Consider the following 128,892-nt stretch of genomic DNA (forward strand, 5'->3'; position numbering starts at 1 on the left):
CCAAACTGATTATCAGCAATACTTTTTTTTGTTACTTTTTTTTAAAAAAATATTTTGAGACCACATTTTTGATACACATATATATATTCCGTGGTCAAAACAGACAGACTTAACTTTAGCGATACTAAATAAAAGTGCAAAAACGTTCAAAAAATAAAACAAAATAAAAAAATATGGAAGCATAAGCTAAAAATTTTCTGCATAGCTGAAATCTATTTAAAGCGAGTCCTTGGTAGGGGTTGCTGACAGGAGGAGAAAGCAGTTTTTTTAAAATGTCTTCTGCATGTTTGTTTCAAATAACACAAAAAAAAGGTCATTTGTTGGCTTTTAAAGTGTTTCACAGGCAGTTCACTCCTGCGTCCTTAGATACCATTGTGGTGGCAGTGCCTCCTTCCGCAAGGTAAACGGCAGTGCTGGATTTGGAGTGGACTGCCCGGTCACTGCCATTATTGTTGACCTCGCAGTGCAGCGGCTCGGTGGAGATGACCCACGTTGAAGGACGCCACCGCTTAAGTGAGTACGGAGTTTTCACACGTTTCTTGATCTTTTCTCCTGAGCCCGATTTGCCATCCTGTGAGGAGTCACCTACTGAAGACAAAAAAAAAAAAAAAAAAAACCAAAACCCAAACAAAAAACAAAAACAGAGTAGAAAATAGTATTACAAGGAAGATAAGATTAGACTGGAAAGTCCAAGGTTGTTACTCATGCAAAACAGAACAAAAGAACAAAATCTAATCTTATCACACAAAAGCAACTGTGTGGCAGAGGCATGACTGATATATCAACTACAGCAGCTGCCACTAAAACAAAGGGTCAGATTCTGTTCTCTGTCAGAAATTACTTCAGTGAAGTAATACGTGTTACCTTGAATGCACATTGGCATCAAACAGCAGAATCAGCATTTGACCTTTGAGGGACTTTTGCAATCATAGTATCTTATATTACCTGTAATGGGAGGTACAAAAAACGTCGCTACTACAGGATGGCAAAGGCTAAACTTTCACTAGTGTAATTAAATCATAGGTCCCCTAATCCTACTTCACCTGGCAAACCGTTTCACCTGAAGACAAAATGGTCCATTCTCTGTTAAGATCCTAAATCAGGATTTGGGATGTTGGGTCGCACAACCAACTTCAATCACGATAAAATTTCAGCAGTAGAAATCGGATTGTTAAAAAAAAATAAAATATCACTTTATATAAACTTCAAACCCTTTAACTTAACCTTCAATTAAAGAAAGTTACTGCAATAATATTTCTTCTTTACCTCAATAAGTTTTCAACTCAAGTCAACATGTTAAGACAAAAATTAAGGTTTCCAACTTAAAAGGAATGCTTAAACATTCCACTGCTGAATATTCATCTACGTTTCTTGAAAGATCTGTTCTGGTTTGTTTCTAAACCTTTTCTTTCCCAACATGTCTGGCACCCTAGATTATGTCACTAGTATCACAGCACCTGTCTAAACATAGTCAGAGGTTTGTAAGCACTTTTCAAAGGCTACAGTGCATTCTGGAAATACATTGTCTTAAAAATGCACACTAGGAGGCTTTTCCAACAGCTCCAACAGGCTCAAAGTCAAACTCCGAGGATGTACCTAATTTAACTATCTATTTAACTATCTACATGATTACATTCATATTGTAAAAAGGAGACCCTCATTGTAACCTCTTAGATCTTTGGCCATAAAACTCTTAAGGCAGTTATTCTGAAGGAGTCTATTAAAATAGATTAATTCTCTAACTACTTCGACTAATTTTTAATATATGCATGGTAAATTGACAAAGGATTGCTATAAATACGGGAGTTCAGATAGCAAAGTACAGAATGCCTTACCCTCCATCTAGGCTGGACTAATACAGTAAAATCAGTTGCTTTAAAAGCAATGAAGCCTATAAGTAGTTATTATAATAAATTATTTTAATCAATGCATCTTAGAGCCAGCTACTCTTAAAAGAATGAGGAAAAGTAAAGAAAAGAAGGTATAAAGTGTCCCTGAAGGAAGAAATAGGAAGCTTTTTCAACATGCTGTGCAGCTGCCAAGGTAGGTGACTCGCAAGGAATAACTAAAGTTAGAAATTACTCCCTTCCTAGAGTCAGAGTAGACAGGTTAGAAATGGACAGATTTATTCCATGTATGTTGAAGGAAGATAGTGACCTAACATGTGCTGGAGTTGATGGACATAGGACTTTATTGAGAAGACTGAAATTGTGATGATAGAAATTAAATTTATATGGGATTTAGTAAGTATGCTTTGCGGAAGGACAGGAGAGACAGAAATATTTTCTATTCAAGCAGATACATATAGTTAAGTAAAAAAGCATCAGGGAAACTGTTCAAGTCCTGCAGGCACTTACACTGCATACTACTGCTATCCAAACTATTTGTGGCTGATAGATCCAGCGAATTAGGCCTCTGTGCTCTTCTAGTCTGGGTCTGCCCAGGATTTCTCACTACATTCTGGATACTGACTGTAGCTGTGTCTTGCACTGGACATGGATTACTGTTGTTGTTATTGGCATTTGTTCGGCCATTATCCAGTGGTCGCTCTCTCCTGTCTACTAGGCGGTCCAGAACACCTTCATCATGGCCAACCTGCTGCTCCCGCCTCAACAAGGGTTCATGCTCATCAGGGCTTGAATTAATATTCAGCCGACTATCCTCTCCACTGAACTGGTTCTGAAGCATTTCCTGGGCCCTCTGTGCTACCGAACTGGTTGTCTGGCCAGATGGCACTGTGCCATTGGCATATTGGGTTGTGCCAGCATGAGAGTTTATGCTGTGGCTTCTCCCAGCCACTCCGTTCATGGTAACTGTCACGACATGAGGTTCTGCAGCATTGATAGTGTTCATCTTGGCAACACCTGTTTCCACTTGCTTCAAGTTTGATTTGTGCTTGCCACCAAATTTTAAACGTGGCTCCTTTGTTGAATTTTTGGTGTTTAGGGGGAGGCTAGTAGGCCTCTTCGGAAGGTTCTGTTGCTTGGGTAGAGGATAGACCTGAGTAGATGGGACATCTGGAATCAAACATGCTTGACCATTGCCAGCTTGTGTGAAGTCCTGTTGTCCTGTCACCTCTACCGCAAGTTTTATCAGCGGATAAAGCAAGCTGGAACTAGTGCTGCTGAGTGGATCTGGCCCACTAAACTGCTTAAGTGAATGTTCCATCAGATTCTCATCAGAGCTTTCTTTCAGGTTCTTATCCACTTCTTTTGGATCCAATTTATTTGTCTCCAAGTCCTCTTCTGTTAGCTGCAGACAAACAGGGGTAGGCCCACCTGGCTGCATGACATTTGTAGTATGCAAGTTTGTTTCATCCGAATAAGGCATTTCGGATATGGTAGTCATGCCAGTGCTAGGAGTGAGGCCAGTTGTGTTGGTGGTGGTAGTATTGGTGGACAAACTGGTGACACTTGTCTCAGGACTAGGGATGCGAGCTTGCGCTTGTTGTCGCTCATAGTTAATGGAGTTTCTATTCTTTTCCCCTGAAGTCAGTGGTGTAGTGGACATTGAATGTTCAGAAGAAATGTTCTTCACTATGCTGTCAGTGTGGTGGATTGAATCTTCAATGTAGGAAGAGGAAGAGTAATCTGGGTATGGCCTTATCTTTGATACACGCCTATGATGTGACAGATTCCTTCAAGAAAAAATAAGTGATATTAAGATTACATATGTAATAATCACCTCACATTATAAAGCCTCTCATTTAAGAGAGCTGAATGTCTTTCTGTTTCTTTTCATGCATAAACTATGGACAGATACAGTACAAACTCAGATTTTTCAGTGACTTCCTTTAAAAATCCTGGGTAGCAGAAAACAGGTTTTACTAGGACAGCTATTTTGTTGTGGATGTTATTTATACAACTAAGTCTGACAACAGCAATTTTGTTCTATTTGTCCAATATGCTGTTTGTCCAGTTCACTGCTAAGGTACTGCTCTAATTGCAGAGAGGTGATGCTGAAGAACTCAGCACTCAAGATGGAGAAAGCAATGCTGGGAAAAAGTCACAAAGTGCTAAACCATGAAAAATCTATTATTTTAACAATTTTCTACGATTTGAACATGACTTTTTTCATGACAATAAAATCTGCCATATACAGCAACATTACTCTTCTCTCAAATCCAGATCTCTAGTGTATACTATTAAGCACTAATGTCAGTTCTGCAAATTCTCACTCCCTCTGGATCGTATATAAGCAGAGAACGTGCAGCACTTCTCTCCCTGGGGTCAGAATAATAATGACTTCAACGATGGCCCTGTGGTTCTTCAACAAAAAAGATATAGGTTTGAGACTCGGTAATTTCCTGAACTCATATAGCCTGCAAATTCACAGTTTTTAGCAGAAGACTTTAAACAGAAGTTTCATGAATCATTTAGTAAGAGTCCTTAAAGACAATTCATAATCACTTCCTATCTTTGCAAGCCTGTTTGGACAGTTTGCCTACACTCAGTTTAAAAGGCCCCTCTGTGAGAAGTACAGTTGTTCTCATAAATGGTGCCTGAATTCTGGGGACACACAGGAGATCTTAAGAACACAAGCAATCGGGATCATGTCATATAATACCCATATGCAGACTACTTCACATAACACAGTCCCACTTCACGGGTGTAGAAATGTTAAGCTAGTGGTGTGCTCTAGCTTCCTTCTTGGAGTCAGCTTAGCATTACATTGGGCATTTGCTGCTTACTAAACCCAAATGTTTTTAATTCTTACCGCTCATTTTGCATGGCAGTTGACATAGGGTTGACTGTTGGACTAACTGATTTATTTCTCTCCCAAATCATCATGAGTTCTGCCATCCTCTCCTCAGCACACTGCGCCGTTAGTCGAGCTTCAGCATCTTGATCCCAACAGTCTTCAATTGTTTCTTTAAGTGACCTCACAGCCTGCCAGGAGACAAACAAAACCCCTTAATCTTAAATTATTTTCCCTTTATATTGTGCTTCTAATTTACAGTTTTATGACAGCATTCTGTATGCATGAAAATAGTCACAAGCTGGTGAGAAAGAGAAATGGAGATACACAATTTCATTCAAAGCTGGTTTTGCCCTAATAACAGCAATATGCAAAACTATTATCATACCTCACAGGCGTACCAACTGGGAAGACAATTACTTAGGAAAAGCTACATTCACCAATGTCCATACAAACTTCAGCCAGCCCTCTGTGATGTATGAATGCTCAGCTCACTCTCCCTGCCTTATGAAAGCTGTGTACTAAGGATTGATGATAGCCTGGGAATGCTGTCACTGTTAGCCTCACAATTCAGCTAATGGTCCCTGCCTTGCTTCCCTGCACTGTATGCAAGTAACGTAGCCTTGCTCATTTCATCGTGCTTTTCTTCCTCTCTTCACTATTGTAACTTTCAAATGTCTCATAAATATCAGTGAATTTGTCTACGCTATGGGAGGAGATTATTGCTGCCCTTGTTTTACAGGTGGAGAAACAGAAACAGACACACTTTCCTGGGATCACACTGTGAGGCGAATGATGCAGCCAGGATTAGAGCTCAAGACCTCCAAAACATGCTGCCGTATGGTCAGAGAGACCTGGAGAGGAGACAACTGAAATTATGAGCACTGAACACTTCTGCTTCCGCTGCATCTGGAGTACAAAAAGCCAGCAGACTTTTACTGGCCGCTGCTGCCAATCTATGGCTCATGGACAGGAGATGGTTTGCCAGAACATCTCACACCTACAGCCCAGCTTTAACCTCTCCAGCACCAATGACTGTGCATAGTCTCAGCCGGGCACTAAGCCCTGCACTGGGTTCTGCTGACTGCCTCTGTGCCAGAACTGCCTTGTTCACTTCTGGCAGTGAAAGCCAGGACTAGCTTTGCATGCTAGCCAAGAGCTCCTCACCCACAGAGTGGGCTCCTGGCATCGCTTGCATCTGGCAAGTCACTGCTGCTTAGTGATGCAGCTACGGCTGCATGGGTGGGGATGAGCTCCCACACAAGCAAACCTTTTATCTCCCTTCCTGCAGTAGATTCAAGAGGGCCTAAGCAATTACGTCCCTCTTAGCTGAGGGACATGAGTCTAAGAGCACGCACAGGGACAATGACAGGATAGTGTACTGAATCCATTTTCTCTCCCCGAATAAAAAGCATTCATTCTGCTTTTAGGACTTGATTTTGTCACAATTTAGACGTATCTACGTCAGCAGACACCCTAATCTCCTGTCTTGCCCCTTTGTAAGACTCTTCTCTACAGGTTTCACCAGCAATAAATTTAACTAGTGTTTAATTTAATATTATCTCTCCTAGCAGATCCCTCCCTTTTGATGTTTTAAGGATCATGAAAGGAACACAGAAATGACTATCGATAGTTAACAAAATTGAAGTTCTAGAGCTTCACATTTACCACAGTAATATGTTTTCCATTAATTTCAGGTTCAAAGAGATCTATAAAAACCCACACAATTTAGAAGTTCTAGCACTCATAAAAAAAAACAGCAGGGGCAGGAAATCTGCATTATTCTATTATTCTATTAATATCCTTTAGTCCTGACCTTTGAAGTCAAGCTTAGGCCCTGCTTTGGCAAATGAGACACTAATGCTGCCAACATCTCATTTCAGTTTACAGCCCTTGAATAATTTTATGCACATCATCTGCTCAGATTGTTGATTTACACTGTGAAAAACAATACTGCTAATCAAGGTCTGTATCATAACGCACGTGTTCAAGAAGCAGACTGAGACTGCATAGGTAATCATAAATTCAGCATTCTACATCTTTTGAGTGCCTTAATTATCTGACCTAAAAAATAAAACATTGCTTTCTATTTGTGTTTCTCAAATGAAAAGGGCAAATACATTTCCCTAATAGATGAATTTGTATGAAAGTGTTGCAACCCAACATGTCAGCATAGCTATAAGTAACGGTCAAAAGTCTTTTATCCTGTGCATTAGATACAGGAGGTTAGGACCTGGATCCAGGGTGAGGTTATCTAGAGCTTAGGTCTCTCCCCTACAGCACTCATTCAGATGTTATCCTAGACTGGCATAGACTGGAGTAGGCTGTTTGACACCCATGGGAGAACTACAGATTGTTTATTCTTCTTTTCTCTTAAAGCAATGGTGTAGAACCATCCTCAGAGCTGGAAGACTTACCATCATTATTATTATTATTTTAAATTTTTGCTAAAAAAGTAGTTACAACACAAAAAACGTGTTAGGCAGTTTAAATATGGGGATCATCACTAGCTCAGTGTCTAATAATGTCTGCAAAACAAAACAAACGTTCTTGAACTGTTCTAGTTATAACTCTCTTCAAAAACAGCTGTCAAGCTTGGTTCTTTCAACACTGCATTTGCCAACATGGCTATAGTTAAAGCAGTTGCTGCTTGATTTCCTATATAGTTTGGGTATGGACTTTTTTTCCTTCCTTGCTGCCCCCGCCCCTAACAGGTTGGCCAAAACTGTGTAATAAAAGAACCTCCCTATGAAGCTCTCAACTCAGTTACAACACGTTTTACAACAGTGTTAATACTGGAGGCTATGCTCCTCTCTGAAAATGGTTTCATACATATTTACAAGTACCAGCATAGATGAGGCCTTAGGCTCCCCATTATCTGCACAGTAGCTACATACTTAGCAACTAGTAAAGTCTCTGAAGATTGAAGGGCATAATTTCAGCATGGGAATAACTAGAAGTATCTTTTTAAATAAGAGTCAAGCATGTCATTTTCATACTTGCAATCAAGCTATTTTAGCTTAAACAAGTTACCATGCATCACGTGGAACCCAGTAACTGTTTGCATTTCACTTTGCTTGTAATAAAAGACAAACAACCCCCCCTAAGCTAAGGGGATTTGCATTACCTCACCTTTGCTGCCGATGAAAGCAAGCACACAGACTCTTACCAGAGTTCAGCTGACTTGCCATAACTTGCTGGCCTGCAGCAGCAAGGCTCTAAGCCATAGCTATACTAATTCAAAACAACAACCAACATTATTATGTTTATGGTCTTGAAAATAAAAATTGCAGATCAAATGAAGCCATATAAAATTTCTAATGTAGTTATAATGAAATGATTGCTAGAAGCTGTAGCCTCTGCAAATTCTGAGGACCATACAATTTCAGAAAAAGTTTATTACAATGTTTATAGATTTTAGTTTTGGAAGAGTATGTTTACATTTTTGCCAACTATCTTAGGGCATTTTTAGTTTATAAGATTTCAAAAGGCAGAAAATGCTTTTATGTTTCTCATCTAGCATACAGAGAACATATGGGCACTTCATGGATAATACTAAAGAAACTGTCTAATAATTAATATAAAAAGTTATCTTCTGTGTATCACACTTCAGCATCTGATAATAATCATAGTATTTTTCCATAAAAGAACTCTAGCTTTCATGTCAATGGGTTTTTATAAACTGAATTCAATATTTAATAATTCCAGACAGAAGCAGCTCCCAATCCTTAAATACTAACAAAAATTATAAAAAAGGGACATACTCAAAAATTGCTTTTAAGAAACGAGTATACCCCTATAGCTGGTTAAATGACTGTTTCTTTGAAAATATTCTATCTCACCAGGCTGTTCTCCTTCCACGCTTCTGGGAATTTTGGTCGTTGCTTCTCTCTAGACACCAAAACTTGCATATCTTCAAAAGTGGGATGGTTTCCGACTTCTGTCTGGAAAGCCATCTGGTACTCTGGCACAGACTCCCCTGTTAGCAAAAGAAAGAGAAAAAAAAAAAAAAAATCACAGATTAAAAGGCAGAACAAGGGCTTTCAGGTGATGAAAGGTAGTTATCAAAGTTGCTGTCTATTGAGACGTTCTCCACTTTCCCCCAAAATCTAACTTCATAAAAAAAGCTGAATTAACTTCCTATGAGTTAAGTGTTGTTCAGCAACCTCTCAAAGAACGGCATCTTCAAACTTCACTGGTTGAGTGGCACATTCAGAATCTCTTAGAGCCTGAGGATGACATCTAATTTCTGTGAAATGTCACTAACTGAATATATTCAGGTACTTCATTTGGGAGGAAGTCCAGCAAGATTACAAGTCTCTGCACATAAAGTGCAGCTGTTTGACTACAGAGAGAATGCTGCACATCAGATTAACTCTACATGCTATATTTTGGGAAGAAGATGGTGGCTGTGATACCATCTCATCTGTTAAATTTTAAAAGTGTACTTCCTCTTCGTTTATGTTACAGGTATGGCAGTAGGGAGGATTACCTTGAATTTTCAATGGCACTAGCATAAATAAAAGTATGACTGATGAAAGGCTACGTTAAGTCACAGCACTTTCCCATCCATTCTTTCATGAGGAAAGTCTGAAAGACACTCCAGGCACTTTTATCAGTTCTGAGACCTGAAAGTACTGCCTTTGCCATCAGCCCAACTCTCAATGTTTGTAAACTTGGGACAATAATAATAATAACGCTCAAATTGCACTTACATGAGGACTGCAAACTGCTTAAACATGTAATTTAAAGTCTTTCAGCATGAACCAAGCTTCACACTCGAATACACTGTATTGACAACAATAATCTCGAACGCTAGATGGCACCGACTTAATGGCAAAAACAACTGAGAAAATTACTTCCCTTCTTCACTTTAAAAAGCTATTGCTACGGAGTAGCTTTGGTTGCTGGTACCACTTTCTACTATTATGTTCTTTCCAGTTCTTTTACTTACCTGGGAAGAGGTCTGTACATCTCATAAATATCTCCCAGTAGATAAGGCCTAGTGCATACATATCTACTTGTTTCAAAGCAGATTCACAGTCCCTCAAGTTCACTGCTCCTTCAAGCACTTCTGGGGCCATATAGCGGATCGTACCAACCTGGAAAAACAGAAAATCAAAACTTCAAATCAGGAAGCAATTTCCAAATTCAATTTATGATGGAGATTCATTTTTTAATACCCTACTTTGTTTGGTATTTTCTACAGTTAAGCAAAATGCAGTTCTCTTCTAATCAATGTCCTCAGCTTCTAGAGTCTTATCAGGAGCCTAGTCATAAGAGAACCTTTCCCCTTCATTGTCACTTTTTTGTATGTACCAAACCAAAATAACTTTATCCCTCACTCAATGTTCTCTTAGGCAATATATATAGCAGAAATGTTTCTTCTTCCTGAAATTACTGTTGGTATGTAACAGAATGGAAGAAGATGCTGCTGAACAAGGAACTTGTTCTCTTTATTCCTGGACTGTCAGCAAGGCTCTTCCCTACCTATTCCATGGTCAAAGGTTATTAACAGCCTTGGAAGATATCTATTCATTTCCACTAGGAAATAAGATTAGAGCAATCACTCATCAGTACTTGTAGGACAGTATTTTGTCACAGGACTATTCCATTTTAAACAGCAGTTTCCCTGTTTCTTTGTTCAGTAGGGGAGGATCTAAAAAGAGGACTCGTGCACTAGATATTATCAATGTAGCATTTCTTTTCCAAAAGAAGGTGATTAGCACTGCAAAACACATTCTTCGAATGAAATGTAAAGGTTTTCTTTTAAAATCACAAAGATGACAAGTATACCGCACCATTAGGGACTTTCATTCTTTGTTTAAAACAGTCGTACTGTATTTCAGTAGCCTATATTCAGGCGTCAGTGTATTCATGCTTATACAAAAACCACCACAAAAAAACTCAACCAAAAAACCAGTCTCTGAATCACAGCATTATAAAAAAGAAAGCTTAAGAAACCAGTTTTTTCTTTCTGCCCAGAATCCATTCTAACCCCCTCCTAGCAGATGCTTTGCCAATCTGTTCTTTAAATTCATAAAATGATGCAAATTCTATATAGCCTTCTTCAGCAGTCCATTCCAGACCTTGGCTGCCTCCTATAAATTAGAAAGTTTTCTTCATAACTAACCTAAATTTTCCCTCCTACAATGAAATCCTACTATCCCTTGTCCTATTCACACAAAATGCAGTTTATTCCTTTGCCTTTGTAGCAGTTGTTTGCATATTTGAAGAGCTGTCTCGGTCTTTACTTCCCTAAACAACCCTCATTCTTTCATCTTTTCCCACAAGGTACTCTTTCAAGCATTCGTTTTTATTTTGCCCCTGTTCTTTCTCAGTTGTCCATGTCTTTCTACATGCACTTACTTTCCCAGATGTATCCAATTAAAGACCAGAAAATTGCAGATGACACATACAGAAATGGTTGTAGGATGCAGAATGTGGTATGTCACCATTTCGGAAAAATTAACGCCAAAACTAAAGCATGTTTGGTATTCACTTAATATGTGCAGTACAGGACTGAAGGGACCTGTACCACATCATCGCAAACAACATGGCAATCAAACCTACCTTGCATCTTCTTGTATCTCACACAGAAACCTTCAGTCTTCAGGGCTGCCAACCTATCACCTTTCAAAACGCTCTGTTTGTTTTCAAGTGTTTTGAGAATAAAACCATTTTCTTCCTATCAAGGTTTCAGCCACTTCTCACTCATATCGCAGCAATTCCCCCTTACAGGAATTGTACCACTTTAACATTCACCTTGTAACAACAGAAACAACTATTTCTCAGTGTTACTTCCATACTAATTTGTCTTGCTTTATACACCAGTTTATCTTTGTTTGTACTTACCTCACTAATGGCTGCGTTATCTTCTTCACCTGGGCGTACCAGTCTGTTTCCAGTTAACTTCATGGAGAGTCCAAAATCACTAATTACACACGTTCCATCATTCTTTACCAGTACATTGCGGCTGTTCAAGTCACGATGGGATATTGCAGGTTTGTAATGGTCTATTTGGACATACGGAAGTGCTTGTTACTATTTGAGCAGTTCTACTGTTTGGCAAAATGAGAGAACCTCATTATGTCTGCTCAGCTATTATAAACAGAAAATCAACTTATCTTTTAGAAAGCTAACATTTTTGCTTCTTTATAATGAGCTCCATGGCACGCTATCTATAGAAAACTGCCTGGCATTCAGAGTTTCACTGTATCTATACAATATATTAGGCTACCGCTACATACAGTTTTAGTGTTTGCCAATAAGCTTCTTTTCCAAGGGATATTTCAGCCTGATTTTGGCAGGGGAGACCTGCTGCCACAGCCCTGACAGCCATTACAAATGTTCTCTCTCATATCCACACTCCTGTGTCAAATATGGCACCAACTATTTACGTTATGATTGGAATTGGCACCTATTCAGAAGATAAGTAGACAATGTTATTCGAGTCTGAATGTGTTCATCTTGCAAGGGATCTGATCTTTTCCAAAGAATAATCTCAGTTGTTCCTAGTTTACATGCAATTTATTTTGTTAGTAAAGCAGACAGCACTACAGAAACATCTTTTCTGCGGGATTTATTCTACTCCATGAGTTCCTTCCTAGCATTCATAGACCAGCCTATGGCTGCCTCTTCTTTATGATGGAAGGTTTACATATTTTCTGGCTGCTAATGGACACCCCTGTCTGCACATTCGGAAATGATGAAGTTAAGATGATTGCTGCAGTCTCAATGGCACATAGGAATACTGATTTCGGTATTTTCAGTCTTGCACTTTTAACAGCATCTTTATTTGTCATTCTTTGCTAGAGCTGATTCTTAACATTTGAGATACATAGTTGGAATTTTAATCCAAACAGTAGCACCTTAACATAGAATTAATGACACCATCCTTTTATTTACTGCTAGAAAGTCAACACTTCAGGGCCAGGCCATATTCTGCAGCCTGATATATCACAGACCTCAGAATATCTGCTTCTTAATCATGATACTTCAGCTGCTGAAATGCTGGCTGAAGCATCCAATCAGGGATCTAAAGATATAAATCAGTATCTTCTCACATCTGGTGCCCTAATAAAACCCTAAAAGTCCAGCAGTATCGTTTGTACATAGCGAAGACTAGGCCGATACCCTTAGACAAAAATCAAGAGATATGATAAATAAAACTACAGTGGAGTTATAAGGTTTAATTATTTCTCTTTCTGTGTACGGTTCACACACAAACTAAAAATTGCTTTGGTGATTTGCGTCTGAACTGCAAAAACAAACAGAACACCCCATCTGTTTGCTCTCTGCTAGACAGACGTCCAGTGCTTCAGGTCTTCAGTAATCTGTTGCCATGATACAGCAGCACTGCACAACTCTGCCTCCTCCTGCCTTATCTGAGGCTCTGCTGGCTCTTACTCCACGTTTTCATACAAGTATCACAGATGCAGCCCACAACATGGGATTGTTCAGAAGTTCTGAGTAATCTCTACTTGCATTCATCATTTCCTACTCACAGTACTGTCAGAGAGAAAAAGAAAGGCAGAAATCTACTACCTGATAGAAATAAGAGTATCTTGAAAATCTTGGGATCCCTTCCTGACCTTACCTCCTCGAGGTAGCTCCGTGTGCAGGTACGCCAAGCCCCTAGTTATAGAGTGTGCCAAACGACAAGAGCTCACCCAGTCACTCGTGTGGAGACTCAAATATTTGCACAAAGAACCCTAAAAATAAATAAAATACTGGATTAAAATAATTATACAGTTGAATAACTCAAAATTTTCAGGAGAGTCAGTTTGATGTGCAAGGTGTAATCCTGCAAATACTTCTGGTTTTGCCCAGATGTTCTAAAACACAAGATTGGACCAAAGTTTTGTTGATTCTAATGCTGCCATTTGGTTTATCTAAAGAAGTGGAATAGAAAATTTATCACAAAATAACAGGGATTGCCTTTAGGAATAATGATATTAATTCTAAAACAAAAGCAAAGCATGCATTTGATTTATTCTTCTGAAAAGGTTCTGTTGAATAACAGAAGAAAGGTAACTGCCTGGGTTACTAAACAGTGGTCTTTAAACCACCAGCACCTACAGAAGAATGCACAACATCTCTCACCGGCACCTCCCCTGCTGTAATCTATTTATGTATCAAAACAAAAAACCCCAAAGGCAATTCAGAATAGGAGCAAGTCCACACACACACTGAAGAAACAGGAAAAAAGAATGTCATGTTCCCCTTTTCTTGAAAGAGAAATTAAATGTGAAAAATGGTGGATATTTTAGTAATTTGTGGTGGAATCTCCAAGAAAACCAGAAGGAAGGTGTCAATTATGGTACTGAGAGGTTCTAGAAACCCAGACTGCTGTCTGAAACAAGAGCCAAATCCTGCAAACTGTGACACCTTTGAGCAGTTTTCATGCACGTAAGTCCCCAATGACAATGTACTCAGTTTAAATAAACAATCCCCATGCATGAAGAACAAGTCATCATGTTGTCTCTGCATGCACGTTACAACGTATTTATGACTACGAACTACCCTGGTTTTGCCTATTTAAATCTGTAATCTTAAAGATGCACCAATGTGTAACATCTTATTATAGTTGCAATCAAAACCCATTTGTTGCAAAATTAGTTATGTAACATTTGGTTCAAAAAAAATCTGGTATGTGCCATTTGAGTCCATTTGGAGTTGACATTCAGGTATGTTAACACACGCACAGTTCAGACAGAGGCACATAGATACCAGAATTTAAAGTGGCTGAAGTATAAGACTTTTTTTTAATCCAGTGCTAATACGAAAACCAAGTTCTTGTCACTTCTTAATAGAATAACAAAAGTCTTACAGCTTTTCAGACATAGCCTGTGTAGAACACTGAACCCATACACAGACAACTTCCTCGGTGAAAACACAGACCAATTGTCACTCACACAGGTTTCACAGGATCACAGAAGGGTAGGGGTTGGAAGGGACCTCTGGAGATCATCTAGTCCAACCCCCTGCTAAAGCAGGTTCACCTAAAGCATTTTTTTTTTCCACTGTTCAAAATACTGTTATTTGAACTTCAAATAGATTTTGGTAATTAAAAAAAAAAAAGCTGAGAATCCACCTAGAAATGAGTTAAAGAGTGTTTTGTTTTTTTTTTTTTCTTAGTGTTTAAAGCTTTTTAAGTAATGCAAACAGTCTTACTAGCCTCCAACTGCCAGCAACTTGGATGCAGTAATGAATTTTCTTGGCTTAGTGGACTGAATTTCCAGCCCATTCTAACGGAGGCCACAGGACTGTTGTCATGGTGTGACTGGGAAACAGTCCTGTATAAAGATCTCAAACCAACTTAAAGATCTTTCTGCTGCAGAGCTTGCTAGCCACGAGATATTTTTTAAGATAGTTGAGGGCTGTGGGGTTATGCTTTTAATGAAGTTCAATATAAATGACAACCAGGAAACGTTTTAGTCAAGATTTAGAGAAATAAATATTTGTAATTAAGATTTTTCTCATCAGAATCATGAGTTTCATGTTAAATTTGGGACATTTGATCTGATTATAACTTTTGATAAAATTAGTGGTTTTAACAATCATAAGATTCTCTACGTGTTTTACAATTTTTCTGTGTTCTAAAAAGACATTAATGTATGACTACTGGGAAACAATTCTGTGGCTATTACGTATTTCCTACTATGTCATCCCTTGCAACTTACTGCTTATTCACCTGCCACACCTCAGAGTACCATCAAAACAGCATGTTGATTGATAAATACACATCTTTCCTTTTATTACTTGCTCACCTACTTTCTTTGGTCTGAAGGCATGTTTGGATAATAATACAATTCGGGTCAAACCTATCTGTTGTTTTCACCGAGGCAACACCAGGAATAATCTTCTGTATGAAAGTGTTCTGGTTTGTGTGTTCCTGTTTCCAAGAGGGAAAGTATTTCGAAGGAGAATGATGTTTTGGATGGGGCGTATTTCACCCACACATCTTGTACGGGTTACTCCTTACTGAAATAAGATTTATGGCTCCAGTTTGAACAGTGCAATTCCCATCTAGTACGGCTGCCACAGCAGGCTTCCTTCTCTGCTGTTAGTTCCACATACAGCAGAACATCTGCTCACTGAATTAAGGATCACACTGTGCATTAATCACACCTGCTGTGCACTTTTTCCAATGACTTTCAAACTACAAGTAGATTGATTTTAGACTAATCTTGCTGTTCTTAATACCATATTGAGAATCTGATAATATGATGTCATATGCCTCATCCGTGCATTTAATCAGATCGTTAATGATCCTGTTTATATAAGCGACAAGACACAATTTTCAATCAAATTACATTTCAGCTGAAAATCCTTTCCTTCAAGAAAACAGCAAAACCAGATCACCTGTTAAGGCAGTCATGCTATGCCTTCCCAGGAGCAGAATACTCACTTGATTTCACTTAACTCAATTAGTTGAAAATAAGCCTACTCTGCCAGAGCAGGCCAGAGCTGAAGTACTTTACCACTGTCCATCTGGTATGGGCACAATTGAACTTTTTCTATGGTCATTTCTATTCTCTGACATCTCTTCTTAGATGCCCATCTCTTTCATGCTTACATGATCAAGCATGTTCTCACTTCAAAGTTTCAGTTAAGATACTCTATATATTTCTGCTGTGCTATGTTGCCTTAAATTTGCATATATATTTGGATACATATATGCATTTATCTTTCAACACAAGCATATATGTAGAGCCTAAAACAGGCTGTCATTACTTCTATTTATTACTCTTCTGTAATGTAAACATTCTTTTTGCTACTTGAACAAGCAGCTTTTGTCCTACTGTCCCCATAAAAAAATCAGGCTTCAGCCATCACCTTTACACATTGAAGGAAATACAGTATGAGTTCTCCTACTTGAGACCAAAAAAGCGCATTAAAAAAAAATTATTTAACTGAACAATTAAAGTTCTTTCCCCTATACAAGCAAAAAAATGCCAAGATAAAATGTGAAATGTAATTTTTTGCATTTTCATATACATAACCCCCATACATTTTATGATTTTTCATGAAAGCCATTCACATTTATGCTGTGTATTTTTAGAAAACTTTTGTTTCTCTGTGTGTGTACACAGTGTTAGGAACCCAAATCAATGAATCTGAGGGACGTAAGCATTCAGTTAGCTAAGGAGATTTGAAGATATGGTTCTGGAAAGTAAGGCTGCCTTCTCAAGACTTGTCCTACATTATCAATATGTGGTACAGCAAAATAAACATGCTATGCCACAGAAAGCTTTAAAGAAGAAAGCAGGATAAAAAATCAACATGATTTACAGTACCACAAACTAGTTTGACAACAATATTGGATCTATTAGGTTTCATTGTAAAAAAAAACCAAAAAAACAAAAAACAAATCCACCATTTACAGCTACTGAGGTCATAAGTACCATGTGAGAACATGCTTGATCATGTAAGCATGAAAGAGATGGGCATATAACAGAGATATAATGTCTTAATACTAAGAAGTTTTAAATTTATTACATTATTTTTAAGTCAAAAAAATAACCTTCACATTTTGTCCTTGACTACTGCACAGTTGACTAAAAAAAACCTGCTCCATAACCAGAAGCCAATACTACAGCTAAGACTTTAAGACTAGATTCGGTAGCACTAACTGGGAAATCTGAAATGGTATTACAGTAAACAACACTAAGGTTCATTAAAAGTGTAATTTATATAGATTATTTTTACAGTACCATGCAAGAAGCAGCAATAAACAACACTGGCAAGTACTAAAGTACATCCTTTTTATGTGGCTATTCTTAGGAATCTAAACCAATCTGATTGATTTCTTTGAAGCACTTACATTGGGATAATATTCCATCACCAATAAATACTCCATACGGCCGTCTGCAGTGAATCTCTCATCCCCCACAATGAAGCGGGCAATGTTGTCATGTTCCATCAGCGGAATTCTGTAAATATTCCTCTCATTGACAAAGTTCTGACGGTTAGCAAAAGAAAATACTTTCACAGCAACTGGACGTTCATCTAGAGAGCCTTTATACACCGCTCCATATCGTCCCCGGCCAATCAACTGCAAAAAAGTATGAATAATTAGTTCACTAAATAATAAAGACAAACAAAATCCAAGTTTTCACTCTACAAAGACTGTACACCAACTTTTATACTGACTTGCACTATAAAAATAGTGAATACTTTGTATTGAAAACTAGAATTAGAATGCTGTCATAAAAGCTATTTTGGAGCTGGAAACCTCAGCATAGGCCAATTTAGATCTTACTAAATTGATCTACAGTCTGAATATTCAGTAAATAAATCACAAATAAACTATTCAGCAGTTTTGTATACAGAATCAATAAAATCCAAGTGTTTTGTGCTGCTAATTCTATTAAACTTTTGCCTAGCAAACACTTATAGCTTTTATGTGATCAATTTTAATTAACTGCAGAGATCACAAACATTAAGCTAAACATTTAAGGTTTAGGATAGTTTTACAAGCTGTACTTTTTAGGTTAGTAATAACAATATATGCATTTGTAGCACAAAATAGATACCAAAAGAGGTATTTAAACAGGTTTTAATAGAAAGGAATAATTAATTCCTTACTACCTGTGAATTTTTATTCTAGCCCCCACTATGTTAAACAGTCTTCACAGAACGGCCTTTCCCACTGTCTACGTTTAGCACATACCAGGGGCTAAACTATAGCAGCGATTCTACCACCTGGTGACCCCTCCCCAGTTGAGAAGGGGAATCAGGAAAAGGAGAGGAGATCCCAAGGTTGAAGCAAGGACAGATTTAACAAAATAATTAAAGAGCAAAACAAATGAAGTATAGAAAGTTATACTCACCCTACTTATACAAAGTATACAAAGCTATACTCAGCCTAGAATGTCCTGGCCCTCACAGTCCTCTGGAGCAGTAGGAGAAGGAAAGACGGAGGAGCAGGAGGAAGCCCAGCAGGAATCCCACAGGAGCTCCCCTTCCTCAGCAAACCTTCCCCCTTTATAATGCCCATGACATTATGACCTGGGCTACCCCTATAGCTCACTCAGGTCAGCTGCCCTGGCTGACTCGAAACTGGTAATGGCCTGCCTAGCATGGCTGGGCTGTGATCTGCTCTAAACCGACACATAGGAGCACCTACAGGAAGAGTCCTGGTTTCTAAAACTCAAAAAATTCTAACTACATACGAACTTAAGCATCTATTTAATTCAAATAATTTTCAGGAAGACCTAGACATGAAACCGTAAGGATTTCACGGACCCCTACCTTTTTACTTTTTAAATGTTTCCAAATAATAGAGGAACAGAAAGCAGAAGGGATTACAAAAGTAATGTTTCTAAAGATGATAAAATTGTCTAACAGGAAAGTTTTCAACAACAAAGCATTGTTTAACTGACAAGACTTTTCGTTTCTCAGTCCTTCCATGTCAGCAGATTCCAAAGCAGCAGCGAGTCACTTCAAGGTACAAACCCAGAATGTACCCACAGGGATGTGAAAAGGCAAGCACAGGTTAAGACAATTTGCTCTGCAACACCCTATGACTGTGAGTGAGGAGTCAGCTACTTAGGATTTAAGAAAGAGGACAGAAGACCCCATAGCAGATCTCTCCACCAAAGTTGCTGCTTTTTCCAAGACTGCATATCAGTATGGGTAATTTCATCTGGGGCTTTGCACACTTCTTCAACACACATCCTTACACTCTTGTAAATTCTGCCTCAAGTACTTTTTTGTTGGCATAAGGCACCCAAGCTTCTTTGCTGATTAGTCTGCTGTCACCATTAGGCTAAGACCACACTGCATGTGATTTCAAAGGGGCAAAAAGAAGAATCTCTCTGTCATTCTACTTATTTATTTCTGGCTAAAAGCCTTTAAAAATTCTGTAAGTTCTATCAAGCATACCAATTGAAAGCATAACATTTTGCAGTTTTCTGATGAGACATCTAATACCAAGTTGAGTAGAAAGTTCTGGTTGGCCTCTAGTTGCCATGGAGATAGAGTATCCCACCGTGAAGAATGACTACACATAAATGCACCACTACTAAAATATACTGCCCTATCTGCAGTAAATTCTATATTCCAAAAGTGTTACTAAAGCATTTCAAATAACTATGGTAGGATACTGTACTTACAGCCAGTAGTGCCAAGCAAAAAGATGGATCTTTTGATGCAATGCTGAAATACAGCACATTCCAATTTCCCCCATTATCTCCCAGTGTTTAGTATTTTCTTCTCAAGGCAGAACATGTTCTAGATAATATCAACAGCATTACTAACAAAACCAGGCAAAATGTAAGTGATAACCATTTTCTTTCCTTTTTTTAAATTTTAATTTCTTCTTTAAACTGTGATTTAGAAGGAAACATTAAAAGAACACTGATACATTTATTTCTGTAACTATACCTGGAAGGTGACATGACCACAAGCGTTACACTGAATAAAAATGAAGATTAAGAAACAGAGTTGAACTTTTACCTCCAACAACTTTAGATTATCCAGATCCAATGAGGGCTCTGATGCTGCTGCTTCCATCATGTTCATACTGTGCAAACCTTGTTTACGGTCTCCTGTAGAAGGGGGTAGGGAGGGAATCAGACAGTTTCTTTTTTTTTTTTTTTTTTTGGCATGCTACAAGTGAAAAAAATACAACTTACCTGGGACTTGGCAGAAATACATATTGTAGGCAAGCACATAACAAGTAAAAAGGAATCCCTTAAAATCTTCTCAGAGTCAGTAAAATCAGCAGTGAAGGTGCTGACAGCTACAAACTTAAGGCTATGTCGGGGTTGCTACACAACTATTTTGATAATTGAATGTCACTGGCAATAACTATAAAGCATGTTCACAACCCCACTTAAGCTGTGTTAAGCAGAGTATTTGTTGAAGAAAAATGGGTCCCAAAATGCCAGCTTGGAGAAATCATAAATCTCTCTGGACTGCTATGAAAGGGCTATCACCATGAAGTGTCAGAGAGTAGAAAGGGGAATATTATGTACAAACATATAACAAGGACTGGGGAGAACAGAAAATATAAGTACAGCTTCAAGAAACAGTGAAAAGAACACAAAAAGAATTAAAAAAATAGGATCTTCAAATGCTACCTGCAAGCATCCTGTATCCAAAGAACAGGGCAGCAATCAAAACAGCCAGTACAGACACAGATGCAAGGGCAATAACTATGGTCTCATCTCGATGAAAAGAATGAGAAGAATCTGAAAGAAAACAAGATGAAGACTCTTTAATTGTAAATTTGAAAGAATCGGCATTATAAAACATGTAATTGTTATTACGACAATGAGGGGGAAAAAATTGTGCTCTGGACTGTAAGACACTGCACTAAACTCTTTTTCCTCTTAAAATCTAGGGATGGCAAAAGAGCTGATCAGCTCAAACACAGCTGAGTGCACATTCATTGGCAGCTTTTCCCAATTTTCCCTTGCCACTGAAGAGAGGCACCAACGGCAGAAAGTGAATCTTTCTAGCTGGTAACAATCAGCCCAGCCATACAAGGCCAAGTTGATGCAGTCCTGCTCTGCTATTTGTGTCTTAATCCAGTTTCCTAGTATGAATCACGTTCGTGATTTTTTTTTTTTAATTATTTTTCCTAGAATGAAAATCTAAAAAAAGTTTACTAATAATGCTCCAAATGTGATGAATACTGAATGTTTTGTATTCAAATATCTGCAACATACATTAGATACTGCTCCATTTGTGCAAATATTTAAAAATACTTTGTTTTGATTTGTTTCATGTCAGCACTCAGATAATTTTTAATGTAATTCTCACTTCTCAATTCACAAAAAGATTTCTCCACAGACTGCAGCAGAGTATCACAAAACCTGAAACAACAACAAAAAACTAAACAAAATTAAATAACTAGTTTTATTGAGCCTTTTATAAAATAACATTTGGTTTTTGTTAAAATGTATCTTGCTTTTTCTTTTTTTTTTTCCTAGAGGGGGAGAGTTTTCATGAAAACATTTGTTACTGTCTTGAATGATCAGCTTAATCCTTCTCCATGTTAGACCCCAGTCTTGCTTCTTGCAGGCATATAAAAATTCAGCCACTTTAATATAAAAATTTATTTCTGCAGATATTCCTCTGATGTCAGAATCACTGGAATGTGGCACTACAAGACCTCATTTACTTTGGCTTCAAAACCAAGCTTGGGAACTACGTTTAAACCTGTCTTATATATTGCTAAAAGCACTCCTTAAAAGACTGTAATGAGACCTAACTATGCTAAAACCACAAAATACGAAATGCACCCAAGACTTAAACACCGCATAAATTTTTAGGTGAGACTGAAATACAATTTATCCCAGTCTACACTAGCTGAATAAACTGACAAATTCACTTTGCTTGAACAGCATTTAAAAGAAATTAAATGTGATTCACTTTTTCCAATTCCCAGTGTGGACAGACACAAGAGAACCAGGTAAGAAGAGAAAGCAAATTTAAAAGACAACAGCTTCCATTTTTACATAACCATAATGGCAAGAGGAAATAATAAAAAGCTGGTAAAACAGAATACCAGAGAGAGTATCAGCTGTGATAGATGTGAAAAATCACCCACCAAAAATAACATGCAGCTCCTATCTGATAAAACTTTTAAATAAGAGGGAGCTTGTGATAATCACACCACCATCAATTTTATATTCATTCCGTCAAAAGAAATACCATCACTATTGGTTTTGGCGAAATAAGTTTCACTAAGAATGTAAGCTATTGCCACAGAGCACTGTACTGTGGAATAAGAACTGTGACTTCCATTGCAAGGAGATTAAAAAGATACATGTTACAATTCTCATCTAAATTACGAATTCAAAACATATACATACATACATATATATATATATATAAAAAACCACAACATCATAAAGGAAACTGTTACATCATACAGAGCTATATGAATATTACACAAGCATAAGAAGCTGAATAACTGCTGTCAGGGAGTTCGTAATTTTGACTTTCGTATTTTTGTGAATGGAATTTACATTTTATTAGCTTATCTTTTAAAATATATATTAAATGTGGTGGTGGTTGCATCAGCTCAAGATAGTGCCTAGCACGTACTAAGAAAATGCGGGTGTTGAGGGGCTGAGCTTTTTGCTGTAATCTCAGCTGTATTTTCATTGACCACACAACTAGGGTGCAACCATTCACAACCTTCCCATTCCTAAATACACAGTAACTGTGTCCACGGCTGTTTGCCAAATGCTATCTAATGCCCAAGTTTGATTGCTCTACTTTAGTTCTTCTTACAATTGAAGGGTTAACAACATGCCTCCACCATGAGGGCCCTCCTCTACCCTGGAACAGGATTTTGCTGTTCCTCCACTCCCAGCACAGCCCAGGGCAAGGGCATCCCAAAGCAACACGGGTTATTTAGCAGCTCTGCCTGCATTGGCACACTTGCTCTTTCTCCTGTTAGAAGCTTGTGAATGGTGGCATTATGCAGACTGGAGAGCTACTAGAAAATCTACAAATAACAACGTTTTGTGCAGATCAGCAGTAGAAAAACATGCAGAGAAAAAGGATCATTGCTTTCTTGTTCCTTGAAGAGCCATCCCCTCTGGGGGCTTCTTTTCTTTAGTGAGTAGCTGTGCAGCCGCAGGTAACCTCAGAGAACTTCCTTGGCCTTCAACAGGAAAGAATGTGTTTGTTTTTTTTTTTTTTTAAGCAGAGTTGTTTCATAACACATTTTAGATTGGCTTATCTTGAACCAAGTTTTAATTCTTATAAACATTTTAAAATAACATTAACATTCTAACAGCCAAGCCAGTCCTGCAGTGTGAGTTACTGTTGTCAGGTTGTTCAGCAACATTTATAAATTTAAGAGTAAATACAAATTTCTTAATAATGGTAACTGAACATCTCAATGGAGTGGTAATGTACAGGCCAAAACAGCATGAGTGGATAAAACAGTACATGTGACAATCAGTCATCTCCCAGCAAGGACGATTGTACTATCTTCTACTTGTAAATCTACATAAAAAGAAAAGCACGAAACAAACACAATGACAAAAAGCCCAGATAGCCTCAACCCCCCCCCACACCACCCAAAAAAGTGGTATTCCTATCTGGCTTTGTGTGACTAACAACTTCTGACATTGTCAGATTATGAATCTTTCTTAAATAGAACAAAAATGATATGTCACTTATCGACCCAGTTTTAAAACCTTCCAAAGCTTAACAGGACTCTTACTAAATAATTTGTTTTTTTCAATCCACCTCTTTCTTTGGATATATTTCATCTTTAGCCTTTTACACCAGCTGCTGACTTGCCTTTAAATGCCTAGATGAGAAGTGCTAGCAAAGCCAAAACCAGACAGGACATCTCAAGGCAGTTGCAGAGGTTCACATTTCCTTTTTTATCTACTTTTAAGAAAATAATGCATATTTTATGTATACATAGACATATACGCACAAGTCATATTTCTCTTGGTATTTGGAGATTCATTTTAACTAACTCACCAAAAGGCACATCAGTGTGGGTCAATAAAAATAATTACTGACCTTTAAAAGCAAGGCACTTCTAAAATAAGAATGTGAAACACGTACACAAATTTCTTTTAATGTTTTCTTCCATGAACTTATAGTCCTCTCTAAACAACCACAACTACTTAAGATTAGGAAATTCAATATGAAAGTTTATTTGGTATTACACTCTCTATCACTAGCTCCAGGTGCATCACAGAGCACAAACAAAATTTTCTGAAGTAAGATTTTGTTGGTCTGAAACTAATCCCCATCCCCAAATCGGTGGACTCTGCTTTTAAAGTTTATTTACCTTGTCAAGACACTTGCCCTACAGCTTCAGTATTTTTTTTTGTCATGTCATAGCACGAACTGACTTTAAACACGCATAACTACTCTTCAACAATCTCATCTTAGTTTTTGGGATCATTACTAATATTTGGGTATTTCTTTAGTGACAAATACAAACTGAAAGAAAAACAAGATGTCCAACACTGGCTTCAAATTCCAGACCAGGAACACTGGTATTCAGTATTATTCCCAAACCAACATATAATATAAAAAAAAGCAATAGCATATGCTAAGCAGAGTTAGCTGCAGACTCTGGCTGGGGAGCAGCTGGTAACCAACAAGCCACTGTTCCCAGAAGCATCCTGGCCTGTCAATAAAGAGCTTCTTTTCAGGTTCCAAAAACCCAAGTACAACAGCTTCTGTGTATGGAGAGAATTTTGTCAAAGGTAAGCACAAATAATTGAGAATGTATTTTGGAGCTAACTGTGAAGGGGAATGCTTCTAGTACTTGGTTAGAAGTGAGTCATCCGGCTGAACCCAGCCCTGCATTTTGGATACTCCCTGCAGGTACTTTTACTGCATTGGGGATTTCTTTCTTCTCTCAGGCATCACTGCCACGATAGTTTCCAAACACTTATACAATATCTTTGGCAAATTAGTTTTTTAAAAATTAAGCTTCTGTATTGCCAAACATGGAGGTTGTCTACTGCTGCCTTCCTAACCTTCACCAGGAATGACACAGAATGAAGAATGCTGACAGTGCTAATGGCATCAGGAGGGATAATAGTCTTCCTTCAAATTAATATTAAAAGGTTACATTTATAGTGGAAAAGTTAATTAATGCAAAAGTATTCCAATCTGTGCCTATGCTTGAATAAAGCTTCTTTTATTTCTCTGTAAGTTAACTTTCAAAAATGAAAGCCTCTCTCATATGCTTCCTGTTTCCCTACTTTAAAATTAGCATTTATCCTATTACCAAAGAAGATTTTGAGAAATCAGAGAAAACTGAGACAAAAGCAGGTAACAGCAGCCAATGGCAAAAGAGCCTGTAAACATACAGAACTCTTCCCTGGGAGCCAAAAAGAGGATGTGCGATTCCTGTATCTTCCTTTCCCATCAGCAAATACTGTGAAACCTGCAGACAGCTATCGCCTTAGTTCTCCCCGCCCCAATGTATCTTCCCTCTGTGGCCGCTCCAGGTAAAACATCAACTAACCCACCACTACCAACATTACTGCATCAGTTCAAGCACCAAAGTCTGTGCTATGAAGGTAAAATATTCCAACCTGGTTGACAAACTGCGAGGAGCCCATGCAGAGTTTTCCCATTTCCTACCTCACATTCTTCAACAGATTGTTGCCCCTGATACTGCTACTAAAATTACAAGGTATGAAGTGAACAGAATGCGAAATGAGAAGAAAGGATAGTTTCCTCCTTATAAGCAGCTGAAAACTGTCCTGAAAACTCCTCTCTACCACTATACCAGGGGTGCTACACCACAATGGGCAAAGAGCTCCCTGGGACGCCATAGAGATCACTGTTATGATAAGGCACCTTAAGACAGCCATGAGAAAAGGCAGTGAGTGTTAGCCACGTTGAAAAACTAGGAATCCCATGGGGAAAAAATTGATTGTATAATTAAAAGCTGTATCACAACACAAACACACACAACAAGATGGCCTTAAAACTGTGCAAGCAATGACATTGTTTCCTTCCCATCTTTAAATGTTTGAACATGAAGCCTCAGGCTTTGAAAGGTCTCAATGCTATATACTTATATGGGGGAAATCATACAATACAGGACATTTGCACATAAATTTCCACCAGATCTCTATATTGCTATTAAAGCTTTTCATTCCATTTTTAGAAATCTGCCTACTCTTCATGTAAATGACTCACAGCTGTGTATCTGTCACACAGTAGTAAATAATTCTAGAAAATATATCTGTGTGTTTAAGTTTAGATAAGCATTGTATAAAAACATTTTAGAGAAGCATACAATTATTCTATATAATGAAAATCAGTTTTAAAATTAATTACCTATGTTCCTACAGAACTTCTGGTATCAATATATAAACAGCCAAGTGGTCTTAGAGCTGATAGATATCAAAATATTGATATTTATTTAAATTTCCATATCATCCAGTAAGTAGCAATGTTAGTATCCAACAAGTAAGGAAAACACCATCCTTTAACCTTCACAGGACAGCAGTTAACATCTGATTCTTCAAAATAAGTACAGCTGTATGGACTCTGATCAAAGTCAGCAAAATGACACAGGGACTCAAAGATCTGCCCATACAGATCACTTTAAAAAGAAGCAGAGTCTTCACGCCATCCTACAACTATTTCTTTGATGTGATAGATTCAATATGTTCATTGCCAATCTGTTGCAGAAGTTGTTTTTCCATTAAGGAATCTTAATGATACTGAGGATGAGATCAGAAGCATGAGGGAAATCTTACGGTTCAGTCACCAACGCAGTACAAGATAGAAGGCTGAAGTGTGGGGGCAATATGGCCTTCAGCTGCAGATTGACTGCAAATATGCTCTGCAGATTGGAAAAAAGATTTTTCAAGTATAATTAATTCTACTCGCTTTTAAAGTCACATTGCTTTTCACAGTCGCCCTGTACAACTTTCATGACAGAAATAAGATCTCGGTCCTCTGAAAAAACATACAATTAGCTATCTTTTCCAAGGGCTCACAGATCTCAATCACAATCTGTTCTGTCTACACATTTTTAGTAAAATTGGAACTACAAGTTTGGAATACCTTAAAGTTATATTCTACAGACCTTTACAAGGAACTCCTGCAGGAGCAATTGCCAGTTTTCCATTAAACCCATGCACAGCTCAGAACAATGAAAGGAAAAAACCAGCATTTCCTAAACAACTTTTGCTGTTCACCTAAGCTTTTATAGGCACATGTTTTAAAACAACTGTTATCCTAATTCTAATTTATGAGCCCGTACATTTGAAGTGAGGCTGCATCCTTCTGCAAGCACTTGACAAATTATTAATAAAATTAAAATCCATGTCCAAATCCTGTAATAAGGTAGTATAAAATCTAAACATCTGATACCTATCAATGTCACCACCTTCAATACTTAAACCAAAGTTAAGTTAAGGAACACTATTTCACATACAATTTCTGGAGGCACTTGAATGCACAATGAAGTTCACAAGAAAACTTCTATGGAAGAGGACTGAGTGCTCAGTGCTCACGCAGACGGAAAGCACAATGGGAACTATATTTTTTGTGGGAGATGTACAACGTTCTTTAACAAAATGATCCTGCCAACCGGTAACTGTAAAGCAATTTTCTTTCATAACTGAAAATGGATGTTTTCCCTGGACTTAAGAGCAAATATCTGATTTCTAATCTATTGGCTTAGATGAAGTAAAAAAAATTGCACTTAGTTCCAATCATTCTATTATTTGAAGAAAAGACTTAAACAGTCATCAATATGATTCCACTTTGCACTTATCATATTTGACTGATTTTAACTTTTCATATAAAATCTTATATACTTACTGTTATGAAGTGTCCTTTACAACGCATCTTTTAATGTTTTTCACTACACCAGGAGAGCTAAAATTTGAATTCATTTTCCACATAATCTCATTGCTATATGGAACCTGGTCTGTAAGAAAGCAGACTCTCATGACACTTGCAGTAACATCACAACCCAGCAATGATGCATCACAGATCTGCCTCTTCAGAAAATGCCTCAAAACATCATACAGCTTGGGCTGTAAAATGTATTTTCTGTAACATGCTCCAAAGGAATCTTGCTACAGCTAAAAGTCAGTAATTTGTGATGGCAGAGCTTCAGTGGGCAAACCTCTCTTCAATAGTCTGCTGTCAGAAAAATCAGTTTGGATTTGAGCTGTCAGGGCTTTGTGTGGAAGAGAAGGGCTCCCTGCCTGCCCCTGCGGCCAGGCAGTCCCAGTGGTGGAATCTCTTTCAGCGCCTCCATCCTCCCCCGGGGTACTGGCTGCCACCAAGCACCTGATCTGGAGCCAGGCTGTGGGTATTAGATTTGCCCTTTTTTGTTTGTTTTGAAAACCGAAGGCTGCACTGATACATGAAACTTAAAAATTAAGCATGTGTGGTAATTTCTTTGGCAGAGAAGGGGGTTATGCCATCCCTAACGGCTTGATGACTAGATAACAGAGAGGCGAGTTAGCAACTTGTCACGTTTGCACAGAAGTAATTCCTGAGCTGATAAAAACCAAACACAACTTCTCCTTCTGCCTTTTCTTCTGTGAGTCTGGGCATCTTCAGTGTAATCTCTAACACTACTGAATAGAGCCTTATAATCATGATGTATGTGAAATGAACAGCAACTCGAAAACAAACCTGCATTTAGATTACCTTTCTGAAGTTCCCTATATAACATTAAATACTCAGTTACTACAGAAATAAAAGAAATACCTTGCTTCTAGAGGCAAACTACATTTGAGTACATCTCAACCTTGCCTTCAAGCTTAATGGAAAGCTAATTTGGGTGCTTAACACATACTGGGGATAACTTCTATACTGAAATAAAACAGTCAGAAAAATGTTTTTTAATAAAAAGGCTGAAAAAAACCATTTACATTATCCCCTTATATTGATCTTGGGTCAATAGGACTTCCTTCTTATCAAACTAAACTGCAACACTGGCTTTAACATAATGGCACTCTTCCAGCCTCTGTAAACTTTGGAGCAAAAAATGCATGTGCTGCCACGGAAAAAAAAAATCAGTACTTCAGAAAGCTTCTTTAAAGCTATTTTAAGTTATTTTAAATCCAACAGGCTCAAAGCTAAATATTTCATGTTTGTAATGTTCCCAGGCACTAAAAACACAGCCCAAAAAGATTACATCAAACACTCAACTGCCTATTTTTATGTGGGTGAGCAAACAAACAAAACCCTCCAAAGCCCCAAATCTATTACAAAACGCAGCTTTGATCCCACGTGCCTGTATTTTTCATGTCTTTGAGAGCCCCAATGCCCAGGAACGCTGTCTACCAATTGGTCGTGCTCCCCTCGCTCTGATCAACCCATGCCCCCCGCCCCTTGCCAGCCATTTTCTCAGTGGGAAAGCTGAGCCAAGCCCAAGCAGCGTGGGGCAGCTGGGCCTGCCCAAGCAGGCACTTGCTGGGTCCACCTGGAGGAGCTCCGCAGCAGAGAGTGTCTCTGTTTGGGGCCTGCAGAGCCAGACATGGCACAGAGGCACGATGCTGCTTCGCCCGCTGCCAGCTCAGCGCTGCCCGCTCCTGCATGGGCAGGTACACAGGCGACTAATGTCCTGTCAATAAAGCTGCACACCTCTGACTGAGGTTCAGGAATATTTTTTTCCTGTCAGCCTCAGCAACAGGTGATGAAAAACGAACTGATTTAATGAACATGATTGTATGGTGTGTTTATTCCAAAATAGTTTCCCTAAACATGCAACGAAATCTGAATTATAGCACAATTTTAGGCAACTAACCTGTTCAAGCAAAAACCCAAGATCAATTCAAGGTGAGAATGAGTTCTGACAAAACCTTTCATTACACTTCTGATTTATGTCCTAGTACTTCAGATCTAATGTCCTAAATCAGCTTAATACTGTCTTCCTCATCTGTAATCCTCAAATATAGCAAATATTTTAGTACTAAAAACTTATCTCTTGCTACTTTAACTCAAGAACATTTTTCTCTACTTTCAGTACAGTGTAAATTCGTATGTAAAAGGTTTTGTAATTCAAAATTTGAAGGTATGTGCTACAGAACTGTGAGTTAAACCTGTCTGACATTTCAGAAACATTCATGATTACTAAAGACTGTGTTTGCCCAACTAATGCCAATTCAAATAAGACCCGTGGTACTCCAAAAGGTATGCACCTGCTCCAGCTCTTCCTATCATGGTTTAGAAGTACAAAGTCTAACATGAAAGTACACGTCCCATTTTCCCATTAATCCTCCCTCATACTCTCCTGCTTTTCCCAGTCATCTTCTCTACATTGCTATATAATTTCTAACTTTGACCAGATTCTCTTTTTAGGACTTCAAAAATATTTTAAAAGTCTTTTGTAACTTTAAGATAACAATAATCGCTCCACTTCTCCACTCTCTAACATCATACTGGTTGATCTTACCAAGTATTTCTCAGATCGAAATATTGTTAGAAGGAATTGAGTGACGAAGCAGAAAGCAGAAAGGTGGGGACAGCCAAAAATCCCCCTCCTATTTCACTCCAGGGTCCCTGAGGAATGCAGTGAGCAGTATCTTCTCTTCTTTTCCTCGAGACCTTAGGCACTCTCATTCAGTCTGCACCAGCGCATCTCAGTCTCTCACTCTCATTTCTCGTTCAGCTCCCATCCAGCACAGCGCCATCACTGAAGACACTGCTCTTCCTCTGCTGCAATCCCCTGTGTCCATGCCAAAGAGGGGAGGAGGTCAGCGGAGCAGCTGAACCTCTCCTGGTTCCTGCTGAAAGCCATCTCCTCCCCAGCTGAGGGGCCTTAACAAGGGCTATTTCCCTCTCCCCCTACCCTTGCTTAAATGGAGATTCAGCTGGCTTCCAGGCAGGAGGAACCTCTTTCTCAAAGACGCTTCACAGATATGAGATGCAGCTATTTGGGAACATCCTTAAGCAGAAGGAAATTAAGGACACAAAAGTCTACGGAAACCTGACAAGCCCAACAGAGCAGTCAGGAGGAGACAGGCATGACCAGCACTCAGCAGGGTGGAAGCTGAAACGGTGAGAACAGCCTGGTGATGAGAAAGGCTTTAACCACAGAAGGACCCCAGCAAGATCAATAGTCTCCACTGACACACAGCTTCTGTTTCCAAGGCATCAACTGGAGTGACCTTCTTCAAACTGCATCTTGTATGAGGGCACACAAGTGCATACATTGGATAGGTGTACATGCTTTTTTTTTGCTAAAGGAAAGAAAAATTTTCCAGAACTTGAAATACAAATGAAAGAGAAACTCAGCTTCTGTTTGTGCCTCTGATACAGAACAGCCTGGTCTTAGGTAGGTTACTTTGTTTCCTTGTGCTTTGTGTTAGCTAGTTATGTAATGTGAAAAACAGTACCTTCCCTAACTTCAAAGGTTATTCTTATTATTTTAAAATAACATGAAGATGAAAAAGGCAATAATGATAAATAATAATTCTTAGTTTGCACTTATGCAAAATCCTTCTACAGATCTAAGTACTTGATTTCAGATGAAATACAGACATTGTTTGATGTTCATTTCTTGCAGCACAAGTGCCAGCTCAAGCATCCCTTGCCTCCTACTCCCAGGTGCCTGTTCCAGCCCAGCAGTGCCCTCACAGCTGTACAACTGCGGTTATGCTGAGCAGGGAACTGGCTACGAAAGCCAATGGGGGAGACCATGGGAGGGGAGGAAGGATGATATCTAAGGCAACACCCTGCCAAAACAAATATACATCAATCGAGCACGAAGGCTGGTATCAAAGCTATCAATTTGTGTTACACCGTGGGTATATGAAAAATACAGCTGACTTCACCTGTATAACACGTTCTGTCTGCCCTACAGTAACAAAACTTGTTTCAAACCAGGAATAAATATTTCAACACAAATCTGAATAGGTCACAGGGAGACATTTCATAATCCAATGGAACTGATTTACTAACAACGTTGGAATCTGCACGATTGTTAGGTTAATTTCATAGATTGAATAAAACTTTTACATATTGAATGACACAGCTTCTGCATCTGTTCTACTTCAAACATATTTTCAGTATAATTAAAAATTTTCTTAAATCAATCCCTGAAGTTGTCACAGCCCTGAGTATTGGTTTCAGCTGTTTTAATGACACTGTACAATTAAACTGTAAGACTAAGATGCTATCTTCAAAAGACACTTATTTACACAAATACTGTAGAAATCAGAATGGGAAAAGCAGCCTTTTAGAAAACGAATACAAAGAAGGCTTCTGTCAATCTGATTTACTCAAATCCCGAGTATACCATGAAATCCTGTTAAATGAATGGCAAAAACCTCAAGTCCCATTAAACAAATAGAAATCTTTTTTTGTGAAACAACAAAATTAAACTGAACTTGAGACTGACTCCTTCCTGACAGGTGTTCCTGCTTTAACACATCACAGAACAGAAGAAGTCACAGCCAGGGTTTTCAAATTACTCTTCTAGTTCCCAACTGGACACCATCAAAGCATTTCTAGATTTCAGTAAAGACACTGTGAAACTTGCCCACTTTTAATACATACTTGTTTGGTCACCCAAAACGTAAGACACTCCCAAAACAGTAGTCTTCTGAATTTTTTTGCCCATCTTTCTCATGCTTCTCTTAAGAGAAATCAGATTCAGGAATATGCAATTCTATAAACTCCATTAAAAGTGAAAATGCACGACCAGGACAAAAAGGAGGATTTATGACTGCTAATTGAAAGGGAAGACTTCAATTAACTTTACACTTTCAGCCTGCACTATGGTTTGATAGTTGGGTTTTTTTGTTTGTTTTCCTTGCTTATCCTTCTAACAATTCGCAGGTGATCACATCAGTTAGGCCTCTGAGCAAGTACCATCCTACTATTGTTTTAGACAAGAGTTCTGTTTCCCCATCTATCCTTTCAAAAACGAAATCCAAGTGTTCTATGATTTCTGCAAGGCTTACAAAATACACTTTCTATTTTTCTTCCTAAGCTGCCCTTTGCTGCACAATTTCAAATCCAGGAAAGGTCTGTCAGGAGACCAATTCACTGCAATAATGTCGCAAGTTGTCAAGTACTTGAACATGTTTCTACCAAACAATTAAAGTATAGCTACATTACAGCTGTAAACTGATACTCAAACTTTGAAAGGCATTTGCAAGTACACATTTGTTTCTCCAGAAGAAAAAAATTGCAGCTAACAGCACCTGCCTGGTAACTATTTAATCTTATAATAATCTAGAATGAATGGAAAAGCCTGCCTTCCAATCTTGTTTCACAGGATCAGTCATAACACAGGCCAGCATCACGCCAACAGCACTTCTGGGAATAAGACACTGCTACTGATAGTAGCATTACAATGATTACAAATACATTAATGCAGTGAAGAAATTCATGTCATGCTTCTGGCATCACTGTGGCACTGAACATGCTAGGCAATGCGTCAGGTCCTGCTTAAGCAGCAACTGTAAAGGACTAAAAGTGATTATTTCAATTCTCACACAGGCTGCTAGAGAAATCTCCAAATGTACCAGTTTATGCTCACCTATCAACTTCACTTATAAGTTAGTATGTACATGTCCAGGCATAAGATGAACGTGTCTGATGAACACTTAGGTGATGTATGATCTCAGCTAATTAAATATTCAGCACTGCACTACCCCATGCTATAGGAAACTTCTGTTCCACAGAAAACATAACATGGTGACCACACAGCCAGACTCTTACTAAATGCAGACTGTGCTCACCTCCACTCCCTGCTCTGTGTAGTCTACTATGGATTATAATACTACACACTAGCTCAGTATAGGATGAAGTTCAGCAGAGTTAGGAGAAGCTATTTAGACTGGTATCTTTGGTACCTTATTTCACTTGGTCTATTATGGAACATTCCGTGAAATCGTGGATTTACAATTTATTAGTTTTCTCCATTAGCAAAATTTAATTATTATTGCCTTTATAACAGATATCTAGCACTCCAAGATTATTATGAAAACTTTCACCCCATGGTAGACCATGACATTTTCTGATTTAATTAAATAATATTTTTAAAAACAGAAAAAAAAACCCTGATCTGTATAAAAACAGTAAAAATAATGTTAGCATACCTGAGCTATACTGTTGAAATCTCAAAATGGTTTAAAATCTTTCCCTTGATGCACTCTCTCCCACTGCTATTACACACTAACTATTCTCTTAGTGCTGGACAGAAGTCTCCTGTTTAACCCTCCAAAGCTGAGCAGGGTTAGCCCACATCTGCCTCAGCACTCCCTCACTGTGAGTGTGCCTGTACAAGCACTGTTTGCAAGAGCTGCAAGGCCTGTGGACAACATTCCTCCCAGAGCTCCTGGCACAGCACTCACGAGATGTGTAATGCTTTTGGTTTACAGTCTATATTTATTTCACCCACACACATTTTTAGTTTGCTCCAAAGATGCTATGAATGGCTACGCAGCTGGGAGTGTCTAATGTAGATGTGTACAGTGCTCTGCTCACCCAAACCTACATGTAGTGGTAGACACTTCCCAGCTTCATCTGCACAGCTAACAAGTGCACAACTGATCTGCTGACTATGCTGATGAAGACAGAGACGCTCAAGTTTCTCTTCTTGGTCATTAAAAAACTTTTTCAATAACCAGTTTAACTATTTTCTATATGTTCATCTATCACTGACTGCTGGTGGTTTTCTGTGCTTTATTTCACAGTAAGTTTTTGCAAAGTTTTCTCTGCTTTCCCATAGCACTGCAGAGCAGCAGTGTCTGGACCTGCAGTCAAAGGAAGAACATTGCTAAGTAATTCACTATGGCTCAGTTAGCATCATCCATTTTGCCTTACTCACTGCAATCATATGCCCAGAGAACAGAAATGGAGGAAAACAGAACAGCAGCTAGAATATAACCAATTTGTATTTGCTGCAGTTCAGATGTCTACCTTTCAGGAGTTCATGTTGGTGTGAGTGTGGGTATTTTCTCCACCCTTGGGGGTTATTTTGTCCGGGTTTTTTTGTTGAGAGGAGGCAGTTTTGGGTTTCATTTATTTTGGTTTTTTGTTTGTTTGGGTTTTGTGTGTTTGTTGTGTTGTTTTGGTTTTTTAAATAGTAAGACCTCCCGTGTCAAATGGACATATATCCATAAAAACTATACTAGCATTTTATAACACTTGTACTAATTCATTGGGGTTTAAAGTTCTATTTATGCATCCTACATTACTACTTTTAGAGCGAGTTACTGCTTTAATGGGAGAAACAGAATTACGACCAAGTAAGAGTGATCTTAGTGGCTCCATTCAGTTGGTCCAGCTGTCTAGAGCACATATCAGCCATGTATTCCTTCAGATACACACACTGACCAGTTTGCGAACAGATCAATAGACATGGCTCTGAACTATCACTCAAAGATACACTGAAATATTTTGCTTTGGCATAGGAACAAAATCACTTTCACCGCTACAGTTCCAGCACCCGTATTTCCTGTTGAAGTGCTACAGAAGTGAGAAGTGCTTTTATACAGGATGCAAGGATAACAGCTTTACTCAAAGTACATATAGTTTTGAAGTCAATATGAATGTCTGGAAAAAGGAGTTTTTTGCTAGTCTAAGAAAATACTCACAGGTCCACAAGCAGGTTCTATATGAGCCTCATGCTGCCAGGCCAAAGGAAGGCAAAAATCCAGGCCAAAGTTGAAAGCTATCTAATGTCATCTGCAGATACTCCAGAAGCTTTTAGGAAATAATTAGCCTAATGCCAAGAGACATAGATGCAATATTCTGTAGGCTCAAACTTTAAAATAAATGCATAAAACTAGTGCTGAAACACTGAATCCACCTCACTGGAACCTGAAAGAAATTTAAAGGAACTGGATCACAAACTCCTATTCAGCCTCAAATGCAACTTGGTATCAGATGTCTTTGAAAAAGAAGTCCTTCCTCAGAAAATGTCAAATCTCTCTACTCTAAAACAAGAAAAAAAAAAAGAAGCGAAGGCACAAGAAAAGAAGCTAAGGCAACAGAAAGTCTTCACACTTCCCTCTTACAACATCTTTCCTTGCCCTTACAGAATGAATTTCCAACTTCTCCCCTTTAGACATATCTGTATAGCAAATATTCTTCCATGAATCAATTTTGTATGGAATATACTATAAAAATTATCTGAAATAAGGTAACAGTTGTATAAGTTAGACTTTAATAGCAATGAATATATTGAGTTCTTTCAAATTATCAAATCTGTTACAGAATAAATATCTTAGTATCCCAAAATAAAACATTTATAATCAAAACAGACTTCTGAGAAATAAATGTATGGACTGTCTACATACACCTGATGACATTCAGGATTTAGATAGATCCATATTTATTCTGATACTGAAAGCATAGAAGCTAAAAAAAAAATAAAATTCTGCAGATTTCGAGCAGCTGGCATTAAGTCAGATTTCCTACCACAAAGTCAGTCTAATGAGAACTGCAACTCAGGAAAGTCTATGTCACACACAAAAATAGACACAACACTCAGTCTCCCAACTCCAATGCTTTAGTATTAGTGTCCAACACTCCAATGCAATGTATTAGTGTCCATAGCAACACAGTACTGTTCAATTTATTTATTAACTACAAAGCAGTGAAAATAATAATAATAATGAATGTTATACATCAACAACAGCTATTTCACTACATAAGGAAGTAACATTCCCAAACCTGTCCATGGAAAGATAACAAAACTGCTATGTGACTGTGAAAAGTAACACCACCAAAACTTCAACCTAAAATGAAAAGACACAGACTCAGTACTGGTATACCAATGTAGTTACAGATTGAGGAACTTTGAAAAAACCTGCAACTGGTGTTTATTAGGAGTAACATGACCAGGAGCACACTGACACAATGCATTGGTTCCCCTGGATGCTCTACAAACTCTTCATTTTCCAAGAGCATAGTTTCTGCTAGCCAGCAAGCCGAAAGATCACCTCAGATCTCTGTGGCTTCGAAACAGCCCCAATAGCTCAGTTCTTCAGAAATAGTGGAGACATCTATAGCCAGGATGATTCACATCAGGAGCTAGATGCTCAGTTATGAAACTTTACATTCAGAATTACGGTTAGTCACAGACTCACAATTCAAACACCTGAGGAACTTGCCTGAATTTGCCTTTCACTTTATTAATAAAAAGAACATAAGCCTTTCTTTGTAAGGAAAACAAATTTAAAACCCTGATCCCCAGTATCCATCCACAAGCAGAGATTTTGCTTGATACAGTGGAGGGAAAGAGACAAACTATAGCTTGTACCAAGTACAGCTCCTAACCATTTTTATACTCCCAATAGAAGATGCTCCAACAGAACAGTTTTGAAAGCAATAAAAAGAAATTAGATCACATAAAGAACAATCATTTAGTTCATATATACAGACGCACAGACAGTCCTGTTGAGGCTTTGACTGCAGCGCCTGCAAGCCAGACCTGACCCAGCAGCCAGGCCAGCATGGTGCTGCCCGGCAGCTTTTCCTCCCTGGCCTGGCGGGAATGGGGCTATCTCTGCCCGCAGCCTGCTCTGCACCTGGCCCTGCAAGAGCTGCCTGACATTTAACTGACATCATTCTACCCGTTTTAAATGCTTTGTTTGAAAGTAATTCAAGCGTTCTAAAAACAACTTATCACTTTATTAAAACCCAAATGCTTTATTTACTTACAGCTCCTAAGATCATGCCAGATTGAAACATCATCAGTGTTTCACCTCCAGACACTGGAGCGCCTCTGAGGAGGCGCTGTATGCTATACCATAAAGAAAGGAGCCAGAAATAAATGTTAAGTAATGTATTGGACTTTAAGGATCATAATATTTTCCAGATAGAGAAAACAATTTTACCCAAAAAAGGCTCAAAAAGGAACAGTGATTAATGACCAACTCTGAACAGCCAACAGCTTTTAATTGTCTGTCTGGACTTTCAGTCTCCTCTGAGGAGGCCCAGTTCCATCATGCTGAGCTATGGATGCAACTCAGGCAGGACTGCAAAGCAGCTGGGCTAACAGGGGGCTATCCTAAGTGTATGTCAAATGCCAAGAACTTAAACCTTTCTTTCTGAATTGGATCAGTTCCAAAATCAAGGGGGCAAAATGTATTGGACAAAATCATGATACAAGATCAGATTTTTGTCAGCAAGCTTAGCATATAGGACAGAAACAAGTTAGGCTTCTTGAAAATGTCTAACTAAGGAGCAAGAAAGAGACATGAAAGGTTTTCCATGATCTAAACACTTTTCTGCACAGATGAGCTTAATAGCACTGAACAGCAAATAACAGACCAAATATTTATAAGCGATCTTCTGTTTTGCACTTAAGAGTTCCAGTCCCAAGTCTGCCTTTTACGATGTCAGTAGTCTACAAACGAAGACCCTTCTCACCATTACTGTACTGGGGAGACACAAAACCGGTGACGGGATAGGGGTGGCAATTTATTAGTAGTAGCTAGCAGCACCTAGCAGTGCTTCATAACTGAACGTTGCAGAGTTCTTGCTCTTTTTAATCTTAACTCCATTCATTTCAACATTGTTATAGAAAACCAGAGTAGAGCCATGCCAAAAATCAAGTATGAGGAACGCTGTTATGAGAAGCGGCATTCTCAGCAAGCCTAGGAGATCCAGCCTGCCCAGGGAGATACAGCTAATTGAAGTTAATGCCCTCTGTCAGGAGCTGCAGCAGCAGAGAAGCCTGTGCACAGCCCTTTCTGCCACTCCTGCTCACTGCAAGAAGCCTTTAGCATGACAAGACAGGGAGAGGGGGCTATCAACAAAGCCAATGTGAAAATAAATGTTTGAAAAAGCACAGGGACATAGATAAGTAGAACGTTCACAAAACATAAGCAGCATTTTAATTTTGCTTGGTAATGACTACAATGTACAGCATCTTGGCTAATTCAGTCAGCATACTTTGTTGAGGAGAGTTACCTAACCACATTCACAAGTCTTCAAACAGATGTGCTTCCATACTGGTGTAGTCTTAACTCTCTCTGAAGCATTAAGATTTATAGCACCCAGTCTTAAAATTTTTGGGGTGGCTGGAACATACTACTACTCCATGAGAAAGCCTGTCATCTAGAATGTCCCCAAAAAGCATACTGATATGTCATCCTGCCTTCCAGATAGCTCCTGACTATTTCTCAAATGATGTGGGTTGTTAAATAGCAGTGTAGGATTTGTTTAGAATAATGTTGATACTGTATACATTGTATCCATGTATAACACTGCATATTGCCATATCTGAATAAAGACATAAAAAGTATAGCATCCTTGTCTGTTCTCCATCTTGCCTTGTGAGGAGGCAAAACAATTCATTATGTACTACCTTTCTTATTTACAGTCCAATTTTCCACCCATGCATTCTTGAAAGAGACCCACTCTTATGAGCCGTACCTACTTTTGCCTTGCATCTATATGGCATTCAGAATAAAGTCCCATGTGCTTTGTCACAACAGATATCTGTTTATCGTGACATTGAATCTATCATAGAACAATACGAAAGTGAGACAATACTCAGCATTCCCAGTAAACGGAAAAAATGTATTTACTATATTTGTATTACATAAAGAAATTTGCACTCTTTAAACTCGTAGAAGTGCATAAAACATACTAACTACAAGTAACTAATTTCCAGCAGAGATGAAAATTAGTGCCTCAAGAACTGCACGATACAAGAACTGTGAATCACCTATTTACACGTACTAGTTGGCTTAAAACATACGTTTACACTATTATTGAAGGTAGCAAGAATCACCAATTATATTTCAGAAAATGGATGTTTCCGTTCTTTATTCTAGATCTTAAACTCGAATTAAATATTTGCTGTCTAGTACTAGAAATACGCAGGACACTTCAAAGATGACAAAGATGCAGATCAGACAATTATATAAAATTAATAAGCTAAAAGTCATGTTCACATCTACTTGAAGAATTGCGATCTCTAAGGACTCTAAAGTAAAATATTTTTAGCTCTCTGAAACAAAGCACAGTTATAGCTCTATCACTTCACAAACACACTACTGCAATGTCAAGATAAAGATAAAATCCCCTTGCATCCAGAAAGCTCTTTTTTAGATACCAACAAATTTTTCAAGAACTTTGCAAAGGTTCTTGTTCTCAGACCTCCAAGTCATAACACAGTTGCAATTCCTGCTGGCACAGCTCTGCAGTTACCTTGTACAGCTCTCCTACCAAATGCGCTCCAAATAGGTGTTTCACAAAGCAACAGGGAATGTACTCATAAAAAAAACCCCAAGGTGCTTTTGGCAAAAATAACATTTGAAATGTACCTCCTTTTTCAAATAAACACGTTTGTTCTTATTTCATTTAACACAGTTTTTAGCATTTTGTTGGTTTGGTGCATAACAGAAATTTTAAAACATTTCAATCTCAGTGCAAGTAAAACACTCCAATTTCAACTTCCTGATTAAACATTTCTGTAAGAGAAAAAATTTACACGCACAGTTTTCTGTTTAAAATGTTTGCCTTCTCAGCTAACATTTCATATTCAGACTCCAACTGCACATCAAAGCTTCACTTTTAAATTCAGTAAAGATGCAAGCTTAATCTCAGGAGACTGGTGTCTTAGAAGTTAAAACATTAAGTGCTGCTACCAAGAAGCTATAAGAGATTCTGCTTTTGATATATCCATTTCCAATGAGAATCACTGAACTGAAGCTACTCAACAAGCATTACCAGTTACCTTGGGTGATCTGCAAAACCTTCCACTGATTCTACAGAAACTAAGGCTTTCACTTGAATTTCTATATAACCTCCTGTACTAATTGCTTTAATGCTTTGTTTGCTCCCTGCAACAACTTCCACTTCTACTTTTTCTCCCCTACATTCATCCACAATACTATCACCTTTCCTCAGTTGCAACAACACAAGAAATAGCCGTAATTAGCACACATCTCCAAAACTTTATCACTAAGTATTTGTGCACCCAGTCTCATGACCCCCACTGCAGTTAATTCATTTCCTGGAAGCAAATAAACAGCAAAAAATAAATAATACAAGAATTTCTTTTAAACATGCATTAAAGTTCAGACAGAAAGGCAACTGAAGGTTCAAGAAAACATGTATTGGTCAATAGCTGGCCAAAAATCCCAAATATTTCATCATTATGTCAGTATCTTAAAGAATTATTCCTAAGAAAAACCCACTTTTCATTTTTCCCCTCTATTAGCTGCTCTACATATAACCTCTTTTAACAGAGATACATGTTTAAAAATCCCCATGCACATTCATCTGTATCAGCTGGACTTCAGCAGTCCAGCATCCTTATTTTCTACAGTGCCCTAAAATAACTTCCTGGGAGGCACAGTATCATCCTCTTGCACCGAATACTTAGCTGTCTCAAAGTAAACTTTTTTTAAGTTATATTAAGGCCCTTAATTACTGTCTTAGTATTTCCTCCCTGCTTTATAATATACTGAAGGTACATGAATGACATATAATGCGTTATCTCTTCACTAAAGGGAAGATGCACCTGACTGACTCCCTATCATTTCAAGGGTACAAGCTTTAGTCCTCATGTGGATCAGTCCCACCTCCATCTTCCAAAGACAGATGATCTGCCACTTTGCAAATATTTGTCATTTCCCCTTTGCTATACATCCAAATCACCTGAAAAAAAACCCACAGTACAACTAAGGGAAAACGTTTATTTACAGAGCATTTTCTCAGATTAGGCATATCAGAAATGAAAGACCAGCTCAAACACTGGCTACAAACTTAGCTGATCAGGTACTTCAAGCAGAAGCCAGCTGAAGTAAGTGCATTTTATTTATAAATTAATATCGGATGCTGCTCTCCAAAAAAAAAAAAAGGCAGTTCAAGATAACAACTGAAAGTGAGCAGGGTTACAACTTTCCAGAATTAGCCTGATATGATCTAATTCAACTTCAGCGGGAGTTAGATTGGGCCACCTGCCCACAGCAATGTTAGTCTGACTGCTGCCTCTCAAAAGCAATGGTTAAATGAAAACTGTCTATTACTACCTGAATTAATCTGACCCAGCCACATACATTAATAAACAGTGTGTGTTTTTTTAATGGTAGTTTTCCTCAAGGTTTCCACAGAATTCTGTGAGCACTTAAAGAAAGACTTTATACACACATTTTATATACATAGCAGGAACACTGGCAAAGAAAGGCCAGGATGATACACTGGAAAGATAAACCCATCTATCAGTGTTTTAGAGTAAAGAAATACAAACTTCCTTTGTTGTGTGATGCAGTTTCTTTATATTCAAATCTCAGTGGTCTTATTTAATATAAGTTTCTAAATTCTCTAAAAATTGCAGCCACCATTTGTTGCTATGAGGAGAAAATCCTACATCATTTCAACAACAGTATGTACCAGTAATGCTCAACTGTTGCTGCCAGGGATTTTTTCCATGTATCATGCAAATACATCACCTGTCATACAAAAATATATTCTTAAAACTCAGTTGTTGTAAGATTAATTTATTTGCAGTGCCAGGAGTGCAGCCTTGAGAAAAAAAAAAATACTTAAAAATGGCTTTGTTGCTTTCATCTTGATGCTATTTTAATGTGAATGTTTCATTATAGCAATATGTCTATGACCAATGAGGGAGATAATTTACCTCTTTAGCTGCTTAAATTCTATTTAAATGGCCATTATCAACAATTGTAGAACTAATGAATTGGTCTTCAAAACAGTCTTAGAATTATAAGATTATTATATCACTCTTAGAGTGATAAAGAATTTTGTAGACGGTAAGAGGCAGGTATTTAACAACTCTCAAATATTTGACAAAGCCAATAGAGTAAACACACATCTCAAAACTTTTACCCAGGAAGCCATAGTTGGCCCTTTTTAGGTCAGGTTATGGGGTATATACACATACTCACTGAAGTTAAGATGGACCTTTTTGGGTTTTGGTCAATTTTTTGTGAAAATGGAAGACAGAAGACAATGAATTTATGAGTGATTTAGCAAAGCATAAGAAAGTGTATTTTTCCCCAGAAGTGCAACCTTGAGGATGAGAAGTTGTTTTTGAGCTTCTGTATTTCAGTAGTGCCAAACTCCACAGTCAAATCTTCAGATCTGAAATAAACACCGTTCTCCAACCTCTACTTCTCCTGCTATCAGGAAACAGCTATCTGAATCTCTGCATTTTTAATACCTCCGGACTGTAGGCTCTAGACTACACCCCATCCTACAGCATTTACAAAATTCTAGCTGGAGGGACTAGCAACCAACAACCACTCAAATCTGCCTGGATTATCTTTAAGATAGAAGAGAAGACTACTATGACTACTTAGATGCATGACTGGTTTAAATTACCAGCTGCACATTAAGAAGCAGTAAGGATTACATTTAAGGCTTCAAGAGCCTGTTTGTCCTTAATCTTATTTTTCATTTTCATAAAAAATTTTTTACAAGACAGGATGGATTTCTTATATTTATTCCCTGATCATAAATATTAGAACTTTAAGTATGAACAAAAAAAAACCCCACACCAAAACCAAAACAAACAAAAAACCAAACAAGGTATTCCATTCTACACAAAAATGCTTGAGAGAGAAACATGTTCGGACATCCTAAAAGACAACAATGACATAAAAGTTAAGTTCAATATTGAAGAGAAGAATTGCTATATTTTATGACAACAATAATCTGTTACATGTAACGTATTAAGATCTTAATTAACATACTTTTCGTCTTCTTGATTCTTTTATAGTCTAGCTATATCTTTCAATACAATGTTAATTGTCCTAAAAAAAATTGCAAACAAAAGATCATAAAGTAATTTTTTTTATTTTTTCATTTTTCTGGATGGATTTAGCTCAAGAGCCTAATAGTATTCCACCGTTTCAACATGTCCATCTTATAGCTGCAAGGAAACATTTACAATTTCTCTTAATAATGAAGTTTTAAATTGACTAGGTTCATCAGCAGTTTTTTCAGGTTGTTAGTTTTTAAACTATAGCTGAATTTCCACTTGTTATTCCAGGAACTTTTTATTCTTGGTGATTTTACTGGAAATCAGCAGAAAACCATTTACAAATAGTTAACTGTTGGCTGAATTTATCAGGCTTCTCATAATTACCCATACGCTAGTCACACCTGCTTTGTTTGACTTATGATTTACAGGTTCACAAACATAGTTCTAGCAGGCCACATACTTTCTGTAATTCAAGAACTATTCAATGTACAACATTTTTAATGCCTTATCAAAAATATAGATGCTCTTACAGTTCATGGGCTATACTGAAGCAACCTTCCGCAGAAGATTTCCCATATGACTGTGACCTGTTCAATTTAATAATCTAAAAGCTATGGTAATATAGATTGCCACAGCCTATGCAGCTAAGCTTACTGATGTCCTTAAGGCATCCCAACAACTTTAATAGAAAGTCTGGAAGAGTGCCTGAGCAAGGTATCTAGTAGGTATTTCAAAACTTCCCAACAATTCCATAAAAATTTAAATGTACCAAAGCAAGAGTGCTGTCCTCAATGTTTAGGTGGCAAAACTAAATCTTAGAGCACCAAAATGGGTTCTAGGAGTCAAGAGGGCTGGGAAAGGGACTGTGGAGACTCCAGTGCCTGGAACAAGGGTCAGTAATGTTTCAGGGGTCTGTGTGCCGCAGTCTCCTTTTTTCACCATTTCGGCTTCCTAGAACACCCTCTAGTCCCACAGTGCTGTGGGTGTACAGGATTTACACTGCCAGGAGCAGGATGTAGCAGTAGTAGAGCTTTACAAATAAAACATCAGAGTAGCAAATGAGGCCAGCCTTGTGGCTGGAAAGGCCAATCTCTATCTCTTCACCTAGTCAGAGCAGACAGACAACCGTGCTAGGCAGCAACCTACTTTGCTTATGCTTATGCCTAAAGCCAAATTTGCGTATTATGAAAATGGAAGGTGACCCAATAACACAAAACAGTTTGAGTCAGTAGAAATGTACGCTGCAGCACTCAGTTACAGCTGGGTGAATTAAGGACTGTGTCACAAATTTAAACACACACACGCGCCAGACTGATCAGTATTAAAAATTCCACTTAAAAAATATTTGAAGATCTTATCACCCAATAACTGAATTAATTCAGCTTGTAACTTCTACCCTTGGAGAAGCACAAGTCATTTTGTAGGAACCTTGTCTTCCTGTTTTGGGGGGATAAAAAGCGACACGGAATCATCTTTACACCTTTTTTCCCTCCTGTCTAAATCCCCTGCACATCACTAACTCCAGTCACATTTAAGAAGCCCAGCCAGATGACTGTTGCCAGAGTCAAGTCAAGTCGAGTCTGTTCTGCTTTGTAGTGTGCTGAGCTCAGACACTGATTCCAAATGGTGACTGTTTACTGGTTCTACAAACAGTATTATCAGCCAAAAGGCACCATGTCTTATCAACTCTCTTTACCCATTTATACCGTACACACTTTACCAGTAAAAGGCTGCTTTTTTTTTAGCACACCAAGCCCTCATTTTGACCAAAATTGCTTACAAAGACTCCATCCTACAGTTACTTTTGAAAGCATTGGTATCTCCACTATCTTAAGTTAATTCAAATAATATCATTCCTAAACACAAACTATTCTTTTTGCACTCTATAGCTGTAAATACTATCCAATTAAAGACCTCAATTTCACAAAACGCTTTTCATTGATAAAGAACTCTTGACATACAGAAACAGTTGTACCTCCATTTACATACCTGCCTCTATTCAATTTCTCTTTCACAATTCTTATTTAGAAAAGGCTATCCAAATGTTTAGATTGCGCCACTAACTCAGCTTCTTTACAGATTCTTAATTCTTGGAACACAGTATAACAGTGTGTCTGCTAGTCATGACCCTGCTTCTGTAATAGGAGGTTAAGGGGTCTTGATTCAGATCCATATGCTATGTTGATTTTATAATAAATAACTTTAACAGATAATGTAATCTGGAAGAAAACTGCATTGCTCAAAGTAGTAGTCTTTGAATATTACACCAAAGTTAATCTCTACCAGAGATATGCAAAAGAAAAAAAGTCATATTTCTTCATAAAAGTCAAAGCACTGCAAGACTGTTGGAGGAAATCTCAACAGTCTGATATGACTGGTTATACCACTCAAAGCTATCCATGAACCACGACTGCACAGACAGGCCAGACTTTTCAAAGGTACCAAAATGTTAATGAACTTACCAGCCTGTTTTCAACAGAGGTCTGAATCCTTCTGCATACATCCACAGGCTTTTGAAGTTGGGCATCCAAATACCAAAGCACCCAAGATTAGAGACCATTTGAAAAATGTAATCTGCATTCAGTAGTTGCCTATACAAACAATTCTCTCGTAAGCATTCAACTCATTCTTTGCAGAGCATTGTGGAACACACAGAAGTGATAAACTTCATATGGAAAAGCTCTGTTCTGTTTGCCATTTCTGTTGCATATAAATAATAGAAAGGTCACGGGTTTCACACTTTGCAGCACCATGAAAAAAGGATCTTTCTCTAAATTATTTAAACCATGAAATGACAGAGATGGAAATGTCTGACTTACTGTAAGGTGTTGTATCAGTAGGATCAGGAGGTGGAAAATTTTCTGTGAAGTTGACATTACACAAGTCCGTACTACAGCAGCAGAAGCGATATGTTCCATTCTGAATCAAAGAAGGGGTTGTTGTAACTATACACTCCTCAAAGTGACACTCTTGTGGGTCTCCTATATGAGACCAGCAACCTGTAAAAAGAGCCAAATTAAAGACTTCTTTTTAAAGAAGGCATAAAATTAATTCTATGGCATGGACAATTAAACATACCTATAGAAATCCACACATTACCTAATTAAATGTTACAGAGTGGGGTGAAAACAGTTGTTAAAATTTGCTCGTCTGACTTCACTACCACAGCCAAGGAGAAGAAATACGAGCCGCAGTGAAAAGCCAACATCAGAAGTGTCCGGCTATCAACCTCAATATGACAAAACCTCAACTCTTCAGCCTTCTAAGCAGAAGTATGCCATTCCCCATTTCTCTGATACCACAGACAGTATCACCACCCTCTGACCCAAAGTCTAGATGAAATTGTGACCTGGTACCCTCCTTATAGCTAGGCCACAAAACTGCATCTACAATTTGATGCTTCTTGCATAACTTCTACAAATTCTGTTCTTCCTCATTGTCAAGATCACTGGACTCTTCTATAGGATCACAACTTATTTCTTGATTAATGCAGGCTTTTTCTCCCTGCAACTGTTCCTTCCCCAAGTATGGTCAATGCCTGGAAGGGAAAGAGGCAGCGTGGAGGCAGAGGTGAGCAGTCAAACTGCTTCTTTCAGCAGATTACTAGATCAAACATGAAACAACACTGAGTACAACTGCACAGAATGTTTGTAAGTACCAGTTTTCATTCAGCCTTACACTACATTAACTTGCATCCCAGTAACAAAGGGCAGAGTCCCTGAGAATGGTAATCAAAACAGGTCTCCAACAGCTGGAAGACCCTTCACCCCTCCCTACCATCACACTTCCCACAGAATAGCAGCAAATTAATAGTTAGCAACAGGTGACATTTTTGTGCTATAGCTGCAATTTCCTTCGCAAACAAACATCCAATCGATATGAATATACGTTTTTACTTAATGAGACACTTATTTTTAAATTTATTATTCCATCAATACATATACTGAGATATATTTAAGAAAGCCATCTTCTTCTGCACATCCAGTAACAAACAATTTGAGTGGGTTTTCCTTCAACTGTGCATTGATCTCTTTGGTCTCTTTTGCAAGTCATTTATTTTAAACAAACTTTTGTTCATATTTAGAATTGCTAAACAGGAAGTTTAAAATTACACATTTGTACCATGCACAAACAAAATGTCTAGCTTTTCAGCTGTGCATCTTCATATCGGCTGGCTAGATCACAACAAAGTGAAAAGCGTAGCAAAACTACTGCACTTACACTGAAATGTGACATACCTTGTTTCACAAGATGTATGTCTCCTTCTCGTGTTTTTTCCCAAAGTCCATAGCAGGTACTACCTTTCATGCACAAAATTGTGCCATTCTCCTGGGAGATTCGGCTCTCACTGATTCCATGGTCCTGCTGATATGGGTCCTTAAATGCACACAGCCGCTCCTCACTCTGTGCAGCTTTAGACAAAGAAAGGAAAATATTTTTTGGTCAGTGATTTTATGCATAAAATATTAACTTTGATAAAAGGATGATTAAGGTCTTCTGGACACCTACATTCAAGACTATACTGAATTATACATATCTGTTCATTAAACTGTACTCCAACAGTCAGAAATAAAGATGAGGTCTATCCCAAAGTTACTTTCATAAAGAGGACAAAAAAACTTCAGCAGATGTTTCAAAATAAATGTGTAAATGTTTGAAGTTCACAGATGCAGAAAAAAAACCTTCGTTGCATAGTCTGCATCATTTGTCCTCAAGCCTAAGTTACACAACTGTTAGCTGGTTTCTTCAGCAACCGCCTGCATTACTTAATTGTCTCCAGATCCTAAACCTAGTTGATCTTTTCAGACTGCCATCCAACCCAGTCCCTGCTTAATTCAGCGGGGTTTTTCCACTCTCTTTCTATTGACCTATCTCTTCTTTCTACCTGTTATCCAGCCGTTGCACTGACATTTAATTCTTTCTGCTCAACAACCTATCAGTTTGGGCTCTTTCACACAACTTCATTAATGACCACCCACAGAAATACTAACGGCAAAGCAAAACCCATATGATTGACCCGCAGTTCTGAGAAACACTGCCTGTAAAGAGGAGCAACGCTGCGTTTCAAGTCTCCCTGTGGAATGTCCAGCAGGAACATTACAAAACATACAAGGAGAGAACAAAAAGAAATACCCATGAACACCTGAAAAATCTTTGGGGGCTTTATTAAAACAAAACCAAAACCACTCACAAAAAGCATACTGATTTTCACAAGAACATTTACGCGACAAACTTCAAAAATCTAATATCTTAAGAACTCATATATTTTACCCATATGATTACCACTTTTTTGTTTATATCACTTCAATGAAAGGACTCAACCATGCCAATATGCCTCTGTCATCTTTTCTTTAGGAAGAGATGAGTAAATACATTCAAACAATAAATTCTTCAGAAAGGCATCAAGTCCAAGAAAAATAAATCCTACATTTGTAATGAATATGATATTTAGAATATTTTCATTTTTCCCTTAAATGATTTTTATAAAATGCATGGAAAACTAGGTATGTAATTACAAGGCACTTAATACATATTATTGAGTAGAACAGCCCAGCAAGCATCCAATCACAGTAAGCACTTGTACTACAGATCTCAGCAACTAGATTTCATCCATTTCTTTAACGCCAATGAAAGCATTGCTAGCGAAAAGTTGCAAGGTGGAGTAGATTGGTCTTTTGGGAAAACAGATTTTGAACTAAAATTACAGCATACGTAACTGTAAATTATTAAAGATACTGTATATGTATAAAATATCTCCTCACTGAGGATTTATTTATTTGATCATTCTGCAGCACTGGTCCCAAAGAAGCCATGTTTCAGCAAGGCAGATCTACTGCAAAAATGCTATTTCATTGTGTCACCAGTGCAGATGACTGGGTAACAGAAAGATAAAGCAAGTGACTCAGATACATGTCTCACTTCTAAGGCCGTTACTATTCATTAAGCAGTCAAATTCATAATTCTCTTATGCTGAGACAACCATAAATAGCTGCACTATCCAAAAAAGCAGTCTGTCAGTGACTCCCAGTTTACTCTGTGGCAGCAGTAATTAAAATAGAACAACTTAGCTTATTTTTTAGTGTTCTGGTAGGGCAGTATGATCAGTTGAGCTGCATGTCAGCTCAGTGGTGGTAAAACTCTCAGCTGAGGAGACAGGAACTTCTTAAGCCACTGTAATCCAATCACTTGCAGCTCCATGTACTCCAATAACCTGGCCAGCAGTCCATGCTACTCGCCCACCTCTCTGTACGTGGGTCTGTGTACAATTAACACTTTACATCTGGAACTAGAATTTTGAAGGGATAAACACATTTATTATAAAGCAGTGGTTTGATACTCAGAAACTCAGCTGCCTAAAGTTCATATCTAATTTTTTTCTTTCTAAATGAGTAGTTAGTCAAGTTACTGAGGACAAAAAGGTCACACATTAACAGCTAGCATATGCTGCCTTAAGCAGTACTTGCCAGTCACACGTAGTAGTTTTATTCTCAGGAACAGCTGAGTATGCCAGGCGTGAAGCATCTGTCCTGCATTCTCTGCTCCATGACATGGGACTGGCCAAGAAACAATGTATGAAAGGACAGTACTCCACTGCCACAAGGGATCTAGAGCCGATTAACTTCTTGAAAATCAAAAGGAGAAAAAATTATCACAGAATCATAATTTTCATGAGAGAATGGGACAGAATTATACGGCCTTGTGAAATACGACGTATCTGCTCCTAGGGACACTATGAAGGTTTTAAAATCAGCTGCTGTGTGATAGCCGAGTGGGACTAAGGTCATCTGAGATGTCGGTTGTTTACAGAATGCTCAAATTGCTGCAAGATAAGCCCTTTCATAATTTGCCTTTATTGTGAAAAATAAACTTAAAAGACCATTATTTATAAAACAGCCCCACAGATTTGGTTTCCTTATCAAAAACCTGTGGCTAAAAAAAATATAAAAATATTAATTCCAGGAAAGTCCACTTTCATAATACCTCAATAGGTTAAAAAAAAAATAAAATTATCTTTTAACCTCTGAACTAATGGAAGAAAAAAAACCTTTCATTTTTGCTGTCTACTCAGAAATATAGTTACATGTATCACGTCTCCAGAGACACAGACAGCTTTAATTGTCTACTTTTCTCATTTCTTCACCTTTCTACAAATCTCTTAAGATCAAAGTTGAGAGGCATGAACACGCAGAACATACTTGAAAAAAGAAAAGCTGTTAACAGTCATGCTAGATGCTGTCCAACCATACGCTATAGAAAATAACAGTTGCTACCAAAGGCTTTTCTGATTTAAAAAAATGTATTGCCCTACAAAAATACCTGCAGGGGGGAGGAAGGGGCAAGCATGAGAAAGTACAATGCCCACTGCTAGCAACCTGAGTGCCTGTCTCTGGCAGTTTTGTAGCAAACTAATAAAAATGCAAGTTAATTTGCCACAATTTAATGTCAGATGACCTCAGTGGGAAACTTTTCTGACAAAAAATAAAGGTTACTCACCCAACAACTAGAGTTTTCATGCTGATCGCTGCACATTCCTGCTTCGATTATAACTTAGAGTAGTACAGCCCCTATGGGAGCAGTACCCACTGCAATACTCTGCTGACCCCTGCCCCTTCCCTGATGGCATGGAACATCTGGAGAACTGGGGACCCATAACAAAAGCTACTTTATTTTCCTCTATGGCCTCTGTAGGTTCATTGTTGAAGCTGTAATGCCGAAGAAAATTGGGTAGGGCATTCAGATGTCCAGAAATCATCTTGAAGAACAACAGAACAGACAAGCTGCTTCAATTTCTTTGCATGATTTCTGTACATTCCTGCTCTGGGAAACTGGCAGCAAGGTCTCCTTCTTCCAGGCAGTGGAAAACAGTCAGCTCTAAAAACTTTTAGTATAGGAATACTTCTAAGCCAGGCCTTGAATGCAACCTCCAGCCTAGATGCGTATGCCTTAAACCTTCCCCAGAAGATATGCAGACACTACTACAAAAACACATAGAAGCGCTGGGGTGCCTGTCCTAAACTTTACCTATTTCAACAGAAATCTTATCCTTCAAAGTAAGATACTGTTGCTCATTTAGATTTACATGTGTCCCTAATGGATGACCTTTTATGTCAGTTTTCAGTCATCATGGGAGCCAACAACTATGCATGTCATACACCACTGAAAAATTTGCTACTACAGACAATGTAGTAGCAACAGATAGGCTGACATTGAAAATTCAGGACAAAAAATAACACCTGAACAACAAATCACGAAGGATTTACAACTATATGCCTATTTTCCATTCATCTTGAAATTGTGTACTAGACAAACTACGTCAAACTAATCCAACAAAAATAACAAAATTAATTCAAACTTCAGTTCTCTCATCCAGCACAGATTCCCAACATAGACAACAAGGGAAGGTACCATTCCCAGAAGTTCTACCAAGGTAAAAACCAGTGAGAGCGGGGCTAGCTCTTCACTTCCCTATCATAAACCAGAAAAAAAAAAAAAAAAACAACAAAAAAAACCCACCAAAATTAGTTCAGTTGCTCTCCAACCCATTTTACCCCTGTATTTATATAAAAATACACGTTACTGTCCAGTTTCAAAAACATGCTTAAAACATGAGCGGCATTACAATTGAGTATGGGTGCTTCAAGAAGTAATCTAAGAAACATTCAATGTTCTTAGTTTTCCTGCTTGGCTGCCATTACTGGTGCATCTGATCACCACATGCACATTAACAGACTTAACTTGAAGCAGATTGTGGAACCTCATTGTCATATTACAAAAAAAGAAGGGGGACGGGGGGGGACGGGACACGGACCAGACTACATTAAATTACTTTCCTGAGTCCCTAAAGGAAGTGGGAATTGTCCATAGTTTCCCAAATCCATCCTTAATGCCACAGTGCTCTGGGGGGCACGGAGTTCATCCCCATGCCACTACACAGCCTCAGGAAAAACCACCAGAGCTTCAGGAATTTCCTTTCGGCGTACGGCTCAGGTTTTGATACTATTACAATATCAGTGTTTATCAGTTCTACCATCAACAAAAAAAAGTTGAAAAAACAAGTTGCTATAGGAAAAATACTATACTGATGTTTTCAATATTTTCTCCCTGTAACCATACTGTTATATTCAACTGCTCAGGAATAGAGAAGTGATTCACATAAATACATGAATTCTGGATGTTTGTAGTGGTTTGCTGCAAAAACACCCTGAGATGCATTTAGTATTTGAGTATTTGCCTTCATTCCCCACTAAAGATATTTCTGGACAGCAGAGATCAAAAGAAAATTACAAATTCATCTACTGTCTGTGTCAGAAATCTTGTGTGCTATGAATCTATGATTCATCTGTACTAGGACGATTTTAAACAAATGAATATACTGTTATCGCTTTTAATATACTAATTCTTTTGCAATCATTTTGTGTTCTAGGAAAACATAATTACCGAAAACAACTACAACAGAAATACCAAAAGTTACAGGAATCCAGCTGCAAATCCTTAGAACATGAGTCATGTTTTCATTAATAGCATAGGAAGTTGGTTCCATTAGTACTTAATCGACGCTTCCTGACCTTACATCTATCCAATGCAGTACATGGAATTTGCATCAAGTGCAAAGGGAGGGGGAAAGGAAGGAGAAAGGACTCAAATGCTACAAAGAATTATGCTACTCCATGTTCTAATTGTCAGGATTAAAAATAGGTAAATAAACATTTGCCACTTTATGATTAATGCCAAGCAATACATTTCATGACGCAACAGTCACGAAAAAGAATCTGAGATAACAGTCAGAAGACAAACTTGCATGTAACCTACAAGAATAGACTTGCTAGCATCACACACCACATACCATGTTGGTAATTATGTCCAACTGCCTTCATGACCACATAGGTGAAGACTTGAAAAGACAACAAAAAATTAAAAAGGTTTCTGAGCATTTGTTTGCCTATAATGGCATTTCTTTAAATACAGACCACCATACATTCAGCTGGGAACCTTATTAGGCTACAATAGATTTTTTTTTGAAAGATTAAGGGTTTTTTTCTGTAACTTGTCCTTTGAATTAGTAAGATTTTCATCAGAACAGCCATAGACACAAAACCTGTTTTCTTTTGGCCCTGTCAGGTCTCCATTATGGAGTTCTTTTATTTACACAATAGAGCGAAACATCATCGCCCTCAAGGCAGGGTTATGAGATAGCACGTGTCTTCATAATGCAAACTATTAAAAGGAAGCCAATTAAAGCAATGTACATCAGGAGGCTCCTTTGAGTATACCCTTTCAACTGCTGATAGCTGAATTCTGGCATGATGTACAGAGAAACAGGATCTTGAAGAAATAATCACTTAGCAAGCACTCTACTGCTACTGTTTTCATCTTTTTCTCCTCAGAATTTTTAATTACAAATATTTCTAAATGTGTATACACTTACATAAAAATATATCACAAGCAGATGTCTTTTGAAAGAAGTAATTCTTCTACAGACAGACCATCCTTAATACTAACTTACAGTGGGAGGAAAAACCCTAAACTGCTGGTAATCTTCCATGTATTTACACTTCCAGTACTCTGCTTTGTAGCATGTTTGACCAACTGCACAGCACAGATCTGCACTGACTGGTCAGGAAGAGAAATAAAATGTCTGCTTAAGGACTGGGCACGAGAGCATGAGGGTCTAAACCAACCAGAAATGACCTGGGGAGTTGTTGAGCAAGAGGTCAGGAGCATCACAGTGCAACACACAGCCGGGGAGCATTCGGACAGGCAGACAGTACAGTCTATGGCTTTACAGCAAACTTCTGCACTAGAAGTCCTCCAGGTGGGCTCCACAAATGCAACTACTACATTAATATTTTAGAGACATGAATAAGAAAGAATGGAAATTTGCACAAAAGAATACATTAAGACCTTCCAGTACAGAAGCAGGAAAGTAAAGAGAAATGCTTCAGAAATTTATGTCTGTGGTCATAAGCTTTCCTCTCCTTCTAACAAAGACAGATGAAATAAACATCACAATTATTAAAGCTCCTCCTGTATTTTAATCGACATATGTACCCCAAGGTATACTGCAAAATATATTTTGACAATAAACCCCTTGCAGTTCATACTCAACACTAAAATCTGGAATAGTTTGTTCATAACACTGCAAGTCCTTAGCCTTAGTCAATTAAAATTATTTTGGTTTTGTCTGCATTTGCTGTGTAACATTGCAGTTTCAAACACTGGCAATTACACAGATCCAGGTTTTGACTGAGAACTAGTGCCAAAACTAAAATGATTGCTAGTACTGACATCCTTTCCAAAGTGATTAAGTGACTGCACATGCAGATGACTAAATCATTTATGTTCATTACAAAACCCTTTTTCATCAAAATAGCATGAGACTAGAAAATTCAAGTGTCTCCTTTTCTGTACATGGATATACTTTAGTCTTTCCTTATCCTCAATCTAATTTTAAGGACAAAAGTAAATTTGAAATAGCTTTTTTTTTTTTCTCCTTACCCCCTTTCTAACACAGTGTTGTCTGCTGATAAACACTACCAGCAGTGACAGAGACACCAACCTTTTCCTGTTGTACATTTTTCAACAGTACCTGGGTATGCGGTGTTTCAGCTTCATTACGAAGTACCACTGGTTTGTTAGCATCAAACAAATAAAACTAGATCATGTGGCAGCTATGCTGTATCTTGCATGTTGCGCACAAGGTTCACACTTCACTTCCCACCCAGGCACTGCTGTCTTGCACCACTGCGGTACACAGTCCATGGCCTCCTCTCGGCCCTGCCTGAGATATGCTGCCCCTCTAACAGTCTTACTGCCAGAGAGCCACAAACACATCGCCCCCCTTGCAGCCCACCGGTGTTACACACCTTTGCCCAGATGCACCCACTGTACCAGGAATTTCATGAATTTGAATTAGTGTAAATAGAGAGGTATGGAGTGGCCAAAAAGTAAACAGTCAACTCAAACTCTTTAGGGAAGGTCTTGCTCTCCTTTCCCCAAAATTTACTCTCAAAGGAGGTGTTACCTTAGAAGAACCCTGCTTAAGTAAGAGGAGCCATGCAGGAGAGCAACAGGACGGCAGAGATTCATTGCTAGCAGCTGACAAATTATGTAGTCCCCAAACGCTGCCAGATTTTATGCAAAAATACATGAGCTTTAAACTGTGTCACTGCCTTATTTCCATAACCTTCTAAATGTTTCTGAAGACAACCAGACCACCTCGCTGCACAAACCTCATCCAAATCAGGCATTACCACAGAATCAAAATTTTATCCATCTAGTAAGAGCACAAGATAGAGCAGCAAGAAAGCCAGCAACACCTGTGTTCTGGCATAAAGTCTGCTGGGACAAAATTCAAGAATTTCAAGCAAATTTGAACCAATAGAGTTAATACTGTTTTTTTCACGGTTTACATCAAGAGGCTGAGGCATTTTTCAGCTAATATGGGAAGAGATTCAAGCTGAATCTGTAGTAAGGATATACCTCATTGACTCAGCCAGGGTCAGAGCAGGACAAACTACAGCATTAAAGCCAAGTGTCCTGAAGCCTCAACTAGAGCACTAACAAGTTGACCTTTGACTACCTCTCCTTTGGCCACTAATCTGAGCTTCCCCCACCTTACAAGATTTCTGCCAGAATATATGTATCTGAAGCAGAAAAAGAATCTACCTCCCTCAATGACTCAGCATTTTCCTTAGCATAGTTTTATAGCTGTGTTCAGCTCATACGCAGGTAGGACATTTGTTTTTTATGTATAGGTCTGTCTAGTTCAGCAGGTTTCTTCCTTCCATCTATGCTAAATTACCATTGATTTTTAACAATACAGAACTAAAATTAAATGTTTATAACAAACAGGTAGTGGAGGAAGGTTATCAATCTGTCCAACATGAAATTTCTAAATATAGCACCTGCTAGCAGTGAAAAACCCACTCTGATGAATTAGAAAATGATAGCACTATCTTAGTTCAACAATTACACAGGACTGATGACATTTTATCACATGACTTTTCACTTAAGGAACAATTAAGGGCTTTGCAGCAAGAGATTACAGCAGGTTTGGGTTTTTTTTTAACGTTGTAAAAATAGTAAATTGTCATGGCATTTTAGCATTCACTTCGTTAGCATTAAAACACTCATCTTTGCCATCAGCTTATAGCCAGCCTATAGCCATTTCCAAAAACTTCACGTTCCATATTAAAGCAAAATCCAGTCAGTGTGTCCTACGTCGAAATGCAACGGTCCAATCATACTCAAAAAGCTTTCTGAAAAAGCTGTCAAGCTCAAACACTGGAAAGCAGAAGTAAATTAGCAACAACAACAACAAAGATTAAACCATTAAATACCGTAAAAGTGTCAAATCATGGAGTATGTTTAACACTTACTTAAGGGAGAATCTAATCTATAGTAGTGGAGCACAAAGCACAAAAACATTTACTCTCAACTTTGAGTGCTTGTTCTTTGCAATAATCTTAGAGCTTTTACCATTTTAATAAAGTTGAAGAAGACAATTTTCTGTAGAGGTTCACATGGCAGAAAGCATCTCTGTGGCTTCAAATCACATTGTCTGGTTTCCACTGTCTTCTTGTCTCACAATGAAACAATTGCTTATTTTACCCCATCAGTAAACAGGAATTCCAGTCTTTACACATAGTTAATCAGCTCAGGAAGAATCTACTCACAGACTCATGATGTCGGGCAAAAGAAAACGATGTATTTTCAACAAAAAGTATTTTGTAAACCAGGTTTAATATACACCTTCCACTTTAAGTATTACTCCAATCCAAGCTAAAGGTCATTTAAGCCCAGATTTCTGGAAAACCATAGGAAAAGAAGTCTCTGGCTTTCACTGACTCGATGTGATTTTAGACATGCAACTTCTCCAGGACTCCTGGAAAAATTCCAGCCAACATTTAATCTTCTGAAAGTATGAATATGTCTATTACAGGATTTAAACAAACCTAGCATTTTTCCAATTTGTGTTTTTTTAAATATTTTTCACTTCCTAAACAACTATGTCTCCATTCAGAGAAAAATAAGTATGTTCATGTTACTGTTTAGCAATTATGTCAGAACAGAAATCATCACAGCCTTAGTCACACATAATCTTTTCCAGTGGCCAGTGTCTATTCACAGAACTGGAAAAGCCCATATTCTTTATCTTTGCCCTAGCCTGAAGTTCAGGGATTTTTCTTCTGGGTATAAGCGTCTGGCTTTTGTTTATCTGGGCTGTCAAAGTGAAGCATCTGCATGGAATAACACAGGAAACCCTGCAGCAAAAGCAACAGTAAAGCAAACTAATGATGTGGTATTTCTCCCCCAGACTCAGACGTAACAAACTTCCCAGAGCAAAATAGATTTTTTTTTCAGAGTCTACTTTAGATTCCCTTGGAAAAAAGTCAGTTACTGGATATTCCCCTAACACATGTAATAGACTCACTTTTCTAGCAAAGAGGGATGCCACTTCTACTGCATATATTACTAAAATACTTTCTTGAAAACTTTTCAGTAGCTTAAGTTTTGAGATAGTACCAATACAGCTTGTCTTTTACAGTATATTACAAAAATTCTTCCTATAAACATTTTTAGGAAGCTTACACTACCAGCAATACACTGAAACATTTGAAAACTGGCAAACGTTCGTGATCTGAAGCTACAAGTAAATTAAATTCCAAAATCGTAATTGTATTTTGCCCTCAGTAATAGACAGTATATTATCTTTTGACAGACTACAGAAGCATCATCTATTTGGCTCTGAAATCTTAAACTCTGGAAAAAAAAAGACGAGGAGCAAAAGGCAGAAACTAGTTTCCACCCTGACATGCTTTAGGAGGGTATCAAGCCTCTCACCTTTTCAGAATTCCTCAAAGAACATATGTTTAAGTTCAAAAACATCTCAAGTCTTTATCTTCAAGGCATTTTAATGATATGGCACAGAGTATCTCACAAACCATCTCCATCTTGAGTTAAGAGCACAGTCAACGTAACAGCTCCCTAGGCACCTTAATTTAGCCAATGCAAGGTGAAAGTAAATTCATACAAAGGACAGAGTATTATCAAGGATTAGTAAGAGATTGTGGGCTGCTGCAGGAACTTGGGACCTACTTCAAACACTCCTACTCTGTGTTCCTTAACTGAAAGAAGGCGTAAAAAGAATTGTGAGCTAAAGGTATTCACGGGTGTTTGTTGAACTCGGCAAAACCAGAAAATATTGACTTTTGCTTCTGCTAGACTTCAAGATTATCAGTCCATTGAACAGAGGTCACTGTTCATACATTTCTTGGTGTTAGTATGCTTAAATTGTTAGAAATTTCTGGGCACAGCACTGCACTATTTAAAAAAATCAATTAATAAATTTTCTTTATGCATTTATTCTTTCCCATTTAAATCTTTGTTGTACCAATAAGAACTCCATCAGCTAAGAAAGTGATATAAGCTAACTTTCACAAACTTTGTATAGTTAGAAAAATCAGTGTCTAATCCAAACAAGCTCTTCATTAACTTCTGCTTTCTAAACTTACACGGTTAAAAAGGGTATGGTCAGTCCATGCAGACAAGCCTTCACTACTGAACACAGTTTTATTTCAACGACTGGCTTTTGTGTACTGTACATCACACGAAAGAAACAAGTTTCTGGGGACAAAGAAACAAAATAATTTAAACAGTAGAATATTGTTTCTAATGATCTTTGTTGATGCTAATGACAGGAAACATGGAAAAGGGCACTCCCAAAATATAGACACTCAAAGAAAAGACTGTAATCAACTTGCTTAACATTTTGCATTACACACCTGAGGACGACGACTACAATTATGCTCAGAAGACCATCTTAACTCCTTAACCTATATATATACCCCAGGTAGCACAGGTTCAAACATCTCACAAGACAGAATAGGTAGTGTGAGCAGAAAACATCAGGTTCTTTGGGTCACTGGTGAACCTAACCCATCAACCAGTTGTTCCAGGGGCAAGCATAGAGCCAGACTGCATAGAGGCTTCCCCACGCACACTGTAGCTCTCTACCACAGACATCGATACAATGAGCACTTTAGTCCATGATTTTTAGAGTTCACACTTTTTCTGAATCAGACATGCTTTAAGGGCAGGAAATAAGCATAAATAGCATGTTAGCATTTGGGACTAATAAGGAAGGAACAAAGACAAATGTCATCTAACAAAGAAAAATAATTTAGAGGCTTCACAGTGGCAGAATTTACCAGTAAAGAAGTTTTTTCCCCTCTACATTTCCACCTTTTTTGAGAGACTTCAGTCTTTCAAAAGCACAAAGTAGTATATAGATTTATTATAGGGAACTGAACAAATACAAGTTGGTTTAGATGTCTCTAGAAAGATATGGTCACTATGTTGGCCACTACTGAGAATGTTATCATTTATGAACTGAATAAAGTAAGTTTTTCTCTTTAATTTGAACTATAAACATTAGAAAGCAATATAACTTGCAGTAAACATTTAAATAGCAACTTTAAAGAAATACAGATCAGGTTTATTAATTCATATTCTTATTTTCTAACAAACTGGCTCTAATTTAAGAAAATTAAAGTATAACATGGAAAACCACTCATGTTTGAACATAAACTATTAAAGTTATGTTTCTTTATCAAAAATACAGTGTTGTACAGAATACTGGGTATTTTAAATAAGCCATACATACATATAAAGTAAGTTTCCTATTCTTTTTAATAGATTTGTATACTGGAAATCTTATTTGCAATCTCTCTCTAAATAAGAGATCCTGAACTGAGCCTGAATTACTTGACATGATGATAAGCCACGTAAGAACAATTTTGGTGATTAAAATACAAATCCTTCCAATGTTAAATGATTTTAAGTCAATTTTTTGGCTAAACAGTTTTAGAACACACATCGTCCCCTTTTTTTTTTTTTTTTTTAACATAAACACGGCCATCAAAAAAGCAAAAAACCCAGAAGCAGAGTGAAAATATACAACTCATAACCTGAATATGTGTTTTAGAGTCTTAAGGCAAGATACAATTTATTCTACAATAGTCACTAAACACATTTACAGGATCAGACAGGTTTTCAGAATCTCTGAGACAAACTAATACTGCAATCAAAGGATTAGGAAACCAGCTGCCTATGTGCCATTACAGCTGATTATCATAGACTGTAGACAGCTAACTTACTTGGAAAGTGCCTTCAGGAATACTCCATTGTTGCCAGAAAGAATGGTATAGCAGAATAATGTGATATTAACTCATAATTTATTATACATAAAAAATAGAAATTGTGGTATATAAATTGCATGCCATTTTAGGAAAAATCTTAAGTTATAAACTACAGCTACAGTAAAACCTGAAAAAGGAAGAAGTTAAGAGAATTACAGAACACTGCCGTTCAGAGCTAAGGATGCTGCGCAGTGAAGTTTTGACTTTTCAATCTTCTCCCCAAATTTTACTAAGAACTAAACCAATGCCAAAATTCATGTCTGATCAGATGCTAGGATAAAATCATGGAAAGAGAAAAACTGAACAATTTGGAAGTTACAGGTTTATCTTCAAAACACAGCTTTTCAGTTCACATGTATAAACATTTGCAAAATATAAACTTCCAATTGCTCTCAATAAAACTGTCTTTGTTATTAAAGTGCGTTCAAATAGTTTGTTACGACCAAATGCTCTCCTCCTCAAGACTACGAGAAAGAATTATTGTTCTGACTGGAGACTGAGCTACTACCAAACAAAAAAGCAGCAGAACCCAGCATTTAACAAGATACGGAAGTGTTTACAGCATTGCTTATCAAAAAACAGGAAAGGTCTTTCGTTTTCTACTAACATCTTAATAACACTTTAGCATCGTGTTCTTTCAACATCTTTATGAGTTGCACTACTGGTAATGGGAGAATGTTTGCATCACTCCAACTTGATACAACTATAAAGGAAATTCAACGTTTATTAACTATAAAGAAAATTCAGATGTGGAAGGAAGTTATAGTAGTGATTCATTCATCTGGTAAAACCACTCCTTTCAGATGACCCTGAGGCAAAACCAAAACTAGTAACCAAGTGAGTTCATCCCTCTGGTAGCTGGTAAAAAGTAATTTTAACAGAGTAGAGCTGTACCTTGTTATCAGAAGTATGGACGTGGCACTTTTTGCTGCATATGGTTTGCTTTAAGTAACACTGGCTTGGTCTATGTCATTTGGAACTATATACTGAATCCTAGGATTCCTGTACAGGCAGAAAAACAGGATCATCTTGACCACAGTTTCTAGCTATTGGTATGGCCTCTGTATCTCAGAAGAGGAAGCCAAAGTCAGAATTTCACTGCCAGTTGAAAGGACTGACTGCTTAGGGGTAACCACAGAAGTATAAATATGTGCCAGTTATTCAAAGCATGGCTTTCCAGGAAGCTTTTAGATTAGATAAATTATTCCTCCCCTACTTACTTCTTCTCTAGTTTGTCTTCTTTCCCTCACCTTCTGGGGATTTAAAGGTCTTTGAACATCCTCTATAGGAGACGAAACAGCCATTCACAGTTTTCAAATGCTCTGTCTGAATGAGGCAGAGTAGTTAAAGAAAAGAAGCTTACCATAGTTTTATCCTCAGCTTCTCTGTTTACAACATGGTTACTCTCCAAATCTTGCTTGCTGTCTCTATCCCACAATGCTGAAAGGTAAGCCTCTCAGGTTTGAAAGCTTTTTTCACTCTTACATAAAAGCTCTTGAAATCCTCCATCCATCCAAATAAATATTGCAAAGAGGGTCTACACACAAAAGATATCCACACTGTCTCTGGCTTCTTTATTTTTAAAAGCTGTACTTGCCATTACATCTTGTTTTTTCTAAATTATAGTTGCACGTCACTGAGGACAACAAGGATAAGAAAACAGGAAACACTTTGACTGATGTGGGTTTTAACATTACCCAGTCACTATATTATTCAGGGATGAGAAAACACTAACAGAAATTAAAGTGAAGAACCACCTAACAACAGAATCAATTGGATTTCATAGAGGAAAAAAAAAAGCAGCTCATGCTCAGCCTCATTAATCCTTCCCCCCCCCCCCCCAATTCATATGACGTAAGCACTTTCTGAGGACACTGGACCATACGGATGTATGACAGAGGTATCAATGCAAAATCAGAAGTAAAATAATTAAATTGTTGGCAGATATGTAAGTCTTTTCTCTGTAAACAGAACAGAACACAAAAAAAGAAAACAAAAAATCCAGGCCAGGTTATCTTTGTAGGGTAATAGCAAATGAAAATTAAGAAAGCCCAACAGAAAGCCAGTGACCACCAGTTGCAGAGAGAACAGAGTAATCATGGATGGGGAAAAAAAAAAAAAAAAAAAAAAAAGAGGAATTTATTTCAGTCATGACTAAGCTTTCTCTACCCAATGAATGAGTACCTAAACTACAGAAGTCTTTCAGCAGAAAGCCTCCATTCCCTTCAGCTGAGGTTCTTTCGATTCAATACAAATAAGAAAGCAAAGGAAAAAGTAAATAAAGTCCTACACAAAAAGAATTGGGTTTTCTATATGAAAATCAAGTTTTAGGGTATTTTCAATATCACAGAAGAATGTTAGCAAGACATGACAGTTCGTAGGCTTTGCAAAATTACTGACTTGTAAAGGAAACAAACAATATAAGTATGATGAAATTCAGCAACTTCTGAATACACTAGCTAGAGTTTACTCATAAAATACCTTAATTGTTACAGTAGTATTTGGACTTTAAAAGCTACTGAAACAGTGAATGCAGAATCTGTCCTACAACATTTAAAGTCGTAGGTAGGTTCTCCCCTGAGTTCATTATTCTGCTCCCTTCAATGTCCCTCAAGCAGTAAGGTTCTCTACCTTACTGTTTCTCCCCTTAATGCTTAACTTCATTGTACTTCCTATCTTACTTTTCAAAGTCCTACAGCATTCAATCTCTCACTGATTTTTTTTTCAATCTATTTCCTTGCCCACTCCCTCCATGATGCATTTGACAGCAGATGCCAGTTTCTCCCATAAGCACCAATACACCTTTTCTTGGTCACTCTATATGTACAGCACAGTTCCTATGAGCAGCTGCCAAGTCACACTCTTCTTCTCATCCAAGCTTGTGCTGGAACTAATTTCTACCACACTAAGTCCACAATGAAGAAATGAGTTCTCCTTTTTGTAACCATTAAAAAAGTATCAACAAAACCCCCATACTAACACATGCATTAAGCTGACACACCATGTGGCTCCATTGCAACTATCTTTGGCATTCTTCAGCCTGTGACCTGACCTCCACACTTTGGCATTTCTGCCCCAAGTAATTACTCTGTGTCTTTATTCTGACTATAAATAAACTGAAACAGGAACCAACTCATGCTTTCATCCAAGTATGTATCAAAAACATTAAAATAAGAAAGACCAAAACGTCCTAGTTACTGTCATGTTGCCTACTACTACAATGCGCTTTATCAAAGTCCTTATTCAGGGGAAGTAATTCGTCCTCTTGTTTCATTGGATAACACTTGTGTAACTCCAGAATTAGGGGGAAGGAAGGCGAGGACATTCTAGAGACTTCTTAGGGCTACAATAACGCAAGTGGCATGAGCACTCAAATGTGAAAGACCCTGTTGGTGACTCCTGGTGAGCCTGCTAGCCAAACCCATGAACAGAACCAAATTTGACAGAAAAGTGAAGACCTTATGGATACTAATTTCTTAAGAGGTCAGTGAAAGCATGCTCCTTAGGGGCGAGAGACACCAGAACTGCTCCAATGGAAAGAAAAAGCGCTTATTAGACATAAGAGATTTTACAGCTGAAAGAAAGATTATTTACTTAAAGTGCTTCCTACTTAATACCAGCACAGCAGCTCTCAGAGGACCTCTGGCAAGCACGGTGCTCCCAATTCTGCCAGAGCTTGTCCCACCACCATATCTAATCCACATTTCTCACTTCTACAACTTTTTAGTCTACACATGTAACCATTTACATTTTACTCAAAACTGAAGTAAAGTTAAATTCCAGACAAGTGCCAAATAGCAGTGTTAAGAGTCAGAAGTGATGTCAGGGCAGAAGCTGAGAAACACTATGGACGTCTCTTTGCTCCTCTTCAGCACAGCCCACCGGCTTCCCAACCAAGACCAGCTGCAATGGAACAGGAGAGGAAACGGAAAAAGTGAAACATGCAATTTCTTGCTGCGTTTTATTCTAAAATCAGACATAAGCTCCTCATAGCAGTGTCTGTTTATAAATCATTACAAACAATTGAATCCTATGGGATCTATGCACGCACACCTCCATCACACTAACACTAATCCTACGGTGGCACAAGCAGCATTTTAAAAGAATCCAGAATTTTGTCTATTAAAAAACAAACCTTACTCTTGGCAGTAAGATGAATAGAAGAGGCATTCTTTTCATTTTATACAGTTTTCTTGATATGCATAAATTGATTTTAAAAGATTCCACACAAGCCACCATTTAAAGCTAAATGAACCTGAGGCTGACAATTTTTGTTTTCTTAAGCTTTACTTTTTATATGTGTTCAAAGAAAGTAAGTACTGAAAAACATCACTGCAAGCATCACTATAGCAACTGCAGCTCTTGAAGCTTCCTTGATGCAACACACTCAGATTACAGATGGAACAAAATGCCATGTCTGTCTTGCTTTTTATAAGGTGCCTCTCTCTCCTACAAAGCCTCCAAAGACTAGCAGGGACATCTGCCACAGAATTTGCTCATGCAAAGACCACACAGACTCAGATAAATTCACCTATTTTTGCAGTTCTGAAAACAAATAAAACAATCAATACCATGACATCCGCACCCAAATGCCTGTGTTAAATGTCACTAGAACAAGAAAAGAATTACACAAGGTATTTATTCAAGTCCCTTCACAACCCAAGGGTTGACCTCATTAAAGTCAGCGGCAGTTTTACCACACATTTCAGCAGAGCCAGAATTCCACCCTTCACAGGAGGTTTCTCTGGCAGCCCAACTCTTTGACTCACCACCCTGCATCCAGAGTATTTCATAATGTTTCACTATACCTGCTGCCTATCAACTCTGCCTAATTACCTGGATGCAATTTGTAGAAACAGCTGTGTATCCTTGAATCAAAATCTTAGAAAAAGTAATAGTAGTAGTAATAGTAATAACAATCATCGTAACAATAATTTCAAAACTACTATGGAGACTGGAAACTAATCCAGTTGATTTACCTCTAGGAAAAGACAGAGGACCGGAGTAAAGGTACCATTGGCTTTTATTTTTTTTTATACTGCCATCCAGGGATGAATGACTGATCATTGTGAGTTTTGTTCACTGGTTCCACTGTTCTGCACAAAATTCAGCATTATGGAAGCAAGAACAACCAGAAGATCATTTCAGGTGCCACTACAAACTATAACTGCCATTATAATATTCAAGTAAAAAATAACACTCGCATCAAAATGCATCAGTTGTCCACTGTATTCCCATTGCCAAAAACACATGGAAGAAAAAACAATGAAAATTCCCAATAGATTCTCTAGCTTGGTTCCTATTCTGAAAAATAATTAAGATTACATTAATCTGGCTCTTGTTTAAGCCCTTTTTGAGTTTGCAGAAACCATCTCTCTGTTCCAAGGTGAACTTCTGATATTTATTGCACCTCCATGGCCTGAAGGAAGTGGCATGAGTGCAGTGCAAGGAGACACAAGCAATTTACCACTGCTTATAGCAGGCGCAGGTGCCAGCACTTACAGGAGTCTTGCAAGTCTTGATTTTCAAACAGCAGTATGATTACGTACTAGTAACTTCATTATACCCTGGAGATTCAGCCCTTTGTCCTCCAGTTCACATAAATGAAAAATACCGATACAACAAAAAATACTGTCCCTACTTCTTATCGCAAGTTTCTGATACAGCTGACTCGGTTCTTATGAGTGGAAGAAAAAACATTTCCTGGCTGACCCCAAATACTTGGGCTTCCTTGGCACATCTCAAAGAATTCAAGAATAGGAAAATGGGGACAATATGAATTCTCTTTCTGAAACAAAAATAAAGAATGGAGGGAAACATACAGGTCAAGTAATTAGTCAGTATTATCCAGTCAATATTTGACAAATACTGGGTATAACGCACATCTGTATTTCCCTTCTAGAGCCCTGGGCCTTACCATTCAAAATAACCTCAGCTGCCAATTATCTGGAGAACCTATAAAGTCCCTTTACTGCAGCGGGGAATCTGACAGTCACTAGTGGGGAAAGTGCAATGAAAAGGTTTAAGTTGCCATTGTCATTTGACAAATGTGTAAGAAGTAATTTTGATTCTTTTTATTGAATAGTAATTTTTCCTTTTCAAACATCGTAAGTGAGGGAGTGCCTGCAATTTCTGATGGATGTCCTACGATATGAAGTTCAGGTCTGAGAAAAAGTTCAAGTAGTATCAATATCTAACCTGCAAGCAATTAAGAGAGACAAGCATCAACAGTAATAGACAACAATTTAAGAAATGTTTCCGGTTGTTAAATTCTTAAATCAAATATCTAAACAAAAATTATTTTCTAAATTATATACATGGAGCTTTAGTTACTAAATGCAAATCCAGACATGCAAATTTGATTACACATTTCTGGCATGCCATCAAGGCACAGAAAAATGCCACATATACTTGTCTGCCTAACTTTAACTAAAGATGATTCAGCACATAATTATTCAGAATCTTTGAAGCTTTTTTTTTTGTTCAAGAAAATCACTTGTGGATATTTTGTGATAAAGCAAAACTTTAAAGTAATTACTTCCTTCTAACTATCTCAGCTACTTTTAGGTATAAAGATGGCATGCGGGACCTATGGCTGTACAGTTCCCAGGTCACAAAAAATGGCTCTAAAGATCTGCAGCATAATTTAGGTTAAGTCAAGGAAAGCTACAACCTTCTAAACTCTTAAACACATTTAATTCTCAAGCTTAGGGGAAGAAAAAAAAAAAAGTAGTCAACTACAAAAGCTTCTGTGATGATTTTTAGTTGTATTTTGTACTTGGCCCATTCTAGCATTACCAAACAAAATAAGCTGCAGTGGTCAGTGATACTTTTCCTCCATACTATTATCAGTAACTGCTGAATATCTGTAGTATTAACAGGCTAAATAATCAAAGCAACTTACTTTATCAGACTGGAGGGGAAAAAACTGAGGTTTTCCGTTTGGTCAGCAATATTTCAAATTTTTAGCTTTTGACTGTGTTTTAAATACTTGCAGAACTACCATTCCCTGTAAAAGAAATCTACAGAGAGTAACGGCTATCAGTATGTGGTCTCCTCTCCAAGGTTAGCACCCCTAAAAATTAAACTGATATTCTACAAGAAATTGTAATCAACTCCCTCTATCTCAAGTATCAGCTATGTGTCAATGTGACAGCTGACTATTCAGTGTTCATCCTTCTCTACTCTTCTTTCTCCTCATATTCCTAAGACTTACTAGCAAAAGACAGTACCATTGCACTGACTCAACATCAGTTTGTGCAATCCTTACAGAAATTCTAAATCCCTTTGAAAAAGCAAACAAGAAGCACATTTTCTTTCAGACAACACAGACAATTTATTTGCATTGCAAAACAAATGTTGTTTTAAAAGCTAACTGTAACCACTCAGCAGAAACGCCACTTGCATTGCCCTGCTCCCAGAAAATGATTAACAACAAAGTATGGGACAAGCTGCTTCCCTCCTTCATAGTCAACCCAGCCAACTATGGATCTGTACAGTTTTCAGACAATATAGGTCTATTCAGATCCCCACTCTGGCTTCTTCTTTATGTGTCTATTTACTGATCTGCAGCTGTACAAACAGTAGTGTTTCACCAGCATACAGTCTCTTTCACTATAATTTATCTCATTCAATAGCACATCCACGAGCTTAAATAAGCTCAGCATCTGAAAAACCGTAACAAATACCTTCAAAACATATTCCTTGCTGTACAAAAAGATAACTACAGGTCTTGAACAGTAAATTGCATGACAGTCTGTCTACGGCATCTCCACAAAGGGGTTTTGCTGAAATTTCAAGTTCTGGGAAGTCTGAGGGGCCATGTGTTAGTTCTATGAATATTCTGACTCATTATCAGGTTCTGTTCTCAAAACAGAAAACACCACCGTTTAAATTTTGCCATATACCCAGTACCACCATCAACAAAAGCCACCATTTATTTCTTCAGGTAGAAGAGGTTTCCCCAGCTGTGCTAGGAACGCCATTATTTTCCTAAATAAGCTATTAAACTGATGAAGAGACTCATTTCTGAAGAGCAGTCTGGAAAAGAGTTGTTTTTGCAAATTTGCAGAACAAGTCAGCTAACATGAGCAAACAGTACCTCTCACAGCTGACAGCCCCGGCTGTCAGCAGGTTGTAACTCATTTTCATGCTTCCCTCCCACCCCCCCACCCCACTCCCCCACACCCCCCCGCAATCTTTTTGGGCACTTGCAGGTAAAAATACAAGATAAAAACAGAGACAGATCCAGACACATCCATGTAATACACTCATCCAACCCATTGCTAAAACCAATTCACATCACAATGGCTCAGCTACACTAAATTATTCTCGGTTGCCTTTGCACAGGTATCTCAGGGCACAGTTTTGCATCTTAGTTGTTCAAAACATTCAGCAGGGTAGCACTTAAATGAAAAGCTTTTTATATCAGCATTGCTCAGAGCTATTGTGTTTTTTAGAAAGCCTTAAGTCTTACCCAGATCAAAATCACTACAGAAGGAAAAAAGTGGCATCAGAGTTGAAAATCCTTCTGTCTAGCAGAACTTAATTTCAGAAAGCATTATTTTTTTTATCTTTTAAAACACAGTTGCCTTGGTTACTGAATATTTCAGAAAAGTTACAAATTACCTGAAGTTTTCCCCATAACTGATACAGATAATATACTTTCAGTGAAAAAAATGGCTTTATGTCTTACAGAAATTATTTCAATCATTTATAGTTTAAGAAAAGGAATGGACTAAAATACTTATTTGTAGGAAATAATTTACAGCTCACAAAGAATGGGAAATGTGAAAACCAGACCACATTTTTCTAAGGTGGCAATCTTTACATCTTTAACATATGTTCTTTCTCATTTGATTTAGAACATAGCACAAGAGAAGTCAATTTTACTAAGAGCACGGGAAGACCTTTGAACGTCCTGTTACAGTTATTGTGTGTCTCAAACGCAAAGGAAAAAGGCGAGGACGGGAGGGAACACATTCAACTTTTACATCAGCTAGCAGAAGTTACGGCCTAAGTTTATTTCCAAGAACTTAGCTAACCCCTTTAGTACAATAAAACACAGCAGTTGATGGGTGAAGGAGTCTTTTCTTTCTTCCCCTCCCTTTTTGAACTGCTTCTCTTCGCTGGGAGAGAAAACGCTGAGGCTCCCCTGCCCTGAATGCCTGGCACTGGTCCAAGCTGCACTTAATGAGGTCCTGGCAACTCCCCGGCACTGCAGACGCCTCTCCAACACCGCAAACAGCCTTCATCAAACAGACAAGAACGACGGGCAAAGCTGCGCCTGACAGCAGAGCTTTTACTTCGAAAATAAAGAGACAGACATTCTAGAATATCGTATACCCCAGACATTATCTGAGATAATCCAATGTCACTTCAACTCTTCTCCAAGAAAAGCGAGTGCTAATACACTCTAACAATTAACAAAGTTTAGTATAGTGCTATTCGAGTCAGCTAACATTTGATGCAAAAGAAACCCTTACCCCTTCCAATCTATTAGAAATCCAGCTACCTATTTAATATTTGGGAAAAAAAAATACAAATTCAGCAGTAGTCAAGTTCTGATTTCTTTTCAAGTATCACTGATAGGGCAAATCACTACCACAGGAACCAAGTTCTACAAGACCGAGGGAGATTCTTCCTTTAAACAAGTATAGAATTTCTCAATAAAAGAAACAACACAATAACACATTAGTGACACTATTCAATATAACTTGCTCAAGAATGTGATGTCCACTCATACATCCACATTTCTGAATTACAGTATTTTTCATGTTTCATATCCATTTTAGATTATTTCCTTTTCTGACTGACTACAAGCTTGTTTAAAAAAAAAAATAGACATATTATGAAGCATTGTGCACTCCTATCTAGTTATGGAGTGGTATTTTCCTGTTTGGGTTAGGGGTTTATTTATTTGGAAAGAAATATCATTTTTCTCTACAATCACGTGCAAGCTTTATTAAAATAACAATTTAACAGAGTTTGACGTGCTATCATATTACAGGATATAACCCAAATCCTTGCTAACAAGGCCCAAAACGTTTCCTTTCAACAAGATCACTCACACACAGGAGTCACTCTGCATGAAACCATACATACAGATCCCACTGGCAGCCAAGTTCCATCTGAAAAGTGTAACTTTAGTAAGTTATCAGCAAGGAACCAACAAAGAACCCCATCTCCTCAGGCTCAATGCCAGCACTGTTCAAACTCAAAACTAACACGTAGGAAGTTTACTCTCTTTACCGCTGATACTTCCCTTTACCATCTCATGTTGAAAGCAGTTGTCAGCCCAAGTCTTTTGTTTTACACACATAAATTATATATATACAGAAAGTATACAGTATTTAGGAAAGGCACTTATTCTTCAAAGCTTACATTAAGAGACTTCCTGTTTGTAATATCTAATGAGCATACCAAGTAAACCCTAGGTTAGGACATGCACTTGCTCTCTCCACCAAGGCAAGCCTTGTCCAGATGGAGCAAGCTTTTTGCAAAGCTAAGGGAGAAGGTTACTGCTTGATCATGTACAACTGAACAGGGGAACCAGATTCATGTGTTTCACATTGTTACATAAATACAGCAAGAGACCGTACCTAATAAAAGATGTGGAAGAGCTTTAACAAAGTGAAGTAATAATAAATGCTACAGATAACACCTAACGATTCCCCACCACTCGGAGAGACAGAAGCAGGGTGCAGGTCTCTACAGCTCACACTTGCCAGAAGAATTTGCTTCCTATGAAAGGCATTTCATAGCATGTTGTTCAACAAAGCACAGCATTTGGATAATTTCACAAAGGCAAAATACTTCATTAAATAACAGTAGTGACAGCACAAACAGGGAAATCTGAACAGCAAACAAAGGAGTACAAGAGGGAGGGCAAAGCGTTCAAGAGAAAAGGCACCAGAAGGCAGCAGATAAGTCCATCCGCTCAAAAGTGGTAAAGCATTGCCTAGGTTACTGCTCCTGTGACAATCCATTCCCACATTAACCACAAATTGTATTTCATTTTGTGAATAACACTGCTATCAGCTGAAATGTAAAGCCACATTTATACTTAAATAATGATTCTGTGTATTAGATATCACTAATTTTAAACTGAATTAGCAACCCACCATATAGTATTGAAGAAAAGGTTTGCACTAACATCATCATTTCACTTTAATTTCAGACTATGAAATATATACAAATTAACATCTGTGAAATGCAAAAAAAAAGGATTTACATGTAAGGATATTTGAGAAGAGACACTGAACCTGCATAATTAACAGCACGGAGGAGATGGAAATGTTTGCTCTTCTTAACAATATCCAGCAACCTGTAATTTAGCAAGCTGGTATAATGAAAAACCTGTTATTCCATTTATCATTTTCTCACCAAACCGGAGTAAAATTTTAGTCTGGCTTTCATTTAAATTTCCCCTTGGTAACGGTGCAGCTGAACATGGTTCCATAATCATACAACTGAATATTCGTTATGCAGGCTATATTTTGAGAGAGGAGGAGGTGAAAGACCTTTTCCTTTAGATACACTAAAGTAGCCTTTGAATCAGACTGAGGGACTGAGAGCGAAAAGGCATCAACAATGCCCACATCAGGGTAATGAAGCATAAAAGCAGCAGGATCAGCAGCAGCAGAGTGAAGGAGCTGTGAGGAAACTGGACCTCCCCCACTGCAGGCAGGATGGCACCCAGTGCCTACGTGACAAGATGGCAAAAAACACACTGTAAGTGTGAGGCTTCAGGTTAAGGCCATTCACCTTCCACATCTGCCTTCTTCATAGGGCAACAGTGTGCTGTTGAAAATTGCACTTATTTATTTGTACCACCACTCCTTTGTAGCACAAATCCGTTGTGTAATGTTTAACACAAAGAAGACAGGGAAAACACACAACACTGACCTCTCGGCATTCTTAATGTACGGGCAAAACGATCAGAAGACCTTTATTTTCAGTATGAGACAAAAGGTTTTTCCCAATGACCCAACGCACTGCATTTACAAGGATTATCCCGCTAGTTAAAAGGCATTTCAGTGAGCTGACTGCTCAGGGTATGAAAAGGTTTCAGGATGTTACATTAATTTCCCTCCGGCTATTCACGTGGTGTCAGTAACAGAGTAGAATATTTTTGAAACCGTACACTTACATTGCATATGTTTTTTGGATGATTTCCAATGCTGACCAGTTTCAGATGTTACACACACAAACATGAAATATTTTCCAGTACAATTTTCTGGCTTCTAAGCATCAGCAGCTTAGGACTCTACAGCATTTTGTGTAAAAAAAAAAAAAAAAAAGAAAGAAAAAAGAAAAAGAAAGAAAAAAGGCAATCCAACTCTAGAAACTTTTCTTCCAATATATGCATTGCGCATTCCTCTTTTTCATCACCCTAGTCTATCCTGCACATGTGTATCAACTGCCTTTATAAAGAAACCAACTGTATCAAATCACAACTTCCATTGAAAAGCAACGATGGACTTTACTCAACTAAAATGCAAATATGGATGTCAGGCAATTTGAAATTTTATATGCAATTCAATACCCTTCAATGTCACTAATCAATAATCTTTTCAGGAAGGGATTGGCATGAAATAGCTTGCCTTAAAAACACCATCAACAAAACTTTTTGCTAGCAATGACCTCCTTCAATTTTGAAGAGACTGACATCTTTCTCTAGGGTTGAAATAGACAATTACAGCCTTAGTGCATGTAAGCTCCTGTTAAAAATGTCTGTAATTCACTACCAACAACATCTGTTTACCATATCACATAAAAAAGAATTATCCAACTGTATGAAAGTCCATATATTTTGGGACTTTATATTATAAACCATTACGTTATACAAAAGCAATTAAGTGCCAAGAAAAATCTGATTTTATGCAAATCCAAGCCATTTATTATGAACAGAAGACAAATATCTTGGTTTGGCTTAACAGTCAAGACCAGTACTCAGCAGAACATAAGCATATCCTTAGCTTTGTGCGTAACATTAAGGATTCATTAATTTTCCATTGTATGTGCCCCAGAGAATTATGATTTTGAACCTCATATTTAGCAAGTTTACAAAAGATCATAAACACAGTGATAAAAATCAGTAGTATTTATTTCCTTCACTTTTTTCTCTATCTCACACTAATATCTCTAAAAATCACAGAGCTATCTAGCATCAAGTAAGTTTGTATCAGTCCTTTATTTTTTCATAAATGCAAATGACTTTCTTAAATCTCAAGTTTTTAAGATATTACTTGCACATTCTTCTGTATGCAATGCTTACAGTTTATCAAAACATGATGCAAAACCACAAAGTAACAGCTTGTGTCCATAAGGCAGCTATCATTTTACCAAATAATCCAAAAAGGAGCAACGGATGAAAAGGGAGGGAGGAGGGAAAACAACAAAGTAGTCACCATCAGCTCTTCAGTAGGAAATCTTTAATTACAGATAGTATAATCTTATATAAAGTTGCACTGACCACTTGATTTAAACAATCAAGTTTTTCAGAACAGCAACAATATTAGCTTTTTTCATTACCTATCACTTTAAAAGACATCAAATATGATGCAGTAGTACAGCTAGAAACAGTCAGAGCTCTGCAAGTTTGCTGTTTAAATGTCTCCTACTATCTCTTACTATCTCTCCCACTCAGTTCTAGAAGCCTTTCAAAGGCACTCTATGTCTGCAGTATACTTAGTAGCAACTGATTATGCACATCATTTACATATCTTTATTATTTACATTTTCTTATTATCTGAAGTAACCAAAGGCTCACAAAACCAAAAAGTTTAAAAAGCCTTTACCCTCCTCCTGCCAGGGATTAGCATATTTAAGCATTCTAGGGAGGCCCACATGAAACAAAAGAGAAGGGCTGGGAAGCACCACAAAGCAATACTTCTCAAGTAGAAATGGTCCTTTAAAATAAAACAAAAGGAAAAAAAAAAAAAGAAAAAACAACACTTATGCATTCACACCACTTGCTATTTACTCAGTGACAGAAACAGTTAAAAAAAAAGAAATCACTGCAGAAATTCAAAAGATGATAACAAAAGTCAGTGTATTGTACACAACCAGCTCAAACCTATTCAGGTCCTCTTTCCTTGCAGAAAAGGTCTGCCCAAAGCTCACTAAAAAGCACAATATAGTCAAGTCCTAAGTGAGCCTCCTTCTCCTATAAATCAAGGAAACTACCAATGGGAATAAAGGATGAAAAAAAGAAATTTCTCTGTCTTTAGAAAAGAAGTTTTCAAAACATCAACCTTTAAGACAAGATTTTAATTGAGGCAATGCAGTTTTAAACTGTTTAACATGGTTTTTACACATCAGTTGTGAACTACTGACTCTCTCGTGCTCCATGGACCACTTGTGGTTAGACAAAGATTTTTTTCTAATCAGCTGCTCAATAACTCTAGACAACCCTGTTATTCAGTAACCCAGGAATAATTCTCTCTTTCTCTCCCGGGGCCATTACACTGCCTCTTAAACTGAAGTAGGATTAGCACCATTTTGCCTTTTCCCCTCCCCTACTTACTGCTGTTTCTCTTGAGCCAGAGCTGACACACATGAAACTGCACAGAGAACCAATTCAGAGAGACAATCTGGGGAAAAAACAAACTGGGGGAACAGGGGAAGGTTAGTTTTGAAAACTCAGCTCTCTGAAGGGTCTCACTGCATACTGAAGCACTCACTGGTGCCAGCACATGAGAGACAGCAAGGCCAACTGGCTAGCAAGGCATGTGAGAGGCAGGTGAAAGTCAAGAAAAGTGCCTGTTGGGTCAAAGTTTAGATCAACCTCAACTGCCGCAAAACTACACGCCAGGCTTCACTGCTTCCTTCAAAAGCAAATCAAACATGTAACAATTCTACAAATGCAAAGAAACCAATACTTCGGAGTCAACGGTCAGATCACCAAAATAGAAATTTGTGCTCACCAAACGCTGACTGGAGAAGTGTTAGAAAACAGAGTGAATAGTCATTGTCAGCTGATTGTTTCAGTACCCCACTGTGTGATACCATCCCCACTTTCAAAAAATAAACCAAGAACTCTTTCATGAGGAAATTATTCTTAAAATTATTGACTTGTCACAGTGGTTTTATGGGAGTTTTATAGTTTAAGCTGTATCTTGTCCTGTATTGAGTAATTACAGTATAGAATTGTACAATCATAGAATCATTTTGATTGGAAAAGACCTTTAAGATCATCAAGTCCAACCATTATCCTAACACTACCAAGCCCACCACTAAACCGTGTCCCTAAACACCACATCTATTAAGTCTTCTGAACACCTCCAGGGATGGTGACTCCACCACCTCCCTGGGCAGCCTGTTCCAATGCCTAACCACTCTTTCAGCAAAGAAAATTTTCCTAATATCCAACCTAAATCTCCCCTGACGCAACTTGAGACCATTACCTCTTCTCTTGTTATTAGTTACTTGGGAGAAGAGACCAACGCTGGCCTCACTACAACTTCCTTTTAGGTAGCGGTAGAGAGCAATAAGGTCTCCTCAGCCTCCTCTTCACTAGGCTAAACAATCCCAGTTCCCTCAGGCGCTCCTCATAAGATATGTTTTCCAGACCCCTCACCAGCTTCGTTGCCCTCCTCTGGACATGCTCCAGGACCTCAACATCTTTCTTATACTGTGATGCCCAAAACTGGACACAGTACTCAAGGTGTGGTCTCACCAGTGTTGAGTACAGGGGCACAATCACTTCCCTACCCCTGCTGGCCACGCTATTTCTGATGGCCTTCTTGGCCACCTGGGCACACTGCTGGTTCATGTTCAGCCATCTGTCAACCAGCACCCCCATGTCCTTTTCTGCCTGGCAGCTTTCCAGCCACTCAGCCCCAAGCCTATAATGCTGCACAGGGTTGTCGTGACCCAAGTGCAGGACCCAGCACTTGGGCTTGTTAAAACTTCATACAATTGACCTCAGCCCATCAATTCAGCCTGTCCAGATCCCTCTGCAGAGCCTCTCTACCCTCAAGTAAATCGACACTCCCACTTAATTTTGTGTCATCTGCAAACTGAGGGTGCACGCAATTCTCTCATCCAGGTCATTGATAAAGATATTAAACAAGACCAGCCCCAATACTGAGCCCTGGGGAACACTGCTTGCGACCCATCGCCAACTGGATTTAACTCCATTTAGCACAACTCTCCGGCCTCGGCCAGCCAGCCAGTTTCTAACCCAGCAAACAGTACAGCTGCCTAAGCCATGAGCCACCAGCTTGTCCAATAGGACGCTGTAGGAGACTGTCAAGTGCCTTACTGAAGTCCAGGTAGACAACATCCGCAGCTTTTGCCTCATCCACTAGGTGGGTCACCTGATCATAGAAGGAAATCAGATTGATCAAATAGGACGTGCCTTCCATGCTGGCTGGGCCTGACTCCCTGTATGTCCTGCACTTGTTGTGTAAGCGCACCTAAGATGAACCACTCCATAATCTTGCCCAGTACCAGGGTCAGGCTGACAGGCCAGTAGTTCCCTAGATCCTCCTTCCGGCCCTTCTTGTAGAAGATGGGCGTCACACATTGGCAAGCTTCCAGCCTTCCAAGACCTCTCCCATTAACCAGGATTGCTGATAGATGATAGAGAGCAGCTTGACAAGTTCCTCCACCAGCTCCCTCAGTATTCTCGGGTGGATCTCATCTGGCCCCACAGACTTTTGAGTATCCAACTGGCACAGCAGGTCATTAACTACTACTTCCTGGATTATGAGGGAGTCCTTCTGAGCTCCATCCCTGTCCTCCAGCTCAGGGGGCTGATTACCTTGAGGGTTAACTAGTCTGACTATTAAAGACTGAGGCAAAGAAGGCATTAAGTACCTCGGCCTTTTCCTCATCCTAGGTGACAATGTTCCCCCTCATATCCAATAAAGGATGGAGATTCTCCCTGGATTTTTTTTATTGTTAACTTATTTGTAAAAACACTTAGCTCTTGCAACAGTAGCCAGACTGAGTTCTAATTGAGCTTTTGCCTTCCTAATGTTCATTCTACATGACCTAACTAAACCCCTGTACCCTTCTTGAGTAGCCAGACCCTTCTTCCCAAGGTGTTAGAACTCCTCTCTCTCCTAAGTACCAGCAAAAGCTCCCTGTTCAGCCAGGCCAGTTGTTTCCCCCGCCAGTTTGTCTTACGGCACACGGGGACAGCCTGCTCCTGTGCTTTTAAGACTTCCTTCTTGAAAAATGTCCAGCCTTCCCAGACCACTTTCCCCTTTAGAACTAACTCCCAAGGGTCTTTCTCAACCACTGTCCTAAACAGGTCAAAGTCTGCCCTTTGGAAGTCCATGGTAGCAGTTTTGCTGCCCTTCCTCCTTACTTTGCCAAAAATCGAAAACTATCATTTCATGGTCGCTAAGCCCAAGATGGCTCCCGACCACCACATCACCCACCAGCCCCTCTCTGTTAGTAAGCAGGCTCACTTACCAGCTGGTTCAGGAAGTTATCCTCCACACACTCCAGGAACCTCCTGGACTGCTTCTTCTCTGCTGTGTTGTATTTCCAGCAGATGTCTGTTAAGTTGAAGGTCCCCATGAGAACAAGGGCTAGTGATTTTGAGGCTTCTGCCAGCTGTCTGTAGAACATTTCATCAGCCTCTTCATCCTGGTTGGATGGAGAACAGACTCCCAACTGGATGTCTGCCTCGCTGGCCTTCCTCCTCATTCTTATCCATAAACATTAGACCACTCCATCACAGTTGTTGAGTTCTATGCAGTCAAAACACTCCCTAACACAGAGAGCCACTCCACCACCTTTTCTACCTTGCCTGTTCCTTTTGAAGAGCTTATAGCTATCCATTGCAGCACACCAGTCACGGGAGTCATCCCACCATGTTTCTGTCATGGCGACTACGTCATAGCTGTTGTGCTGCACAATGGCTTCCAGCTCCTCCTGTTTGTTGCCCATGCTGCATGCATTAGTGTAGATGAGCTGGCCTAACAATTTCACTCCCAACAGTGGCCTGCCACCCTTAGCCTCAACTCTATCGAGCCCAGTTTTATCCCCTTCCCCCTTCAGACCTAGTTTAAAGCCCTTTCAATGAATCTGGCCAGTTAATATGCAAAGATCCTTTTCCCCTTTTGAGACAGATGAACTCCATCTGTTGCCAGCAGACCCTGTGTAGTATAAACCTCCCCATGATCAGAAAACCCAAAATTCTGCTGGTGGCACCAGCCTCTAAGCCACATGTTAATCAGTTGAGTCTTCCTCCTTCTTTCAGAATTCTTCCCTGCCACTGGGGGGATCGAGGAGAACACTACCTGAGCTCCTGAGCCATCGAGCGATCTCCCCAGTACCCTGAAGTCTTTTTTAATTGCTTTCAGACTTCTCTCTGTAACCTCATCACTACCAACCTGGATAACCAACAGTGGGTAGTAGTCCGATGGCTGTACCAGACCAGAGAGTTCCCTAGCAATATCTCTAACCCAGACTCCAGTGAGGCAGCTGACTTCCCTGTGGCGTGGATCTGGCCAGCATATGGGGCCCTCTGTTCCCCTCAGAAGGGAATCACCTACTACAATTACTCTCCTTTTCTTCTTAACAGAAGTAGTCCTGATGCATGGGGGTGACTGACTCACCTGGGCACCTCCCCTGATGGATCTTCATCTCCATTCTCATTCTCCTGGCCCTCCATTTCCAAAACCCCGTACCTGTTGTGCAGTGGCAACTGGGGAGGTGTGGAAGGCCAGGAGGGGATTCACCTGCCTCTCCGAGGAGGGACCTGTTTCCATCCCCCCCTTTCTCTTAGGTCCCCTCCTTTTACCTGGTGGCAGGAGGAGAGTAGATCCTTTGCTTCTTCTGGAGCCTCTGCCTGCTGCCTTTGGCTCAGGGATGGAAGGGTCTGACTCCACCAATTTATCTCCCTCTCACACTCCCTTATAGTCCTCAGCCTTTCAACTACAAAGCAGAATTAACTACCAAACCTTTGCAAAGCACATTCCACAGCACTTCATTCCACCTCTGTGGAGTCGAAACGCAACAGCACCTATTTCACAGCAACCTATTACCAAGTACGTCTATCTATAGATGAAGAAATTCCAAATTTCCTCTTAAAGAAATGAGAAATAGGAAGAATCTGCTATGTTATTGACATCACTTGAAAACAAAATCTTCACTTGGCTCAATTCTTTTGAAGTTCCTTAATACATTTTCGATAGCTCAGTGAATGGACTTGTGGGTAGTCAATTTGCACATATTTTGATAGAATATGCAAAGAGGTTCTCTGAAGATCTCTTTAAATAAACTACAGAGAAAACATTCATTATTTCAGTAACTATGAATGATAGAAGCTGTCCCAGAGAAATTAGACACCATACACTCTCTGCATTAAAATTTAATTGGATTATTTACTAGCATTATAATTTCATTCCTGAAAACCATTTTACACTCATCTCTGACAAGCCTCTAGAAACCCCTAGAAGCCAAGCAAAAAATAGAGAAATTTACTGTAATTATGTGTCTGAAAACAAACATTTGTTGGGGGGGTGAGGGTGGGGAATGGATGTCGAAACACAAACCCACACCAAAACACACCAAACCAGATCCAGATTGTTGGGCAACTACCACTCAAGTTGAAGAGAAAAACCAGCAATGGGCCACAGGTGCCTGAATTATCCCCAAATCTTGTTACTTGCCTGTTTTGACCTTTTTGGACTTCCTATTCCCATACAGCTTCCTGCATGTAATTACTTCACACAGACACTTCCGAGCCATCTCTTAGCAGTAAATCTGTTACTTCCTTCTTTGTGTTGACCCTGAGTAACTTCACTCCTAACGACCTGGACAAATACCAGTGGACTTTGGAATTTCAAGTGTTGCCAATAATCAAACTTGCCTTTTCTTATACACAAGCACCCATGAAATTCAAGACTACTTGTGCTGTAGTCCAATGCAAACATCTCAGGTCTTCCTCTAAGATAAGGTAAAGGCACTGTGAAGAGGGAGAGTTTCAAACAGAGCTGATGTATAAGAACAGATTACGAAGCAAGACAATTGCACTGTATCACAACAAAATGACCTTAAAGTAGTTTATGAGAATGAACTTTGACAATAATGAAAGATAAAAAGGTGTTTGATCACTCAAAACATCTTTCCAATTTATTTAATGTAAACAGTTACCAAAATACGAAAAAATAAGCAGGCAAATATTTCAGCTTGGAAGACAGTTGAATGTATCTGTAGATGAAGGAAATTCAGATTTGAAGATTAGCTGTTACAGGAAAAATACACTGCAACTAATGCACTTCTTTCTGCAAGTCTTAAAAATTTGTATCTTATGAACTTAACTAGTTAAATCACCTGGATCTTTCATTACTAAGTATTTCTTTTATGCTTACACCTTGTAAGCTCCTGTTACATTTTGTACATCACATCAATACTGAATTATTCTACAAAATTCTACAGTAAGTTTCACATCTGAGGTGTTCAGTTATAACATTATAATAATTTACATTGTTACAATCATTCATCTCATATCCAGAACAACTTTCAGACACCAATTCTGTCCATCAGTCTGATGCATGTTTTAAGGGGTGAGTTTAGATAGCCAGCTATGAAACTTTGGTCCAAGAACATGAGAGAAGAAATACAACCCATTCTGCAGCAGAGAGAAGTGTCACAGGCTATTTAAATTTAAAATAGGATATAGATGTGTGTTATTAAGGAACCTAGCTACTCGCAGAGTCTAAGTACATACACAGACACTGTTTCAACACCTCACAGCCTTTTAGCTCCTGAATAAATATAGTGAGCAGGCAGAGCTAAATTTCCTTCTCAGAATAATTGCCAGTAACACTGAAAACTTCAAAGCACTGTACAAAGGTGCTGCACGCTCCCACTATTTAACAAGTGTTGGAGCTGACCCACAGCAGGAGCACCCCTGAGCTGCTGTAAGTCACCATTCTGGCAGAAAACTAGGTCAGTAGCCCCACAAACACATTATTTAAATTTCTGCCAGGTTAGTGACTTAAAGCTGCTTAATGAGGGCTCCAGATGAGCACAAGAGAGAGAAATCACTATATAGCTAGGAGCAGGAGAGAAGCTGGAAGAGAAATACCTCCTAACGGATTGCTGCTGTAGAAGGATGACTAAATGATCAGCTCCAGGAACTGCAGTCTCCTGTCTGGTTCCTGAAGACCCTTGCCAGAATGTGACAAATAACTGGGCACAAGTAAGAAAAGAACTGTAAGCACTCTTCTGCCTCTCCCTACATCAAAGGGCATCTACTGACCAAACCTCAGCTATCATTACTTGCAGACACTTCCTAAAAAGCAACCGTGTGCAAAAATCAATTTCTGTATTCACTGTTGCATATTTATTTGGAATCTTTACAACCACATTAAATACCATCTCCATAGAGAAATTACTTTTATTTGTTCTGAAATTAAAAAAATGAAAGGGGGGGGGGGGGCAGAGAAAGAAGATTTCTGGATAAAACTGATGTATCTAAAAGAAGTGCAGCTAGAATTGTATATGACACCTTTTGCAATACAGTAAGAGATTATCTCATGGGCTACTTGATTTTCAAGGTAACAATGAACCTGTTTGACCAACACAAACTGCTCACTAAAACAAAAATGGTATGAATGGTGAGTATAACACCACTTGGAAGCAACGATGCTAGCATGACCCTGGCGAGCCTCATTCTGCATCAAGTTAATGACAAGTGAAAATTAACCTTTGCTTCCAGTTAGCTGCCTAGTTTACATACCAGTCATGAAGTTTTCACTTTGCCCTACCTGCTACAAAAGCATCAGAAACAGAGATTACATTTTGCAACCGCTAAAATGCAGAGATTCTATCCCACCAGATGACTATCTGTAGCTGAAAGGATTTAAAGTATTTTCTAGCTATGATGCACTACTTTTTTGTGTATTCGATGAACACTGCTCAGTTGCAGCTGTTAATAATGACAAAGATCAGCAATTCATTCATGAAAGGGTAAGTTACACAGAACTGTTCAAGAACTGACTATCTAGTCTTACCCAAAACATGAGTCACAACAAGTCAGAAAAAATTAATATTATTTCTCACAGTGGTATATATTAGCTCTGAAACCAACTGTTTCCTGTGGGATAATAGCTTGCTTTTAATGAAATCATAAAGAAATCACAGTAAATAGTTAAGGATTAGAAAAATCAAGGCAAGATATCTATTACTGTTTATAAAGAATATTTAGAGAGGTCTAGAAGAGTTTGTCTGCATGCTTCAGTAGCGATGTGGGATGGGGGAGGGGGGTGCAGGGAATTATATACCTTCAAAACCCATTTCTCTCAGCATCACAAAACTTTAGAAAATGTATCATACCTATAATCACTGTAAACCCTGTAAAAATAGGCAAGTTAGTAATAAATATGTTAAATATTTGATCTTGAAGTAAACTTCAATTGCACACCTAAAAACTTCCACAGACTGTTTTTAAAGATGTATTGACATAACCTAAAGCCAGTAAGGGTAATACTAGATAATAATTTGAAGTTTGTTGTAACCGAATATTTGAAAGCAGCAAGAATACATGAGATGCTGAAACTTAAGTTCAGAAATTTCCCTCAAAATACAGTTATTTGCTGGGTTTCTCCCTTACACCCATCCGAGACAGCTAGCTACCTCTGCCCTGTGTTCTGTTCAGACGAGGATATGGACTGAACAGGAACCTGGGAAGCCTATGTAATCCATGCATGAGAAACACAACAGAACTTGGGAGCAGGTTTGGAGATGGAGAGGGAAGGCCGTAGTTTTGTTGCTGTTATTGTTTTAAAGATAGTATTTCAGCCATACCAAGAGTGGACAGCATACCCAGTTTCTAAATGAGCTTGACTTGAACTGAAGTGACCTTGCCTCCCCAGCCTTGTTAATAACACTTGAGAAAGGATCCATGTATCTCTTGCAAGTTCTTGATAGGCAGAACCATAGTAGCAATTATTAGAACATGCTATGACAATCACACACTTTAGTCACCTTATAGACAAAACTAGAAAGCTCTACAAGCTTCCAGGGCTGCAGTATCAGATTATAAAGACAAACCCAGTCAGTACTTCAGAAAATCTGATCTGGCCTTCTGGCTGGCTGCCACAAAATCCTTACTTCATTTAAATTCTGCTCCAATTAAACTCTCTATTGTTTCATTGCTTTAGGGAGCTTTCACTTCACAATGAGGGCACCTCTGCCAATCTAGCCCTGCCTTTATAAATAATTTACTGGTTACATGATTTCATCATAAGCAATGACTGGAACTGCAGCATCGGGGAATTTAAAACATGAGTGTCAAAATGTCCACTTACCAGTATCCCCCCCACCAACTAGGCAATGTCTGGCAGACCTGAAGCAGGTCTCTGCTCACTGCAGGAACCACCAAATACGTTTCATCAAGATGAAGATGAAACTCCCCTCCAAGAAGGATGACTACTTCAACACAGACACTGTAAGCTTCAAATAGAGTACACCGATAAAGCAAGGGGAGGGGGCACTCTACACCGATTTTCCCCCTGTGTCTTTAAGCCAGTCTCTCATATTCCTTTTAAGATTCATCATGTCTCATGCCCACAGAAAACAGTCTCAAGTGAATTAAGAAACATCAAACCTCTTGCTGGCTCCCCTGGACAACTGAACTGCCTCATGTAGGCTCTTAAAAATATGGAGCGGACAAGGAGGTACATCGTCCACACCAGCCAGCTGTGTAAGCTATTAAGAACTGTACCGTTGTATTCACAAGAGGAACGATGACAAACTTTTACTCCTCCTGTAAAGGCCTTTAGAAATATCTTTCATATGTAAAACTAATTGTCAGACATACAGTTTGTGTGATGGGGCAATCCCAGGGAGAGAACGCAAAAATCTCCCTCCACAGGGATCTAAGGTTTTGTTAGTTGAAAGCATGACTGTAAAACTCATGAGCATGTGCAGCTCTGAAGACATTCATGCTCTGCATGAAGACATGTAACTTGTGAATGGATCCATTAAAAACACTCATCTCAATACAAATCCTTCTGCTTACAGTGCAGAAAGCAAGACAGAGCAGTCACTAGAATACTGCCCTCCACAACCAGCAACTTCTTTGAGAATCATCAGGAGTGAGGACAAGCCACAGAACAGCAGTGATATGAATTCTCTAGCATTAGATAATGGAGTACTTGCTTATGTTCTTCAAAAAATTTTTGCTAGGAGTTCCAGATTTCTCCCTGCAAACTCCATGAAACTATTTTACCGAGTATTGTATTTGGTTTTGGTTTTTGTTTTTTGGGGTTTTTTTTTGGGTTGTTTTTTTTTTTTTAATTTATTAATAATGTTACAAAACAAATGCAAGAAGAAGGAAAGTTTTCATCAAATTGCAAAACGCTAGAAGACATCACAGCAATTCAGGTAAATATGTTAAAATATCTGCCTTAACACACTAGGTCCGATTTGTCGTTGGTTTCTTATCATGATTTGGTTTTGTTAAACTGGCAGCCACCACAAGTATTCCTCTTCTAGTTTATCTTCACACTATTTCAGCTCAGTATGTTCATATACATAACCTGAAATTCAAGTTTTAGGACCTCTTCTGAGCTAATTGCATCATTAATCATGTTTTCAATGTTAGCCAACTAAGGACAGCATTGAGGGACAGTTGGGTTGACAGTATTTATATTTACTTACTTTTAATTTAAATTGAGAGGGGAGGGAATACTTACATTTATTATAACCAAGCCTGGAACTCTGTCTGTAATTAAGGATCTGACACATCTTAGAAGAACTCTTCTTTTTGCTTGCTTAAGACTTTTGCAAAACTATCAGTGTGGTCACAGATTTCATACAGCAAGTGTTTTCCTACTATTTTACTCCGAAGGGAAAAACAGATTCTATTAAAATGATGTTGTCATGCCTGAGAGCAAGACTAGAAAAAATAGCTTGTGAAGTCTATATTAAAATACTTTTTGAAAGTATTCTGTTGACAAATTCTAGAACTGGAAGAAGCTGAAATTAAGATGTGGCAGACGGGCTGCCTCATAGCAAGGGTGTGGCTTTTGGTTGGTTTGCGGCTAGCTCTTTTTTTCTTTTGGGGAAGTAGAAGGGGAATAGAGGGAGGATTGCTCATTTTCTTGACAAAGTACCAAAATTATAGGCCTCTGAAAAACTTCAGAAGAGGTTGTTAGTTTGGGAACTCAATTTTTCACAGACCAACAGCACTGGACATGTTCTACAGTCTCTCTAGAACCTTGGATTGTTGCACATGCTGCTTTCATAGGCAGGTAAAAATGTACTCAGCTGCTTTAAGAATGAGCTGAGATGAACTTACCTTCAGTTCCTCCTCTAGCAGTCAATCATCTACTCTGGTAAAACTAGAACTAAAAGGATGACTCTCTCCTAAGCTCCTTGCTCTCACCAGGGAAGCACACAAAATAGGAAGAAACCAAAACACTCAGAATGCTAGTATGTGAAAAGCAGCGTGAAGACCTAACAGGCCAGAGAAGAAAGCAGCAGTGGTGCCACTGCTTAGAGAACCAGACAAAAGCAAAGGAGGTCAAAACCAAATGAAAAGATCAAAAGCCGGGGGAGAAGATGCAACTGAAACAGAGGAAAGAGAGATTGGAAATGCTTGTAGTCTCCAATAAAATGCAACTCTGCTTTGTAAAAGCAGCCTTTTTTTCATGCTTAGGAAAAAAATATTATTGTAGTAAGAAACAGCAGGAAATAAACTACTATGTTCAAAGCATACAGCAAGGGATTTTTTAATGACCATCTTGTTTTGAATATACAAAGTTTGGGGTTTGGTGTCGTGTCCCCCCCCCTTTTTTTTTTTTTTTAATTAATTGCTTCCATATCCTTATTTGCAGGCAGCTCTCACCAGGGTATCTGGATACAAGACAGCCTGTAGGAGTGATTTTTCAGTCTTCCCTCTCTTCTTCCTTAGGACTCTTCGTAGTCTCTTTCCCGGTAATTATCAGAGTTAAATCTCAAAATTTTAAGAACATCATTAAATGCTCTTCTAATTCATCCAAAGATACTGATAAGATAGGAAATGCGCTATTAGGAGAATCAGCATTACAGAAGAAGGTGCAACACTTCAAGGAAGTCTTTGCAAACATAGACAGACTCTAAAGTTTCTAGCAGTGCACATTTATGGAACCAAACAACATCCCAACAAGACGAGCAACAATTTCAAAATTGAAACTACAGTAACTTCTTATCCTATACGATGAAGTCATTTGGGCAGAACTGGGGATACACGAATTATCCAGCGGCAACAGGATGAGCCTACAAGTGCAGAACTCCAGCAGTATTCCACTAAAGACAACCCAAGACAATGTGAGGCAAGCCACAATTTGTGCCTCAATGCCTCATCAGAAAAATGAGTAGATAACACAGTCCTGTCTCACCAAGATATATTCCCTGCTTGTTATCTGGCACTCAGAATAACACAGACTAAGAATTCTATTATTCTTCAGCATTTGTGAGGACAGCAGTAGCAGGGAATATTTGTTTTAAAGAAAACAAAAGCTTACAGACATTTCATTAAAGAAAATGCCCATCCCTAGCAAGGTTTAATCTTTCACATGAGAAAGGACTACATGGAGTTCTAGTACTTAACTGAACATAGAGATTCCAATGCTTCAAATGTTTTTTAGAGACAACTCAGCTACTTCAACAGCTAGCTTATATTTGTATTCAGTAGAGAATTACATCAAAAAATAAAAATGGTAAGATACAATGTATTTTTAATTATTGGTTCTCAGCAGATTCTTCTATGTTGGGCACCAAACAAAACTACATACAAAGGAAACCAACATGAGAGAAGCAATACATTCATACTATGGCAGAGACTGGTAAACATGCACAAACTGTGTGCAAGTGTCAGGCTAACATCAAAAGTCAAATACTTAGATTTACTAAGAAATCTACAGACTTTAAGCAGAAAACAATTCCTCTCCATCCAGCCTTTTCCAGCAACTAACTCAAATTTTCTTTTTGTTTTTTTCATATGCTTAAAAAGCTCTTTCTTGCATAGCCCTTGTAAGGAGCATTCATTCTTCACACCAGTCTACTGCCTAGTGCTTCAGCCATTCAGCCACAGAGGAAAATTAAGAAGGAAAAAAGTTTGTCTCCAATTACATTATCAGCATTCTTGCACTTCACTACCATTTCTTGTGCTTCCAAGCAGTAATTAATTGAAATAACCTTTTCTGTAACAGATCTCTTATTTTTTAATCTATGAACCAACACTAGCATATTCTTCTATTTTCATCCACTATCATCTGTATGCCACAACAGACTTTGATATTTTTAATTCTACTGTGCTTTTTCATCAATAGTTTGAAATCTGCACCTAGTTAACAAGTTTCTCCCACAGGAAAGAAACTATAGTTCAGTGTCCATGGTCCATTCATAATGGTTTTAATATCACAATAGTGTAAGGTTTGGCAACTAGCGTATTTTAATTCAGGAATTAATAATACTGTATCTTCCTTTTTGGAATGTAGATGCTAAAAATTCCAACTATCCAAAGATTACTCAAAATGTTGTCACTTCCACAGTCACTAATTTTAAGACCATAATCATCCTCCTCTCTCTCTCTCTCTCTCTCATGACGAGCCTTAAGAAAATTTACAAAGCTCACTATTTGCAAAAATAATGGCTCTTACAAACCGGAAGCGAAGGGAATCAGTTGATTGTAAGAAAAAAAAAAAAAAAAAAATTAGCCGCAACTACCTTAAAGTTCTGCCATAGTATGTATAGCTTAAAATTCACGCAACTGAGCTGAGAAATTGGCAATATCTGAGTAAATCAATATAATCCACTTTTATTGATTCTCAGATAGTAGCCCACTGGGTTCCCTCACACTAAACTCACTCCATGAGATGTGAAAAATGAATAGCTTGAGAAAAGGTTAACAGAAAACATGCTTAGGGTTTCATATGCTCATTTAAATGTTCTTTGTGTCTACAAGTTTCTTAAAATCTACAGGGAAGGCAGGCCTCAAAGTAATTTTACGTATACTAGTATTAGACACCAAAACATTCCAGCAACATAATTAGATAATGCTAAGGCTGAAATTACCTCTTCTCTCTCCTACACAGCCAGAACAGGCACTTGGAGAACATTTGACAGAAGAAAAGGAAAAAAGTGAAAACAACACAAAGGAAATACACAAAGATGAAAAAAGGAAATAAGAGTGATGAAATCTCAACAATGTGCTCATGTCCCTACACTTAATTTTTTCTTGCATTAAAAACCCAAGGATACTCACTGTCAAAAGAAAAGGAAAAAAAAAAGGTTACGTAGGGAATGTTCTAGTTTACTGCTGCATGTAAGAAATGAAGCAAAAGCATGTCAGAGTACATACACTTGGATTTGCTAATTGAGATATAGATATAGTTTAAGATTAGAAATTTACTTTCATCTAAAATAAGGAGCATTCACTGTGGGCCTACCAAATAACTGCCACATTTTTGCTGAGTCTTTAAAATATATTCATGTAGTTGGGCAATTACTAAACTACCTGTTTAGTAATTGGTTCAGCTCTATTTCTGGTTTATCAAACTTCACAGCAGCAGCTCAAACAGATGCAGAGGATGAGTGGATGATACAAAACAACAGATATTTGGAATTTGTGGCCTGCTTGGGGTAACAAGCCAAAGAAATTGAAAGGTCAGGAATGGTTATAAAAAAATTCAGTTTAACTAAGCAGAATTCAAACAACAGTAAGGTAAAACATAAGGTAGAACACTCCAAAATATATCTCAAATGAAAATTTATTTTTTAACTATTTGTATAGAATTGCAACAGAGCAGTTAACAGTGGTAAGAAATTAATAAGTGCATTTATAAACCTTCTGAAAACAAAATTTCACTAAAAAATTAGTATCTCTAATCTATGTTTTGCAATAAAATCACCACTTTCCACAACTTTTCTCCATAAATGTAGTTTTAATAAGTACAATCCTTTATAATATCAGTTTGGGATGGCAATGAAAGAACCCCAAAATAGTGAAGCGGACAACAACAGACCGGGAGCCAGTAAACCAGAGATCTATTCCTTTTTTACGGTGGCATGCTAAGCAACAGCAAGATACTTCATCTCACTATGGTCCTCTTTCCATCCATTGTCTATATAGTTTGTAAGTACTCTGATGATTTTCCTCATTACAATCACAGTTAGGCCTCAATGGGTTTTTTTCTTATTTTAACATCTGTACTGCAGTAATAGGTGGTGTGTGCAGCTCATGTTCTCAAAACACAACTGGTGTCTCAGAACAGAAAAGCCAGGGAATGAAACTTGTCTCCATCTCCCAACAACAGCATTTATGGCAACTTAGACAATTGCTTCCAGGGGAAACGCAACTATTTTTAACTATTTTGCTTAGTGGCTGCACTTAAGGGAGGCTCCCATTTCCTTTCTTCATGTGATGTAGCAGCCGTAACTACTATTTCCTCTTCCCTCAGCTGCTTTTACAAGATATCTGGGATTGCAGCTTGCAACAATGCACCGTCTTCAAAACTGTCACAGTTTCAAAGCAAAAGCCCAATACTGCTTCCAAACCAACTTCTGCCCTGAAGGGCAGCAAGCAACTTTACCTTTGAATGCATCTATTTCTGTTCCACACAGAAATAGCAAGCCTGAATTAGGTGAGGCTTGAACATGAATCAGCAGGCCAGTCAGGGGATCCAGATTTAAGCTGCTGGTGTTCAATGCTGCGGTGCTCCCACTAGGAAGTGCAAAGGGGATACAGCTCTCACACAAACGTATTTTGATTGTGCTCCTTAAGCACTGCTACTTAGTGTGATCATTTGCACTTGAGACAATTTAACTCAAGCACAGGGAACTATAGGAGGGAGATAGCACTGCATGATTTGTCAGCTCCCGAAAAGCAAATATTTGGTGGATCATTAAACAGGGATTTAAGAGCTTCTCTCTAGGAGTATCATTGCTAAAGACCTGGTTAACTCTAACTAGTTTAATTCTGTTTATTTTAAAGCTATGAGAGGTTTATTATCATATGCTAAAACAAGTCTCCTGCACTCCTTAACAGACTGGACAAATGCTACCATTTGCCAGGTGTGGGGCAGGAGTGAGGAACTCTGTATTTTTCCTCAAACGGAGACACTTGAGATGAGGCCAGTCTTTGTATTCACATTTGTATACATTTGTTGAATAAAAACCGGAAGGATAGGAAGGGCAGAGCAAGCAAAGGCTACAGCAGTCCTAAGCTAACTTCCAAAGCCTGATCTCATCAGTCTTGCACAATACAAGTCTAAACACAAAGATGAAAATTCAAAATAATTCTAGCAGAACTACAAGGAAAGGTATCCACTATCACACTAATGATTAGATACAGATCTCCAAGAGAGCATGATGATTTTCTTTTTGAACTGTCACACCCTCCCTCCTCCGCCATACAGTAGTTGACAACACTGAGAATAGTCTTGTTTTTCTTCTATACATAGCAAAAAAATACATCAGCAGCTTGCCTTTCAAAAGTCCTGGAACCCTCTAATAAAATGCACTATAGAAGAAATACTTTGGAAATCTGTGGCATGGAACCTGTATATTCCCCAAGGACTGGAACAGTCCTTCACACTATTTCACCCTAACTGCCCCCCTCCCAAATCCTAACTAGAGCTTCATACGATTCTTCCAAAAGCATTATTTAAAGATGTATTGAAATCACTTCCTTAATTACTCGCTCAAGCTCATGCACATTTAGAAGTTTAGTAGATGAGCTACCTCCCATGGGCTATACCGAGCCAATTTTATGTAGGCAAAGACTGTCCTATATCACCTCTAATCTCACCCCACTGCATTTCCCCCAGAACAAATTATACATTTACAAAGGATCTGTCATCTGTCAATCAAGAGCCTCAGAGCTTGTATGCTGAAAGACAATAAAAGTAGAAAAATAAGGAGCCCCACTTTTAGAACGCATACCAGAAGAGTCTGGGAAGCTAAGCATTCCTTTAGGGAAGAATAAACTTCAGTCTTTTGCACTTCCTTTATGCATCCCAGTTGATCTGCGCACTTATCAAAGATCTCTCTTTAGTAACATGATACAACTCGTTTCTTTTCATTAAAGCAAAGAAATGCACAAAAGAGCAATGTTCAATCTGAAATAAAATGTCTTTTTACAGTAACTGAAATAAGTGGAATAAATGAAAATGAAGAAGAGATAATCTCAAGAAAGAAGCACATGTGAAGAACCACCTCCAAATTGGGTGATATAGCATCCAAGTGGAAGAGAGAAGCAGGAAGGTCTGCAACTGTGAGAAAGTCTATTCTCTGAAAGGACTTGAAATTAACCCTTTTTCCACCAAGTGAGGCAGAGATCCTGCAAAGAAAAATACTTTATAAAAACTGTCACAATTATCACAAAGCAGTTGAATTAAGGTCAGACAGATAGTTAAAATAATGACTTTTTTTGGGTTTATATGACCGATTTCATGTTTGTTTTTAATGCTCTGCTTTAGGTAATTCTGGTTGTGCTAGTGAAAACAAAGCTAGAGAATTGTGCTCATCCTCTGCTAAATACAACATTTGCAGCTTCCCTTCTTTAAGTGCTCCACTTGTATCTTAAACTGCAGAAGGATTATCATGTCCTGCTCAAGCAGAACAATTGACAAGGGAGAAGGAATGATGTCCACAAAGCCAGCTAAGACAAAATACGGAATTACAGTGGCAATTTATTTAATTTATCCTGCAGCAACTTTGCATTTGAACACTCACAACTTCTTTCCAAGACCTAACGTACACTTATTGCAGGTTAGGAACATGCACACAGGCAATCAAAGCAAAGCAGCTGGGAAAGTATTTAGTTTCCATCTGAACTGATCCTGTTCCTTTGCATTACTTTGTTCATGAGTTCTTAACGTTTATCCTCCAGCTGTCAAGGTGCACCTCACTGCTTGTGCCTCCTCTGCTGTCAGGGGCATCTGCTATTCACTGTTTGTCCTCACATCACCAAGGAACTTGAAAATACCTTTCCACACTTTCCTCAATAGCTCCTCCATTTTTCCCCTCAGCAGTCCTCACCAACAAATTCTGGTAGTGTCTACATAGAAATCAAGCTAACAAATCCAGCAGAACTAATTAAACCAGGCTCAGCTTGTGCTAAATCACACTCTACCTTTGAATTTTGATATGTTTAGAAGTAGACACATCCCCTTAAAAACAAACAAACCAACCAACCACCCCCACCCTTTCCTTGTAAAGGTCGTTTGAAAAAGTCAAAGCTCACTCTACTACTCTTCAATTAAAGGAGGGAGATGAGTCTCTGATAGTGTTTCCTAATACTTTTTGCTATAAAAGTGTACTTCAAACTTCCCCACCTCAAGCAGGTAACAAACTTTTCCTTCAGTCAAATATAATTAACTGTATAGCACTTCATTAATTTCTTTCAGAAACTACCACCCCTATGAAATGAGAAGCCGCCAACATTCTGCAATCCAGATAGCATCCTTTCAAGTCAAGACCCTTAACTCTAGGAAGGGTATTGCTGGTGATTGCACTGAGCTCTTGCCTTTCCATGTGGCCATCACAGCACATTCTTTAGCTGCAAGGTCACTTAAGAAGGTGATTAGGCTTCCTTGTTTGGTACAGTATGAATGATGCTCTCGTGCCTGTCTAGACTGAAACTTGATGGAATGCAGTTACCTCTGCACCTCATATTCCCACACCTCACGGAAGTGAAGCAAGCCCCAGTGTTATCAACGAAGCACTGAAACGAACCGCTTTATGTAACTGCCGCAAAGGAATTTACTATCAGATTCCATCACATACATCATCCTCATTTGTTATTATATATTTCAACTAAAAGTAATAACTGTTTGTATGTGCCATTCCTGGATTTTTTTTAACTATTTAGTTGCAATTACATGTTGAAAGCACATGTCAGTAACATAAACGTAAATTCATTACATGCTTATTCTAACCATCCTAAAAAGAATAATAAAACCAAAGGCAGAGAAGGGTGGGCAAATCTAGGAAATTAATCAAGACACAAATACCTTGTCCTGTAATAACACTGGTAAACACCCAGCCAGGATGTCTAGTTTTATCTGAAGAAGCAAGGATATTGCAATAGACTTAGTTCTCAGTGTTTCCTGATACTCTCACTAAAATGCCTGATCTCCAATATCTCTGTAAAGTTCAAAAACTAACTGTAAATTTGCATAAACGAATAAAGTATTCACAACACTGGAATACTAAAAAGGTTGGTGGGATTACACCACCATCTTGTATAATAAGCATCTGAAAATAGAATAACTGTACTGAACTTCATTGTCCCAAAGTGATTCTGGTTTTAAGCTTATAGCATGAACATAAAAATACATGAAAAAAGCAACGTTGAGAGGTCCATAACTGGCATCACTTCAGCACAGAAAGGGAAAAGTGACTTATTTAAATTTCCATTTAAATACAGAGCATTCACATAAATTTTCATTTTCCCCTCAGTAATCAGATACAGAAGACAAGTTAGATAATACAGTAAGAAGTTCAGTATTTAGAATTATCTTGATTAACTTCAATTAGAAGCCTGGCTAAGGGCTGTTGACATCTTTTGTTTGTTTTTTATTTTGCATTATATGCATGAACATATTGCAGAAAGACTGGAAGTGATATATAACAGCATTGTTAAATGTACATTAAATCCTGGTGCCTGAAAATTATGGACTTAAGATTTTACATTTTAAGATCTGAAGCTGGTAGAAAAGATACCATATACAAGACAAATCCCTTCTTGTTAGTAGTAAAGCAACACTGAAACACAGGTACTACTTGCAAAACTCCATAGCCATTCAATTACTTACATTAAGCATTACCTAAGACACTGCACTGATTTTCACAAATATTTAACAACAATTTTATGGAAGATTAATCCTAACTAAATGAAAGGAGGCAAAGTCATAAAAAGGATTGAGAGGCTATGCAAATTCTTATTTCAGTTATTACAGCTGTGGATTATTCAGATTCTTTGTATAAAAATAACGCTCAGTAAAGTTTTGCATTATTTGCCACATAAAAACATTTTCTAGACGTTAAAATTTTAGTTTTCATCTGTTTCTTTACACTCTCAGCAGTTCAAACAAAAACCTGTTGCTGCTATTTTGACAGGTACTAGTGCAGTTCAGACACAATTCTGGGGGACATATTCTGGATTTACAGGCAATTCCAGATGCCTTCTCACTCAGCTAGTACAAGCTTCTTTCTGCAAGAGGACATACAGAAGGAGTAAGGGTATAAGACACATCACTCTGCGTGCTACACACAATTCATCATTCTTCCCAACTGGTCCCCCAATTTTTAATAAGAATCTTAATTAACTATGAAGGTTTTTTTACTTTTCCGACTGCCTTCTTCCCTTGTTACTAGACCATTAACTCAGTTCACAGTTTTGTTTACACTACCTTAAAAGCTCATTCTTCATTCTTCTGCATGCCTTATTATATTCTCAGCTCAGCTCTTTTGTTACTAACCCTTCTCCCACCCTTCCAAAACCAGTCTAGAAAATCAAGTTGTTGTCCATGGTATCACTTTGACAATATCTGCCTCCTTTTGCAGACCTTCACTTGCATCAAGATGAAGAACTTTGCCTTGATGACTGCTTCAAAGTACATGACAACTGAATAGATGCTTTCACATTTAACTCTTCCATTCATCAGCAGGACCCAATTCAACATCCCTTTTACTGCATTCCCTCTTAAATGGCTCTAGATTTCCTCAGTGAAGTCACTTCTGCCTAGAATATGCTTGCAAGTCTCATATATTATGGCACTACTTATTATTCAAGTGCCTTAGGACCTCACTGGTTTGTTGGGTTTTTTTGTCCCTGCACCCAGGAAAGGGAGAAGAAAATATTCTTGCATTCTCAAAGTGAAACCATGAAGTTCAGTTATTATATTATCATTGTATCACTAGTCTTCCTTATTTTACACACCTTTCCCCCATTTTTTTAATTCATTTATTATGTTGTGTCATACTTGCACTGCATATTCTTGTGCCCAAAGGCAACATTTTCAATTTTAAGTAGCATTATACAGCCTGCATACAGATCAGTAAAATAATAATCATGGGGTTATTTGTTTTGCACACATTCTATTCCACTGCATCTTAAAATAAGGGAAGTTAAATTTGCTGACAGCTTCATTAATGGTACTACTTCTCTGACCAGAAACAATAAAAGCAAAGAAAGTCTCTCTATTTGCCACTTAAGATATGTCTAAGTTTGTACTGAAAAATTCAGGAAAAAATATTTACTAGATTTTAAATTCTCAGCTAAAACAATGTTGAACAACTGTGGCCAAATAATTGTGTTTTGCTGCAACAGCATTAACTACTACAGACTAAATTTAACTAAAATTTAATTAGGCCAGGTTCATCTCAGTAAGAGAAAAATTATTTAACAGGTCCTGGTAGAATCTGGATGTAATTAGTAAGTGTAAAGTTTACCCATCACACAAAATAAGCAGTTTATAAGGACTTTCAGGAAATTAAGAACACCAAGCAAACAACTAATTTGCTAATATTAAAACACTAGGTTTTAGCAGTGAAGCAGACTGGTATGCTCGAATTTTGGTAACATGCTGAGTACATAAGGATATATACATACACACACACACATACATGTATGTGTATTGTAAGTCATCTTCACCGTATCTATGCAATACACACTAGAATCGGGGATTTGAATACATTCTGTATAAAATAAATTTACAGAGAGAACCAAATACTGCTGCAGTGTACATGAGAAATGGTTTTACCCTACTGTTTCCACATCTTTTTTTCACTCATTTAGATTCATGGAGTCATTCACCCCAGCCTGCAAAGCAGAGTAAGAGTACCACAGAACGCTGGAACAAGTTCTTCCACTTCTCAGCCCGGTGCTACTCAAATGCCAGCAGCAAGCCCTGCGAGACAGGAGCGTGCGCCCTGACCCAGCGCCTGTCTCTTGTTACAGCTGGCAGAGCCCAGGCCTGTGTGGCTATTTCAATCATGGCAGCTGCTATGGCTACAGCTCCCTGGCCTGGGCCATTACAGCTAGAAATAAAGGAAAAGAACTTTAAACATGCAAACATAAGAAACCGACACTCTGGAGGCATCCAGACAAACTTCATTACAGTGTTCCTTTTATCCTTCTCTGGTTGCAACTGGAATTATTTTAATTCAGAAAGACTGTTCTCGGCTAAGTGCCTGCTTTGCATATATATGGCAGTACCATAGTTTAACTAAAAAGATAGACACTACAATTTTCCTACTCCAGTCTTCATTTTCTTCAGCTTACTATATTGGCTCTACTTATCATTCATATCTCAGACAGCCAAATATAACAAAAATTTGTATTTAAGAACCGGTAATCATAAAAAACCCTCTAATCTTCAGCTAACAAGGTCCCTTGTCTGCAAATAGATATTTAACAAATAAAAGGACTGTCAAGGTTCACAGCACATATCTACAGTGTACAGTATGTCCACACCAAGATTTTTGCAACTTAGAAGGTATAGGGACACAAAGCTCCCCAACTAAATCAGCTTTACTGACTGCTCTCTGAAGGATAGCACCAGAAGGAACAATTAATTTTCAAATAGGTTCAGCAACAAGCCACCTACAACAGAACTACTCCATCATTAGCAAAAGCAAACATTTTTTAGCAGTGGACAACTAAACATACCCCTGTAAGACCATTTATTTGATACAATTATTACTACAGAAAATAGCTGGAACAGTAACACAGCCCATTATTTTTCCTGATACGTTTGTCAAGTCTAACAACTTTCAGAACAGCAAAGGATTGAGGATTAGCTTAAATTCTCAGAAAACCTAATCAAGGTTCTCTAATATGGATGGTCTATGAGTTTTGTTCCAAGTATCTGTACCCATGCTGTTTTGGTTGCAGAAATAAACGTTTTATTTTTAACAGAAACCAAGCCAAACTGAGTTAGTCTGATAAGGCAAAGGCAAAAGCAAGAGCAGTAGAGCATGTTTAGTCAGTCGTTCTTGTCACTGAACTACGTTAAAGCTTCTCACGCCAGGTGAACCTGACCTTTGTGACTTATGCAGAGGGAAACGTACTTCATGCCAAGAATTATGAGCTTGAGAGATGACACTGCCAACGCCCAATACTTTGATGTTAATTAAGTGCTGCATTCTCTAATGTATAAATTAAGGAGCCAAATTAACATACATGACCTACGATTATGCTTTCAGTCATCTCACTCCAGGAAAAAAAAAAAAAAGCCTCTTACTCAAATTTTCTTACACCCATCTTGCTTACAACTCAAAATAGAAAAAGTATATATAGTAGAACAAGGAGCATAAACGTAGTATCAGCTTTTGGCTAAACATACTAGTAAGAGCTGCTGTGCACCACTGCTAGTATTACCTAGTCCACTTGCTGGTAACACAGTCAGTACAGCAGCTCAGACGTTTGCTGTACCACTACCTGTGTCATTGTCTGCCATTTACTCCAACCCAGAAGGTGACAGTACATCCATTATTCCTGCTTAACACAAATAATAAAACCATCTTTCATGCACTTCACAGGTTCAAGCATGTATAATACATAAAAACATTCAAAGGGACCACAGGAAAAGCGTTCAGTTACAGCACCATTGAAAAAATATCATAAGGAAGTTTAATGTGTAGGATACATGAACTAAAGCTAAGTGTATACACAGGACAGTCAATTAAGTCCAGTTTTGAAAGTGTGAAAAACAATGCATACCATAAACTGCAAGTTACTCATACACACTATGAAGTTGTAAATGGATGATAGCCATTCAGTAAAGTGATTTGGGCATTGTTTTGAAAGTTCAGTTAAAAATATTGCCTACTAGATAGCCTCAGAAACACCAGTTGTTCCACAAGCAGCAGACTAATTGACTATAAACATGCCCTTTTTCCCCACACTTCTTACCCAACTCTCACCCCTCCCACAAAAGGGATCCCCAATTCTCCCCCACATCTCCTACAGCATGCCAAGTGAACACAAGACAAAATATACTGTGCCTAGTCCAGAATGGTGTATGCACCAACACGCCTGCCAGCATCCCTGCATTGACTGGGCAGCCAGTTTTAAGCAAAGACGATTACCTGGGCTGAGTCTGAGCCGAGGTCTGCTCCACTTTCCCTGTGGGAAACCTCTACCTTGGAATTGTCTCATCTATTCAGTTCCTGCTTTTCATGAGAATGGTAGCAAATTAACCTCTTGAGACTTCTAGCATCTTTCACATCGAGTTGAAATTGGCCAGCAGACTCAGAAGTTAATGGTGGAGATAGAAGGGTCAGCAGATGGCAATGACAGTCTTCTGTGTCCATAGTGCCTATTTTTCCCTCCCTCTCTCACAGAAGTAAGAAACAAAAGAGAAAATGTAAAGTACTGAGCAATGCAAAAGGTAGACACCTTGAGAGTTCAAAACAAAAAATGTGATTTGATGCAAAGCCAAGAATGCAATTGACAAAACTGACACACCACAATGACTTGGAATAAAATGCCATCGCCACCCAAAAAACCTTGTGGTTTCCAAACTTCTGAGACTGAGGGAAAGGGAAGAGAGTAAAGGTATTATCTAAATGTATAGGTGTCTCATTCATTCTCACAAGAGAGAACAGAAATCTTCAAAACTGCTACCTACAACTGTGCTTGCTTTCCTTCCCCCAGCGCAAAAACTTCATTCCACCACGCAACTGCAAATGCTCCAAACAAGTCTGACAAATGTAAGACACCATCTCTGTCTGGCTGTCTAATACACCTTGGTCATCGTCCCACTGCAGATTGAATCCTTCATCCTTTCAAATGTCTCCTGTCCTGCTTGCCTTTCTTCCTTCTAATCACACATCCAGACTGACCTCTCCCATCAGATCCCACTCCTGCTGCTCAGCCCAGTTCCCAGCTCTGCAAGTAACAGACCTCTCGAGTCAGGAGGGCACCATCAGAAATCAGAATTTCAGGAAGAGCATAAGTTTTCAAAACCAAGCTTTTTAAAATTGCAAAAATTTCATTTTAAAATATTGATAGTCAACTCAAGCTTCCCATCACAAATTACTGTAGCCAAGTTACAGACAACAGGCTTCAACATAGGAACTTAAAGACCGATGTTCCCTGGCAATTGTCTGTGTGCATACACCACGCTGTATGTTCAGATGAATTGCCACATACTAATTAAGGCATATCTTAAACGGTCTTGCATTAGAATAGAAGGGGAAAAAAATCTACTGCTGTTGCATTATGAAAAACATGATAATTAGTCACTGTAACAGGACAGACTAACTAGACAGGCTGTAAAATCCCTCTTCACTGGAGATTTTAAGAGATGTTAGACAAACACTGTTATCTGTACTTATGCAAACAGACCATGGAGGAAACAGAATAAAAGTCAATTCCAGCCTTACACTTCCGTGAACTTACGTTTCAGAGAAAGGAAAAGGAAAAAAAAAAACAAACCACCAAAACAAACAAAAAAGCCACAGGAAAATCAGTTTGACACTGAAATGTTGGTGTTTCAGAGAACAGTTCTCCTGTTTCACTTATTTTTAAACTCAAATTCAAGCAGTAAGCAGTTACACTAAGTCTACAAGCTTAATGAAATTAATACTTAAAACTGCCTGTAAGCTATGCACAGATTCCTGTCCTGCCCAACACAAAGCATCACCAAGCCTGTTTTATTCAGGGCATAAACATTTTGTTCCAAATGAAACTTTACACATGACTTACACATAGGCCTGGCTAGGAAAGTTATATTCTGCTCAGAAAATGACAGCACATGTTCATGGCACAGCCAGACTGAATCCAAACACAATGTAGCTCCAGTTTCAGTAAGTCATGCACTTTATTGTCAGGAATAAAATATTTCTGAAAAACCTAACACACCAACTTTCTTGTCCCTCTGGTGAGAAAGGCAGAAGAAGCTAGCATCTGCCGAGCAAACAATGCCACTCACTATACAGACCACTAAGAAATACTTAATGAAATATAAAAAGGCAGAGGGAACAATGATGTAAGAGTCAACAAATTATTTTTTAGAGAAGTACGTAATATGTGCTAGAGAGAGGTCATCAGAACAACCACTTTATATAAAGTTCACCATAAGAATAATTATAAGAAATAAGCAGTTATGCTTCCCTCTTTGTCCAGGGTGAAGCGAGGTTTGCCTTTCTTCATCAGAGAAGGATAGGCAGATAATTTAGCCAACCTCTTACACGTGGTTCCTTTGAGGGTAAAACCACTCATACTGAAGCAAGATATCTGTGTAATGTCTCGGGGCTTGAAATTTGGGCTCCTCAGCCACCAGATGAATGCAGCTTCCATTTCCTCAGAGGCTACGCCTACACCACACAGTGCAGTACAGAAGTACTGAAGTTTGCTTGGAAACTGGAAGCAGCTCAGATGAAATATCACAGAGGTTCATACAGGCTGATTTACCTAATGGAAAAAAGGCTCTTCTCAGCAGGGTGAATGGCTCTGTGCAGAGCCCTGTGCTTTCACAGTTACACTATTTCTTTACATAGCCAGACAGTTAATGAAGCCCTGGTCTGGTGTACAGTCTGCACTTGTATGTGTGGTACCAAGCATACCAGTCGTGTCCCTCAAGCAGAGTCTGCTGCCATCTACTAGGCTAATATTTCTGAGACAGTTCCAAAGTCAAACAGAAAAAGAAATTTAATTTTCAGATTACACCTGAATGAGCCATAAACAATGGCTATAGCTCTACTAAAGAAGTAAAATTGGGGTGCAGATAAGTCTTTAAAAAACTGCTTTAATATGCAAATACTGAATTAGAAGAACTGAGTTGAATAGCTAAAGGAGGCTTTTCCTCACATCATATAATTCATATTTCAAACAAATTATGTTGAGACACTAAAGTAACTAACTGGCAAGACAGAATTGGAGAAATATGCTTCAGTTCACTCACTTTAATTAATAATTAAAATAATCGTTTAAAAAAAAATACTTCAATCTCTATCCCATTCCATTCACACTGAAAATTTTGTGGCCCTGTTGAACCACATAGATATAGACTTATGGAAAGAATCGCAAAGATAAAAGGGTATTCTGTTTGCTTTAATTTTCACTTTATACTTTCCGCAAATAATTTACACATTATACAATGGAATGCTGTCTACTCTGGATATGTATAAAGAAGGAAAAGTGGTTTAGTATTGCGTATCACAAAAGGCAAGTGAAACAAGGAAAAATCATTGTCTTCATATGAACATCCAGACAAAATTCTTTAACAATATTGTGGAACAGCTCAAAGGTTCACCAACCACCTCTTCAGGCACAACCCTCACAATTAATGCATATGAATCCTCTAAAATACAAGGGCATATAAGTATGTCTCATAGTTCTACACAAAATATTTAGAAAGAGGTATTTCAAGTCATTTGAGAAATAAAAAAGTGGCACAAACCATTTTTTTCCAATATAACATTTTTAACCCTTCAAATTTTTACCTAAGACTAGCATCAGTAAAATGTTCTTACTGTAGCATTTCTCTTTACAAGGACAAATATATGATTTAAATACAGAGTTACCAGATTCCTGTTAAGATCTGGATTTTATGGAGGAAACCAGTAATATTTTGCCCTAATCATCAGCAAACAACTCTGAGTCTAGCTCTTTATCATATCATCAATTACAAAGGTGAAGGAAGAACCGCCTTCTTTCTTCATTCACATTCCAGATTATGAATGAAACTGTCACCTACAGCTCCACTGTGAGATATTTTTTTTTTTGGTCAACTTCTTTATGCATCTTTACATCTTTCCTCTCCTGTCCACACTAAGCTCAGGTCTTTGTAAAGCTCTCCCCAAGGAGGTCCAGATATTCTCCCCCAGACAGAAACTCACAAACCTGTTATGAAAATACTTTCCCCCTGATGTCATAATTTTGCATTTATAAACACTCAATTCTATACACTGCTGAGATATAGTATCCATTCACTAATCTGAAGTAAGAATTAATACAAGTTTTCAAAGCTACAAAAGCAGCATTTTCACTCTGATGGGAGCATACAGTCCATGCTTTGGGGGAGGGGAAGAGAAGAAAGAGTGTTGGCTCTTTCATGAACATAAAAGGGCAGAATTACACATTAGTGTAGCTTCCCCATGTATAGACATTTTTTTTCTGAAATGAAAATCAACCATTAGTTACTTCAACTAAAGCTCAAATCACTTGTGTAATTCCTTTTACAGAGCATTATGACCAAGGTTTTTTAAAATGTGGATTGTTAAAATTTCACAACTAAGAAATAAATCACAATGGGAAAACAGGTTCCTATTCACAAAACGACCATAGATGCTGGCATCATTAATACCCTTTCAACAAGGCAAAACCAGAACTGAAACACTGAGAATGCTGTTGCCAGGTCAGGATTGAGGTGAATGGGCAAAACCGTGCAAATGGGCTCCTACCGCACCTGCCCAGCCCTTGGCCTGTTTCAAATCCATACTCACTCCTTCAGTAACCCTTCTCCATCAAGGCAGAGAAATTACCAACTCACTGAAGTTTTCACAAAGGGGAAAAAAAGCCTACACTTTTTTAAAATTATATTTTAAAGAAAAGTTGAGATGCTGGGCATTCTTGATTCATACCTGCTTTAATACCAAGATTTTTGACCTTCAGAAGTCCCTTCTTCCAGAAAAAAAAAAGAAGAAAAAAGAAAATACTCCTCAGAAACTACCAGAGAGACACTGCAGACATCAATCTAAAATAACGGCAGTCAAAGGTCAGGATGATATAGGCAACCTCTATCTTTTCATTTAAATACCTTCCTGAAAGAGGCCTCTTAAAAAGCAGAAGCGAGAAAATCAGGGACTATCCAGTATGAGTGATGAAAAAACTGCCTAAACATGTATAATTCACAGGATGTTCCTAATAATGCCACCAAGTATCTTCAGCTTTGACAATTAATTAAATTTTAAGACCTCACTGAAATGTAATATGGAAATGACCATCAGCTTGTTGGGTCATCTTAGCAAGATACAGCAATTTTCTTAAAAAGATTCATTTATTAATTATACACATCAGATCAGAAAGTAACCCCCACCCCCCCCCCAAAAAAAAAAAAAAACAAGCACTGCAAGTTGGATCCCAATTAGTAAAAAGACACCAAAGTCCTAGGAGTCTTCCAAAACTGCTGGAAAATGCATACTGCAACAAGAATTGGTATTAGTGCCTAACAAAGCTGGGTAACACTCAGAAGGCTCCAACATGCTAATCTGTCACCATGACAGAAAACCAAAGGATGCCAGACCAATACACATCTCTGTGCCAGTATCAGGGCCAAACATCCTACATATCTGACACCGAGCTTCTGAGCAAAATTAAAACTAGGTCTAGAGAGTCCAAAAATATGAATAAAGATGCTCCTGGCAGATATGCTTCCAACTTCTTGTTAATAAAAAGAGTCCTCTTCAAGATCTTTCAGCATTTCTCAACAATGTTTTGTATTACTGTTCTATAATCACAAGGGACAATAGAAATAGCTAAATTTTTGCTTCAGATCTGTCCTCCAAGAAAAAAAAAAATATATTACGTCTGTTATAAAACTGCAGCACATGTTTAAGGCCCTGAAAAGCACCGATGCTGATAAAATTAAAAATGGCTGTACCCAAAGATCCCACAGCAAAACGGGCACAGCTCTGCTGACGATTAAAATATATATTAAAAATTCCTGCATTACCTGACAAAGGGCGAGGTATGCAAAACAAAAAGATTATATATTTTTCCAAAACTGAAATAAGTTATTAGACAAGAGAAGCAGATCTAGGCAAAGAATACATCTTGAATGCAGGTCGAGTTCATTTACACAATAAAGCAGATTTTATTCTCTGAGACGCTTAACGTATCAGGATTTCAAAACTTTTATCGGGCTTCGCCGCTGAAACAGATGCACACCACTTTTTAAGGAGACACAGATGTGCCCAAATACCAATGGACCCCACCCCCCTTCTCTGTGCCAAAATGGCTAGTTCGTTACACCCACTGGCTACTTACCAGCCGCAGTGCTGAGCAGCAGGGTGGCAGTGGAGAGCAAGAGCACCAGCACAAGGTGCTGCAGTGAGGCAGTCATACCTGGGGAAGCCAAGGATCGAGGCAGAAGAAGAAAGAAAAAAAAAGAAAGGGAAAAAAAAAAAAAAAAAAACAAAACAACGAAGAGAGGAATATCCTCCTTCTTTCGCACAGCCTTCCTCAACTCTTTCGGTTCACAATCCCGTCTGGAAGGGCAAATGGCAGATGAGAGGAGCCGTCTTCGCTCTTACTCCATTACACCCGCCTGCCTTCATGCCTCGGGAGCCGGCACCGCTCGGCGGACACTGGGGAAGCGCCTGCTCCTGCCTCCCAACCCCGAGGCATCTCCCCCCGCCGAGGAAGGGCGGCACGCTCCCGGCTGAGCTGGGAACCAAGCTTATTTCCCACGCAGCTTCACGATATCGAAGAAACAGCCCGGTTGAGACGGAAACATATCCAGACGCGAGCCCGCGTCTACAGCAATGTCAGTCCAAGCAGTCCCCGCAGGCTGGCCGGGGCACGGGTAACGAGCTCTACGAGCTGACGGCAGAGCCCCGTCCCATCCCGTCAAAGGTCTCTGCCTTCTCGCCGCCCCTCCTCGCCGCCTCACGCGCCCGGGAAGACGGCGGCGAGCCCCTCAGTCCCTCCGCAGCCGGGCGCGACCCCCTCTGCTCTCACGGCGAGGGCTGCGGCTGCATCTCGGCCCATCTGTCTCCCCCCGCCGTGCGGGCTCCACCGCTCATCCCCGGCCCCCCGCCCCCCACCACAGAAGCGACGCCACTCCCGGCCACCCCGACAAAGGTGGGGCCCGGAGCGCGGGGCGGCGGGAGGCGAGGCCCCTCCTCGGCGGCTCCAGCTGCGAAAGCACCCGGCTCCCCTCCGCGGGCGAGAGCGCGGCGGAGGCCCTTCCCCGCGTCGGGGGAAGGAGCTCCTTCTCCTCCGCCTCCCTCCCTGAGTTTCCACAGCGCCAGGCAGCCCCCGGCCCGGCCCGGCCTTCCTCCCTCGGGTCTCCGCTCGCCGTCGGGGGCCGAGCGAGGCGCAGCTCGCCCGGGGAACGGCTCAGCCCTTTCCCCCCCCCGCGCCGGGCTCGCCGGCGAGGGGCACCTCCGCGCCGCTCCGCCTCCTTCCCGTGTCCGCCGCCGGCTGCGGGCGGGAGCCGAGGGCCGGAGGTCCGCCCCCGCCGCGGCTCGCACCCCCTCCCTCCCGCCCGCCCCAACGGCTCTGCCGGCTCCAGACACAAAGGGGAGTCGCTCCAACTGCCAGCCTGGGCGCCCGGCCCGCTGCTCGCCGCCACGCCCCGCGCCGGCCAGGCCCCGCCCCGCACCCGCCGTCAGTGGCGGGGCCGCGCGCCGCCCCGCCCCCCTGCCCGCCGCGCCCCTGACCATAGAGGTGGGCCTCCAGGCAGGTAGAGAAGGGCCCTCACGGACAGAAGGCGGGGCGGTGCCCCGCCATGTTGGGGCGGGCGGCCGGGCGGGGGGGGGCGGCCTTCTGGGCCGGCGGGTGCGCTGGTGGGGCAGAGGGTACCGTGACGAGTAGGAGAGCTGGAGGCGAGGGGCGGCTGTGTGAGCTAGGCCCAGGCTTCGCCCCGCCTGGCACGGGTGGAGGCTCCGGCAGACCTTGCTGGGAAGGCCGCGGGCGGCAAGCGGCCACCCCCCGGGCAGTCTGCGGCAAAACCGACTGAGAGCCTGTCAGCAGGGAAGCATTAGCTCCAGAATGACAAAACCGCGTTTAACAAAAATCTCTTGCAGGCCCTGAGCTTGCATCAGCTTTGAGCTCCGTGGCCTTCCTTTCAAAAACTCCGAAGCTTCTGCCTTGCCCTCTGTTTCAAGCCCTTGTTGTCACCGTCCCTGCTGAGCTCTGCTACAAGCACTGGCAATGCTACCTACTCCTCTGTACTTTAGTGAGCCCATGCAAGTCTACCCAGCTCATGCACCCTGAGCCACCTGGCTCTCCGAAGCAAAACGATTATCTGCCTCTAATAGATACTTTATGATTCCAAAACAAAGATAAAGTCAAACCGCTAACCTGTTTGTATGCTCTAACCTTTGCTGTATTGCATGGGACCAAAGAGATAATTGAGGCCAGCAGCTGATGGGAGAACTGTGACTGGAATGTAGTGTCTGATGTTCTGGCCTAGCAAGGCTCTTTCAAACAAGTTTTACTGGGTGTAGCATAGAAGGTTCTTGAAAACATCCTGCACACAGAAGGCACCTTCGTATCTGGGCTTCTCCAAAGGGTCAGTTACAGTAAAGGCTTCCCTGCGCCTAAATTCCTACACCAGTTTCAAGAATGCAACACAAGGAACATACATTCAAAAATCCAATTCCACACCTCAAAATATTAAATGCTACTACATAAAGTGGTGTAGTTGCAAATCAGAGTTACGATGTTAATGATAAAAAAAGGCTTCTGCATAACTCCATTCCTCTTCACAAGCTACAACAGGTGAAATAGATGTAATCCAATTCTTGCATCAGGGCAATTATTAAATAAATTCGAATAAGATTTTTGTCATTGTGATACTTTGGCCAGAGACATAGTTTGACATTCCTAGGGTCAAGCTGAGTTTATGTGGCTGATAGTTATAAAAATGTTTGGAAGTTTGTAATAATATCTTTACTTCCAGTCTATGCAGATCTAACATGAGTATTGGCGGGAGACAATAAAATATAGAATCCCAGATTGTAATTTGTAATGCCACTTTCCAGAACTGCAACCACATGTTAACCACAGTATCCTTCCTGTTATTTGTGGAATGTGAACTGTCAAGAAATAACCTTTAGAAGAAAAAAAACCAGCAACAACAAACAATATTTTTACCTCTAAGAGAGGGAGAGGGAAAAACAAAACAAAACAAAAAAAAGCCCACGGAGTATTTTTTGTGAGCCCAAAATCCAGTGTTCTTTTCTTGTTCACCAGACACTGAACTGTGCAACATACCATCTGCCCAGCTGTATCTACCAATAAAAGAAGTGAGATCTACTTTGTTCGCAGAAGACAAGAACCCAACTGTGGGTTGCACAGCACTTTCACTGTTTAGATGGTAAAAGAAAATTACTGTAATTGTTTATGACGTGTATCAAAACCTGCTCAGCCTGAAGAAAATGACAGAGGTCTCGCTTGTTTAATGGTTCTAGTTTTGGCTCATTAATTAATACTGGGAGTTATTATCCAGAAGAAATTGTACAAAGCGGATATTCTGCCTTAAAATACTTACTTTTATTTTTTTTTCTCTCCACAAAATGGATTGGATTTTTGTTCTGTATTTTCCTAGAAAGAAGAACAGGGCACACCATTTTTAATACAATTATTTCCTCTCAGTTTCACAAAACCCCAAACCCTGGTCAAGAAAACACCCTTGTGAAGGCCATGGAGCTGTGGATCTGCTTTGCCTGAGGTTTTATCAGGTCCTTGGACTAATCTCCCAGACTTGCAATCCCAGCAGTTTGCAAGACTTTCTCCTCCTCCCCTACCCTATTTTGTATTTTGCAAAAGACCTTTTCTTCAAGGACCAGGTCCCTCCTAACACAGTGCGAGTGCAAAGGCTGCGAAGGGCCCCCAGCCACGCACTGATGCCAGGCTGAACAGCTGGAACCACTGCACCCCTGTTTCTCTGGAACTGTCAGGGCCAAGGAGGGGCTGACCCCTGCTTCACCACACAGATGTAGGAAGTAATCACTGCTGTCTAAGCACAGAATTAGCTTCCTTTTCCCACGGTGGTGGGAGGAAACCAGAGATCTAAACTGTCGCTCAGACTCATTGTAATGTGCTTGGACAAAAACATATGTATAATTCTTTCTGTGATATTGTTTTATCTGTAAGCTAGGATTTCACTAGCCTAGTATTCAGCAGCATCAAGTAAGACCCACAAGTAAGAAAAATACTCAGGATAATGGCAACTTGCAGAGCTGCAGCACGGTACCTCAGTGGTGTGGGTTCAGATAACGGTAGGGGGGAGACAAGAGAAAACCTGTAAAACTCACCAAGATTTAAAAGAAAATATTCTGACTGAAGCACTGTATTTCCACCAGGAAGAACTTCACCCAATGAAACAACAATATTGAACTTAATGGAGACAAGACCATTAAGAAATAGAACGAGGAAAAAAGACCTTACGAAGTAGATGCTCTTTTGCAACAGTGTTCACTGTTCTTACAGCCAGGCAAGGGCAAGGCTGCGCCGGGAGGGCAGTCATGGGGCAGGGGGCAAGGAGGACAGCAGCAGAGGAGCCAGGGTGTGGAGGCTGCGAGCTCCCTGCGATGTCAGTGTGATGTGCACCAAGTCCACGGCAGGGCACGTGTGTCTTGCCCTTGGGCGAGGGAGCGTTGAACCACACAGCCGCAGGCAGCACACTGGGGCTGCCCCTGTGCTGAAGTGGGACACTGAGATGAGAAATAAGGCTGATGCTCATCTCAGCTGTTTCCCGCTGTCGGTCCTACTGATGCAGGGGCGAACATGTTAATGTCGCTTGCAAATTCAACGCTACGTAAGTGAAGTTAAACATGTCCTCGTTAGCAGCGTCTCCTTTAAACAACACGTCTTTATTTTTAATTACCTAGAATATGGAAAATTATTTTCATGCTTCCAAGAGGGTATTCAATCAATGGAAAATAAAATGAACAAAGGATGAAGAAAACCAAAATGAACTACCAAAGAACAGCTTTAGTCCTATTAATTTTTAGAAAATGCAATGTTCAGGCACTTTAAAAAAAAGATTTCTCAGGATAGGTTCACTGTTATCCAAGAGTTTTTCAGCGCTGTTGCAACTTAACTGTTATCATCGTTAGGACTCAGGGGACAGTGCTTTTTGACGAGGCCTTTCGTGAAGTCAACAAATCAGTTTAAAACAAGCCATAAATTATATTTGGCTGCTCATCGGCTTGGTCAGAGTGTTCTTTCAGTGCTGTTGTAAGTATTGGGGAGAGGACGATAACATGGCCCAATGTTTAGCTCTTAAGGGGATATTTTGTTCCTAATTTAAAAACAAAGCATCCCCATAGCATTGACTCTGATGCATAAACATATGTTAGGACAGCATTCAAAATGTCCACAGACTTTCCTACAAATAAATACACCCATTCTGGATCCTAAGTAACAGCTTAATAAATAATGGCTGTGGTATAGGTCTCCACCGCCAATGCCTGCCACTCATTGCTAAATTAGAGAACTGTCAGCAAGATCATCTCCCCGATCTTGCCTCTTGTAACAGTACGTGGAGAGAGAGGTGGTTTCTGATAGCCAGGATCCAAGCCTTATATAGCTCTCTAGATTATTATTAACATCCTGAATTGCAGCCAGAATGAACTGAAGAGACAATACTGTCTACTTACAGTCTGCTGAGTTAGCAGCTAAAGCTTCAGCCAATGCAGCCGAACAAGTAGTCACATGCAGACGTTGTTACCCTCGGAAGTATTCAGTTACTTATCTCGTATAGATTTTCCCACCAGAGTCCAATCTGGGGTGTTGCACAGAGGCCTTAACACACCCCTGTAAGTGCCCTTGGAGTTAGAGGTCAGGATAGCAAGGGTGGCTGTGGGAAGACTGTAGTTACAGGGAAGTGGGCACATGATATGCAGAAAGAAAAGTGGTGAGTCCTCTGGGGACTTTAGAAGCTACCTGGACCCAGAAGTACCTTTCTTCAGCATGGACACATTTCCTTGGGAATAGGGAGAGGCTCCCTGTCCTTCAGAGACTTCCTACGACCTACCAGCATCGCTTTCACCTTGTCTGAATTCTTGTCAGTTTCTGCTCCTTTTCCAGGGCTTGGCTTTGTCTTGGAAAAACAGATTCCACAAAAGACAGGCAGAGAGATACCAAGCTGTGACTGAAGTCCTGGAAAAGTCCTTTGTGGGGGAAAGTCAATTCCTTTCTGTTCTTTCTGAAGGGCAGGAAAAGGACTATCCACCAACGGTCAGTCTGCCCTGCCAAGATCTGAGACTGGCAAAACCTCCTGTGGCATTCCATACCAGAGCAGGCTCTCATGCTCACAATTCTACCAACAGCCTTAAGGAAATGGTAAATCAGATTCCCTGCCTCAGGGGGAATTAATTTCCCCTTTAGTCCAGTTAAATAATCTGTGCCAGACATTACTTTTGGCCTTTAGACTCATAAAAGTCCATCTGAAGCCTGTTATGACTTCATTTTTCTTTGTCTCTGAAGCACAGAAAAGAGCACCAACTGTCAAGCCTTTGAAGAAAAAACATTTGTGAGTATGAACTAGTAAGTGTTTTCAGACCTCAGTTTTTCTAACTCTACCATATTGCTGTGTAACCTAGTGCAAGCTGAACCATACTCTTCATTGAAGTCATGGCAGTCTTTGACATCATCATCCTATGTCAGAAGTTTTGTAGCAGCTTTATTTACCTTTTGACCTGAGATTTTTAATTAATCTAATGCAAAACTAATGCACTACTTTTATGGCAGTCCCTGGAAAGATTTATTTTGACATTAAACTTATTTTCTTTTATGCTGGTCTCACATTCCCTGTTTGGTACAGTGAGTGGTTTCCTATGGGGAGCCCATAATTGCATGATCAAAGATGTGAGGGTCAAGCCTGGAAATGTAAGCAGGTGGGTGTGGGACAGGTAAGACTTTGGTACTCAGGGAGAAGGAGGAGGAAGGTGCACACTGCGGGATAAACACACAAACACAAAGGAAATATTTTGTATCTAAAAGAATTAGTAGTGAAATAGTTAAAAGACATTTTTACATTTCATAATACACGCTATTTTCCTGTGATAATGAACTACTAACAATGTTTGTAGCAGTCACTGTCTTGTTTTAGAGATAACACTGCTTAGTCTGTGTAAACCTTATCTCCATTTTGGGGGTGGAGGTGAGAGAAACTTTCAAGCTAGCTCTGAGAAGCACCTCCCACTTTGAATTAAGTCTGAAATCATATGTTAAAGGCCCTTTACAGCTTGCCTGGATCTCTTGGCTTGTTCATTACAACATAAAATGGGAAATTTGCTGCAGGGTGTTTATCAGCTCAAAACATCACTTATTCATGAAATCCAACAATGGACTTAGAAACAGAAATGTAATGAGTTGTGTTGGAATCATCTCCTGGTCCATAGCAGAGGGATATGTCATCGCCACAGACCTGCAGGTTTTCATTCCTGAGAGCTACCTGAGCCTTCCCACACTCCCGACAGGCAGCTGGGAACAGTGCCCACAGAATCTCCAACACACTCTCCTTCTACGGTTACCTTGCTTTTTCTTTCTGGTTTTTGGTTGGGGTTTTTTTGCTGCTGCTGTTTGGTGTTTTTTTGATCTCTCACTACACGAGCTAGTTGGCAGTGCAAGCCAGTTCGGCTTTCAAAAGCCACCTTTTCGTTTTTGTTCTTTCATTTCTCGCAAACAATTAGGCTTAAAAGTATTTCTCCAATCAGCTCAATACTTCTAGCAGAAAGCTCATAAAAATGCCCTTTAAGAACAAAATGAAAGCCTTTGATATGGACCTGCACTCAGTTTGCCATAGCAGAAGTCTTAAGGAAGCAGCCTGTGTGTATGCTCACTGCTGTCTATCCATGCACTCCATGCCAGCTTGGCAAGCGTCAGACATTCATCTAAAGGAGAGAAGCAGCAGTACCTGCAAAATGCAGTCATTACTTATTATTTTAAATGACAAATTTTAATGGCAAACCAACCATGCATGTAACCACTCCCCAAATGTCCTGAGTGGTGGCAGCAGTGGCACCATTTGCCCCTGGGTGACACCAGGCCTTGGAGGTGTGAAGCCTCAGTGTTGCTCCACTCCCTGGAGGACACATAGCACCCCTTGAATGGCTCTGATATATTCCGTGCTGCCTGCCAAGCCTGGATGGCTGCTGGGGATGAGGACACAGTCAGGGTTGCATTTCTCCCCTACCTTTTTTCATCCTTTCTTTGGCAGCTCCTTCACTGCTGTGGTTCTCCTCTGAGGCTGCTGTTTTGGGCGGTCATTTGGTGTAATAGGGTACACATCCCCTTCTCTCTGTGTCTTTCAGCAGCTGCAGTGCAGCTCTCAGCCTTTGCTGTTACCTGGCTTCTTGGTCTCTATTTCCTTTCCAAGGAGTCAGCAGCAGTATAAAGGGAACAGCTTTTACTCAGGTTTCTTCTCCCTTTGCAATGGAAAAGGATGCATCAAATATGATCCCAACAGCAGAGCTTCTTCAGGTTTTGTCTTCTCTTGCAAAGGCAAAAAAAAAAGTGGAGTTATAACTGGAGCATCTTTTAACTCAGGGCTTACTGCCACCACCAGCACGATGGCAGAGAGCTGACCTGTCTCAAAGTCATCACTTCCAGAGGAAGGTGCTGCTCTGAGCATGCCTGCTCAGCATCCTCTCCTGCATGTGGCCAGCTCCAGGAACAGCACCTGGAGAGAGATAAAAGTAAAATTATTACCTTTTACTGTAGCAAACAGGAGATTTCTCTCTCTTATGCTTCTGTCTGTAACATGACATCTGTCGCCTGACAATTTTGAAACTTATTTTTATCTGTGACGAATGTTCCTTCACATCAAGAAACGAGTCAGTATCTCTATATGGCCTGCTTGCCTCATCCAGATCGATTTGGAAACATAAACCCAACTAACTGCTTCCCCAAAACATCCATCAGGAGTCCTTTTGTTGAAGTGATACAGGCCAGACCACTGACTCCAGCCACCAGGCACCAGTCCTGAGCTGTTCAGGCACACAGCAAGCGTTGAGGGCACAGTCGCTGCCTTCACCCCACGCTATCTACAGTCATTTGAAATTGCAAAGGCCTAAAAAGCTTTGATTCACAAATGAGAACCAGACCTCCAGAGGCCATTTCTAGAGCACAAAATGGGCTGTGCAAGCCTTGCCTTGTGCTTTTAGGGGGCACAGACAGCCCTTAGACTCTGTGAAACCTCTGCCTCTGCTTGCAATTTCAGAATAAGAGACACAGACATAAATGAGGATGGACGGAGAAGTGGGCAGAGACTTCTAAAGGAAAAATTGCCCTTCGTTTCCATAGCAAAGAGTTTGTAGTTTTTCTATAGATGAAAGCTCATCAAAAGTGAGAAGGACAATCTCACAGAAAGAAATGCCAGATGAGATGCTTTACTTTTCGTAAGTTTGAAGGAATTTTTGTTCCCCCCACGTTTACCACAAAATAGCTGCAGTGTTTGGCATATTGTTTTACACCTCCTTTCCTCTCCTCTGCCCCTCACTGAGTTCAGTTAAATCTGTGCCTGAGCAGGGTTTCCCCTCTCTAGCATTTTTTTTCAGTTTCACTTTTGTATTCATTTACTTTTAACCATCCCCTCAGCTTTGGAGAGGTTGCATTTAACAAAAGAAAAAAACACCCCCTCTGTACTTGCCCCCATAACTTTGCTGAAGCTCTCACATGCCCAGTGGCAGCAGATGGGTGGAAGGGGTGGGAAGCAAGGGCAGACAGAAGCATGGACCCTGAACTAAATGTTGAACGGAAAGAGGACAGCAGCTGTGGGCAGGACAGAGGGGAGCCAGGGAGGGAAAGGAGGAGAGGAAAAGTTACAGGAGAGGATTAAGCAAGTTGGAATTTGCATTTACTGATTTAACAAAAAGGGGGATGCTAAACTCAGACCTCTAATATCTGTGACCAAACCTCTCTGTGGGTTATCATTTTACTGGGAGGCAGCTATTTCTACAGTAATAGTTGCTGTGTGACATTGTCCCCACCAGTCCTCCCATCAGACGTATAAGCAAGTGGGAGTAGAGCAATAGGAGGAATCCCAGGGGTGTGGAGAACGGGTCAAAACCCCACAATTTTGCCTTAACAACACGAAGGTGCTGGTCTGCCTGCCCAGGAGTCCTCCCCCAGGGGATCTCCCATCTGTGCCTGTGAAGGGAAGCATGTAAAGTCAGAGTAGCAATGGTGAATACCTTAAGTCTTTCAGACATGCTGGGATATGAGGCCATCACTGCAGCAATCTGCCTGGAAGGGCTGAAGATCAGCACATGCAACAAGGGGTGCAGGATGGAGAAAGGAGGAGGTCCCCACAGAGGCCAGCATGCAGACATGACCTTCTAGCAGCCCCGTCAGTCATCCCCCAGGTCCCTCTAGCCACAGAGCAATCCCTAATCCAGCGTCCTATGAACTTTCTTCTCCGTCAAGACAGACCCCATCCTCTTCTCCTTCCCCTGACAGCTGGTCCACTCTTCCTCACAGCCTTCACCCTCCCCAGGCACTTCCTCAGCTGCCTTGCCATGGTTTCGGCTTCATCTCCACCCGCCGAGGAGGCAGCCTGGGCTGATGCTTGAACGGAGGGCGACTAGCCCTCAGCTCTCCCTCAGCTTCCCACCCAGGGTCTTGTCCATGCGCACAGGCCCTGGGTGAGGCATGGGCTCACAGGGCACGGACATCCCTAAGCCACCCCGGCATGCAGGAGTCACGAGCACCGGCAAGCCCTCCCAGCCATTTAGTTGCATGCCCGAACAGTGCCGCGCTGGGCCAGAGCTTCCCACCTGCCCCAGCAGGACAGGGGCAGAGCCAAGCAGAGAGCAGCCGATCACAAAGCCCTGCTTCACACGTCCCCAGGTTTGGACAACCAAGTGCAGGCACCTGCCACTGTTGCAAAGCCAGAGCTGGGCTTCACTTCTCTCCATCCCACAGCTGCCCTGCTCCTTTGGCCCGGCCTCAACATGTACAGACACAATGATGGGATGGGGAGTGGCAGCAACATTTTGTGAGGGACAGAAGACTCCCGCAGCCAGCCCCACTGACGTTACTGCACTGAGATGCAACTGGAAAAGGCTCAAAAGTTTCTCAGTGCCTGCCCGTGGGAGCAGGTCCCTGGGGCAGGCCGGCAGATAATCCGCGGCTCAGAAGGAAACAGCGAGTCCCATGTTTCTCTCAGCTTAGCCAAAAGCTGTAAAGCAGATTCCTCCTGCCCTCCACTAGCATTCAGACCTCCCTTGCGTGTTTTGTTGATGAAATCTCTCACCCCAGTTCGGGAGATAGCAGTGTTTGCTAAACACCCTCTGACTTGCTACCAGAAGAGCTTCTGACCTTGTTCTGTCTTCTTCTTGGCGTTTGGCAAATACTTATCAGCTCTCTCAGTGACCTCCAGCCAGCTGGGCAGAAAGCTTTGGAGCCAAACATGTGCACAAATAATTCCAGGGGCAGCTGTTACTACTGTATTATCTTTTCCTGTGGTTTCTACAGATACAAATAGTTAATATGTGTTGCAGTTTGCAGCCCCTCTCCCTTTAGCACACCTAGGAGCATCTTCTTTCAACTCGAGGTTAAACCCATCTCAACAATGGGGACTTCAATCTGGTATTAGCCTGTGTTGCCAAATATATCTTACCCTTGGATGAAACTCAGCCCAAAACAGCCGAAGCCACGGATCACAGACCTGCCATCTTTAGCTGAGAAGGTCACCATTTAATCACCCTTCCCAAATTAAATGGAACAGAAGCTCCTGTGTATGTATCCAAACATAGCACCCCCTCTCTTTAACTCTTCTGGCCTCCTGCAGCTCAGATGCAAGGCATTTTTTTTCACCCTGATGCGTAGAAGTCCAAGCCTGATCAGAGTTCATTCAACCCGAAAAGCAGCAATGACTCGCTTCCAAAAAATGAGACTATTATGGCTAGAGACTATTATGAAAGCCTGCATGAAGCTGAGACCAGATGTGTGCTCAGCTCACTCCAACTGTTGCTTAGAGCAAAGCCCTGGTTTGTATTATTTTTGTTTTTTAAACAAAACAAACCAGAGGATTGACAGGAATTAGGCCTCGTCTGTAACAAGAAAGATTTTCTGATTTTTTCTGCACTGCCGTTACAGACGTGTAGCTGGGCTGGGAGCACACACCCACTGACAGTGCTGCAGCAGCTACCGACCTCGTGCTAGGGCACGGCAGTTCTCAAAGAGTGGCTGAAAACATGGAAGGAGCCCTTACACGATAGGATGGAAATGAACAGGGATGCCGTCCCATTTAAGTTCAAGTCCAAGAATCAGCTTGCTGTCATTGTGACTTTCTGTTATTGTTTCAGTAGGATGCTCTGTGCCATCCCCTGGAAATCAGAGAAATCACATAGCTACAATCATTCTTTGCCTTTACAGCAAACCTTTCATCAGAGGATCTCAGAGCAACTTGCCAGCAAGAGCAGGCACAACCTCACTGTGCCTGTGAGATAAGCAAAGGATGGAATAGATTAACTGCTTGAAGGCACACAGCAGCTCTGTGGGACGAAGAAAAACCAAGAAAAATATATAGATATGTTTCAAACCATACAGGGTTTTATGGAGAGGCAGACTGGAAGACTGCCAGGACACTGAAATTGCCACCCCTACACAACCACGAATACCATGGAAACCAGCAGCTCTCCGGCAGGCAGGAAAGGAGATCAGCTGAAAAATGGCTTTCCATGAAGTGTAGCCAGGCTAGGATGCTGCTCCTCTCCTGACAGAGAGGACTATGTGCCCAACAGCCAGTGCTGCTGCCAATGGGAGCAGGGCTCCAGGAGGGAGTAATTCCCAATAATTTCCCAGCTTGGGATAATGTTGTTTTTCCGGTAGTGGCCAGTGGATGACAGCAGAAAGTGGGATGGCTGAAGACTGCCATATCATGTCAGCTGTGGTACAGAGGTAATGGAAACCCTGGGTGCCAGGTAAAGCTTCAATATGTGCTGAGAGGTGTAGGAAGATGAAAGTAAGTTGACATCTGAATGAGGACAGGGAAGGAACATGCACGCACAAGCTCCTGCATGCCCTATCTGATGAGGCACGATAGAGAGTCATGAAATACTCAACAGTAATAGTCGTTTTCCCCCCAGATACCAAGGAAGCTCAAAAAAAAGATTCCTTTAAGCTAAGCAAAAGTAAGGAAAGAGGCCTAGAAAACAAAACCGAAAATAACAAATGAAACGGAATATAGCAGGAATAACAAAAATAAACAAACTCAAACAAACAGTAGGGAAGGAATGAACATACTGTTAATCTGTCAAGTACACTGTGCACACATTAAACTATAGAGTAAGCTTAGAGAAATACCCATCCTCCCAGCTAAGCAAGGACACTTGTTTGTTACCAAACAGCACACAGCCCTTAAAAAGTAATACTTGTGGTAAGCCAAGTCAGGAGGAACCTGAGCATAAAACAGCTGTACTGAAAACACTGCTAAGAGGAACAGCAGCATCTTGTGAGCAAGCTGGATATGGGGCAACCAGCACTGGGCTTGGAATAAAGTAGCTCAGTGAAGATAAGTGGTGGGTAGAGAGATAGATATAAAGCTCTCCCTCTGGCTCTCAGCAGCTGAAGGGTGCAGAGGTGATCAGCTACAGATCCTCACCAGAACAGAGGTCAGGGGGAGAGGGGAGTATTTCGTGGAAAAGCAAAGACTGAGAAACCAGAGAAGTAGCAGAGCGCTGTTTCTGCCACGCTAAAATCACAAAGCTAATGAGCCTTCTAGTAACCACAGGGGAGGGCTGGAAGGGGACGGGAGTGCTGCCACGGCTGGCCCCAGTAAGGCTCTATCTAGGAAGAGGCGAGGGCCACACAGCTGGCACAGGACCAGGCTCATGGCCCAGCCCAAGGAACAGGTCTGGAGGAGTGCGAGAACAACAGGATAACATCAGGCATTTCTCACGCAGCTGAAGGACCACCACTGGTCATCAGGAGAGAAGTGCAGATGGGAGACTTTAAAGTGGTGCCAGAAAAAACAAGCTACAGCCGGGGTCGAGGAACATGGGATTCGACTCCTAGTTGTCAGCACTTGTGGTGTATACATTGCTGAAAACAGATGCAGTGCCAGGAAAATCCAACTCCCAGCATGAAAAAAATAACTTAAGAATGATAATGAGAGAAGCCAAAGCATGAATTAGTGATTACATAGAAGCTTTTATCTTAAAGTTATGTTAGGCCAAATTCTGAAATAGTTTTTTCAGCCAGAATGCTCCCTCGAGACCCTGTGATTTGACCACAAATTTCTACGTCTTAAAAAAAAAAAAGAAGAAAAAACCCAAACCAAAACAAATATTTTCTTTTTAAGCTAGCTGGCACACACCAGGCAATAGCCTCGATTTTGCATCACACACTTCTCCAGCAGGTAGCTGAAGTCCTCCACTTTATGCCACCATCCATCCGTAGAACGTAATCATGTGGCACAGGACAATTTTCAGGATTTGCTCCCCAATGTGGCTGCTATTCAGGGAAGTGGGATCATTGGGCTGTTCGATATGAAGGGAAGTGCATGTTATTCAAAGCTCCCTGAAACAAGTGAGATACGACCCACATCACAGTTCCTTCCACTGAGACATATCAAAGCTGCTCCTGAAAAGCTGAGCGTACAGTAGCTTGGGTATTGTCATAAGGAAATGTAGTAATCAACTGCTTGTTCAAGTGCTCCAGGAGCAGCACTACTACCTAAACCCCCTTTTCTTTGCTTTTCTTTTTTTCTTTTTTTCTCCAGAGCTGCATTGTTCTTTGGTGTGTCTGGGCTAAACAGCAACAAAAATGTCTTATCAAAATAACTTCTATGGATTAAATCCAACCAGTGTCTCAGTGGCAGGCACACAAGAACAACAAAAGGATCCTCTCTCCAGCACTGGAAGCTTCATCCCATTCCCCAAGCATTACTAAGCCCAGCAGCAGCTCTAGGCTTCGCACCTGGAGGCCTCTGTGCAGTTCCAAAAGGAGCATCTTCAAATCCCAGGCCCCAGTGAGTCCCAGAGAGATGCAGCCACACCAAGATACTGCTCGCTTCCCAGCACCTCTCCCCATTCTGGTTTGAGACCTATCGCACACGTGAACCTTGCCTGCTCATGCTTTGGACTTGGCTTGCCATTTCTCAAGAGGTATTGAAAATAACATGAGAAAACGATTAATATTTTGAGCAGGAAACGTACCCTTCCTATGAAAGATGACCTGCTGTAATAGCCCTTCCAAAAGCAAGGGAACGTGCTCAAATACCTGTCTGAAGCTAGAATGCTGCCCAGCCAAAAATGCTGGAAATAGCTCTTTCAAGTCATGCAAGCACTTCGAAGTTTCTGAAAGAAGAAATAGCTGGAAATAGTTTCAGATAAAAGAACCTTTCATGCCAGCTGGCAAAAGGCAAACAGATGGATCAGATAGATGGAAAGACGGGGCTTAAAGCCACTTTTGTCTCAACAGTGGGCTGGGTTTGTGTATGCAATGTCTGAAGACAGCATATCGCATCATCTGACCCTTAAATGTTAGCTTTATGAAATCATATCAGATGAAACCACAGCGTTCAAAAGCCTGGCAGGACTCTTGCCCTCCTCCCCCCCTGCCCAGCAGCACCTTCAACAGTCCCTAGGCTGGCTCGGCACTCACACAGACCTTTGCCCCTCAGGGTTTCCCCCTCCCTCTGTTCAGCAGTCCAGCCTCCATCGAAGCTCCAGAAAATTTGTTGTGGCACGGGGAGTTTTGCAAATATTTAGGCAAAACACTTTTTTTTCCTGCATAGTGCAACAGCAGCATGGTGACTGTGGACAGTAAGAAATGAAGGATGCTGTGAAGGCTGAAGGCAAATCCCCCCAAACCCGTGTTTAATATGCTTTAACAGAGCTTAACGAAAGCAGGATGTGATGCAAACAAAACAAACAGGGTAAGTGTGCTGTATTTTTGGTAGCCACCGCAGTGTGAGAAAGGTGATGTTTTGTTTCAGCTGTGATTTTGGTGACTGAATCGAAAGAGGCCAAACCAAGCCACCTCAGGACAAGAATTACACCTTGATTGACAGGGATGGGTCTGAGCCACGGGTTTGCATGAACCCTTGCACTCTGCTTACAACCAGACACCTGCTCCTCACCACTTACTTGCTCTTTGTATAAGATGACTATGGTGAGGGGCTGAGATGTCCCCAAAGCAGGCAGCTCATGTGATGTTTGTCAAGTATCACAAGGGCGACGGTCCCCTCAGGCTCCCTCCCACGGCTCGTCCCCTGGGACTTCAGTGGGTCACTGCCAATGTGACACCCTGGCTCTGCTGGATTACCAGCCAAAGAAAACCTGGGGTCTTTGCAGATTCTCAGCTAGTGCAAGAAGATTACAGAAATCTGGAAAGATTAAAATAAGTACATTGAACAGGTTGGTGGAGATTTCATGTCAAAATGGAATTGCATAATGAATATTAAATATTTATCAAGAAATTCGCAGTTGAAAGTGGTCTGCAATGACAGATCAAAAATCACCTCTGCACCATTTCTATTCTTGTTTCTTTATGACACGTTTATTCATCCTGAAGGACTTTAATACTCACCTTTATAGATGGCTCTGCTTTTCACATCAGACATTAAACTCTTTCCCGTCTTGTCCAGAAAGACTCCGAGTTACCAGAGACACAGCAGGATTACGCCATCAAGTTGCAACATCCAAGCCCTGACATGACTAATCCTCACGTAAATGGGAAAGACCAAGATGTTCAGTCTGTGTGGTGGGTAGGCGCAGAGCCAGACAGTCTCCTCCAGCCCATGGGCATGTGGGAAGCATGTCCCCTCCACGTGGGGATGGCCTGGGATAGGCAAGGGTCTCTGGCAATCTCTTTCTCAGGTCCCTTCGTAGGGACCATAGCACAAGTGGCCCTGCGGGCACACGGGGCTTGCCTCGTGGTGGTCCCCCTCTCATGTCAGGGCAGCATGGTGTATGTAAGGGAGTTGCTCCCAGGGGAATACCGGATTCTTTGTTTATTTGCTTTCATAAGCTTGTTCATAGGAAGAATCCTCCTTCGCATGAGGTGTAATACCACTTTTTACCTGCAGTCTTCGAAAGACAAGAAAAACTGTCTTCTCTGTGTAAACCTCACAGCCAAAAATACCTTAGAGAGCACCCAGACTTCTTTGTCTATCTTAGAGAAGTAGTTGTCAGAAGAAGACATCATCAAGCACACTTCTCCTTCCTGTAGGCATCATGTTGTGATGATTCACACAGCTCAGCTTAAGGGCATTTCTAAAGCGTGTCTATATGATGCAACGACAGAGCTGCGTCAAATCCAACACCCAAGTGCTAGTTTTCAGAGTAAGGACACTCATTTTTGCTTTGCAGAACAAGTCTAGCCAAAAACATATATGAAGTTGGTCCAAACTCTTCCCCAGTACAGAGCACGGATGGCTGATGCAGGGTCCCATAGGGTCAGTGTGGGCCCCCGCCTGCTCTGCAGCTGCAGAAAGCCCTTGGACCGCTGATGGGTGGCTGGAGAGGGGAAAGGACATGCACAGGTCCATACTCACTTCTTCTTTTCCTCCCCCTTCTCCCAAGCCATCCCTTCAGCACACCGGGACCTTGGCCTTAAATGCCGTTCTCAGTGGGAAACTGCGCTGGGTTTGGTGGCTCAGCATGCTCTGCATTTACAAGCAGACCGTCAGCACGTCATCCACCCTCTGTAAAGAGGCAGAGGCACCACTCTTCACCCGGTTTCATTAATTTAGGGGAAGTGGTGGGAGGGAATTGCTGTCTGAGGGACTTGCCCCAGCGGGGTGGTGTTTCCTACACTTTCTGCCATTGAGCTAACAGCGTGGAGACCAGAAACAAGAGACATGCATAAAAAAAAAAATGAAGCAAGACGTGCCTCTTTTGCAGGCATGAAACACAACTATGGGTAGGCAAAACAGCTCATTGTAGCGATTTCTAAAGGTCAGGGTTTCATGAGAGGATGGCAATCAGCAGCTGACAGCCAAAGGAAACCCAGATGTTTAAGTTGCATATTAAGCAGATTTGCTTGAGAAATCAGAGAAACATAACAAGCACAGATTCTGTTATTCTACATTCAGATTTTTTTTTATGTTAAAAATGCACTCAGAGATCTTTTTTGTCGTTTTGACCTCGGCAAATGGTAGTCGTTCGGCTGTCAGTATCAGAGTTGCAAGCTCCAATGATTTATTGCAAACTTCATGCTAGCTGATATTTCTGACAGCCCATAGACTCACATGATTAAATCAGTGTTTCAGCATTTATCAGCATGTTTCTAAGTTTTATGCTAAAATAAAGGAAAATAAACCCTAAAAATGTGTATACCAAGAGCCAGGCAAACCTCAGAAGCTGCTACCTGTAAAACCACTGTCGTTTTTTTGGTTGACCATATGGTATGGGACGTAACACTCAATTTTTCTTCCTTAACGCTCGGAGTTACTTTTAGATTGTACCCTAGATTGTACTTTCACATTGCACAGGTACTTTTGGACTGTGCTGTTACATTGTCTGAGGCTTTGGTGCCCATGGTGCCTGCACTTGTGACTCACTGCAACACCATGAAGCATTGGAGGATCCACCTCCACCGGCGTGCAATGAAGCCTTGTGCAAACCCCTTGTCCCTGGTTCACAGGAGACCCACCTGCTCTCACTGCCTGTTGTTGGAAATCAGCACTAGGCTCTAGAAACCTTGGAATCTGCTGGAGGCAGCAACAGAGTAAAAATAAATCCAAACCTAGAAGCATCAGAAGATATTTAGTATAAAGAAGTATTTGTGGTCCTGCTCTGTGCTTTAGGCACAGCATTTAACAAAAGTGGTCTTCCTAGCCCTTGTCATTGGTAAAACAAAGCACATCAGTTAGACTTCAGAAATGGAGAGGTAAACAATCTGATAAAACAGATGGCTGGTTACCGAACAAGGCTCTAACCCTCACTACAACACAAATCATCTTGAGCGTTTGCCTATCAACACAGTCTTGATGAGGCCATTTATGAGTGCCTTTAAAAGTAAATAGAAAGGTCACCACTGATCACAGTAAGAGCTGGATCCATCTGAAATACTGCACCCAGTAACTCAATTTCCTACAGACTTTTCAAGAGACATGAAGCTTTTGCAAGCTTTGGAGAATGAAAACTTTCACTTGCAGCTCCACTAAATTCAGCATCCTGCTCCAGCAACATAAAGCAAATATCGTGAGACTTCAAGACTGCCCTGGTCAGGACAGTAGATCACTTTCCACTTTTTCCATAAGATGAAATATTTCCTGGTTTGCAGGGTGTGGTCAGGCAAAAGGAATCATTCATTTTCTTTTAATTCATTTTGGTGCTATTTGTATCTGTGCTGTCTTTAACAGATTCAGTCTTTAGTTATCAGGAATATCTGCTTCAAGGCATAAACAATGAAAGTTCTTGATCTGTCTTTCCCTTCAGGGTTTTAAAACCTCTTCTCCCAAAATTGGTGCAAGGCCCTTTCCCACAGATGCTCCGGAGCAGAACTATTTTGATCGCCAAAATACTAAACCCACAAACTCAGGGGGAAAAAAAGGAACAGGAAAAAAAAAAAAAATATATATATATATATGTAAAAGGTCTTTCAAATCAAGTGTATAAGCTAAAGGGAAAAAAATAGACTCAGTCATCTCTCCTACCCATTTAATTAATAGCATTCCTCTCCAGAAACGGCAAGCACAGCACAAACCTCTCGGAGTGCCCTTTTACAGCCGAGCTCCTGCAGCTGCCCCTCTCTTGCCCTCCCTGCCAGGTCGTGGCTCTGCCCGTGCCCCTGCCGGAGGGCAAAGTTGCCGGCATTGATGGGCAGGGGTGTGTGTGGAGGGGCCGCGCTCCCCAACGGGGGCCTTGCTCTAGCCAAGCGTTTGAGCGGATGAGATATTGTAGTGAAAGGAGCAGGGCTGGTTGTGCTGCAAGATAAGATTGTCTGCCAGGGCTTTGTTGGACACAGCCTTGCAGATGCAGGAAGGAAAACAAGCTGTAAAGATGGTAAAAGGAGAAGGAAAAAAATGCCCCAAGGGAAGCTGCACTGGCGCAGGAGACCAAGAGCTCCTCGTCAGCGAAGGGCACTGTAACACAGAATGAGACACATGTGAACAGCACAAGTCAAACAGCATCATGTCCTGCCTTAGGAAGCCCCCTCTCCCCACTCACTTGCACTGTTCTCCACCTCCCCAGGCAGCTGGCACTGGGACAGGGTGCCAGGAACCTTGGCACAAGGTGGGACAGCCCACCCACACCTGACCTGCTCTAGCCCACCTTGCCTGCAAACTGTCCCAAGCAAGCAGCTGGGACACTGGCTGCAAGGCCACCTGCACCAGCGGCTGCTTTGCTCATGGTGACAAAACCTACCTAGGAAACAAATTGTAGGGGTTGGTGCTTCCCAGGCAGGTATGAGCTGCTGACCTGGCAGCCATTTCACAGTGGCAGCAGGAGGAAAAGCATCTGGCCGCACAATTTGGAGGACAACAATTAAATGCTTCTCCTGCAAGAGAGGCAGCAGGTGAAGTACGGCACGGCCAGCCCAGCAGCCATGCAGGCTCTGCTTCTCACAAACCAAATGCAACACGGATGCATCTGCACTCGTGTCCTGTTAGTTTGTTTTGCTTGCTTCCTTGTTTTTCCGGATTTAGCCTCCTATTGCATCTGGTCAAGCCCTGCATTCAGTCTGTCTCATGGATGTAGAGAGAGAACAAGGACCTTCACAGAGGGTCTGTGGAGGCCCACCACTTCCTTCTCAACAGAGGTTTGCTGCTCGGACGCTTGCTTCAAGCAAGGCAAGGATTCAGGGGGAAATCCTGGTTTCAGTTTAGCTTAAGCTAGTCCTGCACAGCCCAGCCTTGTGCTTCCCCTGTTCTGAGGATATTTTATGCAGCATAGTTTCCTGGTTTGCATATCTCCACCTGCTTCTGGTCCTTTTCCCATTGCCCCGAGCCACCACAAAGGGAGTATGGAGTCCCCAGCTGGACAGTGAGGACTGTGTGAGGCTGGGAGCCCAGGGGCAGCTCGATTTTCCATGTTGGGGTGGGAAACAGCAACGCATTATCTATCATTCTGGTTCTCCATGGTCTGGAGGCTAAAACCAGCACCTGCACCCCCACAGGAACCCCCCTGAGAGCACAGGGAGGAACTGTGGGGTTGGGATCCGCCCAGTCCTCCTTGTATTCAACCAGCTGGTTATAAACTCAAATGAGCCACACAAGACCTGAGACGAGATCATTCACACAGCTTCCTGCTGCGCTTTGTTTGCTTGATGCCTCTTGCAGGTAAAACCAGCACCTTGTCCTCATGTGAGTGAACCATGGTCCCTGGCTCATAACCGACCTCGAGCGCGGGAGCAGCAGGGCCTGGCCAGAGGGTCCCCTCCTGGGCCAGAGCCACACACCAGCAGCAGCCCCAGGACCACAAGGAAGGCAGGGTGCTTACAGTAAAAGCCATAGCTGCTGCTCTGCACCCTGAGCCTTGAGGTCTTTTTTTCCAGGACAAGCAAGAGAGACTTGTGCTAAGTACTTCATTTTGTTTAATCCATCGTACAGAAACAAAATCCTGAGAGGTTCAAAGCTCCAATGTTTACTCTATCAGGCTTATTTCTGGGCTAAATAAACCGTCAAAATCTAAGTCTGCTGAAAACATCTAAACATGCTAGTTGAAGCTGATGAATAGTTAGCATTGGGCAAAGACAAAGCATGAATCCATAATTATTGTAAGATGAGTCACCTGGAGAAACCAGAGCAGTAGCCAACCAAAAAAAAACCCCTTTGAATAACTCAGTGAGAATCATTGCCTAACTCAATGCCTAGAAATGCGCACATCAGTGACAAGACATCAGCCCTGGTGAAGGCAGGAGAGGGGCAAAGCAGCACTGCCTCAGCTCTGTGGAGGATGTCTCAGACGCCCATGGTCACCTCTGACCAAGGACCCCATGCCCATCTCAGCAGAAGCCCATCCCTGGATACCAGGGTGGCCCGACATCCATATTCCCTCCGTGACTCATAGGATTGGAACAAGCCAGACTTTTGCAGACAACAAAAAAGATAAGAATCATATTGCTTGGGGGAGTGCCAAGCTATTATTTCACCCAATTAGAGACTTGAACTGCTGAAAGTTAAAAGGATTTCCTCTGGAAAGAGAACATTCCCCAGCCAGAAAGTCTCCAGAAAGGTACAGGAGCAATAACTTCTGGTGTTTGGCGTTAGGAAACAAGCGTCTAAACAAAAGCTTCTTTTTTTGGTTTGTTGTTGATGACATTTTTTAAAGATGCTGCAGTACATATCCTGGAACTTGAACTTCTATTTTTACACTCTTTATACCTGTGACAGATTTGTATGTCTAGGACATGCTGGGAATGGTTTATGTGTCTTTGGTTGTTTTATTTAACTACTACAGCCTAAAAGTACTGCACTTCCTGGGGCTAAAATGAACTGATATCACTATTTGGATGGACATCACCATTCGACACTCTGGTGCAAAGCTCCAAAGCAGCCCCCTCGTGCTGCACGTGGCATGGCTAGGTCTGGGCACAGGAGTGCAGGAGACCTGTTGGTGTTGCTCACCCTGCTTGGCACCTTCTTTCACACACCTGTCTGCTGTCAACCAAGCAAAAACATGGAGAACACTACTAAAGGGCAAGTACAGTTTTTACCTTCTCCTGCTGTTCCCAGGCGGGCTGGCCGCAGGGAGGAAGCACCCCCCCTTGCCACAGCGCTGCCCATTATTGCTTCAGCATGTCGCAATACACTGATTGAGCAATTGGCAATTATATTGCATTTACCTTTATCCCTGGTGTTACGTTCACAGCTGTATAAATAACATCCCATCTCCCATCCACAGTAACTTCCATTTTGCATGGCCTTGCTGATCCTGCCACAGAGAGTAGCAGCAAAGCCTGAGCTCAGGTTTCGGTGCTATCCCCCACCTGCCCGGTGCCACACCAGTTTTAAAAAGATAATTTTTAAATGTGCTTCTACACCACTACAAAAGCAAACCTCTTTGCCACCGTGCAAAAGGAAGCGTTTCATGGTTTGGCACAGCTGGTTTTAATTCCTTCTTCAAGAAGAAAGAATTTAACATGTCTGCCCTGAGACTGGCTGCAGCTTTATCAAGAGAGATTTCATCATGGACTTAGACAACCTTGCTTACAGCCATTGTACTGTCAAGCAGGTTTCCTTCCTCTTCTTCACAACACTTCTACATCACATCCTATTTAGAGCTCTTAGAGTGCTTCATAAATAATGTGCTAATGAGAGCCCTGTACACTTATGGGATTTGGGAGGCATTATCTCAGTTTTTAAGAGGTGGAATATGAAGATTAGAGATTAAAGGTGGCAAACCCAATGGGCTGTGATCCAAATGACAGGAGTTTTCCCTTGGATCTGGAGCCCATCTTGGCTTCCCTGCTGTCAGCCTAGCTCTCCCACTTGTCTGTCCCAGCACTTCAGTACTACCCCGTCCTTTCTCTCCAGGGTAGCTTACAAATTTTGTACTAGCACATCACGATCGGTCCGTGTTGTATTTTGCTTGAGGTCTGTAGAGACAAAATTGGTGTTTCCATTAGCCAGTAACTAGGACGAGAAATTAAACATCAGAAAATCTTTCTGTTGTAAATTAATACTGCTGAAAACACGGAGTGATTGAACATAGATGTTCTCACTGCTATGACAGGAATAATCTTTTGCTTAAGAAATAAGGCAGAGTGCAAAGGGCGTGAAAAGAAGATGAAAGCTGAGAGCTAGGGCTCACCTGTGGAAGACAGGTGCTCACTGCAGAAGCCCCTGGATTTCTAACAGGGGCTAATTGAGCATAAGCAAGCGTAAACATGGATGGAGCCTCCAGCTCAGGGCATCATCAGCTCCGTGGGGGCAAGGCTGTCTGATGCATTGGCCTGCACAACACACCCTGTGGCTGGAGAGGCACAGGGTCTGAGCCTGGCAATTAAGAAGGCAAAATTTCTATTCAAAATTTTGAGCTAGTTGAAAACACAACATGCTGCTGTGCTTTTCCCTAGGGAAGACAGGAAGCTACTGCTGAGCTGTCTATCATTTATAATAAAATTATTATTTTTTCCAGAGAAAGTGAAGCCTCGCTGCAGGGGCACACAGGCACCAGGATGCAGCACAGACAGCAGGAAGCCGACTCACAGGATTTTCCATGTGCAGAAAAGGTGCAAGAGTGACAGGCAAGCTGGAGGTTTTACCTGAAAAACAGCAGCAATTCTGTCCCTCCCCAGCAGGC

General features: G+C 40.0%; 1 protein-coding gene across 1 annotated transcript; it reads right to left on the bottom strand.

Moving 5' to 3' along the window:
- Nucleotides 1–337: 337 nt before the first annotated feature.
- Nucleotides 338–105,077, bottom strand: BMPR2 (bone morphogenetic protein receptor type 2). Its single transcript, XM_086465976.1, has 13 exons — nt 105,002–105,077; nt 48,076–48,249; nt 46,657–46,836; nt 20,790–20,900; nt 20,164–20,255; nt 17,528–17,758; nt 13,298–13,412; nt 11,554–11,714; nt 9,653–9,800; nt 8,541–8,677; nt 4,717–4,889; nt 2,358–3,637; nt 338–585 (listed from the first exon to the last, which is right to left on the bottom strand). The coding sequence occupies exons 1-13, from the start codon at nt 105,075–105,077 to the stop codon at nt 338–340; spliced, it is 3,126 nt and encodes a 1,041-aa protein (XP_086322102.1).
- Nucleotides 105,078–128,892: the final 23,815 nt, after the last annotated feature.

The sequence above is a fragment of the Leptosomus discolor genome, chromosome 5, assembly GCF_034619465.1.
Source record: "Leptosomus discolor isolate bLepDis1 chromosome 5, bLepDis1.hap2, whole genome shotgun sequence".
NCBI classification, from domain to species: Eukaryota; Metazoa; Chordata; class Aves; order Leptosomiformes; family Leptosomidae; genus Leptosomus; species Leptosomus discolor.

Excerpts from the sequence above, each read along its gene's own strand:
- BMPR2 (XM_086465976.1), bottom strand. The coding sequence starts at position 105,077 with ATGACTGCCTCACTGCAGCACCTTGTGCTGGTGCTCTTGCTCTCCACT. Across the intron at positions 48,250-105,001 it reads GCTGCTCAGCACTGCGGCTG|CTGCACAGAGTGAGGAGCGG; the intron begins GTAAGTAGCCAG and ends CTTTGTCTAAAG. Across the intron at positions 20,901-46,656 it reads TACTGATACAACACCTTACA|ATTCTTCTCATTCTTTTCAT; the intron begins GTAAGTCAGACA and ends GTTTTCTTTCAG.